This window comes from Cervus canadensis, chromosome 17 (genome assembly GCF_019320065.1).
Source record: "Cervus canadensis isolate Bull #8, Minnesota chromosome 17, ASM1932006v1, whole genome shotgun sequence".
Lineage (NCBI taxonomy): Eukaryota > Metazoa > Chordata > Mammalia > Artiodactyla > Cervidae > Cervus > Cervus canadensis.
Genome location: NC_057402.1, coordinates 23,663,530 through 23,807,708, shown reverse-complemented (window position 1 = coordinate 23,807,708; position 144,179 = coordinate 23,663,530). Strand labels below are relative to the sequence as shown.

Below are 144,179 nucleotides of genomic sequence, written 5' to 3'. Positions count from 1 at the left end.
TTTTGTTTTGTTTCTGTTTAATCTTCCAGGACTTGGATAGCACATGGTGGCAGTGAATAGAAGGACCAAAGTATCATCCCACGCTGGTTACAGGGGAAAACACAGCTCTGTAATGAGAAAGATCAGGCTGTGATTCATTGTATGATTGCACTGGTCAATCTTGGTCTCAGTATTGGTGGGGCAACCAGATATTGTGTGGACTTGACATGATGTAGCACAAAGGACATAATGTCGCCTATGAAGTATTCTTACCCAAAATGTTTAACCTGAATCTAACCAACCTTTTATATCCAACTAGCAGCTTACAAGGAACAGAGGAACAAGGGAAATGACATCCCAAGGAAATCATCCAAGTGATAAGGTAGGAACATTCTTCACGACATACAGAGGTTCTTCAACAAATCAATGGCATTAAAAAAAAAAAGTGTTGAAGACTATGCTAGATTATAAGAGACTTATGAAGAATAAAACCAAATACAACATGTGGATTTTGTTGGATTGTGGTTTGAACACACTAGTTGTAAATGACATTTTGGGGAAAATTGGGCAAATTTTAATATAGATCAGGTATTAGTTTATATTAAGAAACTGCTAATTTTGTTAGGTGTGATAAAGGTCTCTGATGTACAGCCAGGGCTCAGAATCTCAGGTTCGGGCTCAGTGAGACTCGGGCCCCAGACTTAGGTGTTCACAAGATCAAGAGTAATAATACATAAAAATTCCAGGAAGTCCCATGGATTGTTGGGAAGCATGTGAATTTCACTGGACTAAAAACTGTTCTGAAGTCCCCAAGGAGCCAGTATTATGGTCAATTCTTCAGAATAAGTCAATAATGAGTAGAGTCATGTGCTATCCTGTTTTCACCTGATATATGTCACTGTCCAGGAAGAAAGTAACCCCTCCTCTTGGTATTTTTGGTAAAACTTCAGTTTTGGTCAGTTCTCTCTCACAACTCCTTCCTCATGTCCATGCATGAAATGTGGGGATGTGAAAAAACCGGCATTAGTAAGTGGGATTTCTTAATTTGCTTTCGATAGGCTTGTTTGTACATCACATGAGCTGAAGTTCATGCTACCTTAAAAAAAGCTGTGATGGTTTGAATTGTCTGTTTTGTTTTCTGTTAATTTAACTATTCATAGGATCCATCACCGTAATAAAGGCAACCACAAATTAACTGCCATGGTTTGGATGGCCACCCACCTAATTCCACTGACTTTGGTCCAGGATTACTGTAGAAAGTAAGGTCCTTGAATCTCTATTTAAATCTCACTTCTCTTATCTTGATATAGAGCTTGCAGCCCCAGATTTTACAGTGTTTCTAAGCACTGAGAAAAAGAAGAAATTCACATTTATTGGCCAGGCATTATACTAACTACTTAATCTATTTTCACTCATTTAATTGCAAATGAATATAACATAGTAGTTAAGAAGACTGACTCTAAAAAAATGAAATCTGAGAGAGAAAAAGAGGGAGGAAGAGAACAAGCAGGGATGTAAAATCGGTAAAATATTAACAATTATTGAATCTAAATGGAGGGTGTATAGGTACTCTGTACTATATTCTTTCAACTTTTGAAATTTTTCACAATAAAAAAGAATGTCCTTAAATAGATAAACATATTCATCATGTGACCTAGCATATGACTGCTAGATACATAACCAAGAAAAATGAAAGCCTAAATTTGCACACAAGAACACTTGTACACAAATGCTCACAGCCCCATTACTCCTGATAGGCAAAAAGTGAAAACAACCCAAAATTTGATGGATGGATAAATAAAAGTGGTATATCCATATAATGGCATATTATTTGGCAGTAAAGAGGAATGAAGTTCTGATATATGCAACAACATGGATACATTTTGAAAGCATTATGTTAAGTAAAAGAAGCCAATTATAAAGAAAAACACATATTTTATTATTGTATTTACATAAAATGTTTAGAAAATGCAAATCTATAGAAATATGAAATAGACTAGTAGCTGCCTAGGGCTGGAAGCAGGGGATTAGGGTTGAAGTGATTGTTAATAGATATGAGATTTCTTTTATTTCAGCTGTACTGGGTCTTAGTTGTGGCAAGCAAACTCTCAGTTGTGGCACAAGGGATCTAGCTCCCTGACCAGGAACTGAACCCAGGCCATCTGCATTGGGAGTGCAGAGTCTTAGCCACTGGGCTACCAGGGAAGTCCCTAGAGGGGATGAAAATGTTTTAAAATTAGATTTTAGTGATGGCTGCATAGCTATGAATATAATAAAAACCACTGAATTTTTTATTTAAGTGGGTGAACTGTATGACATGTGGATTATATTTTGATAAAACTGCTTTTAAAAAAAGAATGAAGTCTGGAGTCAAGACGGCCTGAGTGAAAAAAAAAAAAAAAAGACTGCCTGAGTTTGCAGAGAAATGTTAATATGTCTCACTATGATATATGTTTTTTTCCTTTCCCTTATATTTCTTCAGATTTTTGCTTTATGTATCTTTGTTTCTTTGTTGCTAGGTGTCTAATGGTTTATGATATCTACCTTCTTTGTGAACTAAACCTTTTATCATTAAAAATACTCATCTTTGTTTCAAAGATAAACTCAAACTGGATTAAAGATCTAAATGCAAGGCCAGAAACTATAAAGTTCTTAGAGAAAAACATTGACAGAACACTAGATGACATAAATCAAAGCAAGACCCTCTATGACCCACCTCCTAAAGTAATGGAAATAAAAACAAAAACAAACAAGTGGGACCTAATTACACTTAAAAGCTTTTGCACAGCAAAGGAAACTATAAGCAAGGTGAAAAGACAACCCTCAGAATGGGAGAAAATAATAGCAAATGAAACAACTGATAAAGAATTAATCTCCAAAATATACAAGCAGCTTATATAACTAAATACCAGAAACACAAACAAAAATAAACAATCAAAAAGCGGGAAAAAGACCTAAACAGGTATTTCCTTAAAGACGATATACCAATGGCTAGCAAACACATGAAGAGATGCTCAACACTGCTCATTATTAGAGAAATGCAAATCGAAACTACAATGAGATAATCACCTCACACCAGTCAGAATGGCCATCATCAAAAAGTCTACCAACAATAAATGTTGGAGAGGGTGTGGAGAAAAGGGAACACTCATGCCCTGTTGGTGGGAATGTAACTTGATACAGCCACTACGGAAGACAGTATGGAGATTCCTTAAAAAACTAGGAATAAAACCACCATATGCCCCAGCAACCCACTACAAGGCATATGCCAGGAGGAAACCAAAATTGAAAAAGACCACATGTGTGCTCGCTTCGGCAGCACATATACTAAGATTGGAACGATACAGAGAAGATTAGCATGGCCTCTGCGCAAGGATGACACGCAAATTCGTGAAGCGTTCCATATTTTAAAAAAAAAAAAAAAAAGACCACATGTACCCCAGTGTTCTTTGCAGCACTATTTACAATAGCTAGAACATGGAAGCAACTTGGATGTCCATCGACAGATGGATGGATGAGGAAGCTGTGGTACATAAATACAATGGAATATTACTCAGCCACAAAAAGGAACATATATGAGTCAGTTCTAATGAGGTGGATGAACCTACAGACTATTATACACAGTGAAGTCAGTCGGAAAGAGAAAGAAAAATCTCATATACTAATGCATATATATGGAATCTGGAAAGATGGTACTGATGAAATTATTTGCAGGGCAGCAATGGAGACATGGACTATAAAGAATAGACTTGTGGACCTAATGTGGTGGGGGTTGGGGGGAAGAGGTGGGGAGGGGTGGAGGGAGAGGGTGGGATGTACGAAAATAACATGGAAACTTACATTAGCATATGTAAAAGATACCCAGAGGGAACTGCTGTATGGCTCAGGGCGCTCCAACAGTGACTCTGACAACCTAGAGAGGTGGAACGGGGAGGGAGATGGGAAGGAAGTTCAGGAAGGAAGGGACATGGGAGTGCCTGTGACTCATTCATGTTGATGTCAGGCAGAAAACAACAAAATTCTGTAAGGCAATTATCCTTCAATTTAAAAAAAATTTAATAAAAAAAAATTCATCTTTGTTTCATTTAAAAAATAAATTAAAAAAAAGCCTGTTTCTGCAGCTTTCTTTGTTATGCAACCTTGGGCAAGTTATTTAACCTCTAAGCAACTGTGTCTGTAGAGAAGCAGCAGCACCACTACTAGCCTTGTTTGAGGGGATGATCTATGAGAAAATCTATGTGAAGTGCCCAAAGTAAATGCCCAATATTAGCTATTATTAATATTCCTGATAATCCAACAACCCTAGAAGCTGGCATTAATTCCATTTTTCACATCGGAATTCTGAGGCCCAAAAAAGTTAATAGTTTGCCTATGGTCATGAATCTAATAGAAAGTAAGAGTGGGCATGCTGATGACACATGACTGCAAAAGCCAGGTTTTTCCACCATGTAATTGTGCCTGCCACAGTAGAGATATCTTTAGTGGTATAATATACATTTAAAGAAAGTGCTTTAAGAATTATGTAACTCATATGAGAAATCAATATGCTGAAAGAAACCCACATAACTTTGACATAATTTTTTATGCCAAAGTGGTATTATTTATTTAATATTCCCCAAACTTCTCTACTCCTGCTTCATTGACTATGCAAAAGTCTTTGACTGTGTGGATCACAACAAACTGTGGAAAATTCTTAAGAGATGGGAATACCAGACCACCTTACCTGCCTCCTGAGAAACCTACACATGGGTCAAGCAGCAACAGTAAGAACCTTACATGGAACAACTGATTGGTTCAAAATTGCAAAAGGAGTCCAACAAGGCTGTATATTGTCACCCTGCTTATTTAACTTATATACAGAGTACATCATGCGAAATGCTGGGCTGAATGACTCAGAAGTTGGAATCAAGACTGCTGGAAGAAATATCAACCACCTCAGATATGCAGATGATACCACTTCTAATGACAGAAAGTGAAGAGGAACCAAAGAGCCTCTTGCTGAAGGTGAAAGAGGAGAGTGGAAAAACTGGCTTAAAACTCAACATTAAAAAAACTAAGATCTGGTCTGAGTGGCGTCTGGCATCTGGTCCCACCACGTCATGGCAAATAGAAGGGGAAGAAGCAGAAGCAGTGACAGATTTTCTTTTCTTGGGCTCCTAAATCACTGCAGATGGTGACTGCAGCCATGAAATTAAAAGACACTTGCTCCTTGGAAGGAAAGCTATGACAAACCTAGACAGCGTGTTAAAAAGCAGAGACATTACTTTGCCGACAAAGATCCATATAGTCAAAGTTGTGGTTTTTTCAGTAGTCACCTATGGATGTGGGAGTTGGACCATAAAGAAGACTGAGCGTCAAAGAATTGATGCTCTCAAACTGTGGTGATGGAGAAGACTCTTGAGAGTCCCTTGGACTGCAAGGAGATCAAACCAGTCAATCCTAAAGGAAATCAACCCTGAATATTCATTGCGAGGAGAGATGCTGAAGCTCCAATACTTTGGCCACCTGATGCGAAGAATTGACTCATTGGAAAAGACCCTGATGCTGGGAAAGACTGAAGGCAAAAGGAGGAGAGGGTGGCAGAGAATGAGGTGGTTTGAGTATCACTGACTCAGTGGACATGAGTTGAGCAAACTTCAGGAGATGAGTGAAGGACAGGGAAGCCTGGTGTATTGTAGTTCATGGGGTTGCAAAGAGTTGGACATGACTTAGTCACTAAACACATAAACTTCTTTAGCTTGATCTGATATAAAGAGGTGCAATAAGATCACAATTTGTCTTTGTGAGAAATTAGCAGACTTTCCTTCTATTTATGGTGTGTTTCTGAATGGTACTGGGCTATTTTTATGGCCAGGTTAAGCCTTTGACTCTGTGGATCACAATAAACTGTGGAAAATTCTTAAAGAAATGGGAATACCAGACCACCTGACCTGCCTCTTGAGAAATCTGTATGCAGGTCAGGAAGCAACAGTTAGAACTAGACATGGAACAACAGACTGGTTCCAAATAGGAAAAGGAGTATGTCAAGGCTGTATATTGTCACCCTGCTTATTTAACTTATATGCAGAGTACATCATGCGAAATGCTGGGCTGGGAAGACAAAGTGGAATCAAGATTGCCGGGAGAAATATCAATAACCTCAGATATGCAGATGACACCACCCTTATGGCAGAAAGTGAAGAAGAACTAAAGAGCCTCTTGATGAAAGTGAAGAGGAGAGTGAAAAAGTTGGCTTAAAGCTCAACATTCAGAAAACTAAGATCATGGCATCTGGTCCCATCACTTCATGGGAAATAGATGGGGAGACAGTGGAAGCAGTGTCAGACTTTATTTTTTGGGGCTCCAAAATCACTGCAGATGGTGACTGCAGCCATGAAATTAAAAGACGCTTACTCCTTGGAAGGAAAGTTATGACCAACCTAGACAGCATATTAAAAAGCAGAGACATACCACTACAATATTGTAAAGTAATTAGCCTCCAACTAATAAAAATAATTGGGAAGAAAAAATAAAATAAAAATGAGAAGTCAGTTTATCAAAAAAAAAAAAGAAAGCAGAGACATTACTGTCAACAAAGGTCCGTCTAGTTAAGGCTTTGGTTTTTCCAGTGGTCATGTATAGATGTGAGAGTTGGACTATAAAGAAAGCTGAGCGCAGAAGAATTGACACTTTTGAACTGTGGTGCTAGAGAAGACTCTTCTTGAAGAGTCCCTTGGACTGCAAGGAGATCCAACCAGTCCATCCTAAAGATCAGTCCTGGGTGTTCATTGGAAGGACTGATATTGAAGCTGAAACTCCAATATTTTGGCCACCTGATGCAAAGAGCTGACTCATTTGAAAAGACCCTGATGCTGGGAAAGATTGAGGGCAGGAGAAGGGGACGAGAGAGGATGAGATGGCTGGATGGCATCACTGACTCAATGGATATGGGTTTTGGTGGACTCCAGGAATTGGTGATGGACAGGGAGCCCTGGTGTGCTGCGGTTCATGGGGTCGCAAAGAGTCGGACACAACTGAGAGACTGAACTGAATGGAATTAATAACGTATTATCTAAGTGCAGCACCGAACACTTCCCACCTGTTATGGCTATTGACATATTTCTTCTCTTCCCTTCTCATCCAGGCTCTTTTAGAGATATTAAGGATTTTAAACATAGAATATACTCAGTAAATTGTTTTTGAATGAATTAATAAATGAACAAATACATGCAAGCCACACCCTTTGGCAGTCATTGGCTTTCATGTGGCAATAGATTTTCCTAGAAATTAAGAACTTCATACTAAGGACCAGATTGAGAATAAGATTTACAGCTAAAGAGTCAAGGTCCTCCTCACCCCAGAAATGGATAAAAAGTCATAACAATCCTTTTTAACTACCACTTATTTCCAAAAATTACCAAAAGTTCTCATTTAATCACTTCCCTCTCTACTCCACTCATAAAACCAATCACACATACACAGCTGGGACCCTTAAATCTGTTAAATAATGCCTGATTAAGGTTAACAATCTAGTAAAGGATGAATCTGAGTGGCATAAGTGACTCACACTATGGAAAGCCTTCCAGCTATCATAGGAAACAAGTCTGGGTGAGCACTTAAATACACAAGTCTAGCTTATTACACCAATTAGACCCAAGTTTTACACTTCCCCAGAGGGACATTATATACCTGGCACATGTGTGTCTGGCACATACGATACATTCAGCAGTAAAAGTCTGCTGGCTGAAGGACAGAAATTGTCCATTTTTCTTTGCTTCCTATTCATATTGCCCATAATTTTAGATTAGAATTCTCATTTTTTTCTGGTACAAATTTGAGTTTTGCTGTGTGGGACATAGGCACTGCTGTAGATGAGAAAACAAGAGAAGGCTTGAAAATCATTCCCATAAGAGAAAGAGGAAAGTTAAGAGATTTATGGAAAACCAGAGTCTTTCATACTAGATGATACTCTCAAGTTTTAACTCTCAGCTCAATTCAGTTCTCCTTATTCTGTGGTCATGGTATTGCCCCAAAATTGTCTAGCTTTTTGTTAATGTATGCCCACGAAGAGGGAAGACGAGGAAAATCAAGAGGGAAACCCAATTCCAATTTTGAAAAACAAAACAAAAAACAAAACTCCTCAAAGCACAAGTCAGTGATGTCATCTTTGAAAAGAGAGGGTAATGATTTAATGCACTCAAAGACTGTGAAGACTATGGGCCTCCCTGGTAATTCCCTGACAAAACAAATATCCAGAGATTAAAGAGGCAGGATGTTCTACTGTAAAATCACACAACCACTAAGATCCTCCACAGTTCATATGAATGAAATTTTTTTTTTTTCAACAGCCTTTTAATTTTTTTTTTTTTGGTCACGTCATGTGGCTTATGGGATTTTAGTTCCCTGACCAGGGATGGAACCCTGGTCCTCAGCTGTGAGAGTGCAGAGTCCCAACCATTGAACTGCTGGGGTATTCCCAACAACCTTTCAATATAAATGCTTTCTGTGTACCAGGGAACTATTTTAGGTGTTGGAGATGCAAATTAGGGGCTGAAAAGAATGTGAAGCATGAAGAACATTAGGAGAGAGTTGTAAGAAATAATATTGGTAGAGACCTTCTTTCAACCCTTTAAAGGCCCCACAGAGCACTAGCTATTCTCCTTCTTCCTTGACAGGTAAGCTTCTTGAAAGAATAATCTGTATGTATACTATGCTTTCCAGGTGGTTCAGTGGTAAATAATTGGCTGCCAAGCAGGAGACACAAGAGACATGGGTTCGACCCAGGGTTGAGAAGATTCCCTGAGGAAATGGCAACCCACTCCAGTAATCTTGCCTGGACAATCCCATGGACAGCGGAGCCTGGCGGGCTACAGTCCAAGGGGGTTGGAAGAGTCGGACACAACTGAGCATGCACGGGAGAGATACTACTGTACAGAATTAAGAATAAGCATTTAGAAGCTTGTACAGCAATGTGACACGGCCATGACACCCAAGCCTGTCATCAGTGGACCTGTCTTGTTAGAGAGTCTGGACCAGTTTGGTTCCATCCGACCCCTAGGGTAGCTTACATCTGGTGCAGCCGGCATGCTAGGTGTGTGTAGCAGGACTGCCATCGGTTCACAACAGGTTAGAAATGAGACACTCTGCTTCACCACAGACCTCTGAAAGTCACGGGTACATACGACACTGTCTCCACATCACTTCTCGTTGAGTCTTCAAGCCCTTCCAACATGGCATCTGCCCTCTTCACTCTGCTGAAAATGATGTAGAAAAGGCTACTCACCTCCTTAATAGCCAGGTTCAGTGAATTCTCTCGTCATCATCTACGACATCTCCACAGCACTGATACCCTTTGCTTCTTTAACATAGCAGAAATCATGTTGTCCTCTTATCCCTCTGACAACTCCTTCTCTCTGTCTTCTTTCCAGGCAACTCTTCTTCTGCTTATTGTTCCTCATCTTGGGCTACACTCACACATACTACTGCTGGGCAACCTTACTGATGTTCCATACATTTCAATTATATCCTGTTGACTTCTAAATCTTTATTTATCAACTTGATTGTGTACTAATGTACAGAGAATGTTTACAAAAGAAATAAGTTTTAAGTTTAAAAAAAACCAAGATAAAGAATCAAGGTGTTTGTTTATAATTGTCTTCAAAATTACATATTTAGTTCCAGAAACCATTTTTATTTCAAGTGAAATTTTACATGAAATTCTAACATATAAAGCAAAATAAAAGCAGTTTCCTTGAAATGAAGGTGACCCCTATTCATTCAGTCTTTTACTTCCTGGGGTTTCTCAGTAATCACTGAAGTACAGGATTTCTTAACTAGGGATTTTAGGACCCTGAAGGGATCTATGGAAAGAATTCAGAGGACCCATTAAGACTTCATTTTTAAGTAACCATTATTTGAAATCTACCAGTTCCTTCAATTTTAAACTTAGGCCAATAGAAATCACAGACTCATACAAGTCATATCATGTGGTTGTAGCTACCTCAAAGTATCATTTACCTTTATCAGGACATATTATGGTAGTTAATACTGACAGAGATATTGTTGTACAATGTGTTGAGCAAAAGCATATATGTGAAGGTATTACTTTTGATTGACACACAGAAAGTATACTATTAGGGAGTTCCTGCTCTGTGACAACCTAGAGAGGCTGGATGGTGGGGGTGGGCGTAGTGGGTAGGGGAACTAGTGGGTGGAGAGGTTGGGGGGGAGAGGAGGGAGGAAGAAGAGGGAGGGGATACATGTATACTTAGAGTTGATTCATGTTGTTGTAGGGCAGAAAAGAACACAGCACTGTAAAGCAATTATACTCCAATTAAAAAATAAATTAGAAGAGCTTCATTGGCTTTACCAGACTGCCAAAGGGATTAATGGCACATGAAAAGGTTAAGAACCCCTGTGGAAACTCAGGGCTCCATGACAATTTACTCACATTGAACGCAGAACTCCCAGAGTAACGTCTCTACTTTGGCTCCAGTACTCCAAAATGATCTAATCAAAGTGGTGATAAAAAGACCCTTTCTGTTCTTGATGTTATGAAGACATTCTCAATGAAGAGCCTCTTGGAACCTCATTTTAAGTAGTAATCGTATATTTGAAGTGAAAATACCTTAATTTTTAAAATAACATTTCCTCTAAGTGCCATTTAAAACTCCTTTCTAGGAAATCGTTTTTTGATCCTTCTTTTTCCCTGCATTCCCTCAACGGTTATTCAATTGTTTGTCTATCACTGAATACTTTTTAGTTCACAGGTCTATTTTGTCTCTCCAGCTGGATTATAAAAGTGCCCTTGAGAAGTTTATTTCTCAGGAGGGCCAGAATAGTGTTCTACAAATAGACACTCAATAAATGCTTCCTGATGAGTATAAGGCTTTTCAGAAATGTCAATTTATTTACATAAAAGCATATTAAAAGCCAATATGGTTGAGAAAAAATTACAAGGCGGTGAAAAAAGAGGAATCTCAGATTCTGGACAGTACTTGTGAAAGGAATTAAGACACCATGTTTATAAATAACTTTTATTTACTAGTAAGGATTAAAAGTCCTCTTTAATAGAAAGTGATCCCTCAGATGACCTGAAAATTCCATATTCTAACACCAGCAGAGTGGGCCAGGCTTTCTCTAATGAGCAGATTATGTGATGAAGAAGATTGCTAAATTCTTTCTAAAATCTTTGATCCAGGAATTTAGCCACAGCTTATATGTGGACAGACGTGAGTTTTATAATGAAAGCTCAAACACAGAATAAAAAAAAAAAAAAACTATAATTTTTTAAAGCTACAGGATATTTCATTTCAAAGATGCTATTGTTATGGTAGTTTTAAATTTTATCTATTGAAACCATTGTTATACAAAAATTACTACAAATAAGCCTTGTAAATCTAAATTCAAATAGCAGACCTATGACATTTTAGTCAGTGATTTATCTCATGCTTTCAAAATGTTACCTTCATTAAAAATGTGTTTAATATTTTTTCTTTCCACATTTCCAAATTTCCTGTTTTTTCCTAAGACAATCTGATGATTAAATGATCTTAAATGTCAACAATATTAAAAATATAGCTAACATTTTTCAAGATGATTAAAGCTTTTGTACCCTCCTATTTAATTATGAAATTAATCAAGTCCTGTCAATTCTCCTACATTATCTCCCAAACACATCCACTCCAAGTACACTTGCCACTGCAATTCAGGCCTCCAAACTGCTTCAATTTCTTTCCTCTTCCATAGGTTCTCAACATGGTCACAAAGTGATCAGATTTGTGCTTCAGAAGGATCACCCCATCCTTCTGCTCAAAACCCTGCCGTGGCTCCTCACCATGCACAGATCTCGTTTGTGAGCATGGTACCCACGGCCCTTGGTGATCTGGCTCATACCCGCCTCTCCTGTACTTCTCTCATCCCAGTGCTTCATGCTAGACTAATCAGCTAGAAGGGCTCTACACAGCTCTCCTTTCTCCAGGACCATCCTTTCACATTGAGTTCTGGTGAACTCCATCATCCTTGACAACCCAGCTCAAAGTGACTTCTGTAAGGCCTTCTTGAAGTCCATCCAACTCCAAAATTAATCACTCCCTCTTCTAAATCTTGTAACGTTATCTTTCAGTTACCACGTTATATTATAATTACTTGATTATATGTTTGCCTTTTCTTTATCAATGTAAACCTTTTGAGATCATGAAAGGTGTTTCATGTTTGTTGAACTGGACTGAATTTGATCTAATGATCTGAGTAATTGGGAAACAGAGATGGAATGTTTCCAGAGTGATTCATAGTGGCCAAGATGATCATGCTTTGCCACAGCAAACATAAATCGTACGTTTCTTTAATCAGAGGGATTACCAGACCCTTTAGGAACAGTGTACAAAACACAAATTCTTAAATATAGGTTGAGTATTTCTGGCTTAGTGCAAAATATATACATTATGTTTTACCTTAAATCTCTTGGCAAGGTTGTTGTTTAGTTGCTGAAAGAGTGTGACGCTTTTGCGACCCATGGACTGTAACCCACCAGGCTCCTCTGTCCATGGGATTCGACAGGCAAGAATATTGGAGTAGGTTGCCATGTTCTCCTCCAGGTGATCTTCCCGACCCAGGGATTGAACCAGTGTCTCCTGAATTTGCAGGCGGGTTCTTTACCACTAGTGCCACCTGGAAAGCCCAAAATAATTCTTCTGGAGAAGAATAAAAATTATGCAAGGGGTGCCTGTTATCAAATCCCAATGGAAGAAAAGTAGGTGGCATGAGAAATACAGGGACATTTTGTGGCTTCAAACATTTACAGTGGATGGTCCCAAGTCATACAGCAAGCATTCAGGTAGGGACGATGCATGATTTTCAAGATCTAAACCTGCTCCTCTGTCTAGAGCCACAACAAAATTCTTTATAGGGTGAAAAATACTAAGGAATGTGCACAAATAATATTTAAGGATAAAATCTTGCCTTTGATCAGCATACATTAATAGTTTTAACTTAAAACTAGTTTTAACTATAGGAATCTTCCAATTAGTCATAATAATTTAACCTAAGAAATTAACTCATGCTTTCACTTTCTTATTTGTTCCTTTCTGTATTTTACAGAGGTTCTACACTGAACATATTATTTTCGAAATAAAAACACAATTATTTTAAAGAGTTATCCAGCACAAATAATATTAACCTGCCCCAATTTTTAGGGTTTGCCTACAAGAATACCATTAGACCTTCTCTGTTTAACCTAAGGCTCAGTTTCAAAAATTCTATTATTTTACAAACTGCAAACAGAAAAACTGAGTGAAATAAAGTATCTAGTTCAGAGGAGGAAATTTTTTTGTTACAGTAGCAGTGACACTTCAACTAATCCCCAAACCTTTTTTCTAAAGCCAAGGCACAGATACCTAATTCAATCACCTGCTATTTCTTAAGAACCGGTACACTATGGTAACCATAAAGCATTTTTCTTTATCAGGTAGATAAAAACAAAATTAAAATAAAGAGGCAAGTATTTATACATATATAATTTTTTTTTACAGAATTTTCAAGCACTTTAAATATACTGTACTAAATAGACAAAAAAATATACTTCATATAGCTCCTTCCCATACAGATTTTTATAGCACCTGGTGAAATCTTTATCTTGTGCTTCCCTCTATTTCTTCTCTTTCCTCTCTCAGGAGGGAAGTACTGTTAAACTAACTTCATATAATTCTAACGCAGTAATTATTCAAAGTGTACATATTACTCAATATGTAAAGGCATTGAAAATGGTAAATCAATAATTCTATTTTTTACTTTTAAAACTTAGTTAAACCTTAGAAAAAAATGCAGATACATTCTAAAACCTAAATATATTTTAAAATAGGAAAATGATTAACACCCATTTTGCTAGCTCCTCATCCCTCTTTTCTCTCATGTAAAAGACTTTTTGAAATGAAAACTATATTTCTATACATTCCTTCAAAACACAGTTATCAACAAACAGTAATGAGTTAAGGAACCTACCTTGAACCATAGCTATTTTACACACAAAAGGCTTAAATATTAATTTAATCTTCACATACAATTATGTTCTACTTATTTCATAAAGTATACATCTCCTTCACATCTTATTTCTTGTGTGGTACAGCAGAATTTTATGATTTCTAGAACAAATATTCTGCTATCACTTTTACATTTTATAAAACTGTCAAATTATGCCAATTTGGGAACTGTCTCTCTTTTTAGCTGGTGATTTAGTTTACAGCTAATTAAAAAAAGGGCCCCATCAGCTCACAGGAACACATAGAAGGTTTTGGGCCACATGCCCAGGAATTCTGTGATTCACTCAGTAACTATCATCTTCCCAAAGGAAATATTTGAAATTCCACTATTAGGAATACATAAAACAAGAAAAAAAGTGCTACTACAAAACATAATTAACATAAATGCTTTTTCATTTCTGTGAGAAAACTAGACATTTGAAAAAATCTGTTCCAAATTTTTGTTATGCCAAATAAAGTACCAAAATGTCATATATGCATAATCAAATTAGTTGACAGAAAAGAGTAAATGAGAAGTATCTACATGTCTAGATGAAGAGTAATCAAAGCTACTTGCAAGTGAACATGTAAGAAAAATCTAACAAACTAAAAAAAAATCAATTGGCATTTTCTATTTTTATAAAGATTTATCAAATGTTTGTTCTCAGATCCTATTATTGTTTCAATAATCTAGAAAAGCTGGAGCAAGATTAAACCTTCTCTCTCTTAATAATGGGAACAAATTCTTTTTCTGTGCCTTTAATGACAAAAGTTACAATCAAAAGCAAATATAACTTCTCTAACTAATGGTATTTTAGACATCTCACTGGAATACAGTAATATTTCCTTTACCGACAGCTCAGATCTCACACAAACCTTACTGATAAAAAAATAAAACCAAAACCCAGACAACTTTCTCTGAATAGTCAAAAGGAATGTTAGAAGGCTCCTGTGCTCCATCATCATTGTGCTCTCAAGCCCTCACTCTGAGTCTACCGGGTTCCTGCTACACAAGTCTAGCAAACTTAGCTTTCCAAGTCCACATGAGATGAAAAGCAACAGTAAGAGAAGCTGCTATTGGCAAAGCATACTGAAAAGAGCAAAATACAGTATATCTTCAGGAGACTCCCAAGTTAGTAAGCTAGTACCCATAACTGAAATGATGACAACCTTGAGTTGTCAATAGTTTCTTCTATCTAACTATCACATGTTGCTATTAGCCGACTTTTCGATGGAGGAACACATCTGATTTGCTTTGTACTCTACCAGTTTAAGACTGTTGTCTAGGCATAATTATTATTAGCTCTCCCTTTCAGTCTCAAGAATGGTTTGGACTAAACTTTAGGGTCATCCTACTGAATGCTTATTACATGCAAGAACTATTCCAACAGCTTTCATTTATCCTCACAGTACTATGAGAGGTTAAGTGATTTTCCTAAGATCATTCAATTAGAAAGTATTAAAGGTCTATGTGTGAAGAACCCAAACAGTCTGATACCAACGTCCTAGTATTTAACCATCATAATATACTGTATTATTTCTTAGAAAGGTGGGTAGAGGAACAGAGGGAGGAAAATATCCAACATTTTGGATAAGGATTGAGAGGTATCAGCTTTCTAGAAAATGTGTCTATACAATCCTTATGGTTTTCAAAAAACTTGTGATACTGAAACATCTAAGAAAATATTTGAAGTGTAAAAATATTTTCAGATTTTTATGAGTATGGGCTTTCTTAGAAAACAAAAACTCCAAGAATATTTTTCAAATATTCTTTGAGATGCTTTAAAAACATACTAAATAATTAGTTATGTTCTGCTCAAACTGATTATTCCACCTTTTAAAAAAGAAAATTAGTAACTCACTGTATGTTACACTATGAACGCAGAGTGAAAAGTGTACTGGACTGGAATCCATTTGGCTACTCAACAGCTTGGATGTCCCTTAACCTCTCCAAACGTCAGTTTCTTCATGTGCGGCAGAGAAATACGGTTTAGCTTGTTAAGAAGACCTAAGGAGATCAAACGGATTTCAAGTGCTTTGAGAACTATGAAGCACTACCTAAACTTTGAGTATTAATTAATAAACATAGATTTTCAACAACCTGGATCATACATTTATGCCAAGTGTTCCGAAACAAGAATATCTCTTTATTTACTCTTTACTTCAAAGTTTGGGGAAAAGAAGCTAGTCTCTCACTGATCATGTGAAAAAGAAAATTACACTAAAAACATTAACAGCAGTCATGAACAATTCAGGGGCTACCCTTTATACTTCATTTTGTGAAACAGTTGCAATTTACCAGCTAATCAGTCCTTAAAGAACTTGTATGTTAAATAGTTACAACAATAAAGAGGTTCAAAGGCTTACAATAAATCTTATTTTTAACAGGTTCTTAACTATATATATTTAAAAGTGAAGCTTAAATAATTATATTTACATAGTATTTTCCTGTCTTCCAAAAAGTTATTTCCATATTTGATCCTCAGCAATCAGGAATAGTAGACAGATATCATCATTCTCATGAAGAAACTGAGGCTCAGAGAAATTAATTTGCACAACTGCTTTTTGACAGGAAATTGAAGTGGAAGGATGACTCCTGATCTACATGGAAAGAAAGCAATTATTTGGATGTTCTAGAGAAAAATAAAAACCTCAAACTTCTTTATTGGCTGAGATGAGACACAGAACATTTGTCAATTCATGCTGTTTCAAAAGCAATATTCATTGGAGCCTGTCTGCACATCTCTAGTAGCTTTAATGTTCAGAGCAAAATGAATATTCATGCTTGTTTGGGATCTCAAACTACTATTAAAGAACTAAAGTAGATTATTTTTCAGTGGCAAACCTAAGGGAAAAGTGTTTCAAGCCCCCTATGATCACCATTGCTGAGATTATTCTTTAACAAGGAAAAATAATTTTCTCCTAGAGCTCATTTGCTGGATTCCATAAATTAGCTGTTACAAAGAATCCACATCAGAGAAATTCAAACCTAATAAGAGGCTCTTCTTACACTATCAGAAAGGCACATTAAATACACAATGTTGGCCACATTATTTTTGATAATGATGGAAAACAACAGCTGATAGCCAGTTTGGGACAAATGCCAACTGTTCCCATTTGTCTGAAAAATGTCAAAATTAATTGCAACAACACTTAGTTTTCAAAGAATATTGTTATCTATGGAGAAAGTATATCAACTAAAATCCTAAAAAACAGACTAAAGATAATGGGGCCTCTCTGATTTGAAATATTAGTTTAAAAAAATTTTAGTGTCCCAAAGTATAAGTAAACACATCTCAACAGCTTTACATAGTTTCATATATTTTATTTTTTAAACACTTATAATTTTGCAAGCTAGCAGTAAAATATTGTCCTCGATATTTTACTAATTAGCACCGTATACCTTTTAAAGCTAACTGGAACATTGTTTCAAATGTAAATGATTGTAAAGTAAAATGATCATTTCAAATGTCAAATTAGTCTCAAGTAACATAAGAACCATTAATTATCATTATTTTTGGCTTTATGCACAAAGATGTATTTCAAAGATGAACTTAATATTAGTATCAGTTCTGTCAATCTAACAAATCAAAGTACCACAGTTTAAAGCAATATTTAACCTCTGAAATTATATAATTAAAGAGGTACATAAGAAAAGTTGAGAAATCAGCTATAAAAACACAAGAGACTGCACAACTTTAGAGTCCCTTATTTTTTAGAATGAGGAAAATAATGAAAAATTTCATGGTACAAGTATCAGTTACACATATGGTTTAGTATATGTCAGTATTCTCATGCTTTACTTAAGAGTTTGGCCTTACCAAAAAGCCACCAAAATGTCCAGGATAATTCACAGGGACAGCTGGAAGCCTGAAATAAAATTGCTCAGTGCAAAAGTTCCCAAGCCATTCATATAATTTTAAATGGAAACCTAGACATTTACCTCCTATTTTTGTTTTCATCTGAAAAACCTTTTGAAAACATGGAAAAAAAACTAATTAAACTCAAATTACTTCCAGACATCAGAAAAAGGAGGGATTTTTCAGTTCCTTTTTTCTAATAAGAGCATTCTTCAGAGCTATGGGGTTAAATTCTAAGCTACAATCCACTGCTTACTAGCATGCCTGTTTTGCATACCAGTAGAATCAAGTCCAGTTTTGCCATTTGTGGATAACTATGACAAGATACAAAAGCATGTGTTTGCCATAAATAGCTCTGGCTAACAGCAAACTGCTCACACTGAACAGATCAAATTCTCTATAAGGAGAGCCGCCTGGACCACAGCCAAATTCCACTACTAATCTTTAAGACTGCTATATAAACTTTTTTTTTTAATTTGTGAAATATATTAAGAAATAGTAGCTGAAATTAAAGTCCCTAAACAGGAGAAGTATTATTAAACTTTTGAAGGACAACATTTTATAAATTATTTTCATTATGACCAAATAGGCAATAAGAGCTTCCTGTTTCTTCTACTGGTCAACTACTTAGAAATGTAAACGTGAATTAAAAAAATAACTATGCTAATTTATCCAGAGAACTAATCAGATACTGAAGAGTATGTCAAAGTGCAAAAAATAATTCCTGATCACCATATTAATACATAAGGAAATAAATAAAGCTTATAAAAGTATACCTCTGTAACAATATTTTATATTAGCTTTAGAATTATTTTTTAAACCAAATAAAATCAACAAACTGGAAAATATCATGCAAGAATGTTGTACAAAAAAATTCTTAAATGACCAGTGCAGAGATTAATAATAGCTGTTTACCCTAGGAGTTGCTTCACATGGTATTTTGCAAAATGTCCAAGGAAAACAAGGCAACCGTTCTGTAATATGCCACAATTTTTATTGCAACGTGGCCATTTTTGTGAGGGTGGGGAGTTTGATCTCAAAAACAATGTTCCATTTAAGGCTCTTTTATACAGAAATTGCCATCATGACTGACACTCAAAATATCTTTAGTGTTGCAAGACTTACATAGTAAACATAAAACTCCTACATGTATTCAGTAGTGTACACTCAATGGGGAAAAAAAGGCATTAATAACAGCTATTTCTTTTAAGAAGATACTCAGGAAAAAGGAATGAACACTGAGGTACTAGGATGAGCTGATGACACAGTTAACACAACTTAATTGGCATTCCTTTTCTGGTGGGGGATTAAATTTATTACAAAAAAAGTGCTTTTAATGCATAGTGTTATATCCGTGCTGCCATGTTACAAAAAAATAGGCTTGCCAAGGCAGGTGAGGTGTATGAATGCTCAAGCCTCACAGAACTGCAATCAAGTGCAACTATCAGTAATACTGAATAAACTTTACCATCTCACCAGTGGATAATATTTTGAAGGCATTCAATTAGCTTAACCCTTTGTAGTGTTCTAAGCTATTCACATTGACAATCACAATTCACTGTAGTGTTTGCTGCAAAGGAGGCATATACCCAGTTGTTTTGGCTAAAATATGATGGGAAGGCATTCCTTGGGTTCTACATAAAAATAACAGTATTAAACAGTCTAATGGCAATCACTGATAGGCTGCTTACATGAATGATATTTCCTTCATTCATTGTGTTGGAAGGACCCAGTGGGAAAAGAAAAAAAAAAAAAAACCTAATACTATTCCAATTGACTGAGCTGGAGAAATGGAAGCTCCTTAAGATCCAGATGGCACTTGACTGATTTATAAGGGTTTTCCTTCAAGTGAAACTACTACATTGCCTCCCAATTTCTCTCCAAGTGTGGAACGGTCCTTTATATCATCCAAGCCATTTACTTGCCACTCATGTTTTATACCTAAAAAGAAAAAAAAATTATCCAATTACTTTATTATAATTAAGAAGGAGCAATTCTTCTGCACAAAACAGTCAATGCTTGTACCTGTAAATTTCTTTTTAATGGCATCTTTAGAGCTAGCATATATCATCTTGCTTTTTAAAGGCGCACTTTCAGGAGCCCTACAGGGGAAAAAAAAATTGTTGAATCCTATTTAAAAGAAAAACAAAGGCAAAACTGACTATGTTAATAATCCTTGCATTTTAAAAGTACTTTTTTCTTTTGTTTTTACACACCAGAATATAAATACTAGGTCTTCTTTCTTAGACTCTTTTGTTTCGTATGTGGCATCGTACAAAGCATATCGGCAATCATTCAGAGGTAGCAACTTCACAAAAGATGTGTAGGGGTCCTCTACAGTATCACCAATGTCACCCACCAAGATCTGCTTTGCTTCCTCTACAATTATTTGTCTTTTGTCATCGCTTAAACAGAAGAGAACTGCTTTCTTTCTTTTTTTGATCTCCTCTTGTGTAGAAGATTTCCTTACTTTCATATCATTAAAAACTTTGATGACTTCATCATTCACTGTAACTCCAGAAGCCTGAAAGTAAAAAAAGGACAGAAATTCAGAACAAGTAATTCGGTTTTAACCAAAATTATTGTTTGCTCTAGAGGATTCACTGTAGTCTGGACATCAAAAGTTGCATCATACCATGCAAGCCGTCTCATCGGATTTGCCACATTTTAAGTATCAGTATACGATGCACCTAAGGGTTCTAACTCACCCTGTTCCATTCATCCTTTTTAAAAAAGGTGTGGGGAGGTTGAAGCAAGTGGAAGGTAGACGGAAAGGGACAAATACAGGCTGTCCCATCCCTGAAATGTTTCCTATTTCACTGGGTGATGTCAGAGCTTCAGGAGCAGCAGCAAAAATACCTTCTGTATTGTGTCAACCCGGCAGGCCTTAAAAAAACACTTTTGGATTTCAGTTAATGCTTCTACTATTTTTTTCTTTAAAGTCATCCTAGCCAGTGCCGTTTCCTCATAAGGAAAGAGAATCAAGTGTGAACTCCAAACCGCCCACGGCTACAACATAACTGCCTCACAGCTCAAATGCAGGCACTTCAAAACTAACGGATCGCGTGTAAAAAGCTTTTTACGGCGAGAAAGCATTTTCAAGAGTTTTCCCACCTCCTTAATCTCCCGCTAAGGGTTTTATGACAGGCCCTCAAGACCCTCAGCCTTCAGCAAGGGGTTTTACCGCACAAACCGAATTGAGAGCGCGCGTGGGAATAAAATAAGGAAGCGAAGGGCAAAGGCGGCGACCTGGGTGGGGTAGCGGGGGAACAGCTTGGCGGACCCTCCCGCGGCCCCGGCCTCCGCCCGCGAGGCTCAGGCCTCGACCCCCCGCGCGGCGCCCCCTGCCCGGGCCCTCCCCGCCCCCAGGAATCCGAAAAGCGAACTCGCCGGGCCTGACGGCGAGAGGGCAGGCCCGCCGGGTGGAGAGAGAGCAGCGGGGCCGCAGCGCAGGAATGCCCACCTTGGAGGCCGAAATCAGGTTAAAATGGCGGCCTCAGGTCCAGGGCCCCGCGGAGCCGCGCGGGAGGCTGCACTCTCCACGCCGGGGCCCCCCGGGCCCCCCGACCCCGCGACCCCCGGCCGGCGCGCCCGCCTTACCATAGTGCCCTCGGCGGAGGCTGCGGCGGCGGCTCGGGCTCCGGCGGTGTGGCGCTGCGAGGAGAAGGAGGGGGCAGGCGGGCGGCGGCGAGTGCGGGGCACGCCGGGAGTGCGGCCCGAGAGGCGGCGGCGGCTCGGGGGGCTGCGGCGCGGGCGGGGCGGTCACGTGGGCACGCCCCGGGCCGGCCCTCCCGCCTGCCGGCCCTCCTCACCCCCCGCGCGTCCTCGGCCTGACCCCGCGCGCGCTCGGCGGGCCCCCGCGGGCTGTGCATCCGCGGTGGGAGCCGCGGGCCTTGGCGGGGAGGTCTCCAACCCCGGGGCACCATCTGTCCGGTCCAGCCGGCTCCCGGGAGGGCGTTTCCACCCTGCCTCCCGAGGGCCAGGCCTCTGCTCCCGGGGTTGGGCGTGTGTGAGGCGAACGGCGCTCAGGGTGTCTTTTATTCGTTTGTGGTTTCCATTGGATGCCTACGTTGTGGGTCTTTTTGGAAAACCCCCGTCAGAGATGGAGAAAATTATTTAGATCTCCTTCCATCAGTTCAGTGAGAATAAACACTGGGGCAGAGGTTAACCTAGATGATTGAATTACTCAGCAAAAACAAAGGATAAACAGAGGTGGGAAATCACTTTCTAAAAGTCTAAGGTTGAAATAATAACAATATGGGGAAATTGGGGTAGTATTAATAACATCCTTTAGTAATGTTCTTTTATATATTATTAGACTTAGTAGGATTGTACTCTCTGCTAATAGTCTTTTCCTCATGAGGCCCCCATGTTTGACAGCTGGCATCAAATAAGTGGATCCAAGAGTAGAGATTCCTCCCTTTTTGGCGATCACAACCTTTTCTAGCAAAACCCATGTGACTGAGCCAAGGTTCTTCTCTAACTCAACCTTTTTGATGCTTATTGCAAGTATCCATTGCATTTATCGCAGAAAAAATTGTCACCGTATACTTTGAGGAAATTTTACATGAAGATTCAATGTTTTATGAGTTTATAATGAAAGTATTTAAATGAAACATTTTATGTGGTTATGTTTAATACAATGAAAAATTAATAAACTTTCATTCATGAGTTTTGGGGCTGATTTATATCACCTTTTCTCCTAGACATTTATCATTTTCACCTTTCTTCATTTGTAAAGTTGGCAAAATGAATTTAAAACTCTGATTAAAAAAAAAAATTTAAAAAAAAAAGAATAAAACTCTGATTAATAACTAAATTATTTTCAAGTGAAGAAGACTGGCTCTAAAAACGTAGAATTGTTAATGACTAAAACTGTTGGAAACAAAATAGTCCAGATAAACTTCAAGGTGAACTAAGCCAGAAGTTCAGGGTAAGAGAGCTAGGAGCTGAGAAACTAGTATTAATCTTGGCACTGCCCCATCTCTATAAATTGGAAGGACTTTCAACCCTGCAGACCTTTTTCATCTGTTTTATAAGCTGTGGTTGTTGCTTAGTCGCTGTCTGACTCTTCTGCAACCCTATAGACTGCAGCCTGCCGGGCTCCTCTGTCCATGGGATTTCCCAGGCAAGGATACTGGAGTGGATTGCCGTTTCCTTCAGGGGATTTTCCGGACCCAGGGATTAAACCCAGGTCCTCTGCATTGCAGGCTGATTCTTTACCACGCAGCCACCTGGAAAGCTGCTGTGATTATCTCTGAAGTCCTTTCCAGCTTTAAAATTCAGTTTCCTAGTGTGCCAGTGTTTCTCAGGAAATGGTGTGTGTGTTCTTAGGATTAAGTAAATTTAGGGATGGAAAATCATAATGAGGAGGGTTATTCCCTAGAATCTGCCTGTAATGCAGGAGACCTAAGTTCGATCCCTGGGTCGGAAGCATCCCCTGGAGAAGGAAATTGCAACCCACTCCAGTATTCTTGCCTGGAGAATTCTATGGACAGAGGAGCCTGGCAGGCTACAGTTCATGGGGCTGCAAAGAGTGGGACACAACTTTAGCGGCTTAACATGCACCTACAGGTACTCAATAAATGATAAAATAACAATTTTAAGATGCTTTAGTGCTAGAAAGAGAACAAAAAGGAAGCACCTCAAGACTGTGAGACCTTTATACATGCCCTTGTGAGGCCAGCTCTTAGGACGTAGAAACCAGTAACAACTCTTCACACCTGTTATTTATAACCAGAACTTACCAGCGCTTACTAGAGAGACAGCATTACCAAGCATTGCTGCATGAATTTTGGCCCCTGTGTGGTGGAGGGATCTGAGTGTCAGACACCATGTGTGTCAGTTTCCTGTGGCTGCTTAACAAGCTACCACGTTCTAGTGGCTTAAAATGACACAAATTTATTCTTACAGTTCTGAGGGGCAGAAGTGAGAAATGACTCATGGGACTAAAAGCAGCACTTCATTGCTTTTGAGGCTGTAGGAGGAAAATCTGTGTCCTTGCCTTTTCCAGTTTCTAGAGGCTGCCCACATTCCTTGGTTTGTGGCCCCCAGACAGCAGCACCATCACTTGTACCTCTGCTTCTGTCGTCATATCCCTGATTCACTCTCTCCTGCTTCCTCTTACATCGCTAAGAACCATTGTGATTACTTTGGATCCACTGGATAATTTGGGATAATCTCTCATCTCAAAATCATGTACTGAATCACATCCGCAAAGCCCTTTTGGCTATGTAGGGTAACATTCACAGGACAGGGACATGTTTGGGAGGCAGTTACTCTGCCTACCACGCCACATCTGTTCTCTTTAGCCATCTCAAGGCCGAAGTAAAGATTAACAGGTGGGACAGACGGACCCTAAACAATACTGTGTGCATGCAGGCCAAGTTGTTGCCGTGGTGTCCAACTCTTTGCAACCCCACGGACTGTAGCCCTCCAGGCTCTTCTGTCGCTGGGATTCTCTAGGCAAGAGTACTGGAGTGGGTTGCCATGGCCTTCTCCAGGGGATCTTCCCGACCCAGGAATTGAACCCACATCTCTTATGTCTCTGTATTGGCAGGCGGGTTCTTTACCACCAGTGCCACCAAAACTCTAATTCTCCATTTCTAATTTCCAGCTGCAAAAAATCATAGGAACTAAGTGAAGGTAACCTCAAAGAGGATGGATCTGAAAGGAATCTCAGCTCTAACAAGGCGGCGATGTAATCCCGAGCCATTTACTTAATTGCTCCACAGCTGTTTCCTCACGTGTGAAATGGGGATTATGTTACCACCTCCCTCTCACGGTTGTGGTGAGCATCAGGTGAAATAGGGTATGTAAAGCTCCTTCCAGTACAGAAAAAGGAACCCTGGGGCTATTACCCCCAGTACAGAGTGAAGGGGAGAGCTTGACTTTACCAACACACAGGCAGCAGTCATGAGGCAATCCCAGACCTCACTGTTATTGATTTGTAAGGCTCAGCTAAAGATTTCTGTTTGCTGAAGATTTCTTAGAAAATTGGAAAAGTGAACACCCCTTAATGCATATTCTTCCACGAAGCAGACAATATGGTTCCTGTGGCATATAAAAGCTCAGAATGGTTTTTCAAGTCTTTTTTTTCCTAAAATTGATTTATTTTAACTGGAGGTTAATTACTTTACAATATTGTAGTGGTTTTTGCTGTACATTGACATGAATCAGCCATGGGTGTACATGTGTTCCCCATCCTAAACCCTCCTCCCACCTCCCTCCCCATCCCCTCAAGTCTTGACTGAAGCGATGCATCCAGAAGATTATGTAGATACATTCTGTTCAAGCCCCACTCCCTGTCAAGACACATCATATTCAGCTCCCACAGCCACTTCCTGACAAAGATAAATGTAAACGTAAAGATACTCATCACTTCCAAATGTACCTTTCCACCCACATGCCTGCTTCATCTGACATCTTCATAACCCACGCCTGAGCTAAAAGACTGGTCAGGAGGCAAGTCATGCATTTTTCTAAATCCAAATTTGAACTTAGAACTAGAATATAAACATAATGGGAAATGTGTGTTGGAGTCTGATCTCTGTGACTCACTCCCTCATCCACAAAATTCATTTTGAGTCTTCCATGTCTCATCTTCAGTTCTTTCTAATTTGGGAAAATGCCCTCACAATAAAAGAACTTAGCGTCTATGTCCAGGAAAGAGATGATGAGGTACAGGGTAGCAGCAGTGAAATACACTAAGTAGTGAAATGTAGTTCAAAATGGTCTCAAACTCTAAATTTATAAATGCTGCTGCTGCTGCTAAGTCGCTTCAGTCGTGTCCGGCTCTGTGCGACCCCATAGACGGGAGCCCACCAGGGTCCCCTGTCCTTGGGATTCTCCAGGCAAGAACACTGGAGTGGGTTGCCATTTGCTTCTCCAATGCATGAAAGTGAAAAGTGAAAGTGAAGTCACTCAGTCGTGTCTGACTCCCAGCGACCCCATGGACTGCAGCCCACCAGGCTCCTCCATCCATGGGATTTTCCAGACAAGAGTACTGGAGTGGGTTGCCATTGCCTTCTCCGTTATAAATGCTAGTTTCCATTTATTTACTCACAAGCACATTTATCAGATCCACATATCAGTTATTTCTAATGTTGACTGAATTCATGATAATAAGTAGCAACTGGTTATCTAAACTATACAAACCATACAAAAACAGCATCTGAGAAAAGAAACTTGCTTGTAACTTATTTAAGGTGCAGAGCCTTTGTTTAGCTTACTTTATTACAAAAGTTGTGGATTTTTATATTCTAGAGAATCATACAGAAATGTAATACAGAAAAAATGTAATATACCTACACTGTATGTTAACAGACATGAAGAAGAGTAGGCAAGAGATCAAAAACCAAATCAAGAATGAGAAGAGTTTGTTCATTTCATTTATTCATTCATTCCTTCACATCATTTACTGAGAGTTTCTGCCAGGGTAAAGAATACAAAGGTAAGAATAACAAAATTCCCGCTTTGAAGAAAATAAGTTTTTCAAGGAAGCCAGTATATGGAACAATCCAATGCATGCTCCAATGGGGTACATACAAGATGCTTTGGAAACACAGAAGATGACCATCAGCTCAGTTTGGAGCAAGTTGGATCTGAAGGGACAAGTGGAAGCTGACTAGGCAGATAGAGACAGGGCAAAGCCTCAGTAGCACCAAAATAAAGCACAAGAAGCCCCAAGTTGTTAGCTACAACTGGAGCCTGTGCCCTTGGTAGAGAATGAAGATAGAATGGTAGGAAATACTAGCTCTTGTGAACTTGTATACAAGTCCACAGTCAGAATTGTATTCTGCAGGAGATTAGGGATGTAATAGACTTTTCAGCAGTGTTTTGTTTTTTAAATAACAGCTATGTTGACATATTATTCACATACCATAAAATTCACCCCTTTCAAGTGCACCAACATTGTTTTTTAGTATATTCACAGTTATGCAACCATCACCACAATCTAACTTTAGAACATTCTAATTATCCCCCAAAAGAAAAATGCCATATACATTGGGTGTCATAAGAAACCTAATTTAGGTTTGTAAACTTCTATTTTTTTTTAAAGAGTTTCATAGTTCCAGCTTCAGGAATAGGTCTTTGATCCAGTTTGAGATTTCTTTTTTAGTATGTGCAAGTAGGGGGTCCAACTTCATTCTTTTACATGTGGAGATACAGTTGTCTCAGAACCATTTGTTGAAAGATTATTCTCTTTCCCTCAAATTTGCTTTTTAAATGCTGTTACAGGTATGCTGGCAATCACATTGTAAAATGTTGTCAATTTTTAGATTTCTAATTGCTTGCTGATGAATTTAACTGACTATAAAGAATTTCTCTTGTATTTCACAACTAGTTACTTGCGGGTCTGAAAACTGATTCCTTAATAAGCACGTCAGTAGGAACGTAGTTGCTTTTGTTTTTAAAGTACTGAGTCTCTACTATGTGCCAGGAAATGTGCTAGGCACTGAGTATAAGATGACCAAAATAGACACAGCCCCTTGCCTTCAGGGATCTTGTAGTCTAGTGAGAAAGTAACCAGGGGCCCTGGTATATTAACAGATTAGAGAAGCTGAGGAAGGTTTCTCTGGTTGAAGAGTCCCACAAACAAAACCACAGCATGAAAAAAAGAACGAGCAAGGAAGGAGCCTGATTTTGCGTGCTCAGTCGCTCAGGCATGTCCTCCTCTTCGCCACCCCATGGGCAGTAGCCCGCCAGGCTACCCTTTTCTTTCCACGGGTTTCCCCAGGCAAGAATACTGGAGTGGGTTGCCATTTCCTTCTCCAGAGCTTAACCTTTGGCGGGGTCGGGGGTGGGGGGGAACGCCAGTGGTGCCAAAGTGTTCCAGACAAGGAGAGAAGTACATGATGAAGCTGAAGAAGTGGGCAGGGCCAGTGAATGGACCTATAAACCTTGTGCCAAACTCTCAGAGGCGCCGCAGATGCTTTAAATTTTAATGGGAAACATAGCGCCATCTGTCGGACACAAAGGGAACTACTAAATCATTCGGTTTTACGCTTTAACTTCAGATGCCTCTACAGTTCCACCCAAGAGGTTCTCCGCACTTGGTGTGATAAAGAGCAAGTCCGTCGAGAAAATCAGTGTGGAGCTGGAAATGAGGGTGATTGTGTCCAACATGATTCCAAGGTTTGAGAACTTATGCAGTGTCCAGCAGGTGCAAAGCTGCTAAGACATAAATATTGTTTGAATGTAGATACTTAATAAACAGAACTGTTAGGTATCTCTTCCGGCCCACGAGTGCTGTGAAAATTTTTTTTACTATAACAAGGGCACTGTAAACGGAGAAGATTGGGGAGCCTCTACTGTTAAGGACTTTGGAGTTTTATTCTAAATGTTACAGGCAATTATTAAAAGGTTTGAAATGGGGAGAGTGAGCTGGAGGCTTTGATGTTTTCTACTGAAGTGATATTTTTAAAATTTAGACATTTTACCTAAGTGATTTTGCTTTCAATTACTTGTTTAATTAGAAAAATGTCTTTAGATTTAACTCTAATTAAGAACTCCAGTGTTTTCCTCCCTAAAAGAGAGGTTTGCTCCAAGGTCAGAGACCAATCAAGAACCCAAGCAGAAGTAGGCTTCTTTTATTGACTTAAAATTGTTTCTCCTTCCACAAACTGTCAACAGAAAGGTGGAGAGGGGCAGGACCCAGTACTCTGATGACTCTTGGTTCACTTGAGATTGCAAAAAGAATGGAATAGAAATCTAAACATAGATCATGCCAGGAAATCTGCCTCCTTTATAAGTGCTTGAAATTTGTATCCTTTCAAATGAGTTCGACGATTGTAATAGAGATTACCGGTGCTACCAGTGTCCACTGGCTCCCTTCTACTTTAGTAAACCAAAGAGCATCAGTCTCCATTTTATTTGGAGTTAGGTCCCCCAGCTAACAGACTGAATTTTCTGCCTCTGTTGACTAGATGTGGCCATATGATCAATTCAACTGATGTTATGTGGCCTTCCCTGAAGCCTGCTTCAAAGGAGCTGAGTCACCTGGAAGGTGTACTCTTTCTGCCCTTCCTACTTTTGGCTTGTGGCACAGATTTCATAGCGTACTACCAGCTCTCCTGGACCCTGAGATGACCTTGAGAATGAAAGCCAGATGCTAGGATGATGGAGCAGAAAGATGGGGGAGCCGGCGTCTCTGATGACTGTGGAGCCACCACAGTAGTCCTGGACAGTCTTCCTTGGGACTCATATATGTTGACCTAAAACAAATTGATATTTCTCCGGCAAAGATGGGTTTACTCAGGATCAGCAAAGAGTTGCAATTCAGGATCTGCTGTGGCTCAGAGGTTAAAGCGACTGCCTGAAATGCGGGAGACCCGGGTTCGATCCCTGGGTTGGGAAGATCCCCTGAAGAAGGAAGTGGCAACCCACTCCAGTATTCTTGCCTGGAGAATCCCATGGAGGGAGGAGCCTGGTAGGCTACAGTCCATGGGGTTGCAAAGAGTCGGACACGACTGAGCGACTTGACTTCACTTCACTTCACTGTGGCGCTGCCATATGTGTGCTAAGTCGCTTCACTTGTGTCCGACTCTTTGCGACTCCATGGACTGTAGCCTGCCAGGCTCCTCTGTGCATGGGATTCTCTAGGCAAGACTACTGGAGTGGGCTGCCATGCACTCCTCCAGGGGATCTTCCTGACCCAGGGATCGAACCTGTGTCACTTATGTCTCCTGCATTGGCAGGCAGGTTCTTTTCCACTAGGGCCACCTGGGAAGCCCAACCATGGCGCTGGCCACATGCAGTTCCTCTCGGGGTAAGGGGAGGAGAGTGCGTTTTATTTACTTATTTATTTATTTCGGCTGTGTCAAGCAGCTTGTGGGGTCTGAGTTCCCTAGCTAAGGGACTGAACTTGGGCCACAACAGTGAAAGCGCAGTGCACAGTGTCCTAACCAGCGGACCACCAGGGAACTCCAACCTCCCCCCACCACCCCTGCCGCGCTCCCCGCCCCCCATGCTTTTTATATGGAGGGAAGTAGGCAGGCTATATTAAACAAAGGATCTATGGCTTTTCATTGGCTGAATCTTTGCCATGAAAGAAGTCTTTCTTCCTCTGGGCCTCTGCTATCCTGACAGGGCATGAGCGCTTCCCCTTATGGTCTTCCAACTATTTAATTGTGGTTTTTGTTGATTCATTTTTTACATATATGATAGAGAAATTTGTCTTATTTTTTTTTTTTTTTTAGAAATTTGTCTTATTTAAGCTGCTGTTACTTGGCCTGGACTGTTTTTTGTTTTATGGAACCAAATCTATCCTAATAGTCCTCATGTGTGATTACTCAAAGTAAGGTTCCAGTCTTTGAACCCTTTCCCCAAGGTGGGGATCACCACTTTCCCAGATGGATTTTATTCAGTATCAAAGGATATGTTTTTAATTGGGAACTATTTCAGCCCAAATTTATTCTCAGTGATTTTGGCCAGTTCCTTCTTTTGTTATTATTTAGGCAAGAGAGAGAGAGAAGAGAGAGAGAGGAAGTCCTTTCTAATCTTGATATAAAAATATTTTCCTATACATTCTTCAAATAATGTTAAGGTTTGTTTTTCCATTTAGGCCTCTAATCCCGGATAATTCTGAAGGAGCACCATAGAAGAATGGGAAAAGCTTCAGAGAATGTGGGCTTTTATTGGGCTTCCCACACGTGCTCAGGAGGAGTGCTTGTGTGGCTGGCTGGGTCCTATGACATTTCTGTGTCTTTGGAAAGCCCTTTCCAAATTAATGGGACAACTTGCTTTGGTTATGTAAAAACATGCTTTTGGAAACAAATTTGAGAAATCCCTCTGAAGTAGGAATAACCAAAGGAAATATTTTAAGTTATTAAAAGATTTTTAAATCCTTAGTTTCTTTTTGACCATTTATGCGTTTTCAATGATGTCAGAATATTTTTTAAAATGTAATGAATGCCTATTGATCTGTGTAAAATAATTTTGCTAAAGCCTTAATCTCAAAAGTTCACTCTTCAAGATTCTGCCCCCAAATTCCTACCTTCAAAGTAACACATATATTTAGAAAGATGAAGAGCTCCTGTTACGTTTCGGGTGGGGTGAGTGGCAGATGTTTTTGAATCTACTAGCAAAGAATTCAGGCTCAGAGTCACTGATCTGCTCGGATTTCTAACCCATGTGAACCCTCAACACACTTTCTCTAATTCTACCAGATGTAGCCAAGCTGTTCAGAGTTCATCAACTCATAAGCTGCTTTAGTTACAGACTGCTGGCTTTATATTACATAGGATGGATTTCCAGAAGTTCTTTTGATTTGTAGTTTGCTTATTTTCTCCAAGAAATTGTCAAGAAATAGTCTGGACTGGTGGGCCCTTTATCTTTGTTTGCCCTAAGAGATGTTTAAAGTGTTAAAACACTTGGTAAGTTAAGTACAATATAGTGTAGATTCTGACATTGTTAGTTTAGACTTTAGAGAGAAAAAGCTCTGAGCTGAAATGGAGGAAGAGTAGTAAGGAAGAAGCATATGACTTGAAAACAATTTTTTTCTTCCTCTGAAATAAAATGTGATTGCCCAGCCTTACTGAGATCCAGGAGATCTCAGAATAAAGTAAAATATGCTCTTGTAATACAACCCAGAACAAAGGAAACCTGGCTTCCTTTCCTGCAGATTTAGAGGCCATGCTGTTTTATTGAGTATCCCCTATGTGTTTGGTACTTTATCGGCCCAACTCTGTGTGCAAAAAGTCTTAAACAACCCATTACCAACTCTAATGGCAAAGCAGAGAATTCAGTGATAGTCCTTGCAGCAGATACAAGTGTTCAAAGAGGTACATTGGTTATATCTGCTTCTCTCTCCTTTCAATTAAGAATAGATACTTGAGACTTAGGAGACATTCTCATTTCTACCAATTCTTAACTTTTAATGACCAAAAATAAGCACCATTATAAAATGAGATAGAAAACATCAAAAACTCATCTATCTCTGAAGCTTCCATTTTGCCCAGAGAGAGACAGAAGTACTTCATTCAGTGCTTATGTCACTGGCATAGTTCTCATCATCTGATCCTATAGCCTAGATCTGAGAACTTGGAAAGTGTTAGTCTTCTGCAGAAGACTGAATCACTCAATCATATTGCTTCTTTTAACCCTTCAAATGGAAACTTGCAGGCTTGGGGTGAATATAGAAGAATAAGAGATGGAATATTGAATAAAGTTCAGGAGTAGGGTAGAATTTGAAACAATGAGAAAGTGATCCATTTATTTTTATTTCTTTATTTATTTGGCTGTGCTGGGTCTTGGTTGCCTCACACAGGATCTTTAGTTATGGCGTGTGGGATCTAGTTCCCTGACCAGGGATCGAACCCGGGCTCGCTCCATTGGGAGCATGGAGTCTTAACCACTGGACCACCAGGAAACTCCTATTTATTAATTTACACTGAACATTCTTCAAAAAAAAAAGAAGAGCTTAAACTTGCTTAAAAGACACAGGGTTGTGACTTCTCTGGTGGTGCAGTGGCTAAGACTCGGTGCTCTCAACACAGGGGGGCCTTGGTTTGGTCTCTGGTCCGGGAACTAGACCCCACATGTTGCAACTAAGAGTTAAGAGTTCAAATACCATAGATTCCACATACTGATACGAAGATCCCATATGCCCCATCTAAGACCCAGTGCAGCCAAATAAATAAATATTTTTTTAAAAAATAGCCACTCCTGGTTTTCTTTTGTCAATATTTGCATGCTATATCTTTCCCATCCTTTTAACTTCTAAGCTACCTATCTAGTTAAATTTGAAGTGATTTCTTATAGGAATCAGCATATAGGAAGATCATATTTTTTAATCCATTTTGCCACTTTTTAAAATTAATAGACTATTTATTTGAGCACTTGGAGGTTTATGGAAAAATAGAGCAGGAAGTACGGCATTCTCATATAGCTCCTAATCCTGGTTACCTGTATTCTGTTCAGTTCAGTTCAGTCGCTCAGTCGTGTCCAACTCTTGGTGACCCCATGAACCGCAGCACGCCAGGCCTCCCTGTCCATCATCAACTCCCAGAGTTTACCCCAATTCATGTCCATTGAGTCGGTGATGCCATCTAACCACCTCATCCTCTGTCATCCCCTTCTCCCGCCCTCAATCTTTCCCAACATCAAGGTCTTTTTGAATGAGTCAGCTCTTTGCATCAGGTGGCCAAAATATTGGAGTTTCAGCTTCAACATCAGTCCTACCAATGAACACCCAGGACTGATCTCCTTTAGGATGGACTGGTTGGATCTCCTTGCAGTCCCAGGGACTCTCAAGAGTCTTCTCCAACACCACAGTTCTAAAGCATCAATTCATCTGCATTTAGCTTTTTTATAGTCCAACTCTCACATCCATACATGACTACTGGAAAAACCATAGCCTTGACTAGATGGACCTTTGTTGACAAAGTAATGTCTCCGCTTTTTAATATGCTGTCTAGGTTGGTCACAACTTTCCTTCCAAGGGGTAAACATCTTTTAATTTCATGGCTGCAATCAGCATCTGCAGTGATTTTGGAGTGGTTACCCACATTAGTCTCTTCCATTTAGTGTGGTACATTTGTTACAATTGATAAGTCACTATTGATACACTATTATTAACTAAAGCCCATGGTTTATATTAGGATTCACTTTTTGTGTTGTATGTTGTATGGGTTTTAACAAACCTATAATGACATGTAGCCATCATTATAGTATCATACAGATTAGTTTCCTGTTCTAAAAATTAGCCCGTTCATAGCAAAATTGAGTGGAAGATTCAGATTCACAATATACCCCTACCCCCACACATACATAGTCTCCCAGATTATCAACATACCCCTTCAGAGTTGTATATTTGTTACAACTGATGAACCTACAATGCCATGTTACCACCCAAAGCCCACAGTTTGTATTAGGGTTCACTCTTGGTGTACATTCTATGGATTTGGACAAATACTAATATAAAGATATGTTGTTGCTGTTTAGTCACTAGGTCATGTCTGACGTTTTTGCAACCCCATGGACTGTGGCTGGTCAGGCTTCTCTGTCCATGGGATTTCCCAGGCAAGAATACTGGAGTAGGATGCCATTTCCTTCTCCAGGGGATCTTCCTGGACCAGGGATTGAACTTGTGTATCCTGCATTGGCAGGCAGATTCTTTACCTCTCAGCCACCAGGGAAGCCCATGCGCACCATTATAGTATCATATGGAGTAGTTTCCCTGCCTCCTAAACCTCCTGAGCGCCACCTATTCATCCCACCCTCCTCCCTCATCTCCGGTGACCACTGATCCTTTTACTAGCTCAATAGGCTTGGCTTTCCCAGAATGTCATATAGTTGGGATCATATAGTATGGAGCCTTTTGGCTTTTTTTACTTAGGGATATGTATTTAAGGTTCTGCCATGTCTTTTGATGGTTTGATAGCTCATTTCTTTTTAGTGTTGAATGATATTTCATTGTCTATTTGTACCACAGTTTATTCATTCACCTACTGAAGGATATCTTGGTTGCATCCAGGTTTTGTAATTATGAAAAAAACTGCTTATAAACATTAGTATATAGATCTTCATGTGGACATAAGTTTTAAGTTTTCAACTTATTTGGTAAATAACAAGGAGTGTAGTTGTTACATCGATACATTTTGTAAGAAACTGCCAAACTTTCTTCCAAAGCTGCTGAACCATTTTGCATTCCCACCAGCAATGAACGAGAGTTCTTGTTATTCCATATCCTCAGCAGCATCTGGGGTTGTCAGTGGTCTGGATTTTGGCCATTCTAATAGGTCTGTAGGTGTCTTGTTGTTCAATTTTCATGTCTTTGATATATGATGTGTGTTGTTCAATTTTCATGTCTTTGATATATGATGTGTGGCATCTCTTTATATGCTCATTTACCATCTATGTGTCTTCTTTGATAAGATGTCTAAAGGTCTTTGGCCCATCTTTAAATTGGGTTGCTCATTTTCTTATTGTTTCATTTTAAAGTTTTTGTATATTTTGGATAAGTCCTCCAAAAATGCCCACGTCCTAATTTCTGGAATCCCTATGAATCTGTTCCCTTACATGGCAAAAGAGACTTTAAAATATGAAAATTTTAAGGACCTTGAATGGGGGGATTATCCTGAATTGTCTGAGTGGGTGTAGTCTAATCACATGGGTCCTTAAAATGGGAGAACGTTTCCTGGCAGTGGTCAAGGAAGATGTGACTACTGAAGCAAGCACAGAAACCACTGAGAAACTATGAAGACATGTAACGTTGGCAGCTTTGAAGATGGAGGAAGGGGGTCATGAGCCAAGGAATGTGGGTAACCTCTGAAATCTAGAAAAATCATGGAAATGGAGCCTCCAGAAAGGAAAGCAACCCTTTGGAAACTATTTTAGCCCAGTGAGACTCCTGTCAGACTTCTAGAACTAACTTTGCATTGTCTAAGCTGCTAAATTGGTGGTAATTTGTTACAGTATCAATAGAAATCTAGTGCACTGAAACTTATTTTTTTCATGTTTCAAGTGTGTTTAAAATTGCTTATGAAGCATTTTTATCGGTGGCTTAAAATCTGTCAGTCCTAACATGTTATCTTGGTGTTGGTGTCTTTTTTCTCCCTTCAATTTGAACTGTCTGGCTCTTGGTATAATTTTGATTGAATCATGGACATTTTTTTGTGTTGTGAGACTCCAGATGCTATTTAAACCATCTGTCAGTAGCTAGCTGGCCTTCCCAGACCCCACTGACAGGAGAAGCTGGGGCTGAACCTTGTGACTGCCAGATGCAAGCTAAGTCAAGGTTACCCACTCAGCCTGTGTTGCCACCAGAAACTGGGTGCTTCTCGTTATTGCTGGGTGAGTCCTGGCCCTGTACCTGGTCTCCACTGACACCGTGCAGGGATAGAGGGACCCACCATTACTGGCTGATGGGGATGAAAGTCCAGGATCTCTACTTGGTCATCTGTGGCCCTACACCAGTGGGGGTGTTGGCACTTCATTTTATCCTTATGAGGGTGAGGTCTAGGCTCCCTATTTTGTAAGGCTAGTTTTTTTTTTCTATGGCTGGAACAGACTGGTTATTGTCTGAATAGGAAATAGCATTTATTTTAAAAAAATTTTCAGAGTTCTGTTTCTTAACACAGGTGGGTATATTCCAAACATTCTTTTCTCTTTTTAATAAGAATCCCTGGGATAGAATGTTACTGTTCTGACAGAAGGTATCTTACTCCTAAAGGGTTTGGGCAGAAAAGATTCAATTCATAGCTTGAGACTCAGGTACAATAAAACATTGGTTCCTATAGTCTGTATTTATTACATGTAGAAGTCCAATTCTGATTTGTAAAAAATTCCAGAAACTCAGAATACTTGAAAAAAATGTATCATTTTATTTGTACACTTAAAAAGTTGTACATAGAAACTTATAATACAGTTGTGTAAAACTGAAAGAACTGTCAAGGAAAAGGGAGGGTGTTACCTTTATTGACTGATCATTAAGGAAGTTAGAGAAATAAAACAAAAACACAATAAAATGTTTAAAAAAATTAAAGAACATTTTCCAGGTACAAATTTTATAAATACAAAACAAATTCACAAATTACTTTGAATGCTAAATAAATATCTAGTTAATAAACTCAAGACTCAATACCTCCAGCCAGCACTGGTACAGCACTTCAAGGATATAAAATTGGATTCATTCATGTGTAGTGTTGAAAGAATGTGCTCATTAAACAATTCTTAGTTGTATACACTTTTTCCTAGACTGTGCTATAATGGAAGATTTTTCTGTGTCGATAAATCTCCCTTAATACCACACTTCTAAAAAAAGGTTAATGACAAAATAAATCATAGGTGAAAAAATATTTTCTGAGATATTGGGACACATGAATGATCTCAAAATGTACAAAAACCTCTGTAAACCAGTACTGTATCCAATACATCTATCAAACTTATTAGATACTGAACAAAACTGTAGCAAAGGAAATCTTTCCTACATTCTCCTGAGTGCTTAATATTAAAGTTGAGAATATAGTGCAGGCCACATTTCAGTGTGGTCAATCAGTTGTTATTGCTTTATACATATATGTCTGCTTTAGAGCATGATTTAATGTTCCATTTTCATGAACAATTTGATTTCTTCATATCCTTTAGAAGGACAAAATTAGATTCGTGACTTTTTTGCAGCCGGTGGTGTGCTAACTTGATCCACATTCCCAGATGTGACATGGAGTCCAAGTTTTTGAGCCTGAATATGAAAAAATGCTTGAAGCCTAGTTCCAGCTTTTGCTTCACTTGTGTTACGAGGGTTGTACTCAAAGCAGTTCGAAAACATTAATTCAATATCATCGATAAACTCAGCTAGAATGAAAAAACCAAATAAGATTAAATGAAAGTCCATTATAAATATAATCTTTGTTGGTATCATATCTGGAAATCTCATTAAGAAAATGTAAGTCCACTTTTTTTTAGAAATTGAAAACTGAAACAAGGTGGCAGAACTGAAGCTTAATATTTAATTAGATGTATTTTATATAACTGTACAGAATGTCTATTAAGATCAGATTCTATAAAATATATTTAACTCATCTAATCCCCATCCATCTTTCATTTCCATATATGCATGTATAAGCATTTTAGGGATTTCTTGGGATGCCATCAACACAATTACATTAATATGCATCATTGAAAGAAAAACAGCCTTTATTTCCTTAAAATAATTATCAGAGAAAAACATAAATTACTCACAGGCTAATTTATATTCACATTTGTTCACTTTTTCACGAATTATATTTAAGGCAATGGGCTTTTTGATGATGTCATAATAGTCTGGGACCTGTAAAATAATTCAAATATATCTCTCCTATAGAAAATTTATTGAAGATAAGTAGTCAAAAATATGCAAGTTTTGTACTTAAAAGCAACTGAATGTTAACCTCTGAATACTATTATTCCATTAAAATTACATAATACATTTTAGTCATTATAATGTAAAAGATTATTTGATACTGTAAAAGCCTCTCTCTATATACATACATACATATATCTATAAAAAACTTCTTTAATGAGCACAACTGCATTTGTAATGAAGAATAAAATATGTATAACAAAATTTGGCACAAAAAACTACTCAGGAAAAACAAGTTACAGTTGGAACTGAGAGCTAATTTTTATAAGATGCTATTTCAATTAACTCTTCACATTTTGGCTCTATAAGTCTCAAAACAGAAATCTGATGATGTCACTTTTTCATTGAGAAACCTTCACCTCATATTGACAAATGAGGCCCTTTACAATCCAGTTGTGTCTGAGCCCCTCTAATACACCCTCTGCTCCATTCAAACTATCCACCATTCCCATATTCTCTTTTCTAGGTCTTTAACTCTCCCTAAAATGTCCTTATTCCATTTCTCACTGTTGAAATCCCATTTTTCTTCCATAAAAAAACTTTCTAATTCCTGCTATTTATGCCCTCTGAAATGCTCAAATCTATCCTCTCTTTTCTACTTCTGCAAGACAGTGTAACTTCCAGTACAGTACTCTAACACTGGCCTGTCTCTGTTATGGCACATCATATTCTGCCAAACATATATAAATAACCACAGCACCATCTCAAACCCCTTAGTTAGGTTATGCCATCTCTGTTAAGAGTACCTTTTACATCAGTGTTTCTCAAAATGTGGTTCCTGGACCAGCACTATCAGCATCATTTGGGGACTTGTCAGAAATGCAAATGGTTGGGCATCATCCCAGACCTAGGGACTCAAGGACTCTGGGGTGGGGCCCAGTCAGCTGTGTTTTAACAAGCCCTCCGTTGATTCTGATATATGCTAAAGTTTAAGAAACACTGTTTAACATAAGGGAAGTACCAAAAGTGGTATTTAGTTGAATCAACTCTATTCATATTCATTACAGAGAATAAAAACGGTGGTTATTGCAATACACTGTCATCAATTATAAGAATCAGTCACAGAACTTGAAGGGACTGAGGAGACTATGCTAACTTCATTTTCTTCAACATAGGAACCAACTGTCCAAGTTTTGCCTTGTTTTCTAAGTAGACAGTGACTAAATAAGCATTTTGACCGCCTCAAGTTGCCATGCAGATTAAATCAGATAATATACACAAATACATTTTATACAGTTCAGAATCATTACCTGAATTTTAGAAACGAGTTTCAAAAAAGGCCAGCTGTCATCATGCCGTACCAATTCCACAACAAGTTGTTCAAAAGCAGACAGTTCGTGAACTCCTCCCTGTCGACCTGAACTCCTTCGATTAAGTGTCATAGGGGATGATTCTGAACAAATAATTATATTAACTTTAGGTGATGCTAAAATGAAGTATTTGGTCACCATAAGTTAAATACAGCATATAAATACAAACTACATTCAAACAGAAAATCAACACTCTACACACTGAGATGTTAAACTAACACATATTCTGAGAGACAGGTAAATCTGGACCAAGTATTCATTATTTCCTTTTGATCTTAAAAATTTCAAATTGAAATAAAGACTCATTGGGAACAGATTGGTGTAAAAAGAGTGCAATACAAAAGGTAATTCTAGAACACAAAGTTTTTGGGTTGTTCTAAAAATATGTTTTCAACTACAGTAAGATGAAGCAAGCAATCGTCTGGTATTTCCTGAAATACATCCTTAAGAAAATAACCTCTTCAGATCTAGAAACCTGGACTCTTTATAAATTACCTTGCATAATAGAAAATATTTCTCCATGAAATAAAAGACTGTTCTTATAAATCTAACTTCATATGGAGAACTTTCTTAAAGCAAAATGCTTTCTCATAAAATGTAACGTATATAATGAGATCTAAGGTGTATGAATTAGTAGAAAAGGGCAGTATAGTCCATAGATGAATCCAGGTGTTTAAATTCCCTGCTTAAATGTAAATCCACACATTTCCTTGTTTATTTGTCCTTAGGTTAGTAAGTTTACAAATCGGCTAAAAACATTTTTTTCCAGCAGGTTTTTTTTTTTTTTAAGTAAAAATGCTTCAGGTGTATTATTTTCCAAATAGCTTGGGGTTCAGGATTGTGGAAGAGCAAAACAAGTAAGAGGATAGGAAAAGCTCAATTAGATCTTGGTACAAAGTTACCTCATATCCACAACCCACCAAACCTGAGAACCTGATGACTGCATTATGTTGCGTTCTTTCACCAATGAATTAATCCTGTCACGTGTTTATGTAGTACAAGCTACCTAAAATTCTTCAAAGAACAGTAATTAGCATTCTTTTTTTTTAATTGCAGGATAACTGCTTTGCAATGCTGTGTTGGCTTCTGCTGGACAACAACGTGTATCAGCTGTAAGTATACACATAGCCCTTCCCTCCTGAGCCTTCTACGCCCGCTGTCTCCCCCACCCCACCCCTTTAGGTGGTCGTAAGAGCAGAGCTGAGCTCCTTGTGCTGGACAGTTGCTTCCCATCAGCTATCTATTTTACAAACAGTAGTGTATTTATGTCAATGACGAGTAGCACTTTTTATGTGTAATTTCTTTTTGAAATACCAAGGTTTTATTACCACTATGATAAAGAAAAAAGAGGATAGCATTAAAGAGATTAATGGGTAAAGAGATTATTACATAGATAAATATGACAAATAATTTATCATATAATAAACATGACAAAAATGTAACCCTATATAGTATGTAAACAATTTATATATTATATATAAATATTAAAAATAATTATCAGAATAAAAAAGATAGCTGGTAATCGCTCCCTAACAATACTAATGTTTCCAACTCTCCCTTGCCCCCAAATTCAATGTCAGGTGGGAACCTTACCAAATTACCAATTGTAGCTTGTCTAGGTGATGTTGAGTGTGTGTGTTTTGAAGGAAGCAAAGGTGGATGAGAATGAAATGTGTTATAATGTGATATACTGAGGTTGTTCAAGTATTGGCCAAATCTCTCCATTAAACACAAAATGCTGTTAGCAAATTTCTTTCAAGTACTCTGCTACACTACCACCGATACTAGCAGTGTAGTTGACCTTTATTCCCCAAAGAGCTGCCCCTTCTTTGAACATTATGCTTCAGGTCAGGTTGCTCCCTAAAAACTCTGTACAGTGGACAGCCTTTCAAAAAGGATACAAACCATCTAAACATTCAATCTTTTCAGATTACTCAATTTTCTTAGGTGAAAATAGATTAATTTAGACATCTTCATACCTGCAGATTGTCTTTTCCTGCCTCTTCTCTTGGATTCACTATCTTGGAGGGAAAGCTTTGAAGCAACATTTAGAGGACTGGACTGCTCACTTGACTTTGTGGCAATCACCCTGAAGTTAGGGAAGCTGGGACTATTTTCTGGTGTATTATTAGCACTTTTCCTGCCTCTGCGCTTTCTACGAGGACTAAGTAGTTCCACGAATACATCTGCTTGCAGCAGGCCATGACTCTGGCGAGTAGAACGACTGGCGATTCTTAAAGATTTAGTTTCTGTAGGAGGAGCAGATTTTATCTTTCTTAGGCTTCTACCAGTAGTTTTAGAAGAAACAGTTGTTTTCGGTGTACTCTGCTGACTCCGTGAAGTGTATCTTCCAGGGTCTTGTCGTTGGCCACGACTTGAGAAGGAAGAGCTAAGTCTCCCTCTTGTTTTAATTGATAATCTAACTTGAGGTCTTCCTCGTTTTGGTGGGCTATAAACAGTGTTAGAAAACAATTATTGTACAGAGCAATGATGCACATATGATACTTTTATCCCCTTTGTTCTACTATTCAGCCAATGAGTTTAACACACATAACTTATGTGTTACTGAGACTTGTCCTCAGTAACACATGGATAAGCAACATCCTTATTACTCAGTTTTTTCCCCTGGTAGTTCAGATGGTAGAGAATCTGCCTACAATGCAGGAGACCTGGATTTGATCTCTGGGTCAGAAAGATCCCCTGGAGAAGGAAATGGCAACCCACTCTGGTATTCTTTCTTGGAGAATTCCATGGACAGAGGAGCCTGGAGAGCTATAGTCCATGGGATTGCAAAGAGTTGGACATGACTGAGTGACCAACTTTCACTTTTTTTTAAAACTTAGAACTGATGAAATCTAAAATGTGCTTTCATTTATTTATTTATTTATTCATTTCTTTGTAATGCAAGGAGAACATATAATATTTCTCAGTAACTCCAGGACATCATCGTAAAAATCAAATCCTAAGTCATGAATAAACTATAATCAGATCCTCAGGAGAACTGAATAAATAGACTTGATCATGTTGAAAACTTAAAATGCAAATCTTTAGTTTCCTTATGCTTCAGGAGACTGTCACTCCTTATTATTGATACCGAGGTAACCTACAGTTTTGGCCAATGGGTTCCACAAAAGTAGGCCTTGAACCTACTATTCCTCAACACCAGGCCAAGAATCTCTTTGCTATATTTTGATGTTTACTGTAAGATACAAAACTATATTCAACCTTTTAATTGCCTTTATGTTGTAGACAAAGATGATACAATCCCATTAAGCCTCCTATATCCATCTCCCCACATACCTGAACCTCTGGTTTGCCTAAAATATTTCCAAGAATTTTCCAGGTTCTTTATTGTCTTTATGCTTAATATAACACTGTTGAGTTGGAGCTACTAAAGAACTTGCTTGTAACAGAGGGGCTGGCTCTCTCTCCTCACCTCCCTCAGGCTGTGACCTTCCGGGACTGTGTCAGTGCCAGCTGCCCTTGCTGCACATTCACGTTCTGGATTCCACGTGTATGTGTGCACGCTCAGTTGCTCAGCCCTGTCCGACTCTTTGCAACCCCACGGACTATAGCCCTCCAGGCTCCTCTCTTGTGGCATTTACCAGGCAAGAATACTGGAATGGGTTGCCATCTCCTACTCCAGGGGATCTTTCTGACTCAGCGATTGAACCTGCATCTCCTGTGTGGGCAGGTGGATCCTTTACCACTGAACCACCTGGGAAGTGATTCCACATGCATGGAGTTCAAATGTTGAAAAGGGATGGGAGAGTCTTAGGGACAAACAGGAAGAGACTGCCCAGCAGGAATAACCAGATCCATTCATGAGGGCTGGGTGACACAGCTTGCACTAAGTTGTCAAATACTTGTAGTGTGGTACAGTAGTATAGTAGGTGCTGACGTGGCGGGAGTATAAAAATACAACGTGCTTCCTGGCATTTCTCTCTGTTGACTACCAAGATCACCAATATTTGGGTATAACTTCTTGAGAAAGCAAAAGATGCACCCAGAGCTGTGCTCATCTGTATCTCCTAGCTGTCCTTTGGACTGCTTATTTGCTACTTTAAGTAAAAAATTAAGTAATATCAACCTTAATGAGGCTCTGACTTGACATCCTATCCAAACTTAAACTCATACTTGACTTTGTTATCTGGCTAAGTTCACACAAGGACCATACTCCCTTGGGAATAATTTCATATGTTTATAATACATAAAAAACAAGGGGAACTTTACGACACTATACTGCACACTTGTTTTTTAAAAATTAGAGGCCCCAACCACTCCATTTGTATTTGAAAAGTCAAGAGATTGCCTAGTCATGACTCACAAACTCTCGTTTTATTGCATGTTAGGACTTACCTGACTTCTTCTTCTTCTTGAGAATCATCTTCATCTTGTTCTACCTCATACTCTTCCTCTTCACTTTGACCCTCTTCTTCATCATCATCAACTTCATCATCCTCACCTTCCATACTACCTTCCATCTCATCATCACTTTCCAAGGATGGTCTCTGTCTAGAGGAGAGTCTTCTAGAACGCTGCTTTGGCCGACACTCTGGACAAAACCAGTCTCCTTCAGGCACAGTCTGATAAATCACACAAATGATCAGTAATCATCTCTCACTCAAAATCTCAATTCTAATCTGAGAAGCAGAAGCAGAAGAAAAATACCTTGAGCTTTGGTCGAACACAGTAGGTGTGGTGGCCCCGATCACAGCCGTCACAAAGTACCATGTTTTCAGCATCACCCTTCTTTCGGCATATCTTGCAACGGGCATTCAGTATAGACTTAGACCATATCACACTACGATCCAGGGTGGAGAGATGAAGAAAGACTTGGGATAGACTAGCAGAAGAAAGGAGAGACTCTCTCCAACGGTCCAGGACTGTTTTATAAGAACGCCCACTGTCACTGGCATCTTAAATGAAAGGGAAAGTAATTAAAACTTCCTAGGCAAACCCTAGACATCTCCTAGTACTATTTTTCTTGGTATTGTTAAGTAGGTAAGAATTTAGAGTTCTTCTCTCCTAATACTTCACAAAAAGACCATGTTGATATTAGAAACAAAAAATTCAAGATAAAGAAAATTTGCTGAGCCACACCTTGTTTATGACATGAAGAATTACTTAAATCTGTAAAACAAATGCTTGGGGATTTCAACAGTTAAAAGAGAAAAATAACTTAGGGCAATGTGTTCTGAATCTAGCAATCTAGTTCTTTGTATCAAATCTTGATCTTATTGATTGAAAGTTGGCTAAATACAATAATAAGTCAGCCACTATTCATATGAATCAAGAATGTTATTGCCTCATTTGCAGATAAAAGATGAATTGCTCTTTAAGTTAAGTATCAATCATATTTGAGGTTTCTTTTGGTGCTAATGAAAATGTTCTGAAGTTAGATAGTGGTGGATAACTATACAATTGTGAATATATTAAAAACCACTGAACTGAACAATTTTAAAAAAAGGTGAATTTTATATATGTGAAATATGGTTCAATAAAACTGTTACTACAATATCAAGTATGTATAAATGCCAACTATATTGCCTTCTATATCTAAAAAAATATTGTTTTTAAAATAAGGTAGATTTAAAAAATGTTAATACCCCCTTAAAAAGGACTTTCAGTACCAATTTTTATACAGAAACATTTGAATCTATTAAGAATCATTTGACTGGACCCTATTAATCTAGCAAGTCTATCATTTTACATTGGCATGTGACATTGACCTCGAATTGATCTTCACTACTGCAACTACCTTTGTTTTCCTAAGACATTATACTTAACTATAAAGCGCCTACCACATCACATCAAAATTCTGCAAGATATATCCTCAAATGAAATCTCATGGATAGTAGCATGACAGCTAAGAAAACATTGGCTGTGGAGTCAGTCTGCCTTGAGGTGAGTACTAGCTCCCCTATATAGCTTGGGCAAGTTACTTAAGGTGCCTCGGCAGCAGTATGTGGCTAGCTTATACCTCTGAGCGCTGTTGGGAAGATTAAATGAGATAATACACATAAGACATGTAAACTCTGTCACAGTGCAAATGCTATTGCTGTTATCATTATTCCTGCATTGTATTTTCCCTCCAATATGCAGCATTTTAGAAGATACGAAACAAGTCTACTCTATGGCCCCTGCTTTTAAGAAAATTTTAATATAGCTGGGAGGATGACGATGTACACAATGAGGTGAAGTCATAAAGCAAGAGACCAGTCAAACATTAGCAGATTTTGAACTTTTGTTTGACTGTTAGGCCAGAGGGAGAGATAGGACATGAAACCTAGGGCCCACTCAATGTGGTGAATCCTCCCTTAAAAGTTAGGGCCCCAAAAGGCTGCACCTGAAAGTGTCAGGGTGGAAACAGGTAAGGAAGGAAACAGGCAAGGAAATCTGCTCATCTGGACCATGGTATTGGGTGGAAAGCGGAAATAAATCTATTTTATGTAACTACAAGCAAAGCCTTGAACAGGTTTAAAACCTAAAAAAACACAAGCTAAGATTTTAAAGTGGTCCAGGTGACCAGAGTTCCAGAAAAACATCTATTTCTGCTTTATTGACTATGCCAAAGCCTTTGACTGTGTGGATCACAATAAACTGTGGAAAATTCTGAAAGAGATGGGAATACCAGACCACCTGATCTGCCTCTTGAGAAATCTGTATATAGGTCAGGAAGCAACAGTTAGAACTGGACATGGACAACAGGCTGGTTCCAAAAAGGAAAAGGAGTACGTCAAGGCTGTATATTGTCACCCTGCTTATTTAACTTATATGCAGAGTACATCATGAAAAACGCTGGGTTGGATGAAGCACAAACTGGAATCAAGACTGCCAGGAGAAATATCAATAACCTCAGATATGCAGATGATACCACCTTATGGCAGAAAATAAAGAAGAACTAAACAGCCTCTTGATGAAAGTAAAAGAGGAGAGTGAAAAAAGTTGGCTTAAAGCTCAACATTCAGAAAAATAAAATCATGACATCCGGTCCCATCACTTCATGGCAAATAGACGGAGAAACAGTGGCAGACTTTATTTTTCGGGCTCCAAAACTGCTGCAGATGGTGACTGCAGCCATGAAATTAAAAGACGCTTACTCCTTGGAAGGAAAGTTATGACCAACCCAGACAGCATATTAAAAAGCAGAGACATTACTCTGCCAACAAAGGTCTGTCTAGTCAAGGCTATGGTTTTTCCAGTGGTCATGTTTGGATGTGAAAGTTGGACTATAAAGAAAGCTGAGCACAGAAGAATTGATGCTTTCCAACTGTGGTGTTGGAGAAGACTCTTGAGAGTCCTTTGGACTTCAAGGAGATCCAACCAGTCCATCCTAAAGGATATCAGTCCTGAATATTCATTGGAAGGACTGATGTTGAAGCTGAAACTCCAATACTTTGGCCACTTGATGCGAAGAGCTGACTCATTTGAAAAGACCCTGATGCTGGGAAAGATTGAAGTTGGGAGGAGAAGTGGACAACAGAGGATGAGATGGTTGGATGGCACCAGCTCAATGGACATGAGTTGAGTGGACTCCGGGAATTAGTGATGGACAGGGAGGTCTGGCGTGCTAGTCCATGGGGTCGCAAAGAGTCGGACATGACTGAGCGACTGAACTGAACTGAACTGGTGACCTCAGGTATGACAGAAACAAGGGCAAATCTCTGTAATGAAGCAACTTCTGCAGATTAAGTTCTAAGGAATGAGAGTTAATAGTCAACAACCACAAGGCACATGTGGAAACAAAACACTATCATCAAGAGCCTGCAGAATCTGACCCATAAAGAGGCATGAGACACAGAATTAGACACTATATAAAATAACTGTTTAATATGCCTTAAGAAATAAACATTTGAAGGTATGTGTAAATGACCAAGCCATTTGAAAAAGCATCTGGATCTCTAAAAATAATTGAGATTTATAACTCAATGAGAGAAGGAGAAAAATGGATGGGTCAAATGACTCTTTAGACAAAGCTAAAGAGAAATATTAGCAAAGAGGGACATAAATGCAATAATATAGTTCATGTGATTTTCTTCCATCCTCTCATTTTGTGCTTCTATTTATCCTAATTTTCTAACATAAGTCTTTATGGAAAGTTCTGCCCTAAGTGGGACTCTCCAAGGAAGAAGGCAACAAGAGTTGCTAGTTCAAAGATCTTAAAGAAATATTTCTGGGTAAATCAGAGGGTATTCTTATTGGTAATGGCAAGAAATAAGATTGCAGAGACCAATGTGAAAGAATGGAAGAAAAATTATGACAAACCTTTGGAACATTAAAAGTCAGTTTGACTGGTTCTTGACTCAAAGGCTGGTGAAACTATAGGTTTTGATCAAAAAAGATGCTTTAAGAAAATTAACCCAGTGGTAGCTCCCTTTTTAATCCCACCTACTCCAATCCATTTAAAATATTCTAAATATGAAATATAAATGGATGTCCATATTTTTCTATTTTTGTATAACTACTTAAAAAAGGATTAAAAAATAGTATATAAAATTGATTCCATTTTTTCTGTTGTTTTCTCATCTTAAACTTTGCTTCTCCAGATTATACAATTCTCAAGGGCAGAAATGTCTTTCATTTTCCATTAAGCTAGCACAGATAAATTCCTCAAGATATGGCTAATTAAAAGCATTTTACTAATATAAAATATTGGTAGATTCATATGATCAAATATCACACCAGGAGATTTTATGCTGCTAACTACCACTACACAGTAATTCATGTCACCATGCCATGCAGGCTTCCCTAGGAAATAAAACAATAACATCTCCTACTCCAGAATTCTCCCTATGCTCATAAAGGAAAAAACAATGTGAATAAATACTATATGTAAAAGAAGTACACGTAAATTCCATAGATGTTCATTCTTTAACAATAACTAAGTATATTAAGGTTCAACAATGTCAATTTTTTATATAACAGGGTAAAAGAGTTTGATTAGCTGAGGTATGAAATGTATCAAGAAAAAGAAAAATTTTAGGAAGATACTGTTTTATATAAGCTTGCCCTCCACCCTACTCTCTCCAAAAAACCAAATTTAAGGTTTTTCCTTCAAAAGCTAAAAATGTAAATCAATATTCAGCAGTAAAGTAAAATCATTATTCCTTAAAAATATAAAATTCTTTAAAAAGTTAAATATTTACCATCTCTCACACTAGACTGATCTTCCTTTTTCTTGCCCCTTTTTTTTTCTATCTCCCTTTTGATCTTTATTAATTTCTGTGCTACCAAGTTTCAAATTGATAAAGTTAGTTTGACAATCCCCTCCCCATAGCTTAAGGGTTTAACCATAAGCATGACTTAATAAATTATATTACCAACCTAAAACAAATATCACATCTTACCTAAAATTAAGTGAAATATGATTATGTTCCCCAAGTTTAAAAAGTCAAGTTTTATCAATGTGATTGATCACTAGAATAAGAGGGACATCTAGAGAAGGTGGAATATAAGTAGAAATTTTATTTCTTACTTGATTCTTCAAGAAACTGAAATAATTTCTGAAGCTAAACTGGGAAAATTCCTACTATAGTTAATTTGCTATGTTGAAAAATTATCAAAACCAGAGAATTTTAATGTTTTCTATCTCAAACATTCATAAAGTGGAATACCCTTTTCTCTCCTGGATTAAGTATATATTCTTGATTACCTTGCTCCAAATATTTAGACTACCTTAAAACCCTAGAGGCACTTCCATTTCCTGCTGTCTCATTCCAAATAGATCATTCAAAGGCTTAAAAAGTTACAGACACCAGTTCTATTAACTTTGAGGCAGCAATGGTAGATGGTAACATCCATTATTACAAATGATCAACATCTGACTCTGACCAACATTTACAAAGTAAAGTAAGCTGAACACTTACAAAATAAGTAAGGCAAGTTGAACTTGTCTTATTTCATTTATTTTTTCTTTTATATGTCTCAGGATGAAATGAATGTCTAAACACTGCTGTATACAAACAAGCATAGGGAACACTATAGTTCTCTGTTCTTGTATAATCTATTAGAAGTAAACTGCAATATCGCTCAGTGTCAACTTTTCCCTTTGTCTAAATATTTAATAAAAGGTACTGATGAAAATACAAATATATTAAATAATAAATTTGATCCCCCCCTCACCAAACCTATAAATAGCTTTAACTGATGGCAATTTCAGAAGTGGAAAAATCAGCAGAATTACATTTTATTCCCATACCCCTTTTGGAATCACAGAATTAATAGTAATAACATTTTACATTTATAAGAGTCCTATGACTTACAAATAACTTTTAATTGAAATAACTGTAAATTCACATGTGTTTGTTAAGAAACAATACAGAGATCCCTTATATATATAATTTGATTTCAACACAGAAAGTATTAGGAAATACCAAAGACAAAATTAACAGTGATACAACAAATACAAATTTGAATCTTTGTGATTATATGTATTCTATTTCTTACAAATGTTACTTTCAATGTGAAAAGTGAGTTATGAAGCTCATGGTGGAATTATCAATTTATAAAAAAAATTAAAATATGGACAGGCTTAGAATAATGAGATACTGACTACAAATTCTTCATTTTAAAAATAGATAATTTATGAATATACTAATGTTTCAAGTACCATATATTTATGAAAACTTTGTTCTTACTACTCAAAAAATTAACATTAAAATTGTTTTTAAAGGATTTTAGTCTACTCAAGTCTCTCTCTCAATATGAGATCAAAAAGATATGGTTTAAAACAACTTGTTTCTTCTAGTACTTTATTATTGAGATATAAACTATCTCAATATAATGAATTATAAATTAATTCAGTTTTTCAGAAAGACCACAGCGAACTAGAGGCAGTTATGATATGAAAACTGATTTGGAACTTGAAACATATTTTCCTAAAAACATAAGGATTATGTTTCCTAGATTAGTCCTAAAAAGCAGATTAATTTCATAACTACTGAAACACACTCATGATAGAATCATTTCTGTCATCCTAACCATATATTGTAGAGCACCTCCTCATCTATGTACCCTGAAACACTTGATATTTCTGATTTAGCACGTCGTACACATGCTCAGGTGAGTGACCCACATTATTAAACCATACCCTTAATGGGGGGCATTTAAGTAGTTTCTTTGAGGTTCTGTTTTAAATGACAATACATTTAGTGTTTGATTATTCAGGGTCTGGAGAGTCATAGGACTTAGTAATCTCTTTGGAAGAAACATTCATAAAAGAGACTGACAGAAATAGTTAAACAGACATTCATTGAAATGAATGAATACCTAGAATAAATTTTTAAAGTATTATTAAATAAATCTTACCTGAAAGAACTTATATTTTCAGATTAGTTGATCAATTTTATTCTGTCAGCCAGTAAAGTTCTATTAATTAAGGGGTAATTGAAAAGCATTTAAAATATAACATATTTTGAATTAAAAACAGATACTCACCAAGTGGAGCTTTTAGAAAACGCCTCTCAATACCCTGTTCTATTTGAAAAAGTGCCATTGCAAGATGATGAACCACGTTGCTCACTGACTGTGGTGTACTTGCATTAGTTGAGACAGTACTTGGAGATTCTGTTTTTATGCCCAAAAGTCTACAATTAAAACATTGAAGCATTTATAGTACTTAAAACCACTATTAGATGAAACTTGAGTCCACTGACTTATCCAAATCCTTACTTATACCTGTGTAAGAAATGGTTTCCTCAATCTCTAGGAGTTCTCATAAGCCACCAGGAAAGGGAGAGAAAAACATGAATCAAGAGCTAAACTATCATGTCATTTAGGCACATCACAAGGGCAAATACAGAGAGGTGGGAAGGTGGATGAGAGAAGGCTTAGAAGGCTTTAGGAAAGAAGCCTTTCCTTAGAAGGCTAAGGAAAGGTTTCAGAGAGGTGATACCAGATGGGCCTTAAGGGAGGAGTAGCTCAGGCAGCTCATCTCTATATCTCATGCTTCAACTTTTACTTATAGCTGCCTCCTAACCAACTAGTTCCTTGGCCTCCAATCCTACTTTCTTTGTAATAAGTCTCCATGCTGCACCTAAAACGACCATTTAAAAATGCAGGCTCGAGAGAAAAAAAAAAAAAAAATGCAGGCTCATTTACTGAAAACCTGTATAACGTCTTCCTCCCAGTTTCATATCCTCTCCACCTTTAGGTCTCAGTTTCACAGTCACTTCTACCAGAACTCTGACCCTGCTCTGTAATTGCTAGCTTAAGGTCCCTCCACCATTTCCTTCTAGACAATAAACTTCTCCTAAGGGCAGATGCTATCTGAAAAAGTAAAATTATCTGTCTATAGATAAATCAGTTCTGATTAATAGCTCAAATAATATTTTAGTCTATTACAGTTTACCAAGTTCTCTTACAGAAAAGAAAAATGGATAATATAAAGCTACTTTCTGAAATTAATAAAACTTTAAGTTCAAAGACTTTTTTAGAAACTTGAATAACCACCATCATCCTAACAAGCTGTTTTCTGGCTGCTTTAGTACTAAGAGAGGTAAGAGAGAACTTGTGGTTTAGCAAAGTCATCATTTCAGTGGTGATAAATATTAATGTCCTCACAATAAGATTTTAAGACAATGTTTTGAAGAAAAAGAAACATTTTCTTAAAAACAAACATAAAATGGCAAGAAAAAGTGATGGTTACTTTAGAAAATCCTTTTTGTACCTGTCTTTTACTATGACCTTTGCTTGCTCATCAATTTCCATCTCCTCTACATCTTCATTCACAGTTTTAATTATCCCGTTTTCCTTGTTTTCCTCATTTAACAGCTCATACCGTCCACTTTCTAACGCTGATCTCCAGACGTGTCGATCTGTAACCTGTAACAAAACTCAAATTTACTAACCCTGAAAAATGGCATGTAGTGTTCCTAAGAAGTATGAAGTTCAATGTACATATGAAAAATTCATGAATATTCTAGAACAGATTGTGAATCAAAAAGAGATCTAAAAATAAGGTTCCTAAGTGGCCAAAATGGAGTTCATATCAATCATAGATGGAAGCTTTAATGCCTTACTCTCTATATAGTGAAATTATAAATGACTCTAAGGTTGGTCACCTGACAGTAGCAAAAAAGTGACAGATGATAGCAAAGGAATGAACAGAACACACATATCAAGCATGAATTACTTACAGATTTTAAAAAGGTAACAAAGAAACCAATAAACAAACCAGACTCAGCAGAGCAGGCAGGAGCTAGTCAAGGAAGAAGAAAATATCCTTACACATTTCAACATCTTGGATGAAAATACCGTAAAACAGATATTTTTTTAAATACCAAAAGTTAATATTAAAAAAGGTTTTAAGAAAGATTTCTATCTATATATATATAATTTGATACAGGGAAATAAAATTAATTATAAAAAATGTATCACTCCTGCTATTTATTCAGAACACACATGCCTTGACTATATCAAATAAGTTAACAAACATAAAATATCAAATAAGTTACCAAAATTCTTGTAATTAGGCAAGTTAAAAATGGGAACAGGTACAAACCTTGATTGCTCCTAATGTTCCTTGGTAGATTCTGTCTTCAATATCCAAAAGAAAATCTCTCAGCCTCAACTCAAGCTGTCTTTCTGCAGACATCTGGGATGGATCATATACATTGGAAGATCTTCCCCGATTATATGTAGGTTTGCTATCAGTTTGAGGTTTGTCTGAAATAGTTATCAGACATCTTTATTATGATTTTCTCATTAAAAAATATAATTACCCATATGACTGTATGATTGTGACACAGTAGATATAAAAACACCTAGTAAGTCCTCAAGTACGGGGAAAAAAAGAAGCAAATGTTTGCACATCATTTATCTGATAAGGGACTTGTATCTATCCAACAGAATATATAAAGAACTCTTATAGCTCAATAAAAAGACAAATAATACAATTAAAAAATGAGCAAAGGATCTGAACACACTTTTCTTCCTTTCTCTTTTTTTTTTTTTGCTGTGCCATGAAGCTTGCAGGATCTTAGTTTGATGATCAGGGATTGAATGCAGGCCCATGGCAGTGAAAGTGCTGAGTCCTAACCACTGGACCACCAGGGAATTTCCCTGAACACATTTTTTCTCTGGCCAATAAAACCATGAAAAGATACTCAACATCATTAGTCATTTGGGAAATGCACATCAAAACCACAATGAGATACCACTTCACACCTCTACAATGGCTAGAATAAAAAAGTCTGATAACAAGCATTGAGAGGGATGTGGAGAAATTTAACCTTCAACATAAAATAGTGAGCCACTTCAGGAAACAGTCTGATGACTGTTCCTCAAATGATTAAACAGAATTACCATAGTGCGTAGTGATGATGTGTGCATGCCAAGTTGCTGCAGTTGTATCCAACTCTTTGCAACCCCATGGACTGCAGCCCACCAGGCTCCTCATGGGATTTTCCAGGCAAGAATACTGGAGTGGGTTGCCATGCCCTCCTCCAGGGGATCTTCCTGACCCAGGGATCAAACCTGAGTCTCGTGCATTGCAGGCACATTCTTTACAACTTGAGCCAATGAGGAAGCCACATGACCCAGTAATTTCACTCTTAGGTATATACCCAAGAGAAACGAAAACATATGTCAGCAAAAATTTATACACAAATGTTCAAAGCAGCATTTTCCATAATAGCCAAAAGGCAGAAACAATAGAAACGTCCATCAACTAACATATGGATCCGTAAAATGCACTAAAATGTAGTCTACAATGAACATAAAGAGAATGAAGTACTGATGTATGGCACAACTTGAATGAACCTTGAAAACATTATGCTAAGTAAAAGAAGCCTGTCACAAAAGACCATGTATTATACAATACCAGCTTTGGGGATAATGAAAATGTTCTAAAATTCACTGTGTAAAATATCTAAGAATATATAAAAAACTATGGAATTGTACACTTTAATTAAGGGTGAACTGTATGACAAATGAATTAAATCTCAACAAAGCTGTTAAAGAATTGTGATCAACAATTCTTAGAGAACTAAAGTAGTCATGGTATTAATATAACCCTAAATTTAAGATCACTCTACCTATAAAACCCCATTTACACCTAAAAATGCCTTACTTCTTTCTCTTATTTGTCATCAACAGACCAGTCATCAAATAGGAAATACTGCTACCTGCCTGAACTGTCCTTGCAGCCCATCTCCTAAGGTGTGATCACTAATAGAACCTGTCCCTGGACCCTCGGCTAAAACCTTTAGTAAGTGACCTCACTCACTATCAGATCTCAAAACTCGATGGTAACCCTAGTGCCTCAAGTATTCAATCTACTGATCAAACAATGAGCTCAGAAAGAGTATGTAACTTCTCATATTGTTAAGATGTGTTTCTCATAACCCAAGTGGAACCCAGGAGAATCTAGAAAACCTTATTTCTCTAACTAGCAAATTTCTCTAACTCAAGAACTGACAGCATTGTCCAGATGAAAGAGAAAGTGTTTTAAATACACCTCTTGATAGTTTGAAAAATGTTTACTCCTGACCCAGAGATTACAGGAAGAGAAAAATAAAGGAAACAGGTTTCATTGAAATTTTACCTGAAAAGTGAAATTTCTCTTCAGAAAATCGGGCTAGCTGTGCACATATTCTGCTTTTCTCTTGCAACAAAGTTTCTTTTAAGGCACTCTCTCTATGTCCTCTAGAGTTAAGGGCTTCAATCAGCTGGTCCAGCTGCTCACAGGAACTGTAAAAGCACCACCGATTTGGCTTGTGCACCGGTTTTGGCAGCTGCGCACTATCATCACACGGACCGTGGTCAATGCTGGAGGTAGATTCAGACATCAAAGGATCTCCAGTTTTAGCGGATACCTGAGGTGCTTGAGACTGTACATTATTCTGAAATGATGAAGGTCTAGGCAACAGCATGTCTTCAGTGAGACCAGAATAATCCTCTTCAATAAACAGTCCAGGAATAGAAGGGAAAATCCAATACCGCCTGTACATGCGGTCACGGCCCAAGGGAAAGATATTGGTGCATGCTATGGCACTTTGGATTTTTTCTAAGAGCTCTTTCTCTTTTCGTTGGTGTTCCTGTTTTAAAGCTTCTTCCTCCTCAGCAGTAAGAGGCTCTCTTGTTACACAGTTGACCTCATCTTGCCTCGTAAATTCTTTAAATCCATTTTGTCCCCTTTTCCCTGTAATTGAAACAATCATCATATTTTAATTTTTCACTAGAAAAACATGACACAAGCTACCCCAAGTTACTACACATTACGGAGTAAACTATGTGCCACTCCCACACACCCCCAGTTTGTAGGTTGAAGTCCTAAACCCCAATGTGACTGAATTTGGAGACAGGGCCTTTAAGCAGGTAATTAAGGTCAGACTGGTGTCTTTAAACAAGAGGAAGGGAGACCAGGGCACTCTCTCTCCCCTTGTGGGTGAGAAAAGGTCATGTGAGGACGCAGTGAGAAGGTGCTATCATCAGCTGAGAAAAGCCTCACCAGAAACTAACCCTGCTGGCACCCTGACTGGTACCCTCCAGTCTCCAGAACTGTGATAAAACATTTTGTTGTTTAAACCACAGTCTGTAACATTTTGTTATGCCAGCATGAATAGACTAATACACTATGTTAGTAAGAAATCGGCCCACTTAAAAAATCTTCTATCTCCATACTGGAGAGTGTGCCAGAGTCTGCTAGTTATTCTGCCATACATTCAGTCCTTCTTCTAAGGCAGAAGTTAGCAAACCACTTCTATGAAGGGCTAGCTAGTCAATATTTCAGGCTGTGTGGGTCATATGGTTTCCATCACAGCTACCCAACTCTGCCACTGTGGCATGAAAGCAGTCACAGACAACACGCAGATGAATGCGCATGGCTACATCCAACAAAACTCTATTTATGGCCACTGAGTCTGAATTTCATGTGATTTTCACAAGTCACAAAGTATCACTCTTTTAAATATTTTTTTCCAACTATTGAAAAATGTAAAAACATGGGTGGTATTAAAACAGGGGGCAGGGAGGATTTGGCCAATGGGCTGTACTTTAACAACCACTGCTTTAAGGTAACAGAAGCCTTAATTATTAGCAGGCACCTAGCAATCCAAGAGAAGGCCATTTCCCAGATCCTCTTTCCCCAGTAAACATGGCTACATTAGAAACTGCTGGTCAAAGAGACGGAAGCAGAAGCATTCTACGTAACCTCTGGGTTTATGCCTCTTTTCCGTTTTCCCTAGATAGAATGGAGACAGGGTGATAAATCATTTTGGAACATGAGGATGGCAGCAAACCCTCAAGGATGACAGTACCAACAAACAGAAGGAGCCTAGATTCCTGGCTGGCCTTTTACGCTGTGTTGAAGAATTAGACTTCTCTCCTGTTTCAGTCATTGTCAAATTGTTTAAATGGTTGGGGGCTGTTTCCTCTCTTTCCTTTGCCTGAAAGGGTTTGTGTACGATTGGAATTATCTGCTTCTTTGAAATTTGGCAGAATTCACCACAAAGTTGCCTAGGAACAATGTTTTCTTTATAGGAAGGTTTTTAATACTAATTCAAGATCTTTAATGGTTTAGGACCATTCACATTTTTAATCTTTGTATTAATTCATTTCTATAATTTGCCTTTTTTCTAGGATTTTGCTTTTTGCCCTCTATTTTCAAATTTATTGGTATTAAATTGCTGTTATCCCCTTATCTTTACATTTCTACTCTATCTCTAGTTATGCTGCTTCAATTTTTAGCCCTAATTTTGTTTATTGTGATTCCTTACTCCCCTGAAAATCAATTAAACCAAGGTTTGTCTAGTTTGTGTCTTTTTCAAAGAACAGATTTTTGGCTTTGTTGTTTTTCTCTATTACAGTTTTATTGTCTATTAACTTCTACTCATATCTATTGTCTCCTTATATTTAGGGAGAGTATTCTAGTTTTTACCTCTAACTTCTTACATGAATGCCTAGCACAATTTGCCTTTCTACTTTCCTAATATGTATTAAAGCTATAAATTTTCCTGTAAGTAGAGGGACTGTATCCAATAAGTATGGACTTGTATGGACTGTATCCATCAATATGCAGTATTAATTAGTTTTAAATATTTTTAAATTTCTATTAGGGCTTCTCTTTTGAAACTCTAATTACTTAGAAGTATGTTCTAAATTCTAATAGTGTAAGATTTGTTTTGGATTTCCAAATCAATTGCATTGTAGTCAGAGAATACAGCCTCCATGGTATTGTATAAGAGATTTTCTTTCCACTTACAATAACCATTTAAAAAATAATGTAAAAAAAGAGATACTGTCCAAATTACAGGCACAGAATAAACTTAAGTATCTCCTTTAATAGTTATCAAGTGAAAATGGTTAGAGATCCTCAGAAGTAACTTGTATCACAAGCTTTAAAAAAAAATGTATTTCCTTTACTCCACCAACTTATGAGATTACTTTAAGGCAGCAGAGATTTCCATTCTCAGCAATATGACACCAGTTACAAGCATTACTGATCTTTGCATCTCTAGCATCTAAAAGGCATTCAATGTTGAATGGGTACATTATAGAATAAAAATTTCTATTTGGTCAACATAAAGTAGCAAATACAAAAAAGCAACAACACACCTTGGAATCACAAATGGAAGTAATCTAATATATATTTCAGAATAGTGAATTAATAATATTCCTTATCAATTAAAAACAAGCAAGCATGCCCTTAAGAAATTCTGTATTACCCCTTCTGCCTCTTTTATGTGGTCCCGGGTCATCTTCATCTTCAGTAACTGTATCTTGATCTTGTTCCTTTTGCTCTATTTCTTTGCTCTCAGTGCTAGTATCAAAATCTTCCCTTTCTTCCTCCCTTAAGGAGAAAAAAATATTTATAATTCCATTCATGAAATATTTATTGCCTGCCTATGAAGTGCCAGGCTTTATCCTTCAGGAAGTAGTGAACAAGATAATACAGAGTTTATAGTCTTGCAGATAATGATATAAATCATTGCAAAATTAAAATATGTAATAAATACTAAAAAAGAAGTTCAAATGCTATGAAAGCATTTTGAGGAGAACTTGATCTCTAATCTCAGGGATCAAGAAATGCTTGCTTAAAGAAGTGATGTTTAAACTGCAAGACTAAAGAGACTGGGAGGGGTGAGGTGGCAGGTAAGAAGAAATCTTTATTCCTAGAAGAAGGAATAACCTGCAAATGCACTGAGCTCAGGGAAAAGGAAGGAGCTTGTAATTTTAACAGGAATGTAAACAAAAAAGAAGCAATTTAAGATACGAATGAGGAAAATCAGGGCAAGATCATATTGGGCCTAGTAGGGCATTATTCAAAGAGTAATGGGGGTGGGTGGGGAGAAGCTACAGGGAAAAAGTGGAAGAGTTTAGAAAAGGGAAATGACATGATTAGAAGGTACTCTTGCTGCTATGTGGAAAATCATCTGAGATAGAAAGCAGATGAGGGGAGACCAGTCAAGAGGCCACTGTAATTAGTCCAGGTAGCTGGGTGGGAGGTAATGGTGGCTCAGAGTATAAAAGGATATAAACAGACAAACAGTAGAAGGGAGAAGTAGACAAATTCAGGTACAGTAAGTAGGAACAATATGGATGTTTTACCACTGGATTGTCCAAATCAAAACTAAAGTTGTGTGGAATTTGAATTCCACCATTTACATTCTACATTCAAAGAGTTTTGCAAACTCAATGTATTTAGGAGACAGAGGGATAATGTAAATGAGTGAGGTTAGATGAGTACAAACATATGAAGTGGTGGGATCTATTACATGCCTAATTTCTTTTTTTAAAAAACTGAGATATTGCAAGTAAAAAATAATTTCAACTATATGAGGCAACGAATATTAACTAAGTTATAGTAATCATTTAACAATACATACATTGATCAAATCATTATTTTGTATACTTTAAATGAATATAGTACTTTATGTATAACTGACGTAATTGGAAAAATATGTATATAAAAAAAATTGAGACATAGTTCACATACCATAAAAATCACCATTTTAAAGTGTATGACTCAGTGGTTTTTAGTAATATTATCAAGGTTGTACAGTTACTGCCTCTATCTAATTCATCATCTCGGAAGAAAAACTGGATAGCCATTTTCAATTCCTTTTCCTCACTGCCCCTGGTAATCACTGATTCTACTTTCTGCTCTGGATTTGCCTATTCTGGACTCTTCCTATAAATGGAATAATTACATGGTCTTCTGTGATTGGCTTCTTTCACTTAGCATAATGTTTCCAAAGTTCACCCATGTTGTAGCATGTATCAGAATTCCATTCCTTCTTATTTCTGAATAACATTCTGCTATAAGGATATACCACAGAAGCAGTATATCATTTTGTTTATCCATCAACTGATGGACTGATGGACATTTGGGTTGGACTATTTTTTGGCTATTAAGAATAATGCTGCTATGAACTTTCATGTATACATTTTTGGGTGAATGTATGCTCTTAATTTTCTTGGGTACATACCTAGGAGTGGAATTGCTGGCTACATGGTAACATATGGTTTAGATTGTCAGATGAACTGTCAAACTTATCCAAAGCAGCCACACTGTTTTACACATCCCTGTGAGCAATGTATGAGAGTTCTAATTTCTTTATTCTCACCAACATGTTATTGTCCCTCAACTGAAATACCACCATCTTAATAAGTGTGAAGTACTATCTCATCATGGTTTTGATATGCATTTCCCTAATGACTAATGATGCTGAGCATCTTTTTATGTGCTTCATATAGATCTTCTTTGAAGAAATGCCTGTTAAAATCCTTTGCCCATTTTCAAAACTGCGTTGTCTTTTTACTATTGAGTTGTATGAGTTCTTTATACATTCTGGATGTCAGACCATCATCAGATATATGATTTATAAAATTTTTTTTCTATTCTCTGGGTTGTTTTTTTAACTTTCTCAACAGTGTTCTTTGAAGCACAAAAGTTTTCAATTTTGGTGAAGTCTATTTTTTGTTTGGTTGCTTGTACTTTAGGTGTCATATCTAATATTAACTTTCTCAAGGTATCCAAATAAATCCCTTAAAGTATTATTGATGGCCATATAAAATACAACTGTTCCAAGTTTGTGACCTATGATCTTAAGATGTAACTGGTATTTTTATATGTAAAGTATAATCAAAAGTCAATATACTAAATTTGGAATACTGAGATTTTTAGAATTTCTTTTGCAGATTTTATTTTAGAATGATTATTTCTGTTAATTTTGAATATGATTTGCCATCTACAATATAGGAAAAGTTCCCACTTGTCTTCACAGCCAATCTTCATCCCTAATAATGTCGCTATGTAATAAAATACTTTAGGCAGTCACTGAATTATTTAAGGCGCTGACATCTTCTCCTTCCACCTTCTACCGAAAGTTCCAATCTCTTCCTCAAAAGGCTTGAAGGAACTCTGTGAAACCCAGAGTACAACCGTGACGATGGTGGCGGGAGGGAGAGATACTATCAGTGATGCTAGGACGAGTTTTAGAGTCCCTGAAAGTGCTTTAAAAAAAAAAAACCACATGTATATCTGAGAACTGGCTGTATGTAAACTTCACAAGCTTGCTGACACTATTACAAAACTACAGAAAATTAGTTTTCTAAAGCATTTTAGAGTTTAAGGTGCTGATTTTTATTCTTTATGTCATCCAGATAAGCAGTGTAATTCAAACCATACCCAACAGATATATCTGCGATTGAATTTCTTTGCTCATCTTCCTTTAGTTTTTCTTGTTTCTCCTTCATTTTTTGTTCTTGCTCCTTAAGTTTTTCTTCTTTCCTTTTACGAATTCTGAAAGTTAAAATAAAATATTATAGTCTATATGATACTTTTAACTTTTAGTATCTTTAACCACCCAATTACAGAAAATGCTCCAAATGTTATCACAAAATTATAAAGTAATCTATTCAGAACCTCTCAGTGGTACACCAGTGCCACATTCCAGCCCAACATGGTTTTATTTTTTTTTAATAAGTTTTATTACTTTTTATTTTTTTTTGCTGTGCTGTACAGCATGTATGGGATTTTAGTTCTCTGACCAGGGATTGAACCCATGTCCCCTGCATGGGGAGTGTGGAGTCTTAACCACAGGGAAGTCCCCAACATGTTTTTAGAGGCAAAGAAATAAACAGCTTTCATTAGCACAACGGACTGTAATTCTCTCTCACCTAGCAGCTGCTTCTTCCCTCTCTTTTCGATGTTGTTCTGCTTTTAACTCCCGGAACTCCTGTTTAGCTTGTCTTAATATGTCAACATAATCTTCAATGAAATCCCTAGTAGAAACTAGGGTCAGTAGTTTCCCACAGAGAGCATGAAGTATCTTCATCTTTTCTCCTGCCAAAAATTGGTAAAAAACTTCTGGATTATCAATGACAAGAAAAAATTTAATTTGTGGCTCAATGTGAAAATATTTAATAAAGACTAGGGAAGAGTCTCTTAAGAATAACTAGGCTAGTAGCATTTATGGAAAAAAAACAACTTTGAATCCAATTAACAGTTATGTGATATACAACGCATTTCAAATACTAATAACAACCTTATATACTAGTGAAACAGACATGAAAAACTTTCTAATTGCAAAGAGTTAATTTTTAAGTTTTAACTTTAGGCTTATGTATGAAGTTCAAATCAAAACTAAGTTATAACCACATGAGACGCAAGACATGGGTTCGATCCCTGGTACGGGATGATCCCCTGGAAGAAATGGCAACCCATTCTAGCATCCTTGCCTGGAGAATCCCTTGGACAGAGGGAGCTTGGCAGGCTACAGTCTACAGGGTTGAAAAGAGACATGACTAAGTGACTGAGCACGCATACACGCACGCGCACACACACACACACACACACAAATGGCAACAGGTAAACTGCTACTCAGAAAAGACTGTACAAAAACACTACCACAAATTTAAAAAATTATATGAATGCTAGATCAACTATACCACAATAAAATTTTTTTAAACTACATGACTCTTAGGAATTAGGTACTCTTATTATATGTTTCCTTAAATAAGCATAATAAATTCAATACTATATATTTGTACATTACATTTTTTACTTTTATCTATAAAAGGAAGTGAAAAATAACCATCTTAATTTTACATATTGTGCCTCACTGCTCAAACATTTACTCAACTGAATGTTAGAATTCTGCAGCTACAGCTTACCTTTCTGATATACTAATGAATAAAAATGAAAGTTAGGTAATTCCCACTTATCCTTCTAGACTTGCTAGATGTAGTAAACTAACCATTTTTAAAGTAATAGAAAATCCAAAGAGAAAAAGACAAGAAAATCATAAATAATTAAAGTTAATAATATAACAACTGTAGTTAATTTAGGTCACTATTTGTATTCTGAAAATTTTATTTTAAAAGACTGCTTTCTTTCTTTCTTTTAAAACTGAGTGTCATCTAAAATTTTCTCACCAGCTACCGAGTATTCTGGGCATAAGTAGGAAGGTTATACAAATTCTAACTTGCAAAGTTTACCTGGTGTCAAATCATACACTGAAGTGCTTGACAGTTTCTTCACTAGGCTGGGGTTGCTCAAGCGAAGCTCCATGCAGGCATCATCTGTGGCGTCAAACCCGCCTCGTTTCTGATACCTGTACTTCGCATTTGCTGACGTTACATCAGCACCTGAAGCTAAGATGTGTAGCCTGAGGATTTCAGAAAGAGTGCAGCTATCGAGATCCAAGCTTTTCAAACTGCAGCCTGTAGTCGTCAAAAACGAAAGAGTCATTTAGAATGTAAACAATAAATCCTCAGTAATGTAAAATATACCTTTATAAAAATAAAAAGGCAATCAAAAACATAAAAAAAATAAAACCCACACATACCCTGATGCAACTGCGGCCATGCAGCTGCCAAAGATGCAACTGCAGACAGTGCAGATTTTGTGGGGTCTGTATCTTCATCCAAAGCCTCTGTTAGATCTTTAAGGAAATAAATACTTTATTCTAGTGCAAATCAAAGCTTGAATATTTGGGAATAATGCCCTTTTAAAATGATGAAAGAAACAGCAAACAGCTTAACATTCAGGAACCTCAAAAGAACTGACACTAAGTACCACAAGCATCATTCACATTCTGCCTAGGCTCCAACTAAAACTATAAATCCTAAGATATGCACTACACACTAATTTTCCCCTTACTTCACATAAAGAAGACAATTTCCAAGTTACCAACAAGATACACATACACATTCCAAAAAAATGGTAAAATACACTTTAAAATGAAAGACAAATTACCTTGCTCAATATAACTTTAAAGAAAGTCTACTTTGAAAATCAGAATCTATTTGAAGATATCCAAATCTTTCATAAATATTCAATTACAAATACTGAATCATAACAAAGTATAAGTTGTAATCATCACAAAACCAACACAGAAAAAGAGCTAAAAGAACTTAAAGACAATACTACTGTCACTTAACCACAGATTTATCTCTTCATTTAAATTGCCTGTTTTTATTTTGAAAACTCTCTGATCCATGAAACAATAGGAAGATATCCCTGTATTTTCTAAGTAAATTGCTTCAGCTTTGAAAACAGTGCTTAAGCTACAAATAGGACCAAAGAGCAAGTCTACTGACACAAATATATTTAAACCATTAGGATATACAATTATTCCTTACATAGAAAATAAAATTAAAATGTCACCAATGAAAAAACTTTTAAGCTGATAAAAAGACCTTCTGCTCTACCACAGTAGACACAGCTTCAGACTAAGTCTCAGATAATGTAAATTCTACTCTTAGCTCTGTCCATCCCTAGTTCCTACTTACGTAGCCTTTAGATCAGGCACTTAATTGGCTTCATTTTTTTTTTATAGCGCTAAGTCAAGATCAGCAGTTTTCAAATTCTTCAAGTATTTCTTGGAAGCACCATATAAAGTGAATGGAGATGATAATCCTGCCCATTCATCTTTTCAACTCTCTGCCACTAGCAGAGAGGAACCCCTGTACAATTTGTAGGCCTCCATGGATTACAGCTGGGAAATCACTTAGCTAACCTGGTTCTGTGGGTCCTTCACTTTCTACTTTATGATTCCCTCCTCAAAGTTCACAAGCTAAAAAAAATGAACCTTAGAGAAAAGAACTGCTGTCCTTTACTAAAGGAAAAAGGCCCTTTGGGATAAATGTCTGATTACAGTTACTGACAATTCCACGGCATTTGAGGCATAAACAGTACCACACAGGAGAAGTTACCTAACTAAATGTTACATATACACATAAGCTATTCCTACCAGGCCATGAACTTAGTCGAAATGACAGACATTTATAATGTTTGTCACCAGGGAAATACTAGATGTAAAACTTTTTTCAATTTTCGTTGTACATACAAAGCCATACAAACTTAAAATTAATATAGGCACTCTAAAATTAACAAGTCCTAGTTAAAAAGCTGTATAAGTGTACTGGCTCTCTTCCTTTGCAGCAATTCAACTTATTTTATCTATAGTAAGTTATAACTTCCTAGGACAAAGGCTGTAAAGGCCTCAGGAAATGGACAACCAACAAAATGATGGTTTACTTTCAGTTGTGTTTAACATGCTAACACATATTCTTCAACTCAACTATCTACCAAAGTGCTCTTTCATGAAACTGTAAATATCACTCTAGGATTTATCTGCTGATACAGTCACTTGGATACATCATACCAAGAGAATACAGCTAAACTGTGTGGGGGATGACCACCTGAAACAGATACATTTATCATCATCATAATCTACAATCAGGTACACATAATTTCAACACTAAACAATAACATCTCAGCAATACACAAAACTATTATATATCAGGAGAATGCTTTTGTCCCTATACTTGTGAAAGGCATTTAAGTTCATGATGTAAGACTAAAGAGAGGAACTGATATTTATAATGTAAGAATTAAAAAATTGCTGGTCAAAATTTCCAAGATTCGATATAAAAACAAGGAGGCCAAAAAAATTACATGTTCTTGACAGATAGTTACTTCTTTGCCATATTATAAGGTAATAAAATGTAATCATTACGAGGCTCCAGTCCAGAGTGCCTGAGTTTGTATCCATCAGTTCTTATTAGCCACATGTCTTTGGGCAAGTTAATTAAATTCCTTAAGACTAAGCTTCTTTTACATATAAAGGCAGAAAATAATTACATCTTCCTTATAACGGTGGTATGAGGATAAAACAACACATATATGGTGTCTTAGTAGTTATGCAATCACTTACTCTCTACATGATCTTCAGTAAATGACCTCACTGAACCTCATGTTTTTTCATCACTGAGGTAAATACATGCTTTTATTGTCTGCCCAATTTCCCCATTTCTAAAAGGATCAAGAAACACCTTACAAAATAAGGCCAACTAATGAAGAAGTAAATGATATTCAATCCCATGTGATTATTCAGGTGCTTTCAGGAAGACTACGGAAAAGCCTTTTTGTTACTGAGATGGCAGAATATATGAAAAATACCTGGGGGAACAGTCTGGGGCCCTTAATGAAATTGAAGTCACCACTTAAAGTGTGGTAATAGGCAAATGAGAGCAGAGCGAAATTTTTGAAGTAATTTTTTCTCCCTCCATACATTTAAATAGTTTTGAAAGAAGCATTATTAATGATCAATACTTATTCCGAGGCAGACTTTATAGACAGTTGGTATAGGAGTAGAGCTATAGAAATTACAGGAGTGCTCGCTTTGGCAGCACATATACTAAAAAATTACAGGAACAAGAAGTCATGAATAGAAAATAAAATGGCAATATAAGCATCAACAGTTACATATATTTTTCCTTTACATTACATTGTATTTTTCCAATACAATTTCCTTTAGACCCCACTTTTTGTCATTAAGGCTTCCAAAACTACAAAATTCACCTAATTCAAATTCTGACTTAAACAAAGTTTTATGTCTTGTATTAAGGTCAGAATTTGGTCAATAACCCTGTGATGTTATTGGTCATTAAGACAACCTAAAGGCTAAAAGAATGAATATATGTTACACAGTCTGTCTTAGATCATCCATCTTTAGTGGTGGTACTTGTCATTAGAAAATCTTTGGATGTTTTATAAATGGATATACCCCTTTCCCTTCCCTTTTATGAAACTGACTAAATCATCTGAGATGACAATGAAGACCACATTCCTAAAATGGTCTTGATAAGGGAGCTAGAGTGATTAGCACTCAAGCAAGAGAATATATTTTGCTTGAACTTAGGCTGCAAAATCAAAAGACAATCGAACTGACTACATACTCATGACTCTCCTATTGCTCCATCGACCAGGCATAAAGGAAATTAGCTCCAATTATCTAAGGCCAACCATGCTACCTGAATGGAGAAATGTCCCATTTTTTTTCCTACTAAGATTCTGCTATCAAGATGGCTCTAAACTATTTCTTATCGTGTATTTCTATATAATACACTGAAGTTTATTTAATGGTCCTATCTCATAGGTGGCAAAATTCACAGAGAATATTATTCAGGAAGTCAAATCAACCTGTTAATATAAATGCTTAAGAATTCCTCTGACTGAGGTAAAACCTAAATAAAACAGTGAACACTCTACTCTGTATTAAAAATAAAAAAGGTTTCCCCAAGAATTATTACTATATTAATATGTACCACACAGATTCTAGATACTTAACTGTACAGAAATTAAAGAGCAAAATTTCTAGTTCAAAGTAGCAAAATTTAAAAATTAAATGTTACTTAACTCTGATCTAAAAATTGTCAGATATGAAATGAAATCAATAATAATACTTTTAAAGCATTAATAACAACAATTGAAGTATTTTCTTGGATGGGGACAAAAACTCAGTGCTATTCAGTAAATTTCTTGGAATTACAGACACTGGTCAATGAAATTTGTAAGGTTCCTAAATCACAGGAGAAATCTAAAGGAATAAAAAACAAGATAGATTGGCGGGGTGAGGGTTGCAGCATTTTTAAGGTCATCAGAAACAGGATATATTAAAACAAAGCTTTTGTAAAACAACTGATAATGTGTTGCTAGTATATGATTCAAAAATCAAGTAACTTGAACAACCATGTTTTATAACCGTAAAAGCCAAATTAATTTAAAACTTAACTAAAAGTTTATTTCACTACAAAGCTACTATCACAGCCAGCAATAATAGTGAATTCTGACCTTTGGTGTCAGCATCAGTTATTTGCTCTTTGGCTACTTCCTCTTCTTCTTCAGCTATCGCCTGGAAGATGGCAGTCAGGAAGAAAAAAAGCAATTCACATAGTGGGCCTTCACTGTCATTTCCTACAAGAGCTTCCTCTAACACTTCTGTGAATAAAATGTTTAAAATGAATTTAAAGTTCTGGTCACATACTGGAAAAACAACTCCATTGGAACAATAAACATTTTAATCAACAATAGCCTGTGTAACTATTTTCTTATGTGCCCATCAAAGTAAAGCCAAATATTATTTAAGGCGAAATCACAAAATAATTTTTAGTAATTACAATAAAATCATAAGCCAAAAATCACTGCATTCAAAGAAAGCCAAATTAGCCTCAGTTGATACAATATTTCATCTAAATTTAAGCCTGAGATGCAAATTAGTCATATATTAAAAATTATAATCTTACTCTAATTTGAGTAATGACACCAAAGATGTTATTGTTGTCCCAGTGTTCTTAAGAGCTATGTGGGACATTACTGTTTACCAAATAGTACACATAAGAGGTAATCATCAGCATTAGCTATAATCCTAATATTGTGTTCAGGTCATAAGTGTTTCTCATCTAATTCACCTACCCTAAACGTCTTACCTCAACCAGCGTTGTTTAGACTTTCTTGATCTGTAAGGCACAGTGATTCATGCCTCACCTAGCTCATAAAGAAAAACTAAGGGAATGTGAAAGCCCTCCTAAAGAATACAGTCGATAAAATAAGAGTGGCATTAAAATCCTTTTAGAATTTTTATTTGGATCTAAAGAAGATTATTTTTCTATAGGTTAGCTAAAAATCTAAAATGGGATTTAAAGCCCTTCTCATACTAATTTAGTTCTTATAAATGATGTACATACAAAGTAACAGTATGTAAATGCAGAGGAGAAACAATCAAAAGTTAAAGTTAGGCAGTAACTTGTCTTTAAATATGGCCGTCAATCCCTCCCTTCCCTGCACTTACATACCATGCAACCCTCAAGAAATGAGGTCTATTCCTTCACCCACTTGAATCCCAGCAGGCCTAACTAATGGAATATGGCAGAAGCAAGGCTTGCCAGTTTCAGGCCTGGCTTTTAAGAAAAGTGACAGCTTCCGTGTCCAGCCCCTTGGAGCACTCAGCTGCCACGTAAGTGCAGGCTGCTCTGACAAAGCGGGACACCGTGTGGAGGAGCACCGAGGTCCCAGGCATGTGTGTGAAGAAGCCACCTTGAACACTGAGCCAGGTGAGCCTTCAGGGGACTCCGGGCCCAGCCACTGTGACTGTAATCACATGAAGGACCCTAAGAGAAGATTGGCTAGCTGGGTCCAAGGACTCCACAGAACTTTGAGAGAGAATAATTTGTTCTTTTAGACCACTAATTTTAGGGTGAATTATCACATAGCAATAGCACTTGCCTAGGGTCACTCCCTCAGGAAACTCATCTTGAAGATCAAAAAGCTCCCCAAAGGCATTAAGGAACTCCAAAACCATCAGAGCATCACCAAAGATTTCAGGAGGTAGTCTAGTTTTCACTGGAGTTGGTTCTGGAAGTTCCTGCAAGTTTAAACAATTTATATAACTATTTGAACCAAGTATAGGAAATTGTACAAAGACAGATACGATATATTCTTTACCTAATAACAACTATTTCCCATTTCTCAACCCTGGATGTTCATTATAATCACTTTTGGAACTTTAAAAGTTATAGATGCTTAGGCTAGCTCATAATAAAGTTTCATGGCTGTAAATGTTATTAGTATGCTGATTGCATCCAAATACTTATCTCCAACCCAGACTTCTCTCCCAAACATCAGGGTGTATGTATATAACTGCAGGTCCAAAGCTGAACTCCTTCCCTCTAAAATCTGTAATGCATGCAGCCTTTCCCAACTCATTTAATACCAACTCTACCCTTCTATTTGCTTGAGTATAATTGTCTACTTTTTTCTTTCCTATCCTGAATGAAACCCTGTTATCTGAAACTTTAAAAATAAAAAAATAAAAAAAGTTATAGATGCTGTGGCTTTAATTCAACTTTACTAAATCACAGTCTCTAAATCACTTACTAAATCACTTTTTCTTTCATTCAACTAACAGCATAACTTTAGGTTGAGCTGTACTTCTGACTACATTAGGAGCGACTCCTAATCTAGATTCTGAGGCCAAGGCATTAGCCATATCAATATGACCACCAGTGTGGTATTTTCCTTAGGATATGGAACAAAATTAATCCACCATCTATTGTCTTAGAAATGGTTCCTTATAAAATGAGATGAATGAGTTTGGTATAGATACTCTGGTTATTTCTGCAGGCAGAATCTTTGTCCAGTAACCAAATTAAATGTTTGCCTGGCCTCAGTGGTTATTGGACTATCAAGGATAGCACAGATGACCAACTATTTCCACAGGATAAGAATCATTATCAAAGCTTGTTATAAAATATTAACAATGCTATCCTGGTACTCTAAATATACATATTTGCTTAATCGGCTATCTCCTCTGTTATACAGGTGTGTGAAATATCACATAACATGCTTATACCTTAAGGTCATCACATTCCATATCTTCCCTGGGTTTACTCCACTGTTTTAAGTATTCCATATACTTTTTCTTTTCTTCACGCAACTTCTCTCTTTCCTAAAATGAAAGGTCAATAAAAATTCTTATGAGATATTTATAAGGCAGCACCGGCATCACCTCGGAACTAGTAGGAAACACAAATACTTGCACCCTACCTAGATCTCTTGAACTAGGAACTCTAGGGTTGGGACCCAGCAATTGATGTATTAATAAGCTCTTTTGGGGATTCTGCTGTACATAAAAGTGTGAAAACCACTGATCAAAACAATGCCTATCTGATAGAACTGCTACAAAGTTGAAAGATGTTTGACAACATAGCAACTCCTGGATAAACATGAATTCAATCTGACCTTGTCTATAGCAGTGCTTTCTCTACTTTAAATCAATTAGATCTCAAGTGAAGAGATAAGAAATTATAAGAGTACCTAAAATACCCCCCCATATTTGTAATACATTAGTTTTCAAGATTCATTTAAACCTGACTAACTGCCTAGAGACACACAGAGGGGACAGTAAGTAAAAGCAATATTAGAGTACAATTGGTGGACTTTTTGCTCAGTGGTCTTTTGACAACTTTTCTTCTTGGTTCTGGTATTTGAAACTGCAGGATAAATATTGACCCTAAAAAGTCTCTGGTAAGGCAGAATGTAAACAAAATATTTCTTATAATTATTTCTAATAAATATACATTAGCTATGTAATAACATATATGTTTAATGCATGTTAATATTCTTTCTTTAAAATTTAGTAACACTGAAAGTAAACAGGTGGACACTTCTCAAGTTTAACAGAAAACACCTAGACAGTTACAGAACTTACCTGTGCTTTGAGTGGCCTGCTGAAATAAGCCCTCCCTCCACCCGAATAATTCTTGTAGGGTGTAATAAGATGGGTATTTTCATTCACTGTTGCTAACAGTATACATAAGTACAACACATCTGACAAACAAATACCTATGTTTACCAGGTACAGAAAGTTTTTAACATGTTCTTACCCTTTGACCTAATATTTCACTTCTACAAATGAATCCAGAGACACAATCCTTGTAAAGTGCTTACCTGTATCTATTTGATTAAATATTACATGCAGTCACTAAAAATTTCACATTACTTAGTTTATTTAGTAGCAGGACAGAATGTTTATAATAATGTTAAACAAAATATATATATACAAAATTATAAATGCTGGATCTTATTCTTTAAGTGCCACAATAAGGATTAGAAATAAATTAATCAAAGCAATAATGCTATCTCTAAATATTACCATTTAGATTACAAGTGGTTTTTTTTCCCTTGTATTCTACACTTTCTGGAGTAAACACATATCAGACACTCCCTACCTCTACCCAAGGGCCTATCTGAAATAATTCAAGAAACACATGCAATTTAAATGAACATAATATATAACATGATCACCTAGGGTACTTGTGGTGGTTTAGTCGCTAAGTCGTGTCCGACTCTTGCGACCCCATGGGGTGTAGACCACTAGGCTCCTCTGTCCATGGGATTCTTCAGGTAAGAATACTGGAGTGGGTTGCCATGTCCTTCTCCAAGGGGACTTATGAATATCCAGAAAACCAATGACAATGATGGACTTCAGAAGAGACCAACTATAGAATTCTCTACGAAATATCTACCATTGAAGATGATAATCAAAGATTTGCCGAAACAAAGATATTTATTCTTCAAGGAAAATAAGAACACTATACTAATTCTTATTGCTCATACATTTTATTGTATTTTTCTAACAATGTAGCTTTCTTCTGAAAGTTTTACTTCCTTAAATATGGAAATCTAAACAATGAAGAAAAGCAATGTTAGAATTGTACTTCGGAAGAGGCTCTGAGGTGTAAAGTCACTCATATACGTTGAACCTTAGATCATTCATTAAATTTTCCAAGGAAAATGGAGATATCCCAAAACAGTTTATCAGTGCTCTATGTACAACTATAAATGTAAATGAGTTATAAAAGTATTTTAAAATTAACCATGAATTTAAATATACAAAATGTTGAATACTATTTTCTATTTGTGGAGAGTATAACTAATATACTTGGATATACCTTTTCTCTTTCTATTTTAAGCCTCTCTTTTTCTTCTTTCTTCTTCAGTCTCTCTTCTTCAACAATTTTCTTCAATTCTTCCTTCTTTTTCTCTTTATCCTCCTTTTCTTTTTTCTTTGCCTCTAGGGCATCTGCTTTTTCTCTTTTTAATTTAGCCTTTTCAAAAGCTGTGGATAAGATCAGACTTAGAATTATACACAGACAGAAAATAACACACTTTTTAAATGTAACAAAAGAACCTCAGAAATATTTTAAGGTTTAAATGAGATCAAGAAAACCTCACAGAGGGAGTCAGCTGGTGATTAAAACGGGAAGAGTGAGTCCTCTCTGTTGACGACAAACTTCTACCATAGGACAAACACAGACCTGCCTTTCAAAGCCTTGCTACTCAAAGTGTGGTCCTAAGACCAGCAGCAAGGTACCACCTTGTTGGAAATGCAGAATTTTTTCTTCCACTCAGGCCTACTAATTTAGAATCTTCATTTTAGTAAGATTCCCAAGTGATTCATGAATATAGTCACATTTGGGAAACAATGTTTTATAAGGCTCTAGGAATCAAACAAAAATGGCTAGAAACCGCCAACTTGTGCTTAATCGAGCGTTAGGTCAGTTTAACAGAGGGTATGTTATACCTTGAAATGTTGTTTTAAGAGATAAACAGAGGTCTCATTTATCAAAGAAATTAATAGTTATCTTGAGGGAAAAAACTAATCTTAAGAAAGACAAAACCAGAAATAAGACATTTTAGAAACATTCCCTACCTAGGCACAGAGAAATCCACTTTCCTGTAACTAAACAGTTTTTGGAGACAAAAAAAGGTATTAAGAGGGCAGACAACAAATGAAGGTGAAGGAATTGGAGACATTTATTAAGCCTCTTCTGTTTGCCAAGGTCTTTGGTATATCCTTTGCACTAAAACTCACCCAGTGATTTCATTTCTTCTTGCTTTAAAAGTCTGTCTCTTTCTTTAGTAGTTTTGTTCCTATAACCTGCAATAGTCTGTTTACTGGCAATGCTGTCCTCCTAAAAAAAATAAAATTAAAACACACACATAAAACCCAAGAAACTAAAGTTGTAGAACCACAACTTTTACAAACTGGTCTACTTTTTTCTTACACTTAAAATAAAAAACGACAAAATTTAAAGCCCTCATCAATTATACTTTCTTTATACTAAGGTTTTATTCTAAAATATAATTGAACTTCTAATAATTCTAATCATAGTAACATATAGAATATCAGTTAATTCTGTAGTTCAACAAATTAGTACAAAAACCTCTCAGAAAAAACAACCAGTAATACATAAGGGGAGCCTTAAAAATATGCATTAGAAAAACAAACAAAAACATTCCAGGGTACTTAAAACTACCTGGTGTAGACATCAAATAAGAAAGAGGCAGAGTAAACACACATCAGAGACATTTTTGTAGCCAATATTAAAGATATCAAGTTTATTTTTACTTTCTTTCTTGGTAGATTAAGGTCTCTAGCCTGCTTAATTGTGATATTATCTCTTATGTTTCAAATGACCTTTACATTTCAGTTCCATACTTTATTCCCTGTATTTCATCCTGCTTTACATTTTAGTAACTGCTTACATTTCAGAATGAAACCTCTGTGGCATGAGACTCATATCTAACTCACACCTGAAACTTCTACAAGCCTCACTGCTAAGCAGTTGTCAACATACAGTACACCCTGTTCTTGTGTGAAGGAAAGTGTTCCTTCCTACAGGGTCCAGGGGTGAAGGGAGTCAAACCCTACTCTTAATTTTGGTTAGTTTTATTAAGAATTACTGAGTACTTTTTATCTGTTCTCTATTTACCTGACTAACAGATACTCGTTTAGGAGGTCTCCCTCTTCTTCTGTTAGCTGGACTGAAGATAAATGTGGGTGGATCATCAGGGAAGAAGTAAGAAAAATCTTGTTCTGATATTTTATACGTTGAAAGAGATGATTCCTTCATTTAAAAAAAAAAGAGAAGACACAGGGTACAATAATAACACATTAGTAAATCATATATAGATAAGCTCTAACATGTCATATGATTACTGTTAAAAACCAGGTCAAAAGCACTAGAATTTTATGTGTATTGTGTAGTAACATACATTTTATTTCTTGATCCTTTTAAAAATTGCATAATTAATCAGCTTTACCAGGAAGAAAACTACAATTCAAAGGATTTCTTCACCATAAAATTTTCAAGAATGCTTCAACGGTTTCCTGAATTCTAAAATTATCTCAAAATTTCACTTATACAATAATCTTTTTTGTTTGCTTTTGACTAATTTTGTATGAGGCTTTCTAGTAAATAAATAATCCATATATTAAATACTAAAAAATACACTATATTAAATCAATAAATTTTTCTTAGCCTAACTGCTGAACGTTTAGACTTCCCCCTCCAGTTTGAAGTGATAACTTAAATACTTTATGTATCAAATTTTAAAGCTGGTCTGGATAAAAGCAGAAATATTGATAAATTTCTATAAAGTTTCAACTCAAAATTGAAGTTCATAGAAGTCAACCTCATTTTTACTGTAAGTTGTGTGGTTCCTGGATATCTGCTAAAATCAAGAGTTTTCTTTCCTTCTACTTTCATCCATGTCCAACTCTAAACTTCTTTTATTTTCGATTAGCAATTCTGAAGGTAAGTTTTGGTCTAACAGCAAAGACTATCTTCTTTCTTCCTCTCCAAAAAAAATGCTATTTACAGAAATACAGAAAATGTGATGATATAAATTTTAAGTTATTAATAAAATAGGATTGCTTCTACTGGGAATTCAATTTACTATATAATATTTTTACTTTTGGTATAACATAGCTTTTAATACCTAACACAGTAAATGAAGAATTCATTAAGATTTCACATTAAATTCCATTAAGATGGCTGTCTACTGTACCACTTAAATAACCTGTGAATATTCCACGTGCAGTGTGGGAGACTGGGTTCCATCCCTAGGTTAGGAAGATCCCCCAGAGAAGGGAACAGCTACCCACTCCAGTATTCTGGCCTGGAGAATTCCATGGACTGTATAGTCCATGTGGTTGCAAAGAGTCAGACATGACTGAGCAACTTTCACTTCATAAAGAATAGTACTTTAAGTATGAGTGGATGGCTTCTTCTGAAACACATACCCAAAAAGGATCAAATAGGCTTTAATATATTAACTGCCAAGGTATCCTTATTCACACACACAACACACACAATAAAAAAATCCCACATCTTTGTGTTCTTGCAGGTATTCCTAACAACAGTCTACATTTACTATACTGGTTATCAAACTTGGCTGTTTTAAGGGTGTGTGTGTGTGTGTGTGTGTGTACAAGTATACCAGAATATCCACTAACCATCTTTCACCATACTAGGTATCAAACTTGGTTGTTTTAAGGGTGTGTGTGTGTGTACAAGTATACTAGAATAGCCACTAACCATCCTTCATTATACTCATAAGAGAAAAATGTTTACTATAACTTTAATTTTTATTTATTAAGTAAAGTTGAACTTTTCAAACTTATTGACTTTATTTTCCTTGGTTAAAACTTATGTCCATCACCATTTGTTCCTTAATTGGGCTATTTTTGTTCGTTGATGTGGAAGAAATCTTATAAAATGAGATGAACTGGCCAACTGGCTATTTATGATACACATAAGCAGCTTTACACATATTCATTGACTGTCTATCAAATGTCAGGCACTGTTCTAGCCATTTATCACAAGTGTCTAAATCATCAACTTTTTTAAGCATCATTTTACATGACTACCTGTTCAATACTATAGACAGAAGAATACTTAAATCATGTTCTCTTATCAAGAAAAACACTTTAAAAATTCTTTCAGATGATTTTACCTTACATGTTTTCAAGTTTTTATACTTCATCCACTGTAAATTTTGATGTCTGTTTTTCTAATGGAGTGCTCATGTTTTATAATTGATTTGAGCTCCTCAATGTATTCACTCAAAGTATCGTTCCCTTCAGCAATTGCCCTTTAAATCTGTTCATGACATTTTTAATTCTACATAAGTTCATATTGTCAAATCAATCTCATCTTTGGTATTTCTTTTCTATTGCTCCACCTAAGTACTTTAGCATAAATAACATTAAGATTTATTTTATGTCCTTTTTATTTTTTGAGTTAGACCCAACATTTTTCCAGATAGATCCAACTATTTTCCAAGTAGTTAACCAAGTGTCCCAGTTCTATTTATCTTTGTCTCTAGAGATGTGAAATACTACTTTTCACATAAACTCAAATACCCTTTTCCTTCATATCTTTTCTCTTGATGTAATATATACATATGATGAAATGCACAAATCTTAGGCATACAGTAGCTGACTTTTGACACATGCATAATTTCTCTAATCCATTCTATTGTTTTACTTAGATAATGTCTCTCTCCCAATATAAGTATTTCTCATTTAAAAACACTAGTTTTATTTTACCATTTAACTTTTTACTTGAGTATACAATATGAGGTTCCTAAACTTGATTTTTTCCCTCTAAATAGTTATTAATGAAATATAATCTATCTGCTTAGTATTGGTCTCTGAGATTCTTTTTATTATATATATTATCTTCTTACCTAGTAGGATCTATTTTAGCATTGTTCTTTGGATCTGTTTTTCTGAGCCAGCATTACACTATTAGAAAACTCTAGTTGCACTACCCATTCACCTTTTTTTTTTGGCCGTGCAGCTTGTGGGATCTTAGTTCCCTGACCAGGGATCGAATCTGAGCCCCGTGTAATGGAAATGCAGAGTTCTAACCACTGTACTGCCAGGGAATTTCCCCCATAGTTTTCCATTTACTCACATTTATCGTGGTGGACCTTTTTATACAAGGAGAACAGTGGAAGTAACTGAGGCATCTAGCATGTCTAGCAATTGCATAAAAACAGTATTTAATCCAATGAATACAAAGAAAATTACTAAAAACTGGCTCCAGATAAAGAAAGCTATTTTCAAGCAACTTTGGAGTAACATTTCTGCAATGTTACAACCTTATAACACTACTCATTTTTCTCTTTCTTCCTTCTTTTCAACAAATAATATCACTGTTCTAACTACCTTAATTTTAATGACTCCATCCTGTGGTTCACAGTGTTGCTTCAGAAAAAGCTTTAGTTTATCACGAGAAAATAGGTGTTTTCTCCGGCTATAAGGAAAAGGAGGAGAAAGAAAAAAGTGTTAATATCCAAGAATTCAATCTGAGCTCCATAATCTCTTTAGATCCATAATTCAATTTCAAACCTAGGAAAAGAACATTTCATTTTCCAATAGTATTTATAAGTTACAAGAAACTTATACAGAAGTATTTATGTTACTATTTCATTAAACAAAAATGATGGAGAGAATATATATATATATTTATATGTAAAGAAGTATTTATGTAGAATGTTATGAGATCTACTTGAGTGGATCTACCATAAAAGTCTATTACAAAAACAGTATATGCATTTGTTGCTTAGGAACCACTTAGAAATCAAATAAACCTCAAGGAAAATACACTACACAGAGTAAACCAAATATTATAAATTAGATGATCATCCCTACAAGTATTACCATTAAAATTCTTAACATAATCAAAATTCACAGACTACCATGTAGTCAGTTCAGTTCAGTTCAGTCACTCAGTCGTGTCCAACTCTTTGTGACCCCATGAATCGCAGCACGCCAGGCCTCCCTGTCCATCACCAGCTCCCGGAGTTCACTCAAACTCATGTCCATCAAGTCGGTGATGCCATCCAGCCATCTCATCCTCTGTCGTCCCCTTCTCCTCCTGCCCCCAATCCCTCCCAGCATCAGGGTCTTTTCCAATTAGTCAACTCTTCGCATGAGGTGGCCAAAGTATTGGATTCAGCTTCAGCATCAGTCCTTCCAATGAATACCCAGGACTGATCTTTAGGATGGACTGGTTGGATCTCCTTGCAGTCCAAGGTACTCTCAAGAGTCTTCAACACCACAGTTCAAAAGCATCAATTTTTCGGTGCTCAGCTTTCTTCACAGTCCAACTCTCACATCCATACGTGACCACTGGAAAAACCATAACCTTGACTAGACGGACCTTTGTTGGCAAAGTAATATCTCTGCTTTTTATTTATTTATTTATTTTTTGTCTCTGCTTTTTAATATGCTGTCTAGGTTGGTCATAACTTTCCTTCCAAGGAGCAAATGTCTTTTAATTTCATGGCTGCAGTCACCATCTGCAGTGATTTTGGAGCCCAAAAAAATAAAGACTGACACTGTTTCCACTGTTTCCCTATCTATTTGCCATGAAGTGATGGGACCAGATGCCATGATCTCAGTTTTCTAAATGCTGAGCTCACATAGTGCTACATAAATCAACATTCAAATGGATATTGTGAACAGAAGTGAACATGGGTTTTATCAAATTGTAAAATATTTTGTATTTAAACTTCATATGGCAGCCAGCAAATTCATGAGATTAAAATTAAAGAGTGAGAATGATTAAAACTAAAAATACTCTGGAGAAGGCAATGGCAACCCACTCCAGTATTCTTGCCTGGAAAATCTCATGGGCAGAGGAGCCTTGCCGGCTACTGTCCATGGGAGCTCAAAAAAGTCAAACACGACTTAGCGACTAAACAAGAACAACATAGAGCTAAATGTTTATTTTAGTGGATTTTGATTATAATCCTGAGGATTCATTCAACAAATACCAATCAAACACTCACTATGTGTCACTAGATTATAAGCTCCTTTGGGCAAAGATTATGTTTAGTTCACTACTATATGCTCAGCATCTGGAACAGTGCTTGCCACATAGCAGATGCTCATAAATATTTTGGAGTGACATTTGCTTGCCACTCTTCTCGGCCCAAGGACACAGCAGTTGAACAATGTAGATGACATCTCTGCATTTGGGGTGCTTACATGTTAGTGGAGAAGAGACAATAAATACACAAATAAATATATTACATCAAAACTAAAAATACTCTATTTTTCATTTTCCTTAGGCTCCAATTTAAAAAACAGCAACCACAATAGTACCATCACCACACACAGAAGACAAAAAAATAAACATACAAGTATTTCTAGAAAGGTTCTGGAAAGAAGGCAAATATTTCAATTGAATTTAATGTATTCCTTTTCAAAAAATGCTATGTTAAAAGTTTCTATGAGTAAACAAACAATATAGGAGTTCTTAAGTAATGGCCCTCCCCAAAATACGTATTTTTTCCTAAACTATAGGAAGGACTACATGAAAAAGAAGTCTGAAAAAGGAGCCCAGCACCATATACTAACTGAAAGTAACTATCTTTTGGCTGTTAACTAAATACACTAGTTCTCAAGAAATGTATTGTTCTACATGGCACCTATTAGCCATATTTTTTAAATAAATAAAATTAAAATAAAAACTTCAATTCTGCACTATTACTAGCCACACTTCCATCATACTAGACAGCGCACATATAACCTTTCGGTCACTGAAGGAAGTCCTCCTTGTCAGAGCTACTCTATCATAGTAAGGCTACCTTACAGGAATATTACTATTTCTTTATTATAGGTATAGTATTATCATTTGATGCTAATAAAGAGCTGCAAGTCAATTAAGTCTTCTGTTATCAAGCATAACTTTCCCATCTTATAATCTCTGGTCCACCAATTAAGAAGAAAATGAGTTAATAAGACCGTAACCAAGATCTAGCAGAATTGTATTTAAAGTATAAGTCAAAAATTAAATAGAAAAGTGAAAAATATTAAACAGGGGATTACATTATATAAAAAACATATCTTGAGCTAAAAGCAAAAAAAGGAAAAAACTCAGTAAAACTAGACTATTCATTGGTCCATAAACTGAACAATATAATTATTCTACTTTAAACCAGCATAGAGAAGATATGGAATTTTACCTGATTTGTGTTGCCTTAACAATAGCACACTCATACAATTCTTTTTTAGTGGGTTGCACCTTGTACTTGAATAATAAGGGATCAACTACATCTTTTTTCTTTCTAAAAAAAAGCAAAGATATGAATAAGTTAATAATTTGTTTAGAAACAAGATGTTTTAAATGAAATCTAGTTTTGAAAAACATACTATAACAGAATTGAATGCATTTAGCTTTTAATTATGATTTTATAAGTTACTGATATGCCTCACTATTTTATTAGCCAAAATAGTACAAAGCGCTATTTTATGTTAGATAGGTATTTTAATTGCTCATTCAATAAGTTTTCCTTGAGTGAAGAAATTAACTACAGATAAGTAAGCAGAATACCCAGTTTAGACAAATTTATAAACAAACAAATAGCTCTGGATTTACTTCTTCTTGGATTTACTTTCTTCTTCCTAGCTATGTAATCCAAGAGCAAAAGTGAGATAATATAGTTTACCTTGCTTCAAGAACTAGCAAAGGGCTACACATTTAATTCCCACCCCCACCAATTTCTCGTTTTTTCCTCCCTTTGAGGGTACATTCATTCATCCATCCATCCATCCATCCATTCACTAAACAGTTCAGAGCATACAGTGTGCCAAATACTAATCAAGACGAAGGATTCAGTGGTGAGCAGAACAGAAACACAGTAAGGAGACACACGAAATACACAACAGGGTGGGGTGAGCTGCTATGAAGGGAATGAGTACAGAGTGATGGTCCCCAATAAATGGACCGGGTAGGCCTTCCAAAAAGTTAACATGCAAGCAGAGATCTGAAAGAAATGAGTGAGCAACTCATGAGAAAAACCTTGGGGATATGAGTTTTTAAAGTAAGAGAGAAAGAGTGTGTAAAGGTCCTGACAGAGAAGCATGCATGGTTTGCACAAGAAGCAGAATAAACAGTGAGAAAAAAAAGAAGGTCCAGTCAGAGAGGTGAAAGCTGGGACAGGTGATGGGGTCACCATGAAGGGCTTTAAATTTTACTCTGAGTAAAGACACCAGAGGATTCTGAATACTGGTGTGATGATGATTTAACTTAACACTTCTGAAGGATCATCTTGGCTGTGAACAGGGGGATAGAGTGAAAACAGGGATATCAGTGGGAAAACTGCAATACAATAGACTGAGCAGAAAAAAATGTTGGCAGGACAGAATAAGGTAGTAGAGTGAAATGGTTAGATTCTAGAAAAGCTGCCTCTAGAATGCCAGTGCATATGTAAAGGGGATATAAGTGGAGGTTATAGAGAAAAAAATGATATGAAAGGATGATAAAGAGAAGCATAGGGCAACGAAAGTAAGATACAAAGTGATACAAATATAGTACACACACTGCAGAGTCAATCTATAGGGATTTATATGACTTTCTCTGAGAACACTCAGCTGACCAAAACTGTCAATTGACTGAATTTCAGAGTTAGTTTCTTTACTATATGTACTATAAAGTGAAACATAAAGCTCAGAAAGTTACAGTTTCTTTACTATATACACCATAAAGTGAAAAATAAAGTACAGAATGAATTTTCCCAAGTAAACAAAAGTGGAATGCATAAGTGTAAGTGAATGAAGTGAGCTTCAATTGCTCTTCAATAGCTGACTAGAATTAACTAGGTAAATTTCAGTTTTGCAAACTCTAACATGTGTTGTTGAACCACATTGTTTAGATGCACAGTATATACCAGTGTATGGTTAGAAAGAAGAAAAAGTTACTTCAGTGGGTTACCAGTACCCAATCTGACATACATACATACATAATATATACACTTGTTTATTTATTTAAGCTGTGTGTGGCTTGTGGGAACTTATTTCCCCAACCAGGGACTGAACCTGGGCCCCTGTCAGTGAAAATGTGGACAGCCAAAGAATTCATACATTTCAAAAGCTGATAAAAATCACTTACCCATTTTGAAAAGAACTGTTTTGTGTTTCTGAATCATCACTATCACTGATGATAATAGTCTCTCCATCTATACTGCTGACATGTCCATTAGCAAAACCATTTTGATGTGATGGAGGGAGGACTTCCAAAATCCTGCACTGTAATCTGAAAGAAAATGAGACATTTAAAAACATAAATCATTTGATATTTTATAATCAAACATTTCAGAGCAATCTATTTTGAACAAGTAAAAAGCAATTTTGTAGAAACTATGGGTGATTAATATAATCAATTTAGTACAAAAGAAAGCCGTCAATTTAAGAAACAGCCAATTTAAGTAAAGGTTAGCTACAATTTAAAACAATACAAACTTATTTTAAAAATCAGTCTATCAAGATTCTTAGCAATTATATTTATCACTAAAGTTTAGAAAATCAAATATTACATAATATCTCATTATACAGATTGGTATTATGAGAATTTTTTTTAAAGCATTCAATATTTTAAATTCTGAAATTCTGATCATAACCTTTCTCATAGTAACATTTATTGTGATTTCTGATCTCTGGAAAGCTTCCTACTCACTAACTCTACCCTACTTTGGCTTCCCTTACCTCTGCCTGCTGTATCTGGATTTTATGGGCTGCAATTTCAGACTCACTCACCACAACTGAAATATTCCTCAATCTCATTTTTACTGTGCCAATTTTCAATTGATAAGTAATTTAAACTTGGTATAGCCCTACAATTGAACATTATTCAGCAAAAAATAGGAATGAAATACTGATACATGCTATAGTATGGATGAACCTTTAAAACATTATGGTAAATTAAAGAAACAAGACTGAAAATGTCATATAATATATGATCCCATTTATATGAAACATTCAGAACAGGGAAAGTAGATGAGTGATTGCAAGGAACCTGAAGGTAAAGGGCAATAAGGGAGAAGGTGAAAGAGGAGCGTAATTGGCAGTGACTGCTGAGTATAGGCTTCCTTTGCAGAGTGTTAAAAATGTTCTAAAATTAGTTTGTAGTGATGGCTGTACAATTCTATGAATATACTAAAAGCCACTGAACTATATACTTTAAATGGGTGACTTCTATGGTATGTGAAATATATCCTAAGTTGCTAAAAAACAAAAGTCACAAGTAATAGCAAGGTATAGGTGGGGCAGAGAGTAAAGAATCTGCCTACAGTGCAGGAGACCTGGGTTCAATTCCTGGGTTGGGAAGATCTCTTGGAGAAGGAAATGGCAACCCACTCCAGTATTCTTGTCTGGAAAATCCCATGGACAGAGGAGCCTGGCGGGCTGCAGTCCATGGGGTCGCAAAGAGTCGAACACAACTGAACGACTAACACACACTAACTGAGAAAAAGAGAGAGCACTTCTGGAATTCTATCTATGGCTCCTCTACAGGTCTCAGGCAATCCAGGGTATTAACTAACTAAGAATATGTGAGGCAAATATACACCTACCGATGGGATAAATCCCTAGTCTCTGAGAAACAGTGGCTCAAAATTAGACAGTCTACTCACTGTGTCATTCATTTGGTTATCCCATACCATAAACAAGTTTTGATACATTGTGGGCATTTTTAAAGCTGCCTGTCCACTCAACCCTCCTCTTCCAAGAACTTCATTCCCTCCATACTCCACCTGTATTAATAGTAGAGCTGACCTGCTTCCACAAGACCCTGGCCAGAGTCAGTTGCTACCCAGTGGGTACCTTTTTGCTGAATCAATCTATCTTTTCCAAGATTTAAATATTTGCAATCGAAAAGTAAAAACCAGCTCCTCTCCCATCATGGAATCTGTATAATGTAAAATTCCAGGGCTGCCAGCAGCCAAGTTTTCTGCCACGTGCAACAGGTCATTGCGCAGTGAGAGAAGAGGAGACGGCAAGGGTTCCAGAGGCAGTTCGTTCTCTTACTCCTGCTGCACCTCGCCCAGTCTCAAGTTGTTTATTATCTTTCCTTTGATCCTATAAACTGATAAGCTGGCCTTTTGCCTACATTTTCAAAGTAAAATGTTGTATTTATAGTCAAAACAGAAGCATATAATTCCAGAAAGACAAACAGTATATTTAGAGCTGACTCATTTTGGGAAGCTGATTGAAGTTTACAAGATAACTGAACTTATTTTCATTAGTGTACATTTTAGCATATGCTTGCTTATAGTCTCCTTTAGGAGAACATCTTAAGTATCTCCAACAAAAACTAGTATTGCTATTTGTTGTTGTTTCATCAATAAATCATGTCTGACTCTTTTGCGACCCCATAGATTATAGCCCACCAGGCTCTTCTGTCCATGAGATTTCCCAGGGAAGAATACTGGAGTGGGTTGGCAGAGGAAATCAAGACCATGGATTCCCTGCTAGGAATTCTGCACTATACACAAATAGAAGAAAACAACTCGTTCCACAGAACCCTGAAGTTTAATAATCAATAAAATATAGACTATGTGGGTAAATACAAAACCCTTAAGCATTTTATCTTCTTCCCTCAATTCATTTCAAGCATCATATATGATTCCTTACTAATCTACTTCTAAATAAGAATTGAGGAAAGACTCAAATTATTAAAACCAGAAGTAAAAGTTGGAAAAGATTATAACAGAATACCATGAATTGTACACTAACAAACTGGATAACCTACATGAAATGGATAAGTTCTTAGCAACATACAAATTGACTTAAGAAGAAGTAGAAAATCTAAATGGATCTGTAACTATTAGGAGGGCTGAATCAGTAATCAAAAATGTCCCAACAAAGAAATGTACAGGACCAGATGGTTTCACTGGTAGGTTCTACCAAACTTTTAAAACATTAATACCAAGTCTTCTCAAAATCTTCCAAAAGACTGAAAAGGAGAGAACAGTTCTTAACTTATTTCCTAAGGCCAGCATTACCCTGATACACAAACCAGACAAAAAAACAAAAGAAACCTTAAAACTAAAAATAAAACAAAAACCAAACTAATTAAAAAATGGGCCAAGGATCGAAACAGACATTTCTCCAAAAGGGATACAAATGGCCAATGCACATGAAAAAATGCTCAGCATCATTAGTCATAAAGGAAATGAAAAATCAAAACTGCAATGAGATACCATTTCATACCCACTAAGATGGCTATTATTAAAAAAAAAAGAAAGTATTGAGAAGGATAGAGAAACTGGAACCCTTGTACACTAGTGGTGGGAATGTAAACTGATGCAGCTGCTATGGAAAACAATATGGTAGTTACTAAAAAAATTAGAGAATTATATGACCCAGCAATTCCCCTTCCCAGCACACCCCAAAGAACTGAAAATAGGAACTCAACAGATGCTTGTACAACCCAATGTTCATAATGACATTATTCACAACGGCCAAAAGGCAGAAACAACTCAAGTATCTATCAACAAATGAATAGATTAAAAAACGCAGTATATACACATACAATGGAATAGTATTCAGCCGTAAAAAGGGATAAAATTCTGATGTATATTACAATACAGATGAACCTTGGAAACATTATGCTCAGTGAAATAAGCCAAACACAAAAAACCAAAATTTTTTTTTTTAGTGGTTTTTGCCATACATTGACATGAATCAGCCATGGATTTACATGTGTTTCCCATGCCGACCCCTCTCCCCCCGCCTCCCTCTCCATCCCATCCCTCTGGGTCTTCCCAGTGCACCAGCCCTGAGCACTTGTCTCATGCATCCAACCTGGGCTGGTGATCTGAAAAAAACAAATATTTAAAAAAAAAAAAATATTTTATGACTTCACTTATTTAAGTAGGCAAATTCGCAGAGACTTAAAGTAGAATAAAGGTTACCAGGGGCAGAAAGGAGGGAGAAATGGGGAGCTATTGCTTAATGGGTACAGAGTTTCTGTTTGGGATGATGAAAAAGTTCTTGAAATAGTAGTGATGGTTACACAACACTGTGAATGTATTTAATGTCACTTAGCTATACACTCAGAAATGATTACAATGGTAAAGTTTATGTTTATTTACCACAACTGAGAAAAAAAACAAACTTTTTTTTTTTTTGTCTCAACAGTGAAGCTGAAGAAGGCCCAATTACCAAGCCTACCAAGCCAATGGAAATAGTGTCAAAAGAACTGCAGGTCAACTTTCATCACTGGCTGATAGAAACAAACCAGTGTTTCTAAAGAGGAACATCTACAGGAAATTATGTAGTCTGATGGTTAAAAAGTTCTGTAATTTAAGTGACATGAACTGCACAAAAATAAGCAATAGTGAAATGGAACGAACTTTGAAGGGCCTAGATATGACATGCAGGGATCATACGGCTCAGAGTAACAGGAGGTGATAAAGGAGGCTTTTCACGAACCTGCAACAAGCTTCTTTAAATTGGAAAAATAGGTGGTTTTCATTTGGCAGAGTCTAGGTACGTGCCCTTCGGAGAAGGCAATGGCAACCCACTCCACTATTCTTGCCTGGAGAATCCCAGGGACAGTGGAGCCTGGTGGGCTTCTGTCTAAGGGGTCACATAGAGTTGGACACGACTGAAGTGACTTAGCAGCAGCAGCAGCAGGTACGTGTCCCTAAGTGGCAGGAGTGGCTGCCATCAGAGGAAAAATAAATGCATCTATGCTGGGCACAGGGACAGTTGGTGTGGTGCCTAAATGGTCTGACAGCTCACTGAAGGGAACAGTCTATGATTCCTGTGGGGCCCACAGAGCTACAGTAATTTAACAGCTAATTAATTTAAAACTAAAAGAAAATTAACAGACAGAAATACAATTCCCTGGCAGAGAAATAAGGGAGAAGGAAACAGTACAGCTTTATAGAGACATTGCTTCAGTTAAGTTCAGTCGCTCAGTCGTGTCTGACTCTTTGTGACCCCATGAACCGCAGCACGCCAGGCCTCCCTGTCCATCACCAACTCCTGGAGTTTACCCAAACTCATGTCCATTGTGTCGGTGATGCCATCCAACCATCTTATCCTCTGTTCTCCCCTTCTCCTCCTGCCCTCAATCATTCTCAGCATCATGGTCTTTTCAAATGAGTCAGCTCTTCGCATCAGGTGGCCTAAGTATTGGAATTTCAGCTTCAGCATCAGTCCTTCCAATGAACACCCAGGACTGATCTCCTTCAGGATGGACTGGTTGGATCTCCTTGCAGTCCAAGAGACTCTCAAGAGTCTTCAACACCATAGTTCAAAAGCATCAATTCTTCGGCGTTCAACTTTCTTTACAGTCCAACTCTCACATCCATACATGACTCCTGGAAAAACCAAAGCCTTGACTAGACGGACCTTTGTTGACAAAGTAATGTCTCTGCTTTTCAATATGCTGTCTAGATTGGTCATAACTTTCCTTCCAAGCAGTAAGCGTCTTTTAATTCCATGGCTGCAGTCACCATCTGCAGTGATTTTGGAGCCCCCCAAAATAAAATCTGCCACTGTTTCCACTGTTTCCCCATCTATTTGCCATGAAGTGATGCGACCGGATGCCATGATCTGAGTTTTCTGAATGTTGAGCTTTAAGCCAACTTTTTCACTCTCCTCTTTCACTTTCATCAAGAGGCTCTTTAGTTCTTCATCACTTTCTGCCATAAGGGTGGTATGGTCATCTGCGTATCTGAGGTTATTGATATTTCTCCCAGCAATCTTGATTCCAGCTTGTGATTCCTCCAGCCCAGCATTTCTCATGATGTACTCTGCATATAAGTTAACTGAGCAGACTGACAATATACAGCCTTGACGTACTCCTTTTCCTATTTGGAACCAGTCTGTTGTTCCATGTCCAGTTCTAACTGTTGCTTCCTGACCTGCATACAGGTTTCTCAAGAGGCAGGTCAGGTGGTCTGGTATTCCCATCTCTTTCAGAATTTTCCAGAGTTTGATGTGATCCACACAGTCAAAGACTTTGGCATAGTCAATAAAGCAGAAATATATATTTTTCTGGAACTCTCTTGCTTTTTTGATGATCCAGCAGATGTTGGCTATCTGATCTCTGGTTCCTCTGCCTTTCCTAAAACCAGGTTGAACAGCTGGAAGTTCACGGTTCACGTACAGCTGAAGCCTGGCTTGGAGATATTTAAGCATTACTTTACTAGTGTGTGAAATGAGTGCAACTGTGAGGTAGTTTGGGCATGCTTTGGCATGGCCTTTCTTTGGGAATGGAATGAAAACTGACCTTTTCCAGTCCTGTGGCCACTGCTGAGTTTTCCAAGAGACACTGCTTATAATGTAGTAAATGTTTTATATATAAATTATTCTAGTTACTATCAGTGCTACTATCACTTCGCACCACACCCAAACCATAGGTCAAGTTCTGCTAATCTAATCAAGGCTGTGCCTCTCATTGGTGCCTGTCTAAACTTCAGTTAACTGCAAGAAGTCAAGTCAACATGTTCTAATAGATTTCCAGAGGCTCTCTTTCAAATCCACTTGCTGTAATTTCTTAGTTCTAGGCAGTTTAAACCCCCAAAAGATTGGGGTTTAAAAAACGGTTAAAGAATCATGAGTTAAGACCCAGTTAGTGGGTCTTGGGGAGAAGGCAATGGCACCCGACTCCAGTACTCTTGCCTGGAAAATCCCGTGGACGGAGGAGCCTGGTGGGCTGCCGTCTGTGGGCTTGCACAGAGTCAGACATGACTGAGCAACTTCACTTTCACTTTCATGCACTGGAGAAGGAAATGGCAACCCACTCCAGTGTTCTTGCCTGGAGAATCCCAGGGACGGCGGAGCCTGGTGGGCTGCCGTCTATGGGGTCGCACAGAGTCGGACACGACTGACGTGACTTAGCAGCAGCAGCAGCAGTGGGTCTTGGAGAGTATGGCAACTCTAAAATCATGCTCCATTATTTGAGGACAGAGTGGAGAATGACAGGGACAGGGGACCCTGGTAGGCTGCCATCTATGGGGTCGCACAGAGTCAGACACGACTGAAGCGACTTAGCAGCGGCAGAGAATGACAATCAAGAGATGGTCCTTATTATTACTAGAGCTCCTGTGTGCCAGATAAGTACATAATTAACACAAAGTTCTCTCCTCGTATCAACTCCTCAAGGGACACATTTTTCAGAAGATGAAACTCAGAGTCAGAGAAGTTAAATCATTTGCTTATAGTCACACAACCAATAATGGTATGATGTGACTCTGAAGCCCATATATCTTCTAATCTTCCACTCTATTACTGGAGGTAAGGGGAACACGACACTATGTTGACACAAGAGTAGTTCAGAGCTTTAAGCCCAAGTAGTCAAGAGGCACTTTTGGAGCCTCTCCAAAACACATTTCAAACTTAAAACATGTTTCAGAATGAAAGCAAGTCTGTGGAACAGCAGCAAGCACAGGATGAGGATATAGCAGAAGTTAGTCATAAATTTCTAATAGTGACCAGGTAAACTGGAAACAGTCTTTCATTAGAATATTCTGGAATGGTATATGTCTTCCCCCACAAAAGTTGTTTTTAATAGTCATTTAATAATAGTTATAGTTCAATTTGGGGCTTCCCATGTGGTACTAGTGGTAAAGAACATGTCTGCCAATGCAGGAGACGTAAGAAATGTAGATTCGATCCCTGGGTTGGGAAGATCCCCTGAAGGAGGGCATGGCAACCCACTCCAGTATTGTTGCCGGGAAAATCCCAAGGACAGAGAAACCTGGCGGGCTATAGTTCATGGGTCACAGAATCAGACATGACGGAAGCAACTTTGCACACATGCATGCACATAGTTTAATTTATATCCCAAAATACAAATTAATTAATATAAAAGTAAATTCTAGAATTGAAACATGCATTTACAAGGCATTTGGGTAAAAGATAATTAATTAACAGCAAAAGAAAAGATGACTAGAAACCCAGGGAGACCTGCTTGACATAAAAGATTGCCCTTCTCTGTTTGGGTCTCTAAAAATGGAAAATGCTGAACTGATGGCATGCTTCACACCTGCTTACCTGTGCTACCTTTTATTTCCTTGAAATATAGGTGCCAAGAACATTTATTTTTAAAATGTTGTGCTTGAATAATTACTTCAAATTTATAGGTAGAAACAGAGTAAAACCTGCTTAATTTGAAGTTTAGAGTTTAAAAAAACTCAAGGTTAAGTGATACCTCATTTTAAGTGGAGGAAACTAGACCACTCAACAAGTTTGCTGCTTCAAACAAAAAGACTGTGAATTATGTTGATCACTTGTCAGTGGGGAAGAAGAGGTCAGGAAAGGTTGCTTTGTTTGTAATCTCTCACTTTTTAGACAAATTGATCAGAGCAGCTCAAAGAATGTTTCATCCTGAAATGCTCTGAGACTCTTTGTGGACCTGAGAACCACATCTTATTATTTCTCCAATTGGCATTTGACTTATTATAAGCCTAAATATCCTAAGACAACTAGAATCATTAGATTCTTACTAAAGACTAAATCTTTTATTAAAAGATATATATAGCAAATAAAAATCTCTAGAAAGAAAAATTCTATATTTAAGATATGGGCTGTATCCTACATATCTCTAAAGTTTCAAATACTTGGATATTAGCAATATACTGTTTAAACTCTTTAGTATTCAAAATATCATGTTAAAGCCACATGTTTAAGCTTGGTTGAAGTATCAGTCAAATTAATGAAAGTCTCACCAAAATACTTTATACAAAATTCCAACTAGTGTATTCAAGTTAATAGTTATTTAAGGTGTTTGTGGGCTCAGCTTTATGCTGATGCCAACAAAAACGATAACCTTGTGAGGAGGAAAGACCAACATATGCAGATCAGAAAAAACAAAACATTAAACATAATGAAAAGCCACAACAGACTCAGCAGCAAGTCACTTCAGTTCAAAATGATAGTAGTACTTTAGAGCACTTAACTTGGCCTCAGTGTGAGGCAAGGAAGAGAAGCAGGCCTTCTTGCCTTTCCTCTATTTTACTGCCATCCTGAACAAAGAAAACAATGTCACAACCTTGGGATGAAAGAGCAGAACACGGGAAAAAGCCTGGGTTCCTGACAACTTTGTGGACCTGCCTTTATACTACAACTTCTGCACCTGGTTCTATGTGAGACAGAAATTCCTATTTTGTTAATGCCACTAATATTTGTCCTATTAGAGGCACACGAGTCAAATACCAGCTGATAAGGAAAAGTGATATGAGCAATCCATCAGGTATTCTATTTATTAAACAGTAATCAGTTTATAACTTGACATATGTTAAATTTATTTTGAGTCAGAGTACTGTATTCTTCAATTCAGCCAAATAAGCTGAGTTAAGATTTTCAAACTTGAAAGTTACCTTGTCATTGGCAATACAGATTTTTCAAGTCAGATTTGTTCCAGAAAATAAAGTCTGAAGTAGGAAAATAAGTTTAACAACCTCTGATTTGTGGGTGTGGCATAAAAGAGCAATATGAGAGATCCTTACAGTGATACAAATATTCCGTACCGTGATATAGTAATGCCAATATTCTGGTTATGATACTGCACCAGTGGGGGAAATTCTGTATTATTCTGAATTATTTTACAACATCATGTGATTCGACAGTTATATCAAAATAGAAAGTTTAGTTTAAAAATGCTAATGATAAACATTAGGAAAATATTAACTCCAATTAAAAGCATTCATTTCACATCATGGGGGAAAAATCAGTAAAAGATGGAAGTAATATATATGTATCACTAAAAAGCTACAATAAAGAATGACCCTGTAGTTTTGGCAGGACAGCCATACAATTCAATAGAAGGGAGTTCAGAGATAGACCCAAAATTCCATTTACATTCATAGTCTGGAAGGGGCAAAATTATGAGGCAGAAAACAGATCACTGGTTGCCTGAGTCTAGAAGATGGAGGTAAAGGGTGACTACAAAGAGGCACAAATACCACTGCAGGGGGCAGGGGTTCGATCCACGGTCAGGGGAACTAAGATCCATGTGGTCAGTAACAAGAGGCACAAAGAAATAGTAAAAATGTTTTATATCTTATTGGGATGGATTACACAACTATGCATCAAAAGTCAGAACTATACACTAAAAAGGATAAATTTTATCAGAAGAAAGTAAGGTACCTTGAAAGTGAAAGTCTCTCAGTCGTGTCTGACTCTTTGAGACCCCATGGACTATACAGTTCATGGAATTCTCCAGGCCTGAATACTGGAGTGAAGAGCCTTTTCCTTCTCCAGGGGCTCTTCCCAACCCAGGGATCGAACCCAGGTCTCCCACATTGCAGGTGGATTCTTTACCAGCTGAGCCACAAGGGAAGCCCAATGTACGTTAATTAAAATTAATTAGCTTACTACTTAGCATAAAGTCCTATCTGAATGTAAGTTATTCATTTTATTCTTTAATGTAAAAGAATAAAATTTGTTTCCATTTCAACATCACAAAAATTCATCTTAAAATCCCTGTTTTTCATAGAAAGAAGTTCAATATATTGGTGTTCTTACAACTTGAGATAGCCAAATCAATCAAAATCAGATGACTTCTGTCTATAAAAATAGTGTATAAAAATTATAAGAATTTGCAAAGAGATTTTAATATAACAAACTAAGATGACAAAATTATACTTATATATTACTCCCTGCATTCTCAGATTCTTTGAGCTAGAAGCTCAAACAAAATAATCTGAATACTTTTTGTTATCCTTATGGTCAATAAGCATTTTTAATATGGTAACAATGAAATCAACATGCTGAATCACTAAGAAGTAGATAAAGAAAAATACAAACACATTTTTATAAAGATAAAAAGTAAACATCAGCCCATCTAGTGCTAATCACAGGAAATTATTAATGAAGTACTAAATTAATTTGGCATTACAGTACCTTTTATTTGGAATGTGAAGTCAAGTGGGCCTTAGGAAGGAAGCATCACTACCGACAAAGTTAGTGCAGGTAATGGAATTCCAGTTGAGCTATTTCAAATCCTAAAAGATGATGTTGTGAAAGTGGTGCACTCAACATGCCAGCAAATTTGGAAAACTCAGCAGGGGACATAGGACTGGAAAAGTTCAGTTTTCTTTCCAATCCCAAAGAAAGGCAATGCCAAAGAATGCTCAAACTACCACACAATCGCACTGACCTCACACACTAGTAAAGTAATGCTCAAAATTCCCCAAGCCAGGCTTCAACAGTATGCGAACCATGAACTTCCAGATGTTCAAGCTGGATTTAGAAAAGCCAGAGGAACCAGAGATCAAATTGCCAGTATCCATTGGATCATCAAAAAAGCAAGAGAGTTCCAGAAAAACATCTATTTCTGCTTTATTGACTATGTGTGGATCACATCAAACTCTGGAAAATTCTGAAAGAGATGGGAATACCAGACCACCTGACCTGCCTCTTGAGAAATGTGGATGCATGTCAGGAAGCAACAGTTAGAACTGGACATGGAACAACAGACTGGTTCCAAATGGGGAAGGGAGTACGTCAAGGCTGCATATTGTCACCCTGCTTATTTAACTTATATGCAGAGTACATCATGAGAAATGCTGGGCTGGATGAAGGACAAGCTGGAATCAAGATTGCCAGGAGAAATATCAATAACTTCAGATATGCAGATGACACCACCCTTACGGTAGAAAGTGAAGAAGAACTAAAGAGCCTCTTGATGAAAGTGAAAGAGGAGAGTGAAAAAGTTGGCTCAAAACTCAACATTCAGAAAACTAAGATCATGGCATCTGGTCCCATCACTTCATGGCAAATAGATGGGGAAACAGTGGAAACAGTGTCAGACTTCATTTTCTTGGGCTCCAAAATCACTGAAGATGATAACTGCAGCCATGAAATTAAAAGACACTTGCTCCTTGGAACAAAAGTAGCAACCAACCTAGATAGCATATTGAAAAGCAGAGACATTACTTTGCCAACAAAGGTCCATCTAGTCAAAGCTATGGTTTTTCCAGTAGTCATGTATGGATGTTAGAGTTGGACTATAAAGAAAGCTGAGTGCTGAAGAATTGATGCTTTTGAACTGTGGTGTTGGAGAAGACTCTTGAGAGTCTCTTGGACTGCAAGGAGATCCAACCAGTCCATCCTAAAGGAGATCAGTCCTGGGTGTTCATTGGAAGGACTGATGCTGAAGCTGAAACTCCAATACTTTGGCCACCTGATACAAATAACTGACTCCTTAGAAAAGACCCTGATGCTGGGAAAGATTGAAGGCAGGAGGAGAAGTGGATGACAGAGGATAAGATGGTTGGATGGCATCACCGACTTAATGGACATGAGTTTGAGTGAACTCCATGAGTTGGCGATGGACAGGGAGGCTTGGTATGCTGCAGTTCATGGGCTCGCAAAGAGTTGGACACAACTGAGTGACTGAACTGAACTGGACTGACATGTATCACCATATAAGCTTAAAGCATATAACATGCTGGTTTGATTCACATATATAGTGAAATGATTACCACAGTAGGTTCAGCTAACATTCAGCATCTCATATAACACCCAGCATTTCATAAATAAAAAAAAAAAAAAGAAAATTCTTCTTGTGATGAGAATTCTTGGATTTACTTTTAACAGCTTTCCTGTATATCATTGAGCAGTATTATCCATAGTCATCATGTTGTACCTTATATCCCTAGTACTTATTTATCTTATAACTGGGAGTGTGTACCTTCTGACTGTTATTTTTTAGTTGCTAAGTCGTGTCTGACGCTTCTGTGACCCCATGGACTGTAGCCCACCAGGCTCATCTGTCCATGGGATTTTCCAGGCAAGAATACTGGAGAGAGTTACCAGTTCCTTCTTCAAGGGATCTTCCTGACCCAGGGACCGAGCCCACATCTCCTGCATCTCCTGCATTGGCAGGTGGATTCTTTACCACTGAGCTACCAGGGAAGCCCACCTTTTGACTACCCGTCCTCCATTCTCCTTCCTCTATGTCCTCTTAATGCATTTATCTTATTCAATCCTTCATTAGTCACTCATATGTATTTTGCTTATCTTTGCCCTAAAAATTCTACTCCTACTACCAACAGGCTATATAATGCTAAGAGAACAATAAGTACTAATGCTTTTCTGACACTTGATTAACCACTTGCATCTAACACAGTGATTTTCAGATAATTGAATTTAAGTGACTAAAATAAAAAATGACTCAAAATTATTCCAGCAAGTTTTATTTTCTTTACAGCACTCATCAGTATCTGAAATTATCCTGATTTGTGTTTCTCTCTCTTGTACTTGAATGTAAGTCACTAGTCCTTGTCTTACTCACTACCCTCTTCCCAATACCTACAACAGCACTGAGCACGCAATGTTCAATAAATGAATTACAAAAAATTTGACTTTGTATAATACTAAATCAGAATATTCCCTACCACCTGTAAGTAAAAGTCATAAACTGTTGTATTTTTCTTCCCTTGAAACTGAGCCAAAAGACAGAAAAACAATTACATAAATAAAAATTCTATTTTTCCCCATGTTTGCAGTTACTTTCACCTTTTGTTGCCACTCAATAGCATTCTTTCATCTGCAAGCAAAATATTTGAAAAGAAGAAAGCTTATATAGCCAGAATGCAGAAGTAAAATCATTAAGGCACCTTGATAAGTACAATGGTTAAAAATATAACAGAAGAACCTGTTTAAACGCAGGAGGTTTTTTCGTTTTGAATCAACGATCATAAGACAGTTAATTTTCAGACATTCAACAATATGGATCAGTCTTAAGAGTAAATGATAAAAAGCTTAAGCTAACCACATCATATACAATCCTACGTTGCTTCACACTTTGACAGAACTATAAAATGCTCAAGTAAAATGAAAAGTAAATAATCAATAAGTACACTCAATTTATAATCTTTCAACCCTGCTTAAGGGCTCTCGTTTAGTATTTTTTTCACATTCATTCCTACTACAGAGGAGAACTGTCTGGGCTTGATAACATCATTGTTTGTGACCGTAGGCAAGTTTCAGTTAGCTAACCTCTGTGCATGAACTCCTCAACTGTAAAATGAGCAAATGGGCACCTATCACATGTGGCTGCTGTGGGAATTAAATAAGACAGTCTAAGTTAAAAGTTTAGAACACTGCCTGGCATATAGTAAGCTCTCAAAAGCTTACTGGCATTGCCATCACCTCCCTAAAATGTCATATAGTGAACTCTGTAGAGCAGTGACGATGATGTAAGAAAATGAGTGACTGGCTACAAGAAAAGATGAGTCATCCCAGCTGGCAGCACTTGTCTCTGACAAGAACAGGAAGGACCTAACATCTACGGAGTGCTTTATGTGCCAGGCGCTATGCTGGGCGCCAAAAAGTATTAACCACTGTGACAGACTATTGCAGTTACGGCCCCCACATCCTTGATCCCCTCCCACGTTAACTCTCGATTTGCTCATGTGACTTGCTTTGGTCTATGACACTAGCAAACATGGAGCAAGCTGAGGCTTGATAGGTGCTTGCACACTGCCTTCTCTTGCTGCTGGGAACTCTACTCCTACCCTGGGAACAAGTTTGGATTAGCCTCTTGATAAGAGGCCACAAGAAAATACCCACCCCAGGCTGAGGCCCCAGACATGTAAGGCCAGAGTAAGCAATTTAGACAATCTAGCTCCAGATAATAAGAACATTCCAGTCAACTAGGAAACATGAGAATGTTTATTGATTTATGCCACTAAGTTTTGGGGATAGCTTGTTATGCAGCAAAAGCTAACCAAATACAACCTCTATATGAATGGAGACACTGTTTTACAGATGAGCAAAGAAGATTCCCAGTGCTAGTAACTCAGGTTGGTTCCAAAAGCTTCCCCCCCCCACACAAAGCCACCTCTTTATGCTGTACTCTAAGGTTCCAGATTAAAAGGGGATCTCTGGAAACTTTATTCTATAACCCTTTTTAAAGCATAAGTAATCTTTCCTCTATACCAGCAGTCAGCACACTATGGTCAAAGGGCCAGATTCAACTCACTGCCTGTTTTGTGTGGTTTATGAGCCAAGAATGGTTTTTACATTTTAAAATAGCTTCAAATAAAAATAAGAATACTTTGTGACACATGAAAATAATATGAAATTCAAATTTCAGTGTCCATAAATAATTACTAGAATAGAGCCATGCTCACGTATATATTACCTATGGCTGCTTTTGCACTGTTACGGCAGGGTTGGCTGGCTGTGTTGGAGACCATATGGACGTCAAAGTCTATCTATTTCCTATCTGGCTCTTTATTTTTAAAAAGGTGTGCCAATATCTGCTCAGAATTACTCTCTTGGCATATGTTTTTAAGTTAAACAAAGGACCTTGCCTAGCATTTAGTGATGAGTAGACTTTTTTTGTACTTTTATCACCCCTTTTCCATTCACTGGAAATTATTTGAGCTTATGCCATTTCTCTAGGTTCTTTTTAACTTTTATTTTTTGATAGTCTCTGAATTGGTCTAAGAAAGACAGATAACTTGGAACCATTGTGATCTTATACTGGCCAAATAGAACAGACCATACAGGAAGTAGAAGATGATGTAGGAGAGAGATTTTATTCAGAAGGCCTCTAATTTCCCAGACCTGAGCCTGTGTAACAACCACATAGAAATGGACTTCCCTTTTATTCCTAACAGAGATTTCAGGGCAGAAGTAGCTATAGTCTCTTCTCTTTTGTGAGATTCGTCTCTAAGATTCTCTGGTCACAATGAACTAAGAACTTCAGGACTACTACTATTCTACTGACATCCTGCTGCTAATCGATTAAACAAGACATGAACTGAAATAAACACTGATTTCCTTTTATATAAGAAAAAAGGTGACCTCAATTTACTTGCCATCCCCCATTTTTATCACCTGTCTTACTATAAGTAAGATTCCCTTGATAAAGATCATAAGTCCTGGTGGAGACTCAGCTGACTCTTAGACTTCAAATTAGCACAAGGGATTAATAAAGAAACTGCCACAGATACCAACCACCCTTGGAGAAGGGCATGGCAGCCCATTCCAGTATTTTTACTTGGAGAATCCCATAGACAGAGGAGCCTGGCAGGTCCATAGGGTCATAAAGAGTTGGACACAACTGAAGTGACTTAGCACGCACACATGCACCAACTACCCTCCTCCAATATTTACCAAAGACTTTTGAGAGGCACTAGACAGATTCTCCTAATGGCCAATGCAAATGGGAAGGTCCTCCCTCAGAACACTGAAGAAAATGAATACGTTTGTATGATCAGCCCAAACTTAACTGAACTATTTTGTTAAGCATCAGGCAGTTGAGTCCATACAGAAAATTTACAACAGAAGTTTTATATGTTATTTGAATTAAACATGTTTAGAAAAACAAATTCATTTATCTTTGTGACTACTTAATAGGGACTTTTAGGGCATAAAAAGTATTTCCCAGGATGATGGCCTCTCAATTTACATTATTATAGAAGTAAATAAGAATTCTAAATTTTAACTCCAACAATACAGCAGTCAGGTTGTAAGTCTGGGTCTCTGGTATATACAATAATATACATCTAAAGAATTCCAAAGAAAGAACAGCTGTCCGAAATAGTCTTTTTTCCCCTATTAATAATTATATCATCAACATACTAGGGTCATCAGCAATTAAAGAATGAAACATCAATTTGGGGATGATCCTTAGGACTCTCCTTGCCTAAGAACCAGGAACTTTGACCTTAAAAGGGTAGCAGAGTAAGCTGACCAATAGAAAGCCTTTATCTGAAAGAACTCTAATCAACTCAACTAATATACATTGTTAAAATTTATATACCATGGACTTCCGTGGTGGTCCAGTGGTTAAGACTGCACTTCCACTGCAGGGGGTATGGGTTCGATCCCTGGTCAGGGCAGTTTCGTATGCTGCGTGGTGTGCTGGGAAAAAGTTATACACTCTATCTTAGCACCTAAATAAGAAGCCTTCCCCCTCAATCTTTTCTGCTAATTTTTATTTTTCTCTGTCTTCAAATTTCTAGCCAAATAACCCTTTTCCGAAAACTTCTCCTTGGATTAACATCATCTGGATCCAGTTGCTGATATCCAAGCACATATTGTTAAATCAAAATAACTATATTGTTCCTTACTTACACCTTTTATGTTCCTCTTATCGCCTCAATATATTCAGTATTTCCCTTTGTCCTAATATTAATGCATTTTAATTAATTATGATTCATTAATAGCATTTAGGTTAGCAATACAAAAAAGAGCTCAAAGATAAAAAGTTCATTTTCTCATTTCCAATTCTAATATATAATAAGTACCTACTCTCTATATTTTAGGTTTATGTGCTAATTTTCTCTTACTTCATTAGACTAAAGTGCTTGAAGCAACCCACCAATGCAACATAGAAAGCCAGAGGGAATATACCTTAATAGTTGAATAGATAAGTGTTCAAGGAACTAGGTGGTTGGTCCCTATTTCATGCCAAAATTGATATCAGTTTGTAAGATTAAAAGGAATTTCAAAATCTTCATTTTGCAAGGCAGTTCTAAAAATAATACTAAACTATAGTCTCTTATGCTTAATTAGAGAACATTTCAAAATGTTAAATCTAAATAGTATGGGGATAGTATTTGGAAAATCTAGTTACAGGGGAAACTCTTTGGTGCAAATCCAATTCTGCTTTTGTACTGATTTAACCTACATTGGAGAAAAGGTCTGTCATTAAGTCATAGATCACAGATTATGTGAAAGAAAATGTAGGTCATTATTTTCAAAGAGCAAATTCACACAAGGTTTAACAAACGAAATAACTTTCTTCACCCTCAGAAAAAGCAATATTCCAATTAAGCTTTTTAAACAGTTTAGCTAGTTTATGCAAAAATCAATTAGAAACGGTGTGCATGGTTTTCTAATATAAGAAGCTATCCAAACCATTGCTAACCAAAAAAGTTACTTTTTTTTTTTAATTTAGTGTTGTATACAAAAAACCCCCCAAAAACTGTGCACTATATTTTTGACTGTGGTTACCTCTGAAAGGAGCACTTGGGAAATGTACTCCAGGCCTTCACCTTTTACTTTTCTCTGCTACACGTGAATTTTTATAGGGAAAAAAAGCAAATTTTTAAAAAATGAGAAAGTTCAGTCTTAAAAAGCAGAGCATAACTTTTTAAAATTTAAAGACCATGTTTTTTTAGAGCAGTTTTAGATTCACAGCAAAACTGAAAGACACAAAAATCTCCCATATACTACCTGCCCCAACACATGAATAACCTCCTCCTCTTTCAGTACCCCACACCAGAGAAGTAACACTTGCTATAATCAATGCACCTACACTGACCATCATTATCACCTGAAGTTCAGAGTTACGAAGTTTCACTCTTGGTGCTGTCTACGGGTTTGGACAAATATGTCCATTATTATAGCACCACCGATTATTTTTACTGCCTCAAACATCCTCCAAGTTCAACCTATTCATCTTCCTTTCACCCTTCTCAACTCATGGCAACCACTATCTTTTTCACATTTTACCTTTTCTAGAAAATCATATTGTTGGAATCCTACCATATGTATCCCTTTCAGATTGGCTTCACTTAGTAATATGCATTTAAGGTTCATTCATGTCTTTTCAAGCTTGAAGGCTCATTTCTTTCTAGCACTGAATTAATATTCCATTGTCTGGATGTGCTGCCATTTATTTACCCATTCACTGACTAAAGGATATTTTGGTGCTTCCGACTTTTGGCAATTATTAATAAAGCTGCTAAAGACAATTATGTGCAGGTTCTATGTAGACATAAATTTTCAACTCCTTTAGGTAAATACCAATATGAAAATAATCTTTCAAAGGTTCTGAGTCACCCATCAATACTGTGAGAATTAAAATGAAAACATCTAGCACACTGCCATTCTGCAATGTCTTCAAACTTTACCAAAGTATATACTGAGCCAGGTCAGTGTGTTTTGGAGTTAATGTTTAGTCCATCTCCTCCTTTGTTATAAGGTGCCATCTCTTGCTGCTGTCAGTGTATCTACTTTTAGAAGTACCTTCTCACACCTGTTGCTTCACATTTCCTATGAATCTTTCAGCTCCCAGAACATCTTGACTGTGCTTGTAAAATATCTGAAAACAAGCTGCCCAAAGCCTACTTTAACTGAAAAAAATTACCAAATATAAAATTGCAATTCTGACTCCTTTTTAAAAATTCTTTCAAACTCTATAGTTCTTTCTTTACACTGAACGATGACTCAACAGTCCAAAATGTTTATTTGTTGTGTGATTTCTACCTCCTTTTTCCTAATTTAATTCTCTAGTTCTGGGGTTAGGTAGAAAAGATGGGTTTATCATGCAAGAATTTGAGCTCTAGCTCACCATCCTCCCAACCTTTCATTAAACAATGGTTATCAAGGTGGTTAAAAAAAAAAAATTAGTTGAAACTTGGATGTCTTGAAATCTGCTTGTATAGCATTTTAAATCTGCTTGTGTAGTATTTTTAGAAGATAACATAAAAATGTGGGATGACTGTCTTCAAAAACAAACAACTATGTCTTCTAAGACACTGAAATTCTTAACTGTGGGGTTTCCTTTCAGAGTTGTAACGGAAATTTGATTCCGAGTTACAGTTACAGTGTCCCAGGCGCCTACTGTAGCCTCACATCACTACTAGCAAGTGCCAACAAACAAAAATAAAACAATAAAACTGCATGGCTCTCTATAACGTAAAGGGGTGGGATGGTGTGGGAGGTAGGAGGGAGGTTCAAGAGGGAGGGGACATATGTATACTTATGGCTGATTCACGTTGATGTATGGCAGAAGTCAACACAATACTGTAAAGAAATTATCCTTCAATTAAAAATAAATTTAAAAACACAACTGCATGGCCACCAATAAACACATTCAAATGCTAGCAAGACAATTACAGCACAGACAGTATTATATTAACATAGCTTTTAAAAATTCACATTTATTATGCCATTTTATCCCATGAGGCAACCCTGTAAGTCAAGGGTCCATTTAACACACGAAAAAAAGACAGAAACTTCAGAGTTGAAATCACTTGCACAGAACCATGCAGCTAATCACAAATGGCAGAATCCAAAACCAAGGACACAGTGATACAGAGAAAGAAATAATTTTGTAAGTCAGGTCTATCTGAATTTAAATCCTGCCATTTATGACTTATAAGATTGGAAGGACAGTCCATGACTCTGCTTTGTACACTGCTTAATCTCCAGTGTCTGGAACAGTGCAAGTAAATAGCAGGTATCAGTAAATATATGGTAAAAAAATTACCCCCCCCCCCCCGCCGCCACCGCCCAAAATCACAACTTCTTTGGATCTATTTCCTCATCTGTAAATGGAAACCATAAGTCCCTGCTTCATATCTGCAGATGCAATGTATATACAAACATCTGGTAGTTATTTAAGAATTCACAGAGACCTGACTGGTGGTTTTTTCACAAGACCACCCATCCCCTCACTTCTCACATAGGCTCCAAGGAAGAAGCAGAAAACACATTTCAGCATGGCTGGCAGGCAAGGTGGTGGTAATGCAGATGGGCGTATAAAGAACGAAACTGGTGTGGCTCAGTCAGGTAGCCTGCTGTTCTCTTTATCTAACACAGAAATGACAAAGGATCTTCTAGAAGAATCTGTCAGCTTGATTGCTAATTTCAGAACAGAAAGTTCCGGTGAGGAGGCAAGCACCTAACTTCCGGTGAGGAGGGAAGCACCTAATCTATAAGATGCAAAAAAGAAAGGAGGAGGGATATCTAAAAATAAAGAAGACAATAAGAATACTGAAGTGAGGAGATCCAGAGTATCCATACTGAAATAATTCAGCCTAAGAAGGGGCCCATCCACTTCTCTGTAACGTAGCATGCTCTTTCAAGTAAATCTAATTTTAATGGATGAAGAGGTCTTTAGGACCACTGCTAAATTCTACCAACAGAGATAGAAACAAAAGGTAGATGCTTTTGACACAAAAGCTTAAAAGCAAAGGGAAATGGTGCTGCAAATGGTACCATCAAGAATATGAAAAGACAACTCACAAAAAGGGAGCAAATACTTGCAAATCACATATCTGCTAAGGGACTTGTACCCAAAATCACAAAGAACTCTTGGAACTCGGTAATAAAGATAAATAACTCAATATTAAAATGGGCAAAGGACCAGAGTAGACATTTCACCAAAGAATATACACAAATGACCAATAAGCACATAAAATGATGCTCAACATTATCAGCCACTAAGGAAATGCAAATCAAAACTACAAAGAGAAACCACTTCACACCCACTAGGATGGCAAAAGAAAACAGATGGACAATGTCCACCTGCAAACAAATGGATAAAGAAGTTGTGGTACATATACACAATGGAATATTACTCAGCTATAAAAAAGAACGCATTTGAGTCAGTTCTAATGAGGTGGATTAAACTGTAGCCTATTACACAGAATGAAGTAAGTCAGAAAGAGAAACACAGTATATTAAATATATACTTAATGCTGTATATATTTAATACAGTTTATTAAAGCACATATATGGAATTTAGAGAGACAGTAATGACAACCCTATAAGCAAGACAGCAAAAGAGACACAGGCTTTTAGACTCTGTGGGAGAAGGCACGGGTGTGATGATTTGAGAGAATAGAACTGAAATACATATATTACCGTAAGTAAAATAGATGACCAGTGCAAGTTTGAAACATGAAACAGGGCACTCAAAGCCAGGGCTCTGGGACAACCCAGAGGGACAGGGTGGGGAGGGAAGTGGAAGGGGTGTTCAGGATGCGGAGGACACATGTGCACCTGTGGCTGATTCATGTCGATGTATGGCAAAAACCACCACAATACTGTAAAGTAATTAGCCTCCAATTAAACTAATTAATTTTTTAAAGAAATGAAAAAAAAAAAAGATTTACAATAATAAATAAACATGTATGGCTTGGTGAGGACGTGGACAAACTGGAACACTCATACATTGCTAGCAGGAATGTAAAATGATGAATCTGCTTAGAAAGGTTGGAAGATGCCTTAAATGCTAAAGATAGAGTTACCATATGACTTAGCAATTCTACTTCTATGTATACACCCAAGAAAACTGTAAACATATGTCCACATAGAAACTTGTACAGGAATGCTTGTAACAACATTATTTATAATTGTCCAAAGTGGAAATGACTCAAATTTATCAGATCCATACAGCAGAATTTATTAATAAAGAGAAATAAAATACTGATACATACTACAACTCAGGTGAATCTGAAAAACACTACACTAAGTGAAAGAAACCAAACACATACAAGAAAGGTATACACTTCATGATTTCGTGTACATGAAATATCCTAAACAGACAAACCCACAGGGACGGGAAAGAGATCAGTGGTTGCCAGGGGCTGAGGGAAAACGCAGTTGGGAGGGCCTGTTCATTGGTACAGGATTTACTGGGGTGATGAAAATATGCTGGAATTAGATAGCGGAAACAGTCACATAACTAAAACCCACTGGGTTGTACACTGGGTGAATGTTACAGAGTGTGAATCTTATATCTCAATAAACTTTAAAAGCAAAGGTGGATAAAAATATATGTACTGTGGAAGAAAATTCCCCTAACTTCACACTCTTAACTTTCAGAGAGTGGCAAGTGGGAGTAGGAATACAGATCTCATACTGTGGATCCTATGGATCCCCATGAAGATAGTGAGTGCCTGCTATTTCTCAGCCACTGGGAGAAATCCATTGAATTCTCCAAATAAGTCCCCTAAGGATAAGCCTCAAGACACAAGTAGGTACAAAGGCCACAGGAGCCTGCAGTTAAAGTCAACAGAGAGCCTGAGGAAACTCAATGACACTTCTCTCATCACTGAAGCTAGGTTTGCCCTAGCCCACCCAGAGGACACCAGAACCTTACCACTAGCATCATCACCTCAAAACTGAATTCAAAGGCTTTCTTGGTGGCTCACTGGTGAAGAATCCTCCTGCCAATGTAGGAGACACGGGCACAAGTAACAAATACATGTTACTGTTCAGGCGCCAAGTCGTGTCCGACTCTTTTCGACCCAAAGGATTGCAGCACATCAGGCTTCTCCCTTAAACTTCATGGAGTTTGTCCAAGTTCATGAGCATAATAAATAGATGGGGGTGGTACAATTCCAACCAAAGGAAATTTAGTCAAGCTTAATATATATTAAAGTTTTTTAAACTGAAATTTAAGTGAAAAAGGTGAAAGGATAAGGGTGTATGCAGAAACTAGTACCTAAAGTTGCTGAAATCTCAAGTCAGGCTTGAAGCCTAATTATAATATAAAGCAACAGAAAAACTAGCCAATAATAGAAGAAAAATACTAATTTCCACATAAGACTTGTGGGCCAATAGCAGCATTATTCCCCCAGTAAAATGACATTATATTCTATTTATACAGCAGTTCAAAAATGTGTACCCGCCCCCTCCAACCTCCCCACCCTGCTCTCACTTTAGTTTCACAAAAACTTGAAAAGATGTCATTGTCCAACAAGGCCAGTCTGACTCCAAAGCCTAAAGCTTCAGTATCACACAACTCTGCCTCCTATAAAACTAAAAATTTATACTTTTTCTCAAACTATAAACAAACATCAACGACAAAGATATTTTATTAAACCAAGTGGTGAATGTGTATTTATTGAATTTTTATTCATTATTCCTTAATTCTATTAGTATTCCTTATGCATATTTTTAAAGTCCTTTTAACTTTACATTTACTGAACATTTAAAAAAAGGCAAAAAATGAAACAAAAATATTTGCAACAAGGTGACAAAGAGTTTAGCATGTCTCATATTTAACAGACCTCTCACAAATCTACTAATCACAGACAAACCAAAAGAAAAATGAGCAAAGGACCTGAAAAGCATATTAAACACTGAGATATCATCAAATCTGGCAAAGATGAAAAGACCAAAATAACCAGTGTTAGCGCGAGTGTAGGAAACTCAAGCCTAGCCTCTACAGGCACTCTGGACCTGGTTGCTCCTGAATCACCTCATTCATGTGTTTATTTTAATATCCCACAAGTTGACATGTTTGTCTCTCCCTTAACTGAACTCTTAAAGGACATCTTAATCCTTTTTACATCTCCAACAACTGGCGTCTACCCGCTAAGTGACACTCATGAATCACCTAAGCAGTATCTGCATGAAAGACAAAATCGGAGCAATCAGAAATATCTGGGCCTGAGATGACAGTGAAGAAGCCTAGGCTCTGACAGTATTACTTCCTGAGGCCTCTGCATCTTATCATCCACCCAGCTGCTAAAGGCAAAGAAAAAAAGATTGAGTCATCCATGATTTCTCCTTTCACACACAGATTAAGAACAGCCAATATGTATTATGAAAATAAAGCCTTAAATTACTCAGAAAAATATCAATTTCTTATATTTTACCATTTAAAAGCTTCATAAGGCAGAAGAAGTGTGTTTCTAATGAATAAACAACAAAATTGTGACTCTCAGATTTCCCATTTCTACAATGTATCCTAGTTTACTACTGTCATTAAAGCAATAACTACCTGAAGCCAAAGATAGTTGGTACAACTAAAAAAAGCTATGCAAGAAACACTAAACAACTATATTCCTAGATGTAAGCTATATTTAACCTAGTGTTAAAGGTTAATGTATCGCAATGATTTGTGAGTTAAAAAACACTATTGGCATAAGTCAAATAAAATAATGACTATAAGGAGAAAAAAAATGCCCTCATCCCCAAATAGGCCCTTTTCGTGATACACATTGGTATGTTCTTGGTGGGATTACTGGTGACATACCAATCTTTCCTCTTGAAAATAAAGACATGTCTTTTACTAAATGTCAGGAGACAAATGAAAAATGCTTCAATTTTTACCATTTTTTACTTCTACAGTTAAAAGAACTTATTCAGTAATTCACCAAAATCAAACATAATATAAATATCTTTTGGCTTTTTAACATTCATATACAGTAGCATTTAATAAGTGAAATGGATTATATTAAGGACATTATTCTGAAATTACACATAAACTTGTGATGATTCTCCACAATAAGATAATAAAGAACATAATTATTGACATATAATTAAGAACATATATAATAAGTTTTGGCTGCTGAAGTTTAAAATTCAAAAAGAAATAAATTTGCATTCAGGTTAACAAAGAAGGGGAAAAAAGGCATCCCAAAAGAGTTGCTGTCTCAAAAGAGGCTATAAAAAGTTTTAATGCAAATAAAGATTACCATAATAAGCATCAGTGACTAGCCAATCATAAATTCTTAACATTTCAGAAAAGCAATGATAATTTTTAACCTAGTGCCACAGATAAACTCATTTTAAATTTCATATATGAAAAATCCACTTTTTTCTGGGTAAGGGAGAAGAGAACTTAGCAAAAATTCTCTTCATCTTATCAAAAATGTAGTCTTCATCTTATCAAAGAACTACTAAAACCCAGCAAGAAATATAGGCATATTTAATAGATAACATAATGACAACATAGTAGATATATTTATCTAAGATCGTTTCACCGTCAAAAAAGAGAGATGAAACTTTGATATAATAAAACACACAGTAAATGAAAAAGAAGGAAAATGGTTTATAAAGCAAATAGACCAATCTTCAAGATATTTTGAGTGAAAAAAGGTGTGTACAGTATGTACAGTATGTTACCTTTCGCATTGAAAGGGGCAGGAAACTGTGTGTGTGTATGCATGTGTGTACACGTTTTTGGTGGTCTATACCAAAATCAGCTTTGGAAAAATACATATGAAACTGTTAACACAAGGGTTATCTGTGGGGAGGATAACATCGTAGCCGGAAAGTAGTCAAAGTTAAGCTTTTCCTCATTTCATCTGCTTGTGTATTTTGAATCTGAGCAATGTGAATGTATGTATATCAAAAGAAAATATTAAAAGTACTTTACCTTGCACCATTGTTCCTAATGACTTCCACAGTTTCTTCAACAAAATATCGATCCTTGATGTACGCAAAAATATCATCACAAATTTCATGTAAGCGTGAACGATGGGTGAGGCTGGTCAAGTATAAAACTGGAACAATTAGTGGTTCTGGAAAGCTCTGAAGATTCTGTCTCGCTTTTCTTTCTGACTCCAGTGCTTCCTGATAGGTGAGTCCAGGTCTGCCTGTCACAGCACAGCTCCATACAAGACTGTTGCACAGAATGGTTCGCTCAAAAAAGTCACTGATTCAAAAACAAAACAAAAATGCATTACCTATCATTTCACAAGTTTTATATTAAAAGCTGACAAAGGCTTGAGCCTTTATTGCAAAATTTTACACAGAATCATACAACCCATACAAAAATTTAGGGACTGGTCAATTTACACATTAATACAAACATAAGAAAAAGTATATTTAAACTAGACATTTATAGTTTTCAATTTAAAGGTACATTCAGCCAAAATTGGACTGGACTGTGATTTCTATCAGTTTTGAAACTGAGTGAAACAAAATAAGCTCAGCTTTCTTTTTCCTTCTAATTTTTAAGCTTTCTATTTCAAAGCAGTCCAAACACTGAATTCAAGCACTTGACTATGAATTCTGAAAGGGTTTAACATAATAGTGAAAAACTGGGAAAATTAAGCATCTAACAATAAGAGAAAAATTAAATTATAGTACTTCATACAATGAAAACTCACAGCCATTAAACAGTAAGAGAGTTCTTAAATAATGTAAACAGGAAAGACAACTTTCCAGTTTGCTTCCATCCTATATTTTTTTCAAAGTAAAAGCTTACCAAGACAATTTATGGTTCCCAAGAGAAAAAGTGGGTGGGACAAACTGGGAGATTGGGATGGACATATACACACTACTATATATAATAGATAACTAACAAGGATCTACTGAATAGCACAGGAATTCTACGCAATACTCTGTAACAACCTATTACAGGAAAGGAATCTAAAGTAGACAGTAGACATGTGTAACTGAGCCACTTTGCTGCATACCCGAAACTAACACAACATTGTAAATCAACTACACTCCAAAAAAATGTAATAATGTATAAAAAAAGCTTATTAAAACTATAGAATATGGTCCACTTGTGTTAAAATTTAAAAAAGAAAGAAAAAGAAAGATGGAAGGAAAGCAGAGAAAGATGACTTAAGGAAGCATAAAATATTTCTGGAATTATAATACAAAATATATTATATGTTATATTAACACAAAAATCAAGCTAACAGCTACAGAATGGGGATGGGATTAAGGGACCATTCTACTCGGTGTTTTTCTACACTGCTGGGATTTCTTACTATGGCACTGATTTCTCTTCAAAACTTTAATTCAGTCACTTTTAAAATGCAAGAGATCTATTATAGAGATAGACTTCCAAGGTATATTAAGTAGAAAAAACTCAATCACTGAATGATACAATTCCACATGCATTTATATAATAATAGCAAAAATGTGCAAAGGTTTGTATTTATACAAATACCAAAAACAGATGTTCCCCATGGAGAAAGGGAGGAACTGGGAAGGAAGAAAAGAAAATTTGTTATTCTAAATATTTCCATATTGTTTGAATTTTCAAAAGTATTTAGTTGATTGCTTGAGGTCTTAGTTGAAACACACGGGATCTTTGATCCTTGTTGAGGCATGCAGGATCTTTAGTTGTGGCATGTGGGATCTAGTTCTTTGACCGGGAACTGAACCCATGCCCGCTGCATGGAGAGTGTGGAGTCTCAGCCCCTCAACCACCAGGAAAGTCCCTATTTGAATTTTTATGATGAGTATTCATGTTTTTGTAACAAAAATATTTTTAAATGGAAAAGGTTAGAAATATGCAAAAAGATTAACAATAACTGCCTCTAAGTGGCAAGATTTGGGTGAATATTTTGCCCTCTTCTATATTTTGGTCTCCTTTTCAACAATTAGTGTAACCAACATAACTCACAATTCTCTAACTTTTTCTCCTTCCTGAGATGCACCTTTCCTTCTCCTGTCATTCTAAAAATTGTTAAAAACTATTACATGCATGTTTTGTCATTATTATATCTGTACAGGTTACCCCTACAGTAGGGTCTGATTTCCAAAGAAGATTTGGAGTAATTCCATTAAGATAGTTTCATTTGTATATTTGTCTGTAGTCTACAAGAACAACAAAAAATGAAACCTATAGAAGTAAAGAGAAACTAATCATACCTTAACATAAATGAGATCTAAAGAGATAATACACATCAGCCAAGTTACCTGACTGTGCCTGCATGCTAAGTCATTTCAGTTGTGTCTGACTCTTTGAGACCCTGTGGACTGTAGCCTGCCAGGCTCCTCTGTCCAAGGGATTCTCCAGGCAAGAATATTGGAGTGGTTTGCCATGCCCTCCCTCCAGGGGATCTTCCTAATCCAGGGATTGAACCTCCTTGTTTCTTGTGTCTCCTGCATTGGCAGGCGAGTTCTTTACCACTAGTGCCCAGTCTGGAAAGCCCAGACTAATTCAGTACAAAGGAAAATCCTTTTGAAGTATGTACCCTTTAGTAATGGAGATAATGGGTGCACATCATTAAAATAAAAAGTGATGATCTTTACTAGACAGAGGCAGATATCCTTTGGGATTCACAGGAAGGGAACAAGGAGAGACAGGCACAAAAGATCAAGAAATGTTAGGAAACACCTTTGGGAGGAAGTGGCATTAAGAATTAGGATGAAATGGAAAAGTAGAGTTGAAGAAAAAATATGTCAGAAAAAACAATGAATATAATCTGATTTTTATAATAAAATCTATGTCAGATAAATAATTTAGCTAAGTGAGAGGCAAGAGACATACCCAATTGAGTGTTATCAACAGTGCAGAATAAAATGAATGAACAGATAGATCTTGGAAGAGGTCTTTTTACTGCCTAAAACTGCAGTTCACTTAGAAAGCTTCATAAAAAGTTTTAAACTTTTTCCTTTAGAAACAAACATAGGTTCCCAAGCCACATACTTAATGTGCATGAGATATTCTAACAATTTAAGCTGTGTTCTAGCCTTGAGAATCCCAGGGACAGGGGAGCCTGGTGGGCTGCTGTCTATGGGGTCGCACAGGGTCGGACACGACTGAAGTGACTTAGCAGCGGCAGTATACTACAGGTGACTTCTGCACTGTGAGGAGAGAGGAAGAAGGGGTGCTAATCTCCACACAGCCAAAAATCTGTATGTAACTTTACAATCAGCTCTCCTTACTCATAGTCAACTGTAAGGAAGTGAAGTGAAGTCAAAGTCGCTCAGTTGTGTGGGACTCTTTGCAACCCCATAGACTATACAGTCCATGGAATTCTCCATGCCAGAATACTGGAGTGGGTAGCCTATCCCTTCTCTAGCGGATCTTCCTGACCCAGGAATCGAACTGGGGTCTCCTGCATTGTAGGCAGATTCTTTACCAACTGAGCTACCAGGGAAGCCCCAACTCTAAGGAAAAATATACTTCAAATCTAGCTATTTTACACATTAACTAGTCTCTGCTTGTGCTCAGTCACATCCAACTCTTTGCAACCCCATGGGCTGTAGTCTGCCAAGCTCCTCTGTCCATGTGCAGTTTTCCAGGCAAGAATACTGGAGTGGGTTGCCATTTCCTACTTCAGGGGCTCTTCCCAAGCCAGGAACCAAACCCACGTCTCCTGCATCTCCTGCATCGACAGCTGGATTCTTTACACTGAGGCACCTGGGAAGCCCAACTAGTTTAAGACACTGCTATCAAAAACAAAATGGTAGCTACACATACAATTTAAAATTTTCTTGTGGCCACATTTAAAAACTTTTAAAGAAATACTAATGAAATCAATACATTTTATTTAACTCAATATATTTCAAAATATTGCAATATGTAATCAATAGTGAAATATTTAACCTTTGTTTTTGGTACTAAGTCTTCAAAATCCAGTAAGTATTTTGCATTTACTGTGCATCCTAATTCTGACAGGTGACATCTCAAGTTCTTAATAACCAATGGCTCCTGCATTAGACAACACAGCTCTAGCCTTTGTAAGTCGGTATCTGACAGGCTGGGGTATTTGCAGCCATGGCAGGGGGAAGTTTAGACTGCGCTGCAATAAACACTACTTATTTATTTTGATTAATTTTTTATTATTGGAGTATAATTGCTTTATAATGTTGTGTTAGTTTCTGCTATACAAAAATGTGAGTCAGCTTATGCATACATATATTCACCCTCATCCGTGAGCCTCCCTCCCACCCTATCCCTCATTCCACCCCTCCAGGTCATCACAAAGCAGGGAGCTGAGCTCCCTGAATAAACGTTATTTAGATCTCTTATCACTGTTCAAAGTACCAAGGAGAGGAATGGTGTAAGTACCACAAACTTCCACTAAACATGTAAACAGACAACAACCAGTGATGTAGAGCTACCTTTCTTCACCCGGGTTTCCACAGCCTCTTATAAAGGGTCTCTACTGTTTGCTTCCTTTGTGCTTATCTATTCTGCAAAGCTGTTGTTACATTATAGCCCTGCTGTGCATAAAACCCACCATTAGGAGGAGGCAGGCAGGACATACTACCACAGTGGTGTGGGAAGCAAGGGGGAAAAAAGCCAGAAGTTATCTCTCCCTATTCAACACCCCCTACCAACATGGCACCATCTCTAACATTATATACCTTCACTTACTTCCACTTCTGCAATTATGCTCTTCACCCATTCATCATACTCATTCAAATGTGTGGGGTTTTGTTAATAATACTGAACTCTAGGGGATAGGTTACAGTGCCTCTTCAATTTCAGTATTATAAGGCTATAAATAATGAAAAATTTCCAAGAAGCACATTTTTATTATTGTGAGGAAAAATTTATACTATTTTATATCAGTTTAGACTAATATAGATTATTATTTCTCCAACTGATTGCTATAATACATTCCTTCAACACTCCTCTTTACTAGAAATGGGGATAGTATTAGACCAGAGGTCAAATCCAGACTTCCACCTGTCTTTCTATCTTTATTGGAACACAATATATTTAGGTATTGCCTACAACTGCTTTCTCACTACATCCATAGAGTTGGGTAGGTGCAACAGACACCTAACAGCCTGGAAAGCCTACAATATTGATTACCTGACCCTTTAAGAAATTGTTTGATGATCCCTGTCCTTTACTATTATTTCTTAAGGAAAAATTGCTTCTGAGTTACCAGGTCAAGCGCTGGTGAGAACACACTTCTAAGGGCAACATTTCTGTTAACTTGCTGAGCATCTGGAAAACTAAAAACCTAGTAGATTAAGATTAAGAACGAAGTGACATAAAAAACAGAAACCAAATACAATCAAGAAAAGATAAATGCAAAGCATACTCTATTTACTTAATGGCCCAAACTATTTTTTTTTTCCAAACTATTAACTAGACATACAACAAGAAAGATCCAGCATAAAACTGCAGAAAAAAATCTGACATAAGCAAACTCCTGAATCAGCAAAATAATTAGTAACTGAGAAATGCAGCCATAGGTTAAAAACTAACGTGACTGGACTAAAACAGCATATGGCATGCAATAGATGGAAAGTATGGTTTATGAACTTAGAAAAGTAGTAACTATTAAAAAAGACAGCATGGGTTAGTCTAACAATTGCTTTCACTGAAGGGGTTACAAGAGCAGATTAAGTGTTAATTATGGGCATCGTATACTAAACATGTCTTATAGACAGAAAAAGCTGCAAGAGGAAAATTAGGTTTGTTTTGGTGAGGGGGAGGTCAATTAATTAAAAATAAAAAGTTTAAATACACTTTAACAAGCTATTACTTTGCACTCAGTGCTGCCTCAGTCAGACTTAGGACAGTGACCTACAAGGTAAGCTCCTAAAATCTTCAGATGACACTAAGGTGAGGAACGGGTTTCCCAGGTGGCGCTAGTGGTAAAAAACCTGTCTGCCAATGCAGGAGATGCAAGAGACCAGGATTCGATCCTGGGGTTGGGAAGATCCCCTGAAGGAGGGCATGGTAATCCATTCCAGTATTCTAGCCTAGAGAATCCCGTGGACAGAGAAGCCTGTTGGGCTACAGTCCATAGAGTCGCAAAGAGTCAGACACGACTTGAGCTACTTTGCATGAATGCAAGGTGAGGAATAGCAATACAGGGTCTCAAGTTAGCTTTCTAAGGATGAAAGACCACATGGTGGGAAATGCCATTTAATATACACATATTCTATGAATATATTAAATCATCACACAGTACACTTAAGGTATCTTACATTTCTATTTGTCAACTGTATCTCAGTAAAGCCACCCGAGCTGAGGTCCCTGACATATGACTGAGGCTACCTCTCACTCCATCTAGCCTCAGCCTAGCCTGACTTGAGCCAAACGAGCACAGAGTGGCCAGCAAAAGCCACAATGGCAACTCGAGGAATAGAGGGCAATTATAAGGGATGGTTGTTTTGAGCCACTAAGTTTCAGGCTGGCCTGTTATAAGTAACTGATATACATACTCTGCCTGAAGAAGAGAAACATGGTAGCCTGCGAAGCAGATAAAAGGTTAAAACTTGACGAGTATTTAGGAATCTCTGCTATACCATCCACAGAAAAAGGACTCTGAGACCAGGTAAAGTATCTGAGCCATGTGGCAGACTTATTCCTAAAGTGAAGCTGAACATCTAGTTTGAAGTCACTAGTTATTGAGATTATCCAGCTTTCCTTGAAAACCCTTTTCTCATGAAATGGCCTTCTGATAAACCTAGTTGATTTCATACATAGCTGATTATGAGTTTGGGAACTTGTCTATGTGAAGGACAGTTTTGCCCACTGTTAAGTTAATGGCATTCTGGTTTGTACATATAATATCTAGAACTATACTTGGGGGTATAGTAAAAAAGTCAAATATCTGAGCAGACAGCAGATAGTGGTACCTACACAAAGATCTAGGCAGCAGTCCCTATGTTTTTGGTGTATACTTATGCAAACTTTAACAAATATTATGAAGAATTCTCTAAAATAAGCATTAGTGAAGTCGCTTAGTTGTGTCCTACTCTTTGCGACCCCATGGACTACAGCCTCCAGGCTCTTCCGTTCATGGGATTTTCCAGGCAAGAATACTGGAGTGGGTTGCCATTTCCTTCTCCCGGAGATCTTCTCAGCCCAGGGACTGAACCTGGGTGTCCTGCATTATAGACAGATGCTTTACCATCTGAGCCACCAGGGAACACGTAATAAGCATTATGTGTTGGTAACTAAGAACACGAGCTCTAGAGTCTTAGGTATGTGAACCGGATAGTGTCACCAATTGCTAGACAGGTAGTTTGGGACACTGATCTTGGACTTAATTCTTTTTACCCCGATCTCAGCTTTCTCATCTGCAAAAAGAGGACAGAAAGGACTGAATCAACAAGGGAAGAGCTGATGAACAATGAAAACAGGATGTTTTATAAACCAGTCACACTTTTCATTGCAGTCAGGTTGAAACATAAAGCTGGTTTGTCAGTGATGTTGTGGAAGAGATTCCTGTATTGTATATGAAAAATGTGACTCACATAAAGATGGGAAATACATTCCAAGAGTCTACATGCCTAAAAAAAGAAGTCACTTTATTAAGGAGATTCAAGTCACCTGGTAATACAAATCATTTTCCTATCCTGAAAAACTAGCATTTCTGGGATTCAGACCTAACTATTCCATTTCCACAGACCAAAAAAAAAAAAAAATTTAATGAAATTGTTGTCAGCTAACTAAATTATAGAATAAATGTTTATTTCATTTAAGAGAGTAAATTATGTACTTTATTTAGCTTGCTTTATCTATGAGCTTCATTTTTCTTATATTTTTTCCCTTAGGTTTCATATATAAGTGAGATCATATAGTATTTGCCTTTCTCTGCCCGACATTTCACTTAGCATAATGTCCTCAAGGTCCATAGGAATTGTTGCAAATGAAAGATATCATTCTTTTTAAAGACTGAATGATATTCTATTGTGTATTCTTTACCCATCTATCCATCAGCAGACACTTAGGTTGTTTCTTTATCTTGGCTACAGGAAATAATGCTGCAATGAACACTGGGGCAGCATATATCTTTTAAAAAAGAATTAGTGTTTTCATTTTCTTTGGATAAATACCCAGAAGTGGAATTGCTGGATCATATGGTAGTTCTATTTGTAATTTTTTGAGGAAGCCCTATATTATTTTCCATAATGGCTGCACCAACTTATATTCCTACCACTAGTGCAGGAGAGTTCGCTTTTCTTTACATCCTCCCCAACCCTTATTACTTCGTCTTTTTGATATTATAATAATAGCCATTCTAACATGTGTGAGGTGATAACTCATTATGGTTTTCATTTGTCTGCCCCTTATGATTATTGATGTAAAGCACCTGTTGGCTCTTGAATATCTTCTTTGGAAAACTATCTATTCAGATCTGTCCATTTTTAAATCTAACTGTTTTGTTATTTTTTGCTGTTGAATTGTATGAGCTCTTTATATATTTAGAACATTAGCCCCTTATCAGATGTAAGACTTACAAATATTTTCTTCCATTTAGTAGGCGGCCTTTTCATTTTGTTAATGCTTTTTGCAGTGCAGAAGCTTTTCAGTTTGATGTAGAACCTCTATTTTTGCTTTTACTTTCGGTGTTGGGTTAAAAAATCATTGCCAAGACTTATGTCAAGGAGCTTATCACCTATGTTTTCTTCTAGGAGTTTTATGGTTTCAGGTCTTATGTTCAAGTATTTAATCCATTTGGAGTTAATTTTTGTTTATGGCATAAGACAGTGGTTCAGTTTCATTCTTCTGCATTCTAGCTTATGCATTTGCCTACAGTTAATGTGCTATTTTTTAGGTCTTCTTTACTTGTGGAAAGCAGGTCAAACAAGAGTCAGCAATTAGTTAAAGAGTATATAGTTCAAAAATAAATAAAGGAGTTTGAACCGTATAAGTGATTATACTTATGATAAGAATACATCTTTGTCATAGTCCCTGTCTCAAAGAATTCGGAGTCTAGAAAAAGAAAATGTGATGCAACAAACACGTTACATTACAGAGCAATAACTGCAGATGCTACACTAGATAAAATGGAGGTTGGTGACCACTGCTGCTGGAAGGACAAAGGAGGAAGTGTTAGGCTATAATATCAAGTAAGGTAGACAAAACACTACTTAGCAATTAAAAGGTCGCTGGCAATCGCTTCTCGGCCTTTTGGCTAAGATCAAGTGTAAAAAGTCGCTGGCAACCTCTATTAACCAGAGTTAGAGGCAGTTACTTTGCCTTGTGTTGGGAAGTGAATGAGGTGAAGAGCTATTGTAAAAATCTTTAAGACTGATTAAAGCTATATTCAAGAAATCAAAAACCTGAGCAAATAGGTGACCATAGTGATCTTCAAATAAATACAAAAGAATATTCAAATTTATGCACTTAAAGGATAGTCTTCAAACAAATTCACATAAATCAATTTGTAATTTAATGAGTTAGTGAAAACAGAAGCTTCCATCACAGTTTCTCCAGATTTGTGGCAAGGGTCAGATTACCATAATCTGCAGACTACCATATACCATTCATCATGAATGCATTTTTAGAAAAATCTCTTTGTAATCATATAAGAGAAAGTAATTCAAATAAATTTTAATTAACACAAATGGCAATCTTCTTCCAATTTTGCAATTCAAAGTCATAAACATTAATAACCAAGAACATCTCTAGTTCTGCTTTGCTCAGGATATATTAAGTATTTTTGCTCCCAAACCAACCCTATCTTCTAAACTGCTCGTAATTTCCAAAAATCCAAACACTTCAGCACAGAGAAAACAGAAAACAAACCAAAAAAAACCAGTTCTTTTTTTTTTCTTTTTAAAGTCATAAGATGATAAAGAAAGCAGTTCCTTAAAATTAATGGAAGGTAGGTTTGGAATATCAAAAGTCTCTTCCTTTATTTGGCATTTCGGATTTCTCCATGATTATATTAACAATAAATTATCAAGAACCCAAGTATTTGAAAAGTGTTTAATTCAAAAAGGATAATGGTCATATTTATGCTCCCTTCTAAGAGTGTCTCAAAAACTATGACTGCTTACATGAAAGAAGAAAAGTTTGAAATTTAACCCCATTTCCTATCTTGTTGACACTTTTAAATACACTTTGTGAAAAAATTCAGAATTACCAAGGATTTTAACTTAAATCTTCTTTAAAAATACGACAACATCCTTGTCAAGTTACTTAATCCAAATTCACTTAAGTAGTTACAAGAATGAATTCTATTTGAGTAACAAAACAAGTCTGTACAGGAGCAGAGTAAGATGTGCACTCTTATTTATTTAAAAGTATTGTGTGCTGAAAAACTTCTTTAGATGTAACATGTTTACGTGTAACTCCTGTGGAGCTGGAGAAAAAGAGGACTTGCTTAAAAATAAAAGCTTAAAGGAAACGTCTTTCCTAACCACTGCTCATTCCTCAGACAGGTGCAGATGCCTAAAGCTCTCCTTCCATCAAGCCCCCACTCAGAAAAGGTGCCTCCTACACACAATTTATTTGGTTGCTATAACACTTAGTTTCTAAGCCACAAAGTGATTCCTTCTGAGTGGAGAGGATAAAGCATAAGAAAAAGGGAGGGTCCGGCTGTTCCAGCGATTGATCAACTCAGGTTCTCACTTGGAGATCCTGCTTAAACACAGAGATCTGAAACACCCCGTTGTTAGGTGTCACAGGACAAGGCGATCTCTTGGGATACATCAGGCAAGGGACTAAAATTTTAGGGGTTGAAACTACACACGCAGCAGCTCCGGATTCTTATCAAAACAATAGCGAGTGGCACATGTCAGGCGGTCCACATGCTCAGGGGGATAAAGAGGAGGCTGGTTAGGGTTGGAGTTGAACTTGTCTTAACCCCCTCCCCCAACTCCCACCGCCGCGCTCCGGGCTACGGGAAAGTGAAAACGAGGGGGCGCCCAGGGCCCGGCTCTCTCCCCCTCCTTTTCCCCCGCCCAGCCCCGACTTCTTCCTCACCCGGTCTCCCGGGGGCGGAGACGCCAAGTTCCCCGGGGCCGGGAGTTAGTCACCAAGAAGAGGCGGTGACAGAGCGCACGGCTCGTTTCGCACACTACAAGGCCTAGCCGCACGGGACCGGGGGCGGCCCGCCGAGGCTCCGGTGTCCCGCGCTCCACGGCCCCCGGCCCGTCGGGGACCCCCCCTTGCTTCCCCGAGTCTCAACTCTGCTCCCACCCCACCCCCGCCCCTACCCGGGGCAGCGCCAACGTCAGGCTCCGCTCCTGACCGAGGGAAACGACGCCCAGCCCCGGCCGTTTCCTGCCCCCGGGGGCGGGGATTCCCTCCCCGGGCCGGGGGACGGCGACTCCGTGCCGCTGACCCGAGAGGGGATCCCCTCGGCCGCCGGGCGGGGATCCCGGAACTGGCCCCGGAGCGCGCGTGTGGCCGCGGCGGGGAGGGGCGAGGCGGGGAGTTTCCGCCGCTCGGCGGCCGGGTGGCAGCCGCGACTAGAAGCGGTCCCCGCAGCCGGCGGGGACCAAAGGCTCCTCCGCCCCGGCCGGCTGTCCCTCACGCGCGCCGCGGCCGCTCGGGCCGCCGGGGGCCCCTGCGCAGTCACCGGGTCGGGATCTGGGGGCCAGAGAAACGCGGGCCCGCAGCCACCCGTCACTTTCGAGTCGCCCCGCCAGAAGCCCGGGGCGAGGAAAAGGAGAGAGACAAAAGGACGCTGGGGAGGGAGTCCCCACGCTCCCTCGCACCCCCCGCGCCCGGCCCGGCCCTTACTCGTAGTGGCGGAAGATCTCGTTGGTGACTTTACAGTAGAAAACTTCCTCGTCGGGCCGCAGGTCCGCGGGCGGCTTCTGTCTCACAAACGGCTTTCGGTGTAGCAGCGGCATCTCGCGTCCGCCCGCGGGCTCACCCGGACCCTCGGCCGCCCGCGCCGGCCCCGCTTCCCTATCAAAATTGGAGGGAAAGGAAAGCCGGTAAGGTAGGGAGCGCTCGGCGGCGGCGGCGTGGGCCGGTCCGCGCGCCGGGGGAAGCTCGGCTGCCTTTTGTGTGACTGACCCACCGCGGCTGCCACCCGAGTCGAGGTGGCTGCTGTCGCGACCAGGGTAGTGAACCGGCGGAGCCGCCCAACCTCCGCACGCCCGGCTGCCGGCTCACAATGGGGCCGGACGCCCTGCCGCGGGCGGTGCGGGAGCGGCGGCCCCCTCCCCCAGCGCCCGCTCCCTGCCTGCCGCCGCCGCCGGGCTCACAACGTGCTCGGCGCGCAGCCGGCCGGCCCGACGCCGCGAGGGAGTTCGCTGCGGGCGGACCCCGGCGCCGCTCCGCTTTGTTCCCCCGCTCGCCTACACCTCCCTGCCGGCGTCGGCCGGCTACCGAGCGACCACACCGAGTCCCTCACCTGCGAGCACGCCGGCTGCCACTTCTCCACCTTCTCAACTACAAAGGCGGCGAGGGGAGGCTCTGTCCCCCCGGGGGGTCGCTTCTCGCCGGCCCCGCCGCACCGCCGGCCGCCGCTTCTCCCGCTGCCACGGCCTGGCTCCGCGCGGGGGATCGCGTCCCACCGCCACTTCCCCGCCTCTCGGAGCTCCTGGGAAGTTTCTGATCTACTTTCGGCTCTGAAGGAGGAAGAGCTGTTGGGAGGAGCTTTTCACTTCTCGCTTCTACCTTTTTATTGGCTACTCGATGACTTTTACAGCCTGTCACTGATACAGGAAGAGACGGCGGAGAGCCTGGGAGAGCTACATTATTAATTAATGGAGCAACCCCTAGTGAAGAATCAGAAGCATCCTCCATGTTTGCGATTATCAGCCCAAAGATCTGGGGAGAGCGCTGGGGTTTCATAAACACATGGCTGACAAAGTAAAAGCCTTCCTCTTCAAGTTTGGTACCAGCGCTTGGTTCCACGATGGGAAAAGGATTCCGGTTAAGATTTAACTTGTATTTTAAGGATGGGACGAGAGATAAGGAATAAGAAATGAATAACCTTTTGAAATTTTCTTCTTCAGAATTAGAATTCTCATGTCTAAAATAAAATACTTTGCCAGTGTAAACATTCATCTCGAAAAGAAGATACTTTTCTTGACAGCCGTGCTCTTTAATACTTAGGATAATTCAAAGATTTAGCAGAAGAAAAGACCAAAAAGAAAAGTATACGGCAGAAAATGTCATCATGCCTACAGGACGACCCCCACATGTTTAAAAACAACACCTTTAAAAAGTAATGTTTAGAATACGCCGCTGAAAATATATGCAAGGGATCAATATTTAGTTCAATCGCCCAGAATTTCAAAGATTATGAATTTACTACTGAAATTTCCCCTAAAACAACTTTCCCATATCTATGATTTCCATTTGTGAAATTAATTTTAATGCATATAATACATGTGACTTATGAATGAAAAAGAATTGTCAAAATGTTTGCCATCTTTGTATTAAATGGTCATTTTTGCTGCTACCCTTGAAATTTGCTTATTTGCAGATTAACATGTAAGAATGTGTCTAAAAGACTAAGTCTGAAGAACAGTCATTCAAAAAAGGATGCAGTAATACTATGAAATGATCTCAGTTATAGAAACAATGTGGGATCATCTCTGTATCTTCAAATTAAGTTTATATATACATTGGAGCAGAAAATGTTAGAATTCTATCCAAATCTCAAGAGTTATTTTTAATCTTCTTTTAAGATACTTCTATGGTGGCTAGCAAAATAAAACTTTGTGATTCAAAAATCATTAATAAAATTAATGCACCTAGTCTACAGTCGAAGAAGCTTGGAAATGCTCTCAGTAGTAACTATATAAACCAGATAAAAATGTTAGAACCCGCAAAGATAAACTCAAAATGGGGACAAGGAGAGTGGATAATTTTCTACCAATATTGAACTATCACTCTCACAACTCAAAATCCCACCTTAACTGTTAAGCTAAAATTAGATGAAATTTTATCCGATTATATAGTATTTATATTTCTTAGATCTCACTATTTGCTAAGCTAAAATAATCTTGTTAAAATCATGATCAAAAATAGTAATGTTGATTTTACTTTTATTAAATACAAATTTTTAAACAACTGGATTCTTTATACTAACCTAAAATTAAAATTTTACTCTACTTCAAACTACTACCATCTAATTTTCCCAACTACCATACCCAAATTTCAGTACCATCATAACTCAGTTCTCTGAGTTACATACATAGGATTTACTTTAATTTCTGATATTTAACCATTGTTATACATAGTTATTATTTTGGAACATGTTTAGTAAACTATAATTAACATTCAAAGTTTATTTTTTATATGCTTATATTTGATCAAATCGATAGCATGGCTAAGGTACCTCAAAATAACATTTCTCCTAAAATTATCCTACATGTTTACTACTGAAAACTTACCTAATGTATTATTAATTTCATATAGTGGTATCATGATCACCTTCTTGCTTCTTTACTACTTCTTGACTTTTGAGAGTGAAAAACTGATTGCTGTATTCAGAAAGTAGTGAAAGGATACTGTCGTGAAATAGGACTTTGTGTTTTTTAAAAATTGAAAACATTGTAAAGGAAACTATGAAAGAGTATCACAAAGAAAAAAAGAGAAAACAATGAAATTAATTTAAAATTTTATCAATTTAATTCAGTTAAACATTTGTCCTCCATTTATGTGCCAAGACACTGTACTAGCTTATATAAGGGATACAATATAAGTGTATCCTGACTTCAAAAATGTATAATCTTGTAGGAAAGAGATGATGTAAGGGCAAATAACTAATACAAGAATTGTGTGAGTCCTAATGACCATGAGTAATACAATGGAAAAAGAGACATAGAAAAGATTAAAAGAAAATATAGAAGGGGGACCCAGGGTGGGTCCTAAATGAAGTCATTCACAGGGCATGATTTGAACGGCAATAGAAAGCTCATGTTCCAGCATATCCTCTCAAGTCTCAAGATGCAAGCCTCCACTCCATTACCCCTCTGGATGAAGAAACCAGTGGCCCCCACTTAAATGTAAAGTGTAAATATACTAGTTAGGCAGGACATATACCAATCTAATACCATCAAGACTAGTTTAATATTTGAGAAGGTATACTGCCTTGGATAGGTGAAGACAAGACTATGAAATATGTATTTTTTTAAAAGCTTGAGCTAGAATACTTTGCCTGTCTTCTTCTATGATTAAGAAAGGCTTTACTTAGGTGATTTGGTGAGACAGTAATTATCTGGAACTGAAAGAAAGCTTTGGGAACTCTTTTTTTTTAACACATTTTTTTAAAAATTATTTTTATTAAGCTTTAGGAACTCAATTCTCTCATTTTGCAGCTGAAGAAATGGAAGTTCAGGAACTGAAATCTAGGCCTCCTGACTCCTTGTCTAGTCTCTTTAGACGTGGATTTGATAACGTTTAATTTTCTGGTATACCCTACTTGCACTGTATCTATAAATGAGCTAAAATACTATTATAGATCCTTCCTAAACTGCTAAAATGTGTAAGGGGATAAGATACACTACTCGTGATCAGAAACAATAGTTTTTGAGAATTACCCAGAAAAGCAATTGGGGTAATACAAATCTTAAATGTGTCCAATTGAAGAGCTGACAAGACCTATCTCCATGCTTCAGTAAACACATCTAACAAATATAAACATTTAATGTCCCTTGCCTCTAAGTAGCAGTTATACAAGTATTTAGAGGATAGCTGAGAAAGGTGTCTTATAAATATATACAAGGAATATCTTCAACTTCGTAACTCCTTTCCTTAGTATCTCTGACACCTGTCTCAACTCTATGATCTCTTTTTACGTGCCTGCATGCTTGCTAAGTCGCTTCAGTCGTGTCTGACTCTGTGCGACCCTATTAACTGCATTCCGCCAGGCTCCTCTGTCCATGAGATTCTCCAGGCAAGAATACTGGAGTGAACTGCCATGTACTCCTCTAGGGGATCTTGATCTCTTTTTAATGTCTTTATAATTCATGGCAATTTTGCCTATAAAATATTTTTATATATTATTCTTTAGAAGCAATGAGTACCCGAAACCATTGGCCTTGTATTAAGATGGAGGTGCTAGACCTTAGCTGCCCAGTGAAATTACCAGAGGGGTTTTTGAAAGATACTGATGCTTGGGTCATATCCTAGACTAATTAATACAATCTCTGGGTTAGGGACCCCGGTGTTTGGGGTTTAAAAATCAACTCAAATAAAAAAGAAAATCAACTCATGATTCTAATATACTGCCAAGTTGAGAACTCCTAAGAGGAGATTGGATAGTTAATGCTGAAGTAGGAATGTTGGCAATTTTTGAATTCATTTTTTATTCAACCCCTTAAAGATATGAATTATGAGATGGTAAGTAGGAGTTGAAAGAATGTCTGTGGCCATCATCATCATCACAGAAATAGTTTACATTTAATGAATGCTTCCAGCTTGTCAAGCACTGTGCTAAAGGCTTTAAATGAATCATCTCATGCAGTTCTCTCAACAAAGTACTATTTATCATTTCCATTTTACAGATGAAGCCACTGAGGCTCAGAGAGGATAATTAAGTAGCTTGCTCAAGGTCAGATACCCCAGGAGCAGAAAAAATGAAATTATCAACTCTATGGAGTCCAAACTCCTTACTACTACTCTATATTTCCAAGGGACTGATTTTCTAATCTAGCTCAGATATAAATTGAAGCAGGGAAATTGAGCCAATGCACTATACAATGCATTTAGAACTTGTAATGATCAAGAATGTTTGTTATAGGAACCCATGGAGAATTTTTAAAATTATCTCAGAGCAGGGAAAGCCTAAGTATTATAACTCACAGTCCCAAATCCATAAAGATAATTCTGTAAAATAAACATTAAAAGTCTCTGCATGACAAAGGCTACCACAAAGTTGGAAGACAAATAGCAAACTGGGGAAAGAATTATTTGCAACTCACTGACAAAGGGATGATTTCCCTTATGTATAACTTCCTGTTTTCCTATCATAATAATAAATCACAATAAGCCAAGATACACAGAAAAAAGAACATAAATGGCTTCTAAAACATATAGAAAGATTCTCCACCTTACCCATATAAGAGAAATAAAAATTAAAACTACACAGAGATGACATTTTTCATCCTTCAGATTTGCAAAGATCACCGTCATATGTTGGTAAGTCTGGGGAAACAGGTACAACCTCTGTAAAGGGCAAATTGGTGATATTTATCCAAAATTACAAATGTACATAAAATCTCCATCTCTAGGAAAATATCCCATAAGTATATTTGAATATTAGACTCTATTTGGGCTTTGTCAGAAATAGCATAACCTTAAAATTAATGGAAATTTCCATAATTAAACAAAGTATGATGTGTTCATATAATGGAATGGTATGCAGACATAAGAAAGAATGAGAAAGTAAAAAAAAAGTTCATTAAAATATGCATTTAGTGTATATTAAATGCAGACTTAATGTATATACATATTTGCTTGATACATAAAACATATCTGGAAAGACACTGTAAAATAACACACTGGTTGCCTCTGGGAAAAGAGTTGCTGGGGGACAGGGATCAAAGGAAGATTTTTTCACTTGTAGAAAGTCAAATAAAAATTTTTAAGATACAGAGATTAGATGGTAAGCTGCCAGGTCAGGACAGATAGCTAATATAATAAAGTCCTCAACACAATTGGAAATAAGTTTAGAATTGCAAATACAAAGTAAAAAATGTCTGTTAAATATTTTACAGGGCCTAGCACAGGGCTTTTTCCATGACATGAGTTCAATACATATTTGTTGGATGGATGAGAAGTTAGATGGATATATAAAATACAAACTTAATTTGATTACAGTGAAAGAAACAGAGTCGGATGGGTGGCTGCTTTCATCTTATCCTAGAAATAGAATTTAGATTACACACAGCCAAGAAACTCTCTCTAGACTACGTTAATTATTATCTCTATATCAATTTACAGAAAAAGTTATACTACATTCAGCCAAATAGATTAATTATTGTTTTTAAAAATAAGACATATAAGGAACAAGTAGAAAGTTTTAAAATTTGAATTACAGGGTTCTTATTTTTATCAATTGCAAAACTAATTTTTAAGTTTTAGTTTATCTGTAGTAAATAGCTACCAGATAAAAGTTGCACTAATATTTGCCATCTCATTTACTAATTTCTGTTAGTACTGAGTATAAAATACTGGAATATACTACTTTGTTCTTCTTTCTCTTTAGTGTTCAGGCTACAACCTATTATCATCAGATAGCATTTTACATATTACTATGTATTTTAAAAATCTTTAAAAAAGTTTACTACCATGCCTGGAACATAGTAGCACTCAAACCTATTATAGAAATGTGCTAAATTCTTTCATTTTTTTCCTTATAATATTTAAATGATTATTATTTATAATATTTGTAATTAGGACCACCATCTTTTTTACTAGTTGGCTCAAGTGGTTGAAGCATGGTATTCATGGCATACTGCAACGTTGACACCAATAACTAGCCCCACATTGCAATGTATGCATGGACTGCCTGGCAATTATGGATGAAGAGAGAGAATTAAGACAGTTAAAATTCAGAAACCAGTTCTGAACATTTAATTCTAATCTAAGAGTTCCTGGTGAAACATGCTAATGTTACTCTAAGACATTTAGGATTTTCTCCCTCTTACCTCCATTGCCATCATCAGACCTAGAACCCAGCAGTCATGCTACTATCCTATTTTCTCTAGTCTAAATGTTTAGGTCAAAACACCCATCTTTTATTGTCTTAGCACAACTGAAATGTATCTTTTTCATCCGAAAAAGTTTTTTCAACTACCAGTAAGATGTTTCTCAATGACTTCCTAGCATCTAGACCCCACATTCCTGGCATCTAGAAACTAGTTTATCTACCAGAATAAACATCTTGCCTATTTTAGGAACAAAAACCAAATTCCCCAATACTAAATAACCTCTCTTTTTTTCCATTTCAATCGTCCTTCTTAAAATAAAGACCTCCCTCTTGGTTCCAGTGTGGTAGGGATAATAATAGCCCCCAAAGATGTCTACAGCCTATTTCCTAGAGTCTGAATGTCATTGTACATGGCAGAAGAAACTTGCCGATATGATTAAGGTTAAGGGCCTAGAGATGAAGCAAGCTGCTTGGATTATCCAGGTTGGCCCAATCTAATCATGTGACTGCTCAAATGTAGGGAACCTTTCTGGGTGTGGTCAGAGATAGAAGGAAGGACTTAATAAAGGTCAGAGGGATACGATGTTGCTGGTGTGGAATGGAGAAAGGGGGCCATAAACCAGAGAATGCAGTGATCTTTAGAAGCTAGAAGAGGCACGGGAACGGATTCTCCGCTGAAAGCCTCCAGAAAGGGACATAAACCTGCCTACACCTTTATTTTGCCCAGTGAGACCTGTGTTGTGGACCTATCACTAAGTTTCTGGTAAGTTTTTAGAAAAGCAATAGAAAAATAATATATCCAGTGATGAAAATATTCCTAATTCTCAGCTGATTTTCACAGCAATAATGAATGATACCTTTGAACTTTAATGATAATGATTTAGCTCTTTCAAGCTGAGGTTATTAGTAATTCCTACTTCTAGAGTTTTCTGCCATGATTCATCCAACTGCTACCTCTCCAAGTTGCAAAAATTCATCTAGTTATTTCATAATGCATTTTTACCATAACCATACACAACCATAATATATATAGTTAGAATCAGCTGTATATAGTTGGAGAAGGAAATGGCAGCCTACCCCAGTATTCTTGCCTGGAGAATCCCAGGGACAGAGGAGCCTGGTGGGCTGCCGTCTATGGGGTTGCACAGAGTTGGACATGACTGACGCAACTTAGCAGCAGCAGCAGTATATAGTAAAAGGATTATCAGTGAACAAAGACTTTCCCCCCTCATTAGTTTCTATCTCCTCAGACCTCCTTAGGGTCTTGCTCCATCAATCTTCCCTCTATCCAATATTAGGCTTTCCTTCACTACTGAGATCTCTGCCCTTCAGCTATAATCTAGCTGCAAGTTTCTTTCATGAGGGTGGGGGTGGGGAGGAGATTAAGTACATCTTTCTTGATCTTAGGCACTATTTCTCTTCCTCAACCAACATTTAAAAAAGGAAACCTATGCTCCTTGTTTCTACTTCTTTATTTCTCAACCTTCTGTAGCTTCCCCATACTCCTCCCTGAAGCTGCTTTTGATTCTAAACCCCTAACTGCCAAATCCAATAGACTCTAACCAAGGAGGAGTCCACCTTATTCATTCTGTTCCTTGGCATCCTCTCCTACATTTGGCTTTGTGACACATTCTACTCTGGCTTTCCTTCTATCTCTCTGAACTGTCCTGAGTGTCACAGCCATCACCTCTTCCTCTTCAGCCTATTCCCTAAACCCTGGTGGTTCCCAGCTTTCTTCCATCCATTCTCTTCACCTGTCACTCTTCAGGGAAGCCTTCTCTAAAACCAACATCTCCTCCTGACTACATCAACTGCCCCTATTCTCACTGAAACATGAGCTTTTCTAGGGTCTTCCTGTTCCCTTGGGGACTCCACCACAGCTTCTTGAAGATTTTCTGAGATGAGAAATGAGTCAACAAACTGACATTTTATGAAGATTAATCTAGGTGTGGTAGGTAAGACTGATTGTATTGAGTGGAGCCTGGAGGCAGGGAAACCATTTGAGAGGACACTGGAGAAGGACGAGGGAATGACAACAGCCTGAATATTGCCTTGGCAATGGGAAGGAAGAAAAGCCAGGAAAAATATTTCAGTGGATGTATTTAGTGACAGAACTTGATTACACATCAAGGGAGAGAGAAGAAAAGTCAGAGATGATTCAGAAATTTCAGACATAGGAGACCAGAAAGGTCATAATTAACAAAGTTGGGGCAATCGGGTATAGAAATAGGTTTGGGAGGAAGATGAAGCACTGGATTTTAGACATGGAATATCAAAGCAGTGATGCCCTCTGGGCATTAGGAAGAGTGGGCTCAGTGGGAAATAACCCACCTGCATTGCAGGAAATGCAAGAGATCCAGGTTTGATTCCTAGGTGGAGAAGATCCCCTGGAGGAGGAAATGGCAACCCACTCCGGTATCCTTGCCTAGAGAATTCCATGGACAGAGGGGCCTGGTGGGCAACAGTCCATGGGGTCACAAAGAGTTGGACATGACTGAGCACACACACACACACACACACAATTGATGGGTATACAAAAGTAAATAATACTTACTAAATAAATAAAACTCTTGATACTCTTTCTGCTCTTCAGGTGCTCGAACCAAGTGTCAGGATGCTCTAGACCCTCACTGGCACTCCAGAATTCCTCACTGGTGTTCGCACCATGAATCAGCCCCAGCATTTGCTTTCTGCTGCTTCTTCCTGATCTATCATTGGAAGGTATTATGAAACACACGCTCTCTAATCTTAGGGCCTCATGGACACACTAATGTCTTTTAAAGCCATCTCTATTGACCACGCTACAACAGTTTTTCTAAACCTCTTCATTTTTCTCAAAACTCCAACCTCATCTTCCTTTCTTAGCTGCATCTTGCCTCCTCATTTATTTACAAAATCTGGGCCACTCAGTATGACTTCTGTTCTCAACCCAAATTTTCTTTTCACCTCACCCTCTTTTCCTTCTCTGTTGTCTTCTTTCCAAGGCTACAGCTGTGCTTTTGACCATAATTTTTTTCAACCTCTTGGATCTTATCCCATGCTTGTTTCTTTAGTATCTCCCCTCAGTTGCTCCTTTTTTGACCCGCTAACAAATTCAAGCCCATGTTATCCTTTAAAAAACCTTTTTTTCCTTCACTTTGATTCCCTCAGAACTACCAACTTACTACTCTTTTTTGGTGTTACTAAGTAATATAAACTTTACCTCGTTGTCTTGATAGTGGCTTGAATTCTCACTGCTGCTGCTGCTAAGTCACTTCAGTTGTGTCCAACTTTGTGCGACCCCATAGACAGCAGCCTACCAGGCTCCCCCGTCCCTGGGATCCTCCAGGCAAGAACACTGGAGTGGGTTGCCATTTCCTTCTCCAATGCATTAAGGTGAAAAGTGAAAGTGAAATTGCTCAGTCGCATCCGACTCCCAGCGACCCCATGGACTGCAGCCCACCAGGCTCCTCCGTCCATGGGATTTTTCCAGGCAAGAGTACTGGAGTGGGGTGCCATTGAGAGCAGTCTTATTTATGTATATCCTATATGTTTGTCTCGCAGGTTCCAAAATTTAAGTTTCAGTAGGGCAGAAATCATATGATAAATTAATCATAAAATATTTTCAGCTATGATTAATCAAGAAATAATTGTGAGATTTGGGAGGCTGACTTCTAAGAAACAATAAATAATATAGTACTACTTTGCCCTTATCTGTTTCCAAGGAGTTAAAATTGTAAATGCACTTAGAGTTGTCATGTGATGGTTATCTCTTAGTCATAAGTCAGAATTTTTTTGATGTCTGTAACAACAGCAATTATACTCTTTTAAGAACATAAGCGTGAGTCTTGGGCGATCCCTATAGCAACAAATGTAGATGCTAGCACGAGAAGTGGGCATTCCAGTTTTAAACTTAGAAGGCATCATGAGAATACTAATTTTTTCCATTATTAATTTAGATACAATTAATCTTACTTCATAAAAGTTATTTACGTTTTGGAAATTTCTATCAGGAAAGTTGACAGTGCTTTCCCCTCTCTGCTCTACACATACACCTTATTCTCCTTCTAGCATAAAAAGCTACCTTTCTTCAGTTAAAAAATAAATAAATTTAAAAAAATAGATACCTTTCACCCTTGTCCACTATACTGCCTTTCTAATTGTTGATGAAGTTAGAGAACATGCTGGAATGTATTGCTAAGTATTTGGATTTAAGAGCTAAAGAATGAGCTGTGTAAAAACTAACTGTATAACCAACTTTTAGAAAAAGTTATTTTTGCAATTTCACAAAAATAAAATGTGTATTTAATGTTATCTCAACAAAATTAAGGCCCCACAGCTAGAAAACTCCTGAAAAATATCTAAAGATATGATCTAAAATACAGCAAGTTTATTCCTCTTAATTAAGTATAAAAATTAAATTAAAATCATTTAGAGAGCAACTTTTAGGTGTAAAGGTCTTTGCCAAGCCCTGAGCTTAATATTTAAATATAAGAAAGTCATAATGGCTCAGATTAAAGGTTTATGTTACAAACATGTATAGGAGAACTACATTCCAATATTATTATTCTTGTCTTAGAGATAATAAAGCTGAGGTATAGTAGGGTAAAGAAATCACCCAAATCCCTCTCTGTGTAGGTAGAAGAGCTGGGATTAGAATTCAGATTGGTTACATATCAAAATCCATTTATTCAATAAATATTTCTGAGTGGCTTTTATATGTTAGATACAGTTCTAGAGACTTGGGCTTCATCAGAGAAGAAAACAAGATCCCTGCATTCTTGGCATTAATATTTGTTAGCTGACAACACCTCTGTCTTCTCGCTTACCACCTATCTACACACGTAAAGATGAATTTATTTTCCCAAGATTAACCCTTCTACTGAAGCTGTTGATTTTATCACCTTTATCACAAGACTCCTTTGAAACCCAGCTTCATTATTGCCTCTTTCACTGGATCCATCCAACCACACTAAATATACATGTCATGTCTCAGCTTGAAAGATGACTCTATGTCCCTACTTTCATTTCTTTTTCTCATTCCACACCATACCCCATATTCCACAGCACTCTTCTAACCCGCTGCTACCTCTTTTTTCTTCCAAAGGTTGTTTGCAGTTCTCATGCCTCTCAATTTGTCTAACATTTAAGCATTCTGACCACTCCTGAAAACTCCTTCCTTGACTGATAAGAAGTCAGTTTATCCTGGCTTTAAAAGAACTGTATTTCTACATCCATAGGAGTATCTTTAAGAGAGAAATAGGACCATCTCCTGTCATCACAGTAAGATGTTGAATAAGACAGAAAATTAGCTAAATTTTTCTTGAAATCATCTAGAGGAATTTTTCCTTTTACATCTTAAGGGCTTTCTAATACAAACAAGAAAATACATATTCATATTTATTGTATCATACATTTTACTGAAAAATAGAGATAACTACAAGCTAGTATAAAAGTCAGATATCATTTCTACCACTCAGAAGGTGACTCAGACTGCTTCTGACTCAAGTAACACACTCAGAACCAGATACAAGAATTTAAAAAGCATGGATTTGGAGTCATTTAATGGTAGGACAAAAAGTTCCACATAAATCAAGTTTATTTCAGCCCAGTACTACAACAACTTAGAGCCTCTGAATCATTAAGAAAAGACAAAATGATATTCAACATACTGTTCAAGAGTCTCAGTGTGTATATACTACATTTACTACATATATATACTGTATATACATGCACTTTTAAAAAATCCTTTCCATTGTGAATTACATGGAACAGTGCACAAAATATACAGCTCAATGAATTATCACATACACACACACACACACAGAAAGAAAGAAAAAAAACCACTACCCAGGTAAAGAAAGAGAAGGTAGCCTGTACTCCATTTTTTATGAGATTCATCTATATTTTTACACATGGCTGTAGATTATTCATTTTCATCACTGGGCATTCACCATAATTTATTCATTCTTCTGTTGATGAATATTGGTTTGTAGTTTTTACCTATGGATACTCTTGTGCATGTTTCTTGGACATGTGAGTGTGTAGATAAGAATGAAATAGGACATACGTATTTTTAGCTTTATTAGTCAAACTCTCTCAAAGTAGTCATACAAATTGGCATTCTCATCAGAAGCATTATATAAGTTCTAGTAACTGCATACCCTCATTCATACTTGGTATTGTCTCTTTTTTAGCCATTCAGGTGAGTATGTAGTAATACCTCAATGTAGCTTAAATTTACACTTTCCTGATTGTTAATGAAGTTAATTATCTTTTTATATGTTTATTGGCCATTCAGATTTTTCTTTGGTGATACTTCTTTACATTTTAAAAGATTTTGATATTAAGTGGTTGAAATAAACAGAATAATTTTTGTTAGGTGGAAGGGGGGCAAAAGAACCGCTATTAAAAGTGCTTTAATTTTGCTTCTGGGCTTTATGAGCAAGGGAAGAAAAGACCCAAAGTTGCCCTGTACAGCAAAGGAGAGTTATTGTTTCTACTGACTCAGCTTAAGGCCAGCAAATACAGAGAAAATGTTATTTTGTTAATAGACGTTAGAGAAATTTGTCTATGTTTCAAAGCTTACTAGGTAAATTTTGTGGAGTCTAAAAGAACAAGGAGGCTGGAGCCAGAGGTATACTGTTCAGAGAGAAGGCATTAGCTTAAAGAATGGACTTCAGTCAGTTTCTAGTGGTTTTTGGTAGCAGCAGAAAGTCTCAAAACCAGAAAGAGTATTTTCAAAAGAAAGTATAAGCCTGACTGGTTCTCCCCCATAGGCTAAAAGTGAAGCTGCAAGTGGGGGCTGGGATGGGAGGGACAGCTAACCACTGGGTGATCATATATGGGAAATTCACAAATACAGAAGTTTCATTTCCCCTCCACGTCAGATTATTGAAGCTTTTCATAAAGTCTGTTCTATCAGATGAGAAGAATCCCTTATTTGCCAGATATCCCTATAATAGTTCAGGATAATTCATCATGCTGGAGAAACCAACAGGCTGTTGCAGAAAGCAAATGCCTTGGTAAGATGGAAGTTTTAATTTTTCAGTTGGTACACAAAGCCTTGGGAAATGAAATTTCCTTATCTATAAAGAGTGGAGGTAGATTCCAGGCTCATAAATATTTCTACACAAATTCAACCAAAACCTTGAGGTATACATAGATTACAATCAATAATATCTAATCTAGAAAACAATGCTGTGGAAAGCTTTATTGTTATTCATTTTATAAAGTTAGAATAATCTGAGAACAAAATTCTGAGGCACACAGCATACACACAGACACACATAAAAGAAAGTCACAGTATGATTCAGGGAACTCAAACAGGGGCTCTGTGACAATCTAGAAGGGTGGGATGGGAAGGGAAATGGGAGGGAGATTCGGGAGGGAGGGGACATGGGTGTACCTATGGCTGATTCTTACAGTGTATGACAGAACACCACAAAATTCTGTAAAGCAATTATCCTTCAATTAAAAAAAAAAGTGGCAAAAAAGAGAAAACAGCAGATTAACACTATTTATGAAAACTGATGCCAAAATTCCCAAATAAAATACTAGCAACCAAATTCAGTGGTAAAGTATCAGAATAACACACCCTAACCAAGTGGGGCTTATTTCAAGAATGCACAGATGGTTCAACATTAGGATATCAATAAATTAATTTCACCACATTAATGATTCAAAAGAGTAAAAATCCAAGATTGCTTTGAGACAGAACGAAAGAGAACTTGATCAGATTCAATGTCTGTTCCTGGTTTGTAAACAAACAAAAGGATAAATGAAGATACAATAAAGCTTATGTTTTATAAAGCAAAATTCATCTTTTTTTTCAGAATTCAAACTTAACATTAAAATTTTGGTTACATTTCCACCAAAACAGAAAACAAAAAATCCCCATAATTGTTGCTATTCCTCACATTGGTTCAGGAAGTTAGTTAATAAATGAGATAAGAAAAGTAAATAAGAGGTATAGTCTCAAAAAAAAAAAAAAAAAAGAGAGAGAGAGAGAAATTATGACTATGTATAGATGACGTAAAACCAGAAAACCAAGAGTCAACTAAAAAACTATTACTACTAATAAGAGAGTTTCAGAAAGATGTTTGGTTACAAGAGAACTTTCCCATAGAGTAGCAGTAACCATTTGGGAAATATAAGGGAAGAAAGATCCCACTCAAAAAGTGCCCAGACTGAGAGTGAAGGGTACATAGGATCTCTCTGTACATTTTTTAAACAACTTCCTGTGACTCTACCATAATTTCAAAATAAAAAGTTTAAGATGGTACACAGCCCACCAGTGGAAGCTAAGAAAAAGAACTAGAATCTGTGGTGTGCCAGACCCTTACCGGATGCACGTAGAATGCTCTTTCCAGTGAAAAATGGGACTTAACAAAACAACACATAGAGATAGATGGGTTCATTGCCCTATCTGGAATGCAAGTTTTCTATTCTAAATCGAACTATCATACCATCCTGTGTGTGCTAAGTCATTTCAGTCGTGTCCGACTCTTTGTGACCCTATCAACTGTAGCCCACCAGGCTCCTCTATCCATGGGATTCTCTAGGCAAGAACACTAGAGTGGGTTGCCATGTCCTCCTCTAGAGGATCTTCCTGACCCAGGGATTGAACCCAGGTCTCCTGAAGCTCCTGCACTGCAGGCAGATTCTTTACTTCTGAGCCACCAGGGAAGCCCATGCCATCATGAACTCTCTACTTTTCTACTGTAGACATGCCGCCCTTTCTATTATATGTAGGAGCAAAATCAGTGGTCAATGCTTTTATTCACCCTCCCACCAGGAATGGGACTAATCATGCCTTATCTCTGCAACCTGAGAGATCTCTTTTCTACTTCTAGGCTTTCATGTTCATTTTAACTTGATTTTACCTTTTAAAAAATGCTGGGCCAAAAAAGGCTGTACAGGCACCCATTATAACACAACCTGGGCCCAACCTTGTCTATATGTTGTCCTAGTGTCCTCCCCTCAAAGTTACACCCCCACTCACACATTTCAGTTCTATTCCTATGCTGCTTCTGTTCTTCCTCAGAGTTCCTGTAAGTCCCCTGATCTAACCCACTAAAAACACCACTCTGATGCCTCTAAGCAACAGCAACACTTCACTTTTCTAGGAAGGTCATTGAGTCTTGGGTTTCCCTGGTGGCTCAGTGGTAAAGAACCTGCCTGCTAATGCAGTAGATGTGGGCTCCATCTCTGGGTTGGGAAGATCCCCTGGAGTAGGAAATGGCAACCCACTCCAGTATTCTTTCCTGGGAAATCCCATGAACAGAGGACACTTGAGGGCTATAGTCCACGGGGTCACAGAAGGGTCGGACACAACTGAGCAACTAAACAGCTGCCACCTTGGTTCATATGGTAGCTCAATGCTACTCAGTATAAAAGTAGATTCTTTGGGGCTTGCTATCTATATTTATTTTGTCTCTGACTCTCCTAGGACTTAGATTCACAACAAAAAGTATATTCTCTCTATTTTAACAAAGTAGCAGGTTTTGTTTCAGCCTGAATATTGCTTGAATCTTTTGAAGGGCTTCAGGCTTACAAATCATCTATTAGTAACATAACTCTCTCTGAGTGTCCTCAAGGACAGCCTAAAATTTCATTTGGCTGTGACTCTGTTCTTCATAATAATGGGTTTCACAACTAGGTAGGCGCCTGTATCTTCCGGAGTCCACTCCTACTGTATGTTCAGACCTTGGGAAGTATATTCAAATGTTGATTCCCAAGAGGCAATCAGCACAGAAAGTTCTCAGCAACTTGCACTTATCTGTTTTTTGCGTTATCTGTGCACAGTTGAAAGTCTGAAGCAAAGTAGCAGGTCTAATAGAAAGCTAAATTTGAACTGTAGTGTTTCTGTTTGTCTTTTAACTTAACAAACACATTCCAAAGCTGTTGCAACCAGTCTGTTCAAGAACAAAAGCTCATTAGTGTGTGTCAACAGTCAGAGAAAACATAAATTGCAATAACTTAGGGCTAAAATTTCCAAAATAAGCAGGACCTAGGAAAGGGAGCCTGGCGGGCTGCCATCTACGGGGTCGCACAGAGTAGGATATGACTGAAGTGACTTAGCAGCAGCAGCAGCAAAGTTCTTACATAACTTTAATTGGCCCGAAAAAAAGCAACTATTGCCTCCAAATTTTGTACAAGTCAGATATAATTGCATAGACCAAGCCCTTGTTTTGCAAGTACAGATTAAGAATACATATTAGACTAAGCACTATCTTCTCAAGGAAGCGCTTCCTGTACTCCCGCCCCCAAACACCCATAATGCTGCAAATCTCTTTCTTTTTGTCCTTACTCCCTTACAGAGCTCCTGTAACACATTGTATCCACTTGTTTGCATGTCAGTATTCCTGGGATGGGAGTCGGCCTTCCTCCCCTAAAATAAGACCTGACCCTATTTAATATATCCTGAGTGAAGGAATATGAACGAATGAACACTAGAAATAATCTGGACTGTATTTTCTGCATCTCTATTGTATGAATTTACAGAGATTTGAAGTAGTTTTTCCTTTTTTGAATCAAGAACAAGGTTGAAGTACATGTTTTAAACAGTGGGCTTCCCTAGTGGCTCAGATGATAAAGAATGTGCCTGCAAAGCAGAAGAATCTCAATGCAGAAGACCCGGGTTTGATCTTTGGGTTGGGAAGAATCCTTAGAGAAGGTATTGGCTACCCACTCCAAAGAGATTTAGTCTCTGCTATTAACTCTATTCACTAAACTTCTGGTAGTGGTAGGCACTCAGTTTTCTCAGCAGTGGGTTGACGAATCTATAAAATCAGAGGTTTAAAGTAGATGCTTGACACAGAACCAGCTTATATTCATAGATTTTGTGAGGCCCCTCACATTATTTCATAGTACAAGAACACAGCTTCATGCTTTAGAAAAATTGGTATCATGAGCAGAGTCTCTGAAGTGATTGTTATTACATTTAGGAAGGTATTTTTTGTTTTCACAGGACAATATCCTTGTGCATCAGTAGAATAGCACTTTTGTAAGCACCTCTGTTATAGCTATTTCAAATCCTAAAAGATGATGCTGTGAAAGTGCTGCACTCAATATGTCAGCAAATTTGGAAAACTCAGCAGTGGCCACAGGACTGGAAAAGGTCAGTTTCATTCCAATCACAAAGAAAGGCAATGCCAAAGAATGCTCAAACTACCGCACAATTGCACTCATCTCACACGCTAGTAAAGTAATGCTCAAAATTCTCCAAGCCTTGCTTCAGCAATACATGAACCGTGAACTTCCTGATGTTCAAGCTGGATTTAGAAAAGGCAGAGGAACCAGAGATCAAATTGCCAACATCCACTGGATCATCGAAAAAGCAAGAGAGTTCCAGAAAAACATCTATTTTTGCTTTATTGACTATGCCAAAGCCTTTGACTGTATGGATCACAATAAACTCTGGAAAATTCTGAAAGAGATAGGAATACTAAACCACCTGACCTGCCTCTTGAGAAACCTGTATGCAGGTCAGGAAGCAACAGTTAAAATTGGACATGGAACAACAGACTGGTTCCAAATAGGAAAAGGAGTATGTCAAGGCTGTATATTGTCACCCTGCTTATTTAACTTATATGTAGAGTAGATCACGAGAAACGCTGTGCTGGAAAAAGCACAAGCTGGAATCAAGATTGCCGGGAGAAACATCAATAACCTCAGATATGCAGATGACACCACCCTTGTGGCAGAAAGTGAAGAAGAACTAAAGAGTCTCTTGATGAAAGTGAAAGAGGAGAGTGAAAAAGTTTGCTTAAAGCTCAACATTCAGAAAACTAAGATCATGGCATCCGGTTGCATCACTTCATGGCAAATAGATGGGGAAACAGTGGAAATAGTGGCAGATTTTATTTTTGGGGGCTCCAAAAGCACTGAAGATGGTGATTGCAGCCATGAAATTAAAAGATGCTTACTCCTTGGAAGGAAAGTTATGACCAACCTAGACAGCATATTAAAAAGCAGAGACATTACTATCAACAAAGGTCCGTCTAGTCAAGGCTATGGTTTTTCCAGTGGTCATGTATGGATGTGAGAGTTGGACTATAAAGAAAGCTGAGCACAGAAGAATTGATGCTTTTGAACTGTGATGTTGGAGAAGACTCTTGAGAGTCCCTTGGACTGCAAGGAGATCCACCCAGTCCATCCTAAAGATCAGTCCTGGGTGTTCATTGGAAGGACTGATGTTGAAGCTGAAACTCCAATACTTAGGCCACCTGATGTGAAGAGCTGACTCATTTGAAAAGGCCCTGATGCTGGGAAAGAGTGAAGGCGGGAGGAGAAGGGGACGACAAAGGATGAGATGGTTGGATCACCGACTCAATGGACATGGGTTTGGGTGGACTCCGGGAGTTGGTGATGGACAGGGAAGCCTGGTGTGCTGCGGTTCATGGGGTCGCAGAGTCAGACACAACTGAGAGACCAGACTGGATCTGGAACTGTTACAGCACTTGTCACTTTGTAGTATTTATTTGCTTCCTTAATGGCTTCCCTCATTAGACAGGTAGCTCCTCAAGGACAGGGCCCAGTGCTGCTGTATTTATGCATCTTTGTATTACCCCCTCCAGTGCATGTCTGATGCACTGTGGACATCTATAAATATTTCTTGAAAAATGAATTAATTTTCAGTGTCTTAGGTCCACCGTGAACTAGTATAAGCTTAAGATTTCACATATTTCTAAAAGAGCTCTGTTGTTGAATAAAGGAATTTTCCTAGTTATTTTAAACTCCTTTGTATTTCTCTGTGACTTGTCTCATTATTATTATTATTTAAATTTTAATATTTCACTTTAAATAGGTAAGAGAGCATATTAACCAGGAACTGATTCATATATTGGGGCTTCCCTGGTGGCTCAGTGGTAAAGAATCTGCTTGCCAGTGCAGAGGACATAGGAAACTCAGGTTCGATCCCTGGGTTGGGAAGATCCCCTGGAGTAGGAAGTGGCAAACTAAATCCAGTGTACTGAGGAACCCAGTGGACTACAATCCATAGGGTTACAAAGAGTCAGATGCGACTGAACACACACGCACACACACACACACGATTCATACATCAAGTGGGTAGATGACAGCATTTAATTACTTATGAGCTGTTTGTCAGAGGGGTTGTGAATTTTAACATCTGCAAAGGTTTTTACCATGCTGGGATGAAAGATGATCAAGATTAATGCATCATTAGGAAGAGTACAACCACAATTTGCATGTGCAAATTTGAAAGTACATCTAACACACCATTTCAAATTTTGTAAGAAGACATGTAAATGTTCCACGTCATGGCTACCACCAAAAAACAGAAATAGTTTAGATTTTCACTAATGCTTTTTATAGTCAATAATGTGTAGATAAAATATTTTATCTGTTAATAGCATTTAGTCTTCAGCTACATTCTAGGAGCGTTTTTGTTTTGATTTATTGCTGTGGTGGTTGTGAATACAATTAGCTCCCAAATTACTTTATCTCTAAAGCATGCCTGTATTTCATGGTAAAACCACTTACTTCATTGTCCTTTAGTTCTCATGATCCAATCCATAAAAAAACTTTTTGTTTCTTTTAAATATCACTCAAATAAAATTTAATTTTTCTATCACCACCATGAACACCATCCAAAGGTGAACCAATCATCCCTGGCTTCAAATAGTTCCATGCCCTCTTGCTCTACCTGTAGTTATTCTTCCTTCTCTCTTAGCAGCTCTCCATCCTAGAGATTTTCTTTTTTAATAAGACCTAGATATGCAGATGACACCACCCTTATGGCAAAAAGTGAAGAGGAACTAAAAAGCCTCTTGATGAAAGTGAAAGAGGAGAGTGAAAACATTGGCTTAAAGCTCAACATTCAGAAAACTAAGATCATGGCATCTGGTCCCATCACTTCATGGGAAATAGATGGGGAAGCAGTGGAAACAGTGTCAGACTATTTTTTTGGGCTCCAAAATCACTGCAGATGGTAATTGCAGCCATGAAATTAAAAGACGCTTACTCCTTGGAAGGAAAGTTATGACCAACCTAGATAGCATATTAAAAAGCAGAGACATTACTTTGTCAACAAATGTCCGTCTAGTCAAGGCTATGGTTTTTCCAGTGGTCATGTATGGATGTGAGATTGGACTATGAAGAAAGCTGAGCACCAAAAAATTGATGCTTTTGAACTGTGGTGTTGGAGAAGACTCTGGAGAGTCCCTTGGACTGCAAGGAGATCCAACCAGTCCATCCTAAAGGAGATCAGTCCTGGGTGTTCATTGGAAGGACTGATGCTGAAGCTGAAACTCTAATACTTTGGCCACCTCATGCAAAGAGTTGACTCACTGGAGAAGACCCTGATGCTGGGAGGGATTGAGGGCAGGAGGAGAAGGGGACGACAGAGGATGAGATGGCTGGATGGCATCACCAACTCGATGGACATGAGTTTGAGTAAACTCCGGGAGTTGGCAATAGACAGGGAGGCCTGGCGTGCTGCGGTTCATGGGGTCACAAAGAGTCGGACACGACTGAGCGACTGAACGGAACTGAACTGAATCATGTCACTTTGAACTCTACAAACTTCATTGTCTCTCTATTGTCCTTAAAGCCTTAGCACAGCCTTCAAAATCCTGGTCATTCTAGCCTCTCACCTACTCCAGTTCCTATTCCAATCACTGCTTGGGTATCCTTATCCAAACTCTCTTTCAGTCCCTGGCGCTCCTGATGTTTCCTGATGCTGCTTTCTTTACCGGGAATATTCTTCCCAGGCATTTCTGCTAGTTACTTGTGCCCATCCTTCAGAGCTCATCTGTCTCTTTCTCATGGAAGCCTAGCATAACTTCCTCAGCTAAATTAAATATGTTTTCTACAATCTCTCATAGCACCATCTGCATCTTTTTGTAGCCCTTACTACAAGGACCACTTTATGTTTATTTGTGTGATTATTTGATTCTTCTGCTTCTCCCACTAGACTGTATACTCCATGAGGAAATCATTTGCTCAGCCTTAGAGCCCCAACTCCTAAACAGTGCCTGGCACATAGTTGCTCAATAAATATTTGTTAATTCTGTTCTATTACTGCTTCATCTAGATTTACTATAAGCACAAAAGTAATAAACTTCTTAAAAAGCAAAATTCTAAAAAATGAAATTACCTTTCAGAAATAGTTTTATTAGTTTAATTATTAAATCTGATAAAAGAGAATTACATGAGATCAGAAGATCTATGTTATAAAAATTTTTACCAGCAATAACATTTTTACTAGCATATATCAATGTCACTCTTCTTTGAACTGTTACTATGAAATAATAAAAATAACAACAGCAAAAAATAACAGATGACATTTACTGAATGCTAACTATGTGCAGGCACTGTGTTAAGTGCTATATATGTATTATCTCAATTAAATCCTCATAATCCCTCAATATAGGTATTATTAAACCCATTTTACTCATAAGAAAATTAAGGCTCAGAGGAGTTAAGTCGACTCGCTCAGTCAGACAACTACTAAGTAGTAGAGGCCATATACCCAATAGTCAGCCCAGATTTGTCTGACTTCTGATTCCCTTCCCCATCCTTTCCTTCCCTTGCTTTTTTTTTTTTTTACAAATTCTACAAGGTTTATTCTAGAAAAGAAGGTTCAACAATAGAATCTCATAAATAAGCCTCCTTATTGAGTAAAAGAAAAATGTGAATATTAATAGTGCATTTCAGAGTTTCAAAATTGTTTAGTAACATAATTTAATTTAGTTGCTTCATTTATCAAACATTTTACCCACAGCTAGTATCATATTTGAGTTCCTCATTCTTTTCTAACCACGAGGATCAATACACTGAGATACTAGGACACCATAGGCCATGTTAGATCAGCTCTGACTTTGAGACTCAGCTCTGGCACTGACCAGCCATTTGATATCAGGCAAATTACATAACCATCTCACTCCCACTTCCAAACATCATCATCTACAAGTATAAAATGGAAATAATTGCACCTATCTTGCTGGGTTGCTGTAAAAATTAGGTACACTACACTGTATACAAAGTGCTTGACATATAATTGATATTCAACACGTCACTTGATTATTACCTTTTAGATGTCTTTATTTTTTTCCAAGTAATGTGTATTTGGCAACATTGTGCTTGAGATTGTCCTAGATGGTTTTCATTTCTATGATACAGAAGCACAGTCACCAGAGATATTTGTTTGAGCATGAGTCCTATTTGTTTTGGTTTAGAAAATAGGGTCATTATACTCAAATACCCTTTAGCCAAGTGCTATGCCTATAAAGGATACCTAATAAATCCATGCTGAATAACTGAGTGATTATTGTACAGCAAATGTTTAAAGAATTCACAGGTAAACAGAATAATCTACTTAAAATGGATCAGAAAGAATAAGCAGAATTCGCAAATTACCTCTGAGTTTTATCTCTGACTTATTAAGCTCTGAAAATGTAGATCCAATTTAATTTTTACAATTTGATGCAACAATGAAAAAGCAACCCCATTGTCTGCACATTTCAGTCTATACTACCAATTAGTCAAAAAGTTATGATTCATCATTCACATGGGCAAAATAACTGAGCAAATATAATGTTTGGTAAAATGATGCACAATGTTTAATCATGATCATGTGATAGTCCAAAATTTCTTTTTATTTAACTGAAAGAAGTACATATAATTCAAATTGTCCACAAAGTATTGAAAGTTAATTAAAGTATCTGGATGAGAGTAAAAATATACAAGAATCTTTCAGCATAATCTGAAAACAATTCTGCTTTCAAAGCTAAGCAAATTTTTCCTCCGATTTCTCCCTCAAGGAGAAATCCAAATTAGGTACTATAGTTTAAAACCAGATTCATGAGGTCTGCAACTGAAATATATACTGAAAAAATATGTATATACTGAAATATATATGTGAAACAAAATTATAGCTCAGTTTGTATCAATCAGCAATATTGATTTAGAACAAATAATTAGTGCTAAATTTCCAATCGCTTTCTTATTTTATTGACTTGCTAAGTAGGGAAAAAGTTCACATGCACAAAAGTTAAATTCTACAGCAAATTCATTTTGAGTGTCTAACATTTCCAAAGTTTTATCCATCCTGATTTAATATTGATATGAATTAACATTATACACATTTTAAAGGATAAATGTATAATGCTATATTTAGACCTGTGTACTTTTATAAATGGTAATATTGTAGAAACCACAAGATTATGATTTTAATTATAATTATTATTAATTTTATATTTTTAATATAATGAATAATCATTAATTTCCATGACATTTCTATGGATATGGCCACATTTTATTCCTATTTTATGAAAGATTAATATAAGACTGTATATAGGGGTATATCTAAGAGCAACAAAGCCAGAAAAAAGATAAGTTTCTGCTATTGATTTTGGGATCAGTTTCCTAATTCTCACTTCAAATCTGGATGTTCAAAAAAAAAAAAAAGAATTCCCACGTGGAAGACATACTTAAGTCTAAGCAAATAACCTCTTAATAAAGAAATATTTTATATTTAAACAATATAGGCTTTCCAAACATACAGTACTTGTCAGTTAATTTGGTTAGGAACAAGACCCCTCTTAGAGATAAGCTAATTAATCTGTTTCCCAGGTGGGATCTGAAAGCCATAGGGAGATACCTTCCCCAAACCGCTGCCCCAGATTCCCAAGGCGGCTGTCAGCCATTAACATGTTAGTTTTGAATTATTTTATCAGTTACTAACCTGAGGAAGACTTGCAGGAAACAGGAGCTCAGTGCCGAAAGGGAAAGAAAGGACAGCTGCCAAGCTAATGAGTCTGCAATGGTGACAGTAGGCAGTCTGGAGATCAGCGGCAGAACACAAGTCCCTGGAAGGGTGGAGAATGCAGAAAGATGCCACAGAAAACGAGTAAAGGATTCATGAGAAAAACTTCACCTTGTTCCCAATTTTTCAAACAAGCTGGAGTATTAGACAGTTGATTCCAAACAGTATTCAAAATAGTCAAATCATAAATACTAAATGCAGTTACAGATAACAAAAGTTCTAAACAGCTAAGAAATAATTAATTACCTTTTTTTTGGTGTTGGAAAGTTACAGGCTGAATTTCATATTGCTGTGAATGTATTCTATTTATTCTACTGGTTTTTCCCTCCCAGCAGTTAAAAACCAGTAACCTACAGGAAAACAGTAGTATAACCTCAACATTCTATTAAAGTTGCCCATAATCAGCAACTGAGCCAATCCTGAAGTGGGAAAGGTGACTTATTGACAATTACAGTGAAGTAAAGATATACATGTGTTTTCAATCTCTTTTATTAGGAAAGCTGAGATTACTCAACATT

At 37.4% G+C, this 144,179-nt stretch overlaps 3 protein-coding genes and 1 non-coding gene across 6 annotated transcripts; 1 reads left to right on the top strand and 3 right to left on the bottom strand.

Moving 5' to 3' along the window:
• The first annotated feature begins 3,282 nt into the window (after nucleotides 1-3,282).
• On the top strand, nucleotides 3,283-3,389 carry LOC122419953. Its single transcript, XR_006263153.1, has one exon. It is a non-coding gene; the product is annotated as a U6 spliceosomal RNA (small nuclear RNA).
• A 13,888-nt stretch (nucleotides 3,390-17,277) lies between these two features.
• Nucleotides 17,278-21,838, bottom strand: CFL2 (cofilin 2). 2 transcript variants are annotated; one of them, XM_043490134.1, is made up of 4 exons: nucleotides 21,434-21,838; nucleotides 20,050-20,357; nucleotides 19,859-19,935; nucleotides 17,278-19,774 (listed from the first exon to the last, which is right to left on the bottom strand). In XM_043490134.1, exons 1-4 carry the CDS (start codon nucleotides 21,434-21,436, stop codon nucleotides 19,662-19,664), a joined length of 501 nt encoding a protein of 166 aa, XP_043346069.1. In that variant the 5' UTR covers nucleotides 21,437-21,838; the 3' UTR covers nucleotides 17,278-19,661. The 2 variants fall into 2 exon arrangements, with proteins under 2 accessions (XP_043346069.1, XP_043346070.1); XM_043490135.1 differs by lacking the exon at nucleotides 21,434-21,838 and adding an exon at nucleotides 21,297-21,387.
• Nucleotides 21,839-36,136: 14,298 nt separating this feature from the next.
• Nucleotides 36,137-119,771, bottom strand: BAZ1A (bromodomain adjacent to zinc finger domain 1A). Of its 2 annotated transcripts, XM_043489640.1 has the most exons (27): nucleotides 119,634-119,771; nucleotides 119,012-119,182; nucleotides 107,246-107,524; nucleotides 81,533-81,676; nucleotides 79,608-79,709; nucleotides 76,801-76,888; nucleotides 73,556-73,690; nucleotides 72,655-72,754; nucleotides 71,732-71,898; nucleotides 69,631-69,726; nucleotides 68,505-68,643; nucleotides 67,074-67,220; nucleotides 62,782-62,877; nucleotides 62,432-62,656; nucleotides 61,112-61,277; nucleotides 60,621-60,734; nucleotides 57,655-57,779; nucleotides 54,534-55,130; nucleotides 52,491-52,654; nucleotides 51,657-51,811; nucleotides 50,426-50,574; nucleotides 43,658-43,905; nucleotides 43,346-43,572; nucleotides 40,966-41,435; nucleotides 38,927-39,069; nucleotides 37,517-37,604; nucleotides 36,137-37,129 (listed from the first exon to the last, which is right to left on the bottom strand). In XM_043489640.1, exons 2-27 carry the CDS (start codon nucleotides 119,122-119,124, stop codon nucleotides 36,933-36,935), a joined length of 4,674 nt encoding a protein of 1,557 aa, XP_043345575.1. In that variant the 5' UTR covers nucleotides 119,125-119,182; nucleotides 119,634-119,771; the 3' UTR covers nucleotides 36,137-36,932. The 2 variants fall into 2 exon arrangements, with proteins under 2 accessions (XP_043345575.1, XP_043345576.1); XM_043489641.1 differs by lacking the exon at nucleotides 62,782-62,877.
• On the bottom strand, nucleotides 119,672-120,292 carry LOC122454916. Its single transcript, XM_043489584.1, has one exon. It carries the CDS (start codon nucleotides 120,290-120,292, stop codon nucleotides 119,672-119,674), a length of 621 nt encoding a protein of 206 aa, XP_043345519.1.
• Between the last annotated feature and the right edge of the window lie 23,887 nt (nucleotides 120,293-144,179).

What these genes read in the sequence shown, in the direction of transcription:
- CFL2 (XM_043490134.1), bottom strand. An exon ending in GACCTAGTATTTATATTCTG is followed by an intron (nt 19,936 to 20,049) that starts GTGTGTAAAAAC and finishes TTTCCCCTGTAG; the next exon opens with GGCTCCTGAAAGTGCGCCTT. An exon ending in CATTAAAAAGAAATTTACAG is followed by an intron (nt 19,775 to 19,858) that starts GTACAAGCATTG and finishes TTTTCTTTTTAG; the next exon opens with GTATAAAACATGAGTGGCAA.
- BAZ1A (XM_043489640.1), bottom strand. Translation starts at nt 119,124, where the DNA reads ATGCCGCTGCTACACCGAAAGCCGTTTGTGAGACAGAAGCCGCCCGCG. An exon ending in AACTGATGCTGACACCAAAG is followed by an intron (nt 62,878 to 67,073) that starts GTCAGAATTCAC and finishes ATTTCCTTAAAG; the next exon opens with ATCTAACAGAGGCTTTGGAT. An exon ending in AGAGAAATTTCACTTTTCAG is followed by an intron (nt 52,655 to 54,533) that starts GTAAAATTTCAA and finishes TAACTATTTCAG; the next exon opens with ACAAACCTCAAACTGATAGC.
- LOC122454916 (XM_043489584.1), bottom strand. Translation starts at nt 120,292, where the DNA reads ATGAATGTTTACACTGGCAAAGTATTTTATTTTAGACATGAGAATTCT.